Source organism: Hevea brasiliensis, chromosome 2 (assembly GCF_030052815.1).
Source record: "Hevea brasiliensis isolate MT/VB/25A 57/8 chromosome 2, ASM3005281v1, whole genome shotgun sequence".
Classification (NCBI taxonomy): Eukaryota; Viridiplantae; Streptophyta; class Magnoliopsida; order Malpighiales; family Euphorbiaceae; genus Hevea; species Hevea brasiliensis.
In genome coordinates this window covers 105,107,995-105,252,173 of record NC_079494.1, presented here as the reverse complement: position 1 = coordinate 105,252,173, position 144,179 = coordinate 105,107,995, and the positions used below count along the sequence as shown (strand labels likewise).

Genomic DNA, 144,179 nt, shown 5'->3' with positions numbered 1-144,179 from the left:
AATGGTTCTTTTGAAAATTTCCAGAATTTATATGTTAACTTAACCTAGTCAATTGACCTAGTTCCCTAGGTTTCTGGGTTTTGGTTAAAAGATCAGTATTGTATGTCTATGTCTTATAAAACTTTTTCCATTGGTTTCATTGCATTTGGATTTTTATAGACCAAGTTATGGCCATTTTGCCAAAACTGGTCGGGTGAGCTTTAGTCCAGAAAATTCTGGGCAGAATAGTGCAGGTCAGTTTGGTGTCCCAATTTGAGTCAACAATTTCATTTGGTTAGAGGAATTTTTGGGCTTGGTGTTCTCAATGAAAGTTGTAGTCCTAGGTCTAATCTTTCTACCGGTTAAAATTCAGATCATTTAGACTTGTCTAGAAGAAGTTATGGCCAAATGAACATTGGTCAATTTTCTGGGTTCAAGGTCTGGACATCCGAATTGGGACAATAAATTGGTCAACTTATGGACAGAATTTGGGCATGGTTTCTTCATGAAAAATGGGGCATTTTGTCCTAGTTTTCATCTCCAATTGGCCTCACACCAATTGGAGCAACACAACTCCAGTTATAACTCAAACAATGCACTGGACTCAAAGGTCCGATTTTCCTGCATAAAAATCAACACTCCCAAACTCAATTCTCCCAACTCCACAAACTTCATTTAACATATATAGCACTTCTAATGGTCATTAAATCATCTCAACATCATCCATTTCAAGACACACATCAATTTCCTCAAAGTTATGTAAAAAACCCTAACTCACAATTCTCCAATTCATGTAAACACATGCCAATCAATTTGTTCATCACAATTACTCATCAATATCACTAATAAACACAAATAATTTCCTCAAAACCATCAAACCACAACTCATATAATGGCTGCTGAAATTTAAAAATTTTCTATCCCTACAAATTTCTTTTAATTTTATATCAATCTAACTTAATTTAGCAAGCTTGTCATACTTAGAAAAGAAATAGAAATAAATTAGTGCACTAACCTCTTTGAGATCAATTTAAGCTCTCCAAAACTTCAATATTTCTTCTCTTTGTTACTACCAATAGTTTTCCCAAGACTAGAAATGAATTTTTTGTGAAGGTTGTATGAAGATTTATGGAGGAAATTAAGAGAAATAAAGCTTGAAAAAAAGAAGAAGCTATGGAGCTTTCTTTAGGGAATGGTTCGGCCAACTCTAGAAAATGGAAGAAGATGAGTGATTTTTGGGTTTTTTAATCTCATTTTAACCTTTTTATGAATGCTTGTTGGATAGTGATTGGCTAACAAATTTTTATTACATCATGCTTACATGTGCATGATGTCATAATCCTAATTAAATTGCATTTTCTTTTCTTTTCTTTTCTACTTAATTTTAATTTAATTTGTAGCAATATTTATTCATATTTTAGATCATAATAATTATTTATTTAACTGGACAAGTTGGCAAAAAATCATCTCTGAAGACGAAATGACCAAAATGCCCTCCGTTTAGCTTAATAGACTAAAATTGTCTGTACCGATTGAAAAATTTTTCTAAACATTTTCTTGGCATTCTAATGCCATAGAAACCTCAATGACTCTTCTCTGGAGTCCCAAAAATTATTTCATGAATTTTCTCACAGGTCTGGGGTCGGTACCTGTCTTTACCGATACTTTCCCGTGCGGTCACCCATCGCTAGGGCACCGGCTCATTTAACTTGATTGTATTTTTATTTTTAAAATTTTTCCTTAATTTTTCTTACACTTATTTGAGTTATTTATGACTCCTCACTCTAGTCTAAATATTTTTCTAGACGTTCTAGCTGTCCAGACCGACACTGGTCACCGGAACAGTAGAATGTACGGAATTGCTATAGTGAGGGTGTTACAAACCCTGCATTTGGATTATTAAGAGAAAGTCCAGCTCGAGTTGATCTCACTGACAGATGTTGGAATTAAGAGAGCTAAGTAGGGGATCAGCTTCCATATATATATATATAGCAATAAGTCCTGGAAGTTTATGAACCTAGTGTGTCACGACCCAACCTATGGGCCGGACTGGCACTAGGACCTGGGCCAGCCTAAAGCCCCTGAGGCCCGTAATAAGTCTAACTATTCCTTAACTCAACTCTAAGGCCCATTTGGGCCCAATTTCAAGAATTCAACCGGACAGAGTCTGGCCATAAAATGGACCTTTTAACAAGGAGTTTTTTACTCGCCCGACCAGTAAACACAATATATAATAAATTGGGGAGCTCAGCTCACCCTCCTCATAATCAAATTATCATAAAAATAAAGGGAGCTCGGCTCCCTCATCCAATCCAATCATACATGCATTTAATAAGTTTACAGGTCCAATATGACAATTATATTATAGACCTAATTAAATAAATATTTCTAACACATGCAAAAATTCTAGGAGTTAACAGAATCATACAAACACTACAGACTTTAATAGATGACCTGCAAGAGAGAGGCAGGTTAGAACTCAACAAGAAATCTCCTGTAGCCTGGAAAAATAATAAACAGGAGTGAGCGTTCGACTCAGAGAGTAAAATATCATTTTTAACCATAATCTCTATAGCTATCTAAAGCTAATGCACCCTGGAGAGTGAAATGCAACATCATCATAAATTTCATACAAATCACATCAAAAAGGCAATTTGGAGCACTCACACACCGAGAGTGTCAAAAAATACATATATGGGAGCTGATCCCCTATACAACTCTCTTAATCCAACCTCTGCCAATGAAGATCTCAAGCCGGACTTTCGCTTAATAAACCAAATACGGGGTCCCAGTGAAGAACTCAAGCCGTGTCTATCCCGAAGGACTGGGTCCCAACGAAGATCTCAAGCCGTGTCTACTCATCCTGTCCATATCCAACACTATACCACACACACACCAACGCGCACACACTGCTTCAAATTACCACATACAACATCCATGGCACTTCAAAATTTATGAATGCAATGTAAAACGTGCCTAGAGTTTAACTACATAGATATATACATATAAGTGATGCATGGGCATGCTTGAACATATAATAATATCGAAATTATAATTAAAATTAATATTTTACTCACAAACTTAATCGCAGTCACTGTGGCTGCTGGGCGGAGGAGGAAGGCTGTCCCTGCTCACCTGACAATTTTATTATAATTATTTAGTACATTTGACTCAATACAAGCTAAAAAAAAAGACCAAAGATGTCCTAAGTCGTGCTGAAAATCCGGCAGAGTCTCCCCTATACCTAGGACCTACCCAACCTGCAAAAGGGCTTAAAATGCACTTCTATATCCACAAACCATACACCCACAACTCAATCATATCACACAGCCCCTCCTGGGCTCATCCAAATAGTTATCAATCACAATATATAAAATTACAATTTAATACTTATAATTGACCCTTTTGCAAAAACTATCCAAATAAGCTCTAAAAATTATAAAACTTTGCCCCGCGGTCCTTAGAAATATTACTAAGCTAATGCAAAAGGAATAATAATTTTCTGAGCTACCATGAATATTTTATGGATTTCTAATCCAATTCAAGTACTAGACAATTAAGAAAAAGTAAGGTTCGGGTTTACCTATGCCGATTCCGACCTCGGGAACACTCTCGAGACGTCTGACAATGGTGGGATAGCCAAAATCTCGACCCAATTCCAAGACTTTTTTGGTAGCCTGTCTGTCTGGCCGGAAATTCACAGACTCGTGCAACTGTCGAATTTCTGCGAATTGAAGGTACGTACACGAATCGCACAACACGGGGGTTAGAACAAAATTTTTACGAAATTTTCTAAGCTCATTTAGTGCTCGGAAAAACACTACGAAGTTTCGTGGGACCCACCGAAAAACGGTGTCGAAAAATTTTTAATTTTATATTGCCGCGAAGTTTTCGACGAGTAGAGCGCTCTAGTACTCTCGGTTTTCTCGTGGGGTTCACGGTTTGTGAGAAATCTAGCCCAAAAGTCGAAATGGGCTAAAACTTTTTGGACAAAAATTGGGCAAACCGCTCAATGGATTTTGGTGTTCTTGGTGTCTATGGAAAGCTTTCGAGGTGTAGAAGAAGTTTGACACAAGACCCGGCCCAAACGGTGGCCGGATTGGCAAAATTTTGGCCAGGAAGCCAAAATGGCCCGCACGCACAGTGGGAGCTTCGCACGTCGTTTCCTGGAATGTCAGCAGGTGGAGTGGAAGGGCTGGGGTGGCGCGTGGGGTGGCGCGCCGGCGAGGTAGCGGCTCGACCTGGGGAGGAGGGAGGAGAGAGAAAATGGGAGAGAGAGAAAGGGAGATGAGAACGAGTGGGGGAGAAGAAAAAGGAGAAGAAGGCCGGTCCGATTCGACCTGCCCGATCCGATCCGATTCGATTCAGCCGGCCCGATTTAAGATACAAAATTTTAAATTTTTACTCTGCCTTGGGACCGAAAATAAAGCCCAAAAATTCTGAAAAAATTCTAGAAAACTCAGAAAAATTCGTAGAGTCCAAATATATTTTTAGTTTTGCCGTGTGGTTTTTAAATTAATTTTTAAAAATCATCAAAGTTTTATAATTTCGGAAAATCGAACCCGATTTCTAAAATTCGAAAAATTTCAAATAATTTCCTAAAATTTAAATAAAATAAAATATTAATATTTTCCCACAAAATAATAAATTTAAAAGTTAGGGGTGTTACATAGTGTCTCTGAGAACTGCTAGGATTGAGGTATTCAACCCTTCTTTTGTAAGAGGTTTTATTCCGATTTGGACTAAACCTATGTGAATGTATTTGTATTATTTGTCATGGTGTTTTTGTAAAGATTTTTGAGACAGAAGAGAAACAGTCTCAAAAGATTTTGAAATCTGAAGATCTCTTGCTTCAGTTTTGATTGTGAAATCGGTTTTAAAAAAATTTAGTTGTAGTTTGATAGATCTGATCTTTTTGTACTTTTAGAATTTCCCAATTATCTATACATTTTTCAAAAATTTCAATTATAATTTCTTCACTATTAACTATCTTTCTCGACTGAGAGGACGAGGTAGAAGAGTTTGAATAAGAAACAGTTCTACAGAAAATTGGATTCATACTTAAAAAATTTCTAAGGTTAATTTTCTGAGTTAAGTGGTTAATGCCAAAGGAATCATTGTCCTAACACTTCGCCTTTCACACGGCTTTAAAAAATGGGACTTACAACCCAGGCCTGCATTTGGTTCAACTATTTTTGAAGATTCTGGTTGCACTGCACCTTCTAAAATCCATTTGGCAGGGTTTATGTCCTTCTATTGGATAGATCTAGGAATTACAGTGTTGGACTTTGTAAGATCAGTTTGTAAAAGTAATGTTTCTCCTTTTTTTCTTTGAAATTTATGTTTTGTAGCAAAAGCAGAGACCATTGCTTTGTAATGAATTTTATAAATTAATGCGAGAGGAATAAATCCATCAAGCATTTTGTAATTATGAGTTTTGAAATTGCTACATATGGTAAATCTAAATTTGATATGAAATGTTAAATCATAGTTTAGAGGAGCAGATTTCTTTTTCAACTTGGGTTTTGAAATCAGAAATTTTCTTTTTTACCAAATCATTTTATAATTGTTTTTCAATTCTTTTTAAAGAAACATCTTTCTATAAATGTTGCAATTGTTGCTTTTTCCCTTTTATTAAAATATTAATCTCATTATTATAAATGAAACAAGCTTTTATAATACTGAGATTTATTCAGGGGTTTGTAATTAATTACTAATCTAGGTGTTCCTCTTTCTATTTCGAAATTTTTATTTATATAAAAAACTGCACAACTCTAAGGAGATCTAGATTCTGTAATTAAATCTTTTTTTTTTTCAAATCCAAAATTTCTGAGTGACAATGTTGTTCAAAGACATTTTGAGGGACATCTTGGTGTATGTAACTCAATATATATATATATATATATATATATATATATATATATATATATATGATTGATGTAACACATGGGTGTATGTGTGCTCCAAATTACAATTTCAAAATGAATAATCAAATGGCGATACATTAGCTCTAGATGTAACTCTATGAGTCGAACACTCACTCTTATTCACCCCATTTTTCCAGGTTACATGAGAACTTTTTCCTTGTGATTAACTTGCTTTCTTCCTCGCAAGTCTATAGTTGCAGCATCCACATTTTATGTTGTTAATTTGAAATCTAAAACTTTGCATGTGTTAAGAGTATTTTATTTGGCTTGGGATTATAAAAAATTATTTATTTTGAAATTGTAAATTTATTAATTATGCATGTATGAATGTGTGGGATGGACGTTTATTTTGGATAAGGAGCTGAGCTCCCATTTGATTAAATTGATTGATTTAGGATTGTGAGGGTGAGTTGAGCTCCCCAAATGGATACATTTTGTGATTACAGGTCAGGTGAGTTAAGAACTCCTCATTGGATGGTCCAAGTTTTAGCTAGGCTCTGTTCGATTATTTTCTTGAAAATGAGCTCAAAACATAGGCTCTATGGTTGGGCTAGAAAATAGTTAGACTTATTACAGGCTTTGGGAGCCTTATACTGACACAAATCTTAGTGTTGGTTCGGCTCATAGTTTAGGTCATGATAATCAATAAATTAAAATAAAAAAATAAAAAGAAAATTTCTCGCAGGAAAACTCGCCTTGCCCCTGCACCTTGACGAGGAATGCCCCGCTTTGATTGAGAACTCTTGTGAGGCGGGATGGGAGGAGCAATCCCCAATCCCGACCCACCTCGTTACCATTCCTAATAAATGGGAAAAAAATGATCAAGAGCAAGACCTTTGAGTTTTCACTCCACCAAAAGATGCCCAATTGCTTTTATGTCGTCCTCCCTTTGTCAGCTGGGTAAACAGTAGCTTTCTAAGAGGTGATAATGAGAAATGGTCTTTCTAAGAATTGCTAAGGCCATTAAAGCAGTCCAAGATTTTACTTTTACTCATAGTAAAGAATGCGTCCTAACACCCTCTAAATTGGTGTATAAAAATTATACCGGTATTAGGATCCTCTTATTTTGGAGGCTCTCGTCCATAAAGAAGCAGTTTTACTTATTAAGAATAAGGGTTTTATTTTATTTTATTTGAATGTGATTCGCAATTAGTAATTACTATAGTTAAAGGAGGCTCCATTTCTAGTGATCATTTGAGTATTTTGAGTGATTTATAAATTTTAATCCATGAACTCATGTATTTGGTTTTCATTTTATGCATAGAGAATGTAATAGGGCAGCTTATTCTATTGCTAACAAAATGCTCCATCACTTTTTGGTTTGTAATCCTTTGAATCGATTTAACAACAACAAGAAGAAGAGTAGTAGCTTTCTCTGAGCAGCGGAACAGAAATATGCTTGCACTTATGAATAGAAAAAACTGAGCCTGGTTGGCTTGGGCTGACCCAATCTCAGTTGGGTCTTACATGATATGCCCAATTCTCGGTTCTATACTATTGGGCTTGTGGTAACAAAACCTGCCGATCGATTTCCATGCACAAAATGAAAATGGGCTGAAACTTGAAAGGGAGAAAGAATGTTTTATGTAACCTCACCGTACTAGATTAAAAGAAAATATACTACAAAAATACGCAAATTATTTTAAAAAATTATTTAATTATAATCACTGTCCTTATAAGTGTTAGCTCAAATTCTTACTTCCACTATTAATTAGTTAAAATCTATTGTTCAAATTAATCATATTTATAGCAAAAAAAAAATTGTTTTAAAGGGGGAGACTTGAAAATGCTATGACGGATTCCAAATTTAGTAGGCAACAAGCTAAAATCTGATGAATTTCTCTGAGGTGAATGGCAACAATGTTTTTATTGATTATAAATTATAAGACAATGGAGGTGATAGGATAATATTAAAAAAAAAGGTTTTTATTGGATATACATGCTCATTACCCTATCAAATTAAATAAAATTATTCTTGAGGATTGAGCAACTGACCAAAAAATAGAAAAAGAAACAGATCATAAAAAAAAAAAGATTATTTTTTTTTTTGTAATTAGTTCCTCTTGAAAAAGGGTTATGGAACAGCCAATCTTCCATGCCAATTCCACCTATAAAAACACCAGCAGATACAGGCACTGGATGCAGAAATACTGAATCAAAGCAACTAAAAGGCAAAGAAATTGATCATGGACGTGTTCCAGTGAACCTCCAGATAGGACAAAGCAAGGATCAAATTTACCAAGAAGCACATATCTTTATTGATGACAAAAGGGCCTGGAAGGTCAAGAACCACGTATTCAAAATAGGATGCATTACCTGCAACTAAAGAGGAACAAAAAAAAAAAAAAAATTATTGATCATGGCAATCCGGGACATTCTTGCCATCACTTGAAGTCTGAATCAACCTCAAACGTATTTTATTCTGATCCAACCTGGCAACATAATATTTACTTTTGACTGTGTAGAGTTATTAGATAAAAAAAGTGAAATAACAGTTTCTTTCATATCACTAATCATCAGGGAACGCAAATCCAGGAAATTAGAAAATTCAGAGTATTGACATCAAAACTCAGCCTGACAAATTGAGTACTGAATCAGATGTGAACTTAGGCAATGATCAGACAGAAGTTGAGAGAGGCAAAGAACCAAATATCAAAGTTAGCAAAGCATTGAATCATCTAAAGAGCATAAGGGTTAGGGATCACAACATTCAAGCTGCAAATATCATGAGACATTTTGTCTGTTCAAAATTGGAAGAACTTCAAGGAACACCAGCTCACGTTCAACAAGACTTTAGTTTTGGTTGGGACAATGAAGATAATCAAATTTACAAGGAAATGGAACCAACTGAATTGTATCATTTGGCACTCGACATGATAAACCTTTGGTGAGATACATGGCAAATCCCTATTCTTAAGGGTCACCACAAGAGACAATAAATAACTCAACTCAATTAAGCCTTTATCCCAAGAATTTAGGGTCGGCTATATGGATTCTCTTTCTCCATTTTAAATGATTTTGTGTTAAACCCTCAGAAATGTGTAATGTTTCTATATCATGTTGTACTACTCTCCTCCAAGTCAGTTTAGGTCTACCCCTTCTTTTCTTTCTATCCTCTAACCTAATGTGCTATCTTGTCTAACTGGAGCCTCCGTATATCTACGTTTCACATGACCAAACCACCTTAATTTCCCTTCTCTAAACTTATCCTCAATTGGCAATACTTCTACCTTTTCTCTAATACTCTCATTACGGACTTTATCTAGTCTAGGATGACCACTCATCCACCTTAATATTCTTAACTTCGCAACTCTTATCTTAGACACATACAACTTCTTCAGTGCCCAATACTCACTACCATATAATATGGTTGTACGGTAAAATTTTTCTTTTAACTTATTGGGAATCTTGCGATCACATAAAACTCCCGGGGCACTTCACCACTTCAACCACCGGCTTTAATCCTATGACTAACATCGTCCTTGCATCCCCCATCTACTTGAAGTATTGAGCCGAGATATTAAAAGTGATTTCTTTGGGGTAGTACTACTCCATCCAAACTAACTCCTTCCCTATCACCAGTTCGGTCTTCATTGAACTTGCAATGCATGTATTCTATCTTCGTTCTACTTAACTTAAAACCCTTTGACTCTAGAGTACTTCTCTAAAGCTCTAGCTTTCTATTGACTCCTTCTCGCGTCTCATCTATTAGAACTATATCATCTGCAAACATCATGCACCAAGGGATACTCTCTTGCATATATTTCGTCAATTCATCTAAAACTAATGTAAAAAGGTAAAGGGTTACAGCTGAACCTTATTGTAATCCAATTAGTGTAATCCAATTGAGATAGGAAAATCTCTTGTGTCTCCTCCCACTGTGCGCACAATAGTAGTTGCTCCTTCATACATATCTTTAAACACTTGTATATACTTAATAGACACCCTCTTTTGTTCTAATACTCTTCATAAGACATCTCTTGAAACACTATCATAAGCCTTCTCCAAATCGATAAAAACCATGTGTATATCTTTCTTCTCATCTCTGTATTTCTCCATCAAGCTTCTAATGAGAAAGATCGCTTCCATAGTTGAACGATTGGGCATAAAGCCAAATTGATTGGGAGAGATAGAAATGTCATGACGTAGTCGATATTCCACAACTCTCTCCCACAACTTCATAGTATGGCTCATGAGTTTAATTCTCCTATAGTTTGAGCAACTCTATATGTCTCTTTTATTTTTAAAAATAGGTATTAAAATACTCCTCCTCCATTCATTAGGCATTTTTTTTTATTTTAGAATCTTATTAAACAACTTAGTTAACAATGTCACTCTCATATCTCCCAAATTGGTATTCCATCGGGTCCACAGGCTTTACCCACTTTCATTCTCTTAAGTGCTTCTTTTACTTCTAAAGATCTAATCCTTCTAGTATAATTTACATTCTTTTCTATTACTCTGTAGTCTATATTTACGCTATTACCACTTTGAATATTGTTAAAGAGATCATTAAAATAATTTCTCTATCTTTCTTTAATGTCCTCATCTTTCACCAATACTTTTCCTTCTTTATCCTTAATGCACCTAACTTGATTAAGATCTTGACATATCTTTTCTCCTCCTTGCTAATCTATAAATATCTTTCTCCCCTTCTTTAGTTTCAAGTTTCTCATATAACTTTTCAAAGGCCTGCGCTCTTGCTTGATTAACTGTCTTTTTTGCCTTTTTCTTTGCTATCTTGTACCATTCATATGCCTCATTATTATCACACTTAGGTAATTTCTTATACCATACCCTCTTTCTCTTCACTGCCTTTTGTACGTCCTCATTCCACCACCATTTTTCTTTTGAGGGTGGTCCATGCCCTCTAGACTCTCCAAGTACTTTTCTAGCTACTTCTCTAATCTTTGATGTCATCTGTATCCATGTATCATTGGCCTCCACATCTAGCTTCCATGCTTCGGACTCGAGAATCTCATTTTTGAACTTCACTTGCTTTACCCCTTTGAACTCCTACCACTTTGTTCCTGTAACACCCTCACTGTAGCAATTCCGTACATTTTACTGTTCTGGTGATCGGCGTCTGTCCGTACAGTTAGAACGTCTGAAAAAATATTTAAACTAAAGTAAGGAACCATAATTAACTCAAATATCAATAAGAAAAATTTAGGAAAAATTTTAGAAATAAAATACAACCAAGTTAAATGAGCCGGTGCCCTAGCGATGGATAACCTAGTGGGAAGTTGCGGTTCTCGCAACTAGGAGCCCTAAACCCGGGAGAAAATTAATAAAATAATTTTTGAGACTCCAGAAAAGAGTCATTGAGGTTTCTATGGCATTAGAATGCCAAAAAAATGCTTAGAAAAATTTTTCAATCGGTACAGCTGTTAAGCCAAATGAAGGGCATTTTGGTCATTTCGTCTTCAGAGATGATTTTTTGCTGACTTTTCCAGTTAAGTAAATAATTATTATGATATAAATGTGAATAAATATTGCTAAAAATTAAATTAAAAATTAGTAGAGAAGAAAAGAAAAAAAAATGAAACAAAATGCCAATTATGACATCATTATGATGTCATTTAAAAAAATTTCACCAATCACATTTAATAGCCACTTAATTAACTAATAAAAGAGGATAATTGAGACAATAAAATCTAATGCAATCTGCTTCTTCCTCCCTCAAACCAGCCGAAACCCTCTCCCTAACCCAACCTCCATGGAAGCTTGAGCAAGCTTGTGATAACCCACTAAAATACCCTAAAACCACTAACTTGCTTCACTAAAAATTGATCTTGCATCTTAAACAACCTCTAGCCAGCAAAAAGAAGAAGGAAAAAGGAAGTTTTGGAAACTTGGAAGAGTTATCAATTGAGGTTAGTGTCTAATCTCCTACCTCTTTTACTTAATTCATGTATAATGCCATGAGATAAGTGGAAATTGTAAGAAAAACAAAATAAAATTTATGTGTGTTCATCCCTATAATTTTGGCAGCTTAGGGATCGTTAGGGTTGATGAATTTACTTGAAGCAAAGTGGTTTATGAGCTGCCCTTGGTATGAGGTGAGTGATTGAACATGTAAGTGTAAGTGTAATGCAAGTGTAATGCATGAATGGAACTTGAAAACTTGGACATTTGAACAACATTAGGGTTTGCTCATATAATAGTATATTAACATTGTAATGGTCAATTAGTGACCATTTGAATGTGTGTGAGGAGGAATTGAAGTGAGTAAGGATAATGGAATTGAGCTTAGGCATGCTGCCCTTGGTGACCTACAGGACTGGGTGTGAGTCCAGTAGGTTTGGGCAGCTATAACTGGAGATGTATAGGTTCAATTAGTGCAAGGCTAATTTAACATGAAAATAGACACATAATGGCACAACTTTAGTGAAGAAACCCTGCCCAGAAAACTAAATCAAGTTGACCTAAAAATTACCCTAATCCGGGCGACCAACATGCTGTCCATGGAAAATGACCAAATAAATAGTGTTTGTTCAAATGGTCATAACTCAGTGTAGAAAAGTTCAATTGATCTAGAATTTTACCAGTAGAAAGCTGATACATAGCCCTACAACTTTCATGAAGAAAAGAAACTCAAATTTTGACCATAACATGTCCAAAAACTGACCTGCAGTCAGTGTACAAAAACTGTAGAATTGGTTCTGCCCAGAAATTCTGGAAAAATTTCATTCCGGCCAGTTATAGTATTTAGGGCATATCTTGAGTTAGAAAACTCTAAATGGAGTATTTCAAAAAGGGAATTAAAGAAGACACATAAAGGAACAACTTTCATGAAGACAATTTTATCAAATTCCTACTGTACAAATGACCAATGGAACAGTAAACTTAGTGCTTGAAATTTGAAAATTGTAAATAACCAACACTAAGCTTTGAAATGGTATTGGCAACTAATACCAACAACTTTAGAATGCAAAATGTGGTATGTTGGGGATATTAGAACCAATATACCTATTGTTTTTGAAAAATTTAACATTTTAGTTGACTAATGAAATAAATAGTAACAATTAAATTTCAATTTCAAAGAATTGTAAAATTTAAGCCCTAGTAGGCCTAATGTGATTGGTTTGGATAGGTTGGCATGCCAATAGGGTTCAGTTAGCAGTATTGCACATGGCATTATGTCATTCTGTGATTTTATGGCTTTTAGCCATTCTGATATTATGATGATACTTGGCCTTATGCCTAATGTTGATTACAGCTTATCAGCTATTCTGTTGCACACTAGGAGATACATATGTGACCGATTGTGTGACCGCCCGAGGTACTTGATACCCAGTGCCAGTTTACCCGTTTATCCAGTCTAGTAATCTAGTATGGGTTACTTAGGCAACCAAAAATGAAAATTGATAAATTTAATGAAATAATGAATATAACAAGTATCAAATAAATAAGACTGCAAATAATTACCAAAAATTGGTCTGCATGAGACATTAATACACTTACTACATATTTATTTCCTTTTAGTTCTTTTCATTTTATTATTAGCACCACTAAGCATTATTGCTTAGCGCGTCGCTTTTTGCCATGCGTAGGTTCTGGAGAGACAGACAGAGAGCCCAGCAGACCACAAACTGGGTGAGGTCATAGATCTGCCTAGTGTTAGAGTCACCTCTCATCTACAGTGCATCAGTGGTAGGACCTTGAGGTCCCTTTTCAAATTATGTTTTTGCATTTTGTAGTAGGTAGTAGTTGGTGATTTATAAATTATGAACTCATGTAAATAGTAAATTTATGTAATCATATGTTGATGTACATATTTTGTAAAATTTTGTTAATTAATATAATTTGAGAATATCTTCATGAAATTAAAGTTGATTTTGAATTTGAATGAAATTATGGATTCATGTTGAGAATTTGAGATGATTGCTAATGTTGAGAATTGATGAGACCATGTTGATGGTTATTAGAGTTTGAGAATGATTGAAAATGATTATTGGAAGTGTTTTTCACAGGTTCCGAAGAACTGTTTTCTCCATTTTTAGCCAGTATTCTGCCGGATTTTCTATAAAATTTTCGGAACCTCAAATGAAATTATAATTTTTATAAATGACTTAAATGAGTTAGATTTCACAAATTGCACTTCATAACTATGAAGAAATATGTCATGACCCAACCTATGGGCCGGACCGGCACTAGGACCTGGGCCAGCCTAAAGCCCCCGAGGCCCGTAGTAAGCCTAACTGTTCATTAACCCAACTCTAAGGCCCATTTGGGCCCAATATCAAGAAAATAAACGGACAGAGTCCGGCCATAAAATGGACTTTCCAACGGGGAGTTTTCGACTCACCCGACCTGTAAACATAATAAATACTCAATTGGGGAGCCCAGCTCACCCTCCACATACTCATATCCTCATAAAAATAAATGGGAGCTCAGCTCCCTCATCCAATCCATCAAACATGCATATCATTATACGTTTACAGGTCCAACATGATAATGATATTACAGACCATGATCAAATAAATACTTCTAACACATGCAGAAATTCTAGGAGTAAATAAAATTACACAAATATTGATAAACAACCTGCGAAGGAGAAAAGCAGGTTAACCAAAATAAAATCCTCCTATAACCTGAAAAAAATATTGAACAGGAGTGAGCGTTCGACTCAGAGAGTAAAATATCAATTTTAACCATAATCTCTATAACTATCTAAAACTAATGCACCCTGTAGAGTGAAATGCAACATCAGCAATAAATTCACATCATAGCATCAAAAAGGTAATTTGGAGCACTCACGCACCCTGTAGCATCAATCATAACATATGGGAGCTGATCCCCTATACAGCTCTCTTAAATCCAACCTGGTGCCAGCGAAGAACTCAAGCCGGACTTTCGCTTAATAAACCAAATCGAGGTCCCAGTGAAGAACTCGTGACTACCACTCGAAGGATTGGGTCCCAGCGAAGAACTCAAGCCGTGACTACCCGTCCTATCCATAGTCCACACCACATCACACGCACGCCAACGCATGCACACTGCTCCAAATTACCACAACAACATCATGGCACTTTAACAGTTATCAATGCATCATAAATCGTGCCTAGAGTTTAACTACATAAATATATGCATATAAGTGATGCATGGGCAGGCTGAACATATAATAATATTGAAATTACAATTAAAATTAATGTTTTACTCACAGACTTGACGGTGGTCACTGAGGCGGAGGAAGAAGGTCGGCTCACCTGACAATTTTATTACAATCATTTAATAAATTTGACTCCATACAAACAAGGAAAAAGACCAAATACGTCCTAAGTCGTGCCAAAAATTCGGCAGAGTCTCCCCTATACCTAGGACCTACCCAACCTGCAAAAAAGGGCTTAAAACACACTTCTATATCCACAATCCACATATCCACAACTCAATCACGTCACACACCCCTCCTGGGCCCATCAAATCAATCATCCATCACAATATGTAAAATTTCAATTTAGTCCTTATAATTAATCATTTTTGCAAAAACTGCTCAAATAAGCCCTAAAAATTATAAAACTCTGCCCCACGTTCCTTAGAAATATTACTAAGCTATTGCAAAAAGAATCGTAATTTTCTAAGCTACCACGAATATTTTATGGATTTTTAATCCTATTTAAACACTAGAAAATTACGAAAAAGTAAGGTTCGGGTTTACCTTTGCCGATTCCGACTTCGGGAACGCGCTCGGGATGCCTGACAATGGTGGGGTAGCCAAAACCTCGATCCAATTCGGAGACTTTTCCAATGGTTCGCCGAAAATTCACAGATCCAGGACAAATTTCCGCGAATTGAGGATACCTCCACGTAGCCCAATAATAATATATAAAAAAATCAGGGGTGTTACATTCTTCCCCCCTTAAAAAAAATTCGTCCTCGAATTTTACACAAGGCAGAATAAAGTACATGATTACACATTGAATAGATAAGGGTACTTGCTACGCATGTCCGCTCGACTCCAGTGCACTCTTCCACCGTGGCTCCTCCACAAAACCTTAACCATAGGGATCTATTTTGATCTTATTGTCTCACTTGGTAATCCACTATGGCTACAGTTGCTCCTCAAATGTCAAGTTCTCCTTTAGTTCTATTACATCCATGTAGTATATGAGAAGAATCTGGAATGTATTTTACGAGCATGGAGATGTGAAACACGGGATGAACGTGAGAAAGGTTGGGTGGTAGCTCCAACCGGTGAGCAATCGCTTCCAACTCTATCTGTAACCTCAAAGGTCCGATATACCGAGGTGCCAACTTGCCCTTCTTTCCAAATCTCATGACTCCTTCATTGGAGAAACCTTCAAGAATACATAGTCGCCACCGCAAACTCCACATCTCTCCGTCTGGGTCTGCATAACTCTTCCTCAATCGTTCTCGATTAAAGGAACTACCTCAAGTGTCTTGCACTAGGTCTACATCATGCACCTTCGCTTCCCCATTTCTGTCCAACACAGAGAGACCTACACTTTCTTCCATATAATGCCTCATAGGGTGCCATCCTATCTTTGGAGTGATAAGTTGTTATAGGCAAACTCCACCAAAGCTATTGCTCATCCCATTGACCTCCAAAATCCAAGACACTCATGCGAAGCATGTCTTCGATGTTTGGATTGTCCTTTGTCTGTCGAGGTGGAAAGCCGAAGTTCAAGCTGTGCCAAGTGCCTCCTGCAACTTTCTCCAAAGCGAGAAGTGAATGGGCCCTCTGTCGGATATTATGGGCGGAACTCCATGCAATCTGACTATTTCTCGAATGTAGAGCCGGGTGTACTGTGCCACAGAATATGTAGTCTTCACAAGTAAGAAGTGAGCTGATTTGGTCAAGCGGTCTACAATTACCCATATTGAATCATATCCTCGCGTGGTACGAGGCAACCCAGTCACAAAATCCATAGTAATCATTTCCCACTTCCATTCTGGGATAGGGAGCTCTTGCAGCTTCCCTGACGGTCTCTGGTGTTCAAACTTCACCTTCTGACAAGTCAAGCACTTGGACACAAAGTCTGCTATGTCTCTCTTCATGCCATTCCACCAGTAGCTTTCTTTCACATCATGGTACATTTTAGTGGAACCTGGGTGGATACTGTACAGTGTGTAGTGTGCCTCTCGCATGATTTCATTCCTGAGGTTGTCTACATCAGGCACACATATCCTAGAACCTTGTACTAGGGCACCATCATTGGCAAATCCAAACTCACCACCTTCACCTTGCTGTACTCTTTTTATGATCTTCATCAGTTGTTGGTCTCTGCGTTGGGAAACTCTAACTCTATCTCGCAAGTCTGGCCTCACTGAAAAATGAGCCAACAAGACCCCCTCATCTGAAAGATCTAGGATTAAATCTTGATCCATCAACTCATGTACTTCCTGAATCAACGGTCTCTTCTCTATGCGCTAAAGCGCTGGAAGATTTTCTGCTTAAAGCATCTGCTACTACATTGGCCTTCCCAGGGTGGTACTGGATGGTGCAATCATAGTCTTCCAGAAGCTCCATCCATCTCCTCTGTCTCAAGTTTAAATCCCTCTGTTGGAAGATGTACTTCAAACTCTTATAGTCGGTGTATATCTCGCACACTTCACCATACAGGTAGTGTCTCCAGATTTTTAGTGCAAAGACTACAGCCGCCATTTCCAAATCATGGGTGGGGTAGTTCTGCTCATGCCTCTTCAGCTGCCTTGAAGCATAAGCCACTACCTTTCCATTCTACATCAAAACACACCCTAGGCCAACTCTGGAGGCGTCACAATACACGGTGTATCCTTCACCACTCACAGGTAGTGTCAACACAGGGGCAGTGGTTAGACACTCCTTGAGCTTCTGGAAACTCACCTCACAGTCATCTGTCCAAATGAATGGAACATTCTTCCTGGTCAACTTAGTTAGGGGAGCCGCTATCCTGGAGAAATCTTATACAAAACGCCTATAGTAACCAGCTAAACCCAAAAAACTTCGCACCTCAGTGACTGTTGTAGGCCTAAGCCAATCGATTCTGACTTCAATTTTCTTGGGATCCACTTGAATGCCGTTACTAGAAACCACGTGTCCCAAGAATGAGATGCTTTCTAGCCAAAATTCACATTTTGAAAATTTGGCATATAGCTGGTGCTCCCTCAACGTCTGCAACACCATCCTCAAGTGCCACACGTGTTCTTCCTCGGTCCGAGAGTATACCAGAATGTCATCTATGAATACGATGACAAAACGGTCCAAAAATGGCTTGAACACCCGGTTCATCAAGTCCATGAAGGCTGCTGGTGCATTAGTGAGTCCAAAAGACATCACCAAGAACTCATAATGACCATATCTTGTCCTGAAAGCCGTTTTGGACACGTCCTCATCCCTGATTCTCAAGCGATGGTAGCACGATCGCAGTCTATCTTGGAAAAGAATCTAGCTCCTTGGAGCTGATCAAACAAATCATCGATCCGAGGAAGTGGATACTTGTTCTTCACAGTCACCTTGTTCAGCTGTCTGTAGTCGATACACAACCTCAATGACCCATCCTTCTTTCTCACAAATAAAACAGGAGCGCCCCAAGGTGAAGTGCTCGGACGTATAAAACCCTTGTCCAAAAGCTCCTGTAGTTGCTCCTTCAGCTCTTTCAATTCTGCTGGTGCCATCCTGTAAGGTGGCATCGATATGGGGTTTGTACCCGGCACAACATCAATGCAAAACTCTATTTCCCTTCCTGGTGGCAACCCTGGAAGCTCCTTTGGGAAGACATCCATAAATTCTTTGACAACAGGAACATTTTCCATACTGACACCTTCTACAGATATATCTCTCACCAATGCCAAATACCCTTGGCATCCACGCCTCAACATTTTTCTAGCACTAATTGCTGACACCAAATTATATGGAGCCACGCTCCTATCACCATCAAAGCTAAACTCTTCCACACCAGGTACGTGGAAATACACCTTTTTGTTCCTGCAGTCTAAAGTGGCATAGTGAGTTGACAGCCAATCCATCCCCAGGATTACATCAAAATCCATTACTAGTAGAGGAACCAAGTCTGCTGGGAGGATCTTTCCATTCACTACCACTGGGCTACCCGGAAAAACCATATCTACATCTATGTTGTCACTAAGTGGGGTAGCTACTGACAAAGGGCACTCTAAAGTTGTAGGGTTTCTACCCAACCTCATGGCAAACACAGGGGAGATAAATGAGTGCGTAGCACCCGGATCTATCGAAACACGAGCCTCATAAGAACAGACCAGAAGAATACCTGCCACAACTGCATTGGAAGCCTGAGCATCCTGGTGGGTCAGGGTGAAAACCCGAGCTTGACCCCTACGAGTGGCGTAACCACGATCGCTTCTACCTCCCGACCGCCTCCAAATCCACGTCCCCCTTGTCCTCGGCCATCGACTGCCATGTTGGAAGCACTGGATACAATCGGCGAGGAACATTTGCAACCCTGTGACCCCATCGTGGCTCATCAAACGGGCATTCTCTAGCAAAGTGACGTTGGCCACACGAAGCATACTCTGAACCCATCAAACAAGGTCCCGAATGTCCTCTTCCACAGTGCACAAGGTGCCAAGGAGGATCTGAACTGCACCAGTGCTGTGTGACCACTTTGGATCCCTCGAGGTTTGTGTCTAAAACCACTCTTCTTGTTCTGCTTTTCCTCTGTAATTACTCGCCACCACCGTCCGAGTACCCATGGAAGGGACACTGAGGAACCCTCTGCTCTATTTTCTTTGCTCTCCATTGTCATCCGCAGAATAGCTAATCTCAATCGGTCTGGCTCTATCAACCACCACATCAAAAGACTGATTAGACATCATGGCAAGGTTCGCAAACCTCATGTCAAGCCCCTTTAGGAATCTCTTCACCTTCATAGTTTCAGCTCTGCTGCAGGGGCATATCTGCTCAATTCGAAATGCAGTAGCATCTTCGCTGCACCGCCATTCTGTCTTAAGGCCTCAAAGGCCCACCGCTCGATCTCTCAAGCTCGCACAAACCGATTGATGAACAGTTCCACAACCGAGCCCATGTCAAACCCTCCATCCGGGGTAACACGTAATCATTCATCCATTGTCTAGGCATAGGCCCCATGACATGCTGCATACACTCTATCAGTCTTCCATCACCAATCGTAATTTTCTGCAGAATCCAAAAACCGATATGCGTCGTCTGACACATCATAAGTACCAGGCACCAACTTCTTGAAATTAATTATTTGTTTATAAGGTTCTCCTCTTGGTGCGGTGGACTGCTGCTGCTGTGGAGGATGGACCATATACTGCGCCATCATGTCGATGGTTCTCTTAGAGTACGCCATTGGGTCCATGGGACCTGTGCGATCGGGGTGGCTGCTCCTCTACTTGAGCGACTCTAGGCCTCCTACCCCGCCTCCTGGCGGGCGCCTCATCCACCTCGTCGGGCACATCGGTACAGTGCGATGGCGGCTCTCACCTTCTACGCATTTTCCTGAAATTCAGCAGCATTAGCCCACAAATATTCAAAACTGCACATTATACAGCTCTATAGACTCATATTTATACATAACATATGGAGCAGAAACTAGAAGCGAAGATGACAATGCAAGACGAATGTGGACCCTATTTTTCCGCATGTGACTCCTAATAGACTCTTCCCAACACTTTAGACAATTGTTCCCTATGAATCTGGAGCCTAAGCTCTGATACCACATTTGTCACGACCCAACCTATGGCACTAGGACACAGGCCAGCCTAAAGCCCCCGAGGCCCGTAGTAAGCCTAACTGTTCATTAACCCAACTCTAAGGCCCATTTGGGCCCAATATCAAGAAAACAAACGGACAGAGTCCGGCCATAAAATAGACTTTCCAACGGAGAGTTTTCGACTCACCCGACCTGTAAACATAATAAATACTCAATTGGGGAGCCCAGCTCACCCTCCACATACTCATATCCTCATAAAAATAAATGGGAGCTCAGCTCCCTCATCCAATCCATCAAACATGCATATCATTATACGTTTACAGGTCCAACATGATAATGATATTACAGACCATAATCAAATAAATACTTCTAACACATGCGGAAATTCTAGGAGTAAATAAAATTACACAAATATTGATAAACAACCTGCGAAGGAGAAAAGCAGGTTAACCAAAATAAAATCCTCCTGTAACCTGAAAAAAATATTGAACAGGAGTGAGCGTTCGACTCAGAGAGTAAAATATCAATTTTAACCATAATCTCTATAACTATCTAAAACTAATGCACCCTGTAGAGTGAAATGCAACATCAGCAATAAATTCACATCATAGCATCAAAAAGGTAATTTGGAGCACTCACGCACCCTGTAGCATCAATCATAACATATGGGAGCTGATCCCCTATACAGCTCTCTTAAATCCAACCTGGTGCCAGCGAAGAACTCAAGCCGGACTTTCGCTTAATAAACCAAATCGAGGGTCCCAGCGAAGAACTCAAGCCGTGACTACCCCTCGAAGGATCGGGTCCCAGCGAAGAACTCAAGCCGTGACTACCCGTCCTATCCATAGTCCACACCACATCACACGCACGCCAACGCACGCACACTGCTCCAAATTACCACAACAACATCATGGCACTTTAACAGTTATCAATGCATCATAAATCGTGCCTAGAGTTTAACTACATAAATATATGCATATAAGTGATGCATGGGCAGGCTGAACATATAATAATATCGAAATTACAATTAAAATTAATGTTTTACTCACAGACTTGACGGTGGTCACTGAGGCGGCTGGGCGGAGGAAGAAGGCTGTCCCGGCTCACCTGACAATTTTATTACAATCATTTAATAAATTTGACTCCATACAAACAAGGAAAAAGACCAAATACGTCCTAAGTCGTGCCGAAAATTCGGCAGAGTCTCCCCTATACCTAGAACCTACCCAACCTGCAAAAAAGGGCTTAAAACACACTTCTATATCCACAATCCACATATCTACAACTCAATCACGTCACACACCCCTCCTGGGCCCATCAAATCAATCATCCATCACAATATGTAAAATTTCAATTTAGTCCTTATAATTAATCATTTTTGCAAAAACTGCTCAAATAAGCCCTAAAAATTATAAAACTCTGCCCCGCGTTCCTTAGAAATATTACTAAGCTATTGCAAAAAGAATCGTAATTTTCTAAGCTACCACGAATATTTTATGGATTTTTAATCCTATTTAAATACTAGAAAATTACGAAAAAGTAAAGTTCGGGTTTACCTTTGCCGATTCCGACTTCGGGAACGCGCTCGGGATGCCTGACAATGGTGGGGTAGCCAAAACCTCGATCCAATTCGGAGACTTTTCCGGTAGCTGGTCTGTCTGGCCGGAAATTCACAGATCCGGACAACTGTCAAATTTTCGCGAATTGATGATACCTACACGTAGCCCAATAATAATATATAAAAAAATCAGGGGTGTTACAAAATCAATTAAGGAAGGATAAAAATAATTGAGATAAAATATGATGTTCTGGTACACTGTGTGACATATCTTACTCTGTATACTGTAGACGGGTAAGGAGTGTCACAGTTCGAGCTACACTGTTTCTTCTAACCTTACTTGAATTGTTCTTAAACTCGACATCTAAAACCACTAACCGATGTTGACTTGTTAAAGCCTCTCTTGGAATGACCTTGCAATCCTTACATAGAGCTCTATTTGTCATCCTGGTTAAGAGGAAGTCAATTTGGCTTCTATGTTGCCCACTTTTAAAAGTCACTAAATGTGACTCTCTTTTTATAAAGTAGGTATTTGCTAGTATTAGGTTGTATGCCATAGCAAAATCTAGGATGCTTCTTCCCTCTTCATTTTGGCTGCCAAAACCTAAACCTCCATGAACATTCTTATAACATTGCCTATCACTTCCTACATGTCCATTCAAATCTCCACCGATGAAAATATTCTCTTCATTCAGTATGTTTTGCATTAGATCATCCATATCTTCCCAAAACCTTTGTTTACTCTCACTATCTAGTCCTATTTGTGGGGCATAAGCACTAACTACATTCATTATTTCTCCTTCTAGTACTAGCTTTACTAGTATAATTCTATCTCCTACTCTTTTCACAGCTATTACAGCATCTTTCAATGTCCTATCTATGATTATGCCCACTCCGTTCTTGTTCCTTTCTTTTCTGGTAAACCACAATTTGTACCCTGAATTACTCACTGTTGCTTTTCTCTCCTACCCATTTAGTCTCCTGAATGCAAGCAATATTCACCATTCTCCTTTCCAAGATATCCACAAGCTTAATTAATTTTCCTGTAAGTGGTCCAACATTCCAAGTACCAACTCTGATTCTCCTCCTATCCTGTTCCTTCCTAATTAATCTCCTTCTATGATATCTTCTATTGTTCTCTATGCCTATCTTGTATTCTATTCCACTATCTGTTCTACTATCTATTCTATGGACTAACTTCTTTACTCACACCCATCCATGATGTGGGAACCCTTGCTCATTTAACAACACACTCGGCCGCCGGCATGGCATGTCGCTTTCGGTGAATGCCCTACACCCTTGCATATTTCTCACTACACCTGGACTCCGATGTAGCGCGTCGTAAGTAGAGAACGCCCCAACGTTTATATCATTTTAATCCACATCATGAGGTGTGACGAAATTTTTACGCTGGTTGTCACCTACCACAACCCTCCTTCTTTATCCAGGCTTAGGACCAACTAAGTACAAATTACTTAGGTGGAGTTAAGAGACAATAAATAACATGAAGAGAAAAATTATACCCCAAGGTGGCTTGTGAACCTAGCAATAGGTTGAATTTTAATTAAATATATTATATGAAAATAAATATGTTTATTCTCTTCAAGTGGTGTAATGTGTCAAAAAATATCAACTTCAAGATAATAAAAAGGGATATTATTATTAATAATAAAACTGAGTATTAAACAAAAAGAATTCAAGAAAACCAGCACAATCCTTGTAGTGCATATAAGCAAATTTTCATTTACAATTAGTGCAAAAAATTGCATGTGATTATTGTCAATAATTCTAGAATTCAATTAGTCATAACTGGCACTAATTACAATCCAACATCAACTTTTTTACTACATTATCATGTAGTAACCAAAAAAACAAAAGTCCAGCAAATATATTACACACCATGTAAAGGGCAAAAATATAAAAGCCTAGAGAAATAAATTTCCATTGAAGAAAAATAAAGGGAAAAATGTAACTTTAGTTTTCAAAAGTTTACCTTTAAAGAGTACCACTTTTTATATCTATTTGTAATTATCAAACTTCATATACCCTTTCCTTTTCTTTTATTGTCCTCACATATTTAGAAATGTGACCACTTGCATTTCAGTGGCATTTCTATGGAAGACTCGACATTCACTTGATGAACCACGAGCTCTTGAATACAAATGGTTACTGAAGTTCTGTATGAGTTACTCATCAATGATGGGAGAATGCAATTAGCAACAAAAAGCAATTTTCTCACAGTTGCTTCCATCCTCATTCACTGAAGAAAGGTTTTGGCATGATAATTAATTTATAATATCATGTTACTGAACAGCTAATGGTTCAACAGAAATAATGATGTTTTCTAAAATTGACAGGGATTCAGCATCAGAGGCTTCCATTATATAAGATCTACTACTGAAGTAAAAAATTGCACTTTTCATCATATCAATACTCAACTTAACTCAACTAAGCCTTTATCTTAAGAATTTGGGGTTGGCTATATGGATTCTCTTTCTCCATTCTAAATGATTTTGGGTTAAATCTTCAGAAATGTGTAATGCTTCTAGGTCATGTTGTACTACTCTCCTCCAAGTCAGTTTAGGTCTACCCCTTCTTTTTTTTCTATCCTCTAACCTAACGTGCTCTACTTGTCTAACTGGAGCCTCCGTATATCTACGCTTCACATGACCAAACCACCTTAATCTCCCTTCTCTAAACTTATCCTTAATTGGCACCACTCCTATCTTTTATCTAATACTTTCATTGCGGACTTTATCTAGTCTAGTATGACCACTCATCCACCTTAACATTCTCATCTCCGCAACTCTTATCTTAGATACGTACGACTCCTTTAGTGCCTAACACTCACTGCTATATAACATGGTCGATCGTATGGTTGTACAGTAAAATTTTCCTTTCAACTTATTGGGAATTTTGCAATCACATAAAACTCCCGTGGTACTTCTCCACTTCAACCATCAAGCTTTAATCCTATGACTAACATCCTCCTTGCATCCCCCATCTACTTGAAGTATTGAGCCGAGATATTTAAAGTGATTACTTTGGGGCAGTACCACTTCATCCAAACTAACTCTTTCCCTATCACCAGTTTGGCCTTCACTGAACTTGCAATACATGTATTCTGTCTTCGTTCTACTTAACTTAAAACCCTTTGACTCTAGAGTACTTCTCTAAAGCTCTAACTTTCTATTGACTCCTTCTCGCATCTCATCTATTAGAACTATATCATCTACAAACATCATGCACCAAGGGATACTCTCTTGTATATGTTTCATTAATTCATCTAAAACTAATGTAAAAAGGTAAGGGCTTATAGTTGAACCTTAGTGTAATTCAATTAAGATAGGAAAATCTCTTGTGTCCCCTCCCACTGTGCGCACAATAGTAGTTGCTCCTTTATATATATCTTTAAACACTTGTATGTACCTAATAGATACCCTCTTTTATTCTAACACTCTCCATAAGATATCTCTTGGAACACTATCATAAGCTTTCTCCAAATCAATAAAAACCATGTGTAGATCTTTCTTCATATCTCTATATTTCTTCATCAAGCTTCTAATGAGAAAGATCGCTTCCATAGTTGAAAGACCGGGCATGAAGCCAAATTGATTGGGAGAGATAGAAGAGTCATGACGTAGTCAATGTTCTACAACTCTCTCCTACAACTTCATAGTATGGCTCATGAGTTTAATTTCCCTATAGTTTGAGCAACTCTGTATGTATCTCTTATTTTTAAAAATAGGTACTAAAATACTCCTCCTCCATTCATCAGACATTTTTTTTGAGTTTAGAATCTTATTAAACAATTTAGTTAACCATATCACTCTCATATCTCCCAAATACTTCCACACTTCAATTGGTATTCCATCGGGTCCATAAGCTTTATCCACTTTAATTCTCTTAAGTGTTTCCTTTACTTCTAAAGATCTAATCCTTCTAGTATAATTCACATTCTTTTCTATTACTCTGTAATCTATATTCACGCTATTACCACTTTGACTATTGTTAAAGAGATCATCAAAATAATTTCTCCATCTTTCTTTAATGTCCTCATCTTTCACCAATATTTTTCGTTCTTTATCCTTAATGCACCTAACTTGATTGAGATCTTGACATTTCTTTTCTCTTCTCCTTGCTAATATATAAATATCTTTCTCCCCTTCTTTAGTTTTAAGTTTCTCATATAACTTTTCAAAGGCCTGTGCTCTTGCTTGACTAACTGTCTTTTTTGCCTCTTTCTTTACTATCTTGTACTTTTCATATGTCTCATTATTATCGCACTTAGGTAATTTCTTATACCATTCCCTCTTTCTCTTCACTGCCTTTTGTACTTCCTCATTCCACCACCATCTCTCTTTTAAGGGTGGTCCATGCCCTCTAAACTCTCTAAGTACTTTTTTAGCTACTTTTCTAATATTTGATGCAATCTATATCCATGTATCATTGGCCTCTACATCCAGCTTCTATGCTTTGAACTCGAGAAGCTCATTTTTGAACTTCACTTGCTTTACTCCTTTGAACTCCCACCACTTTGTTTGAGCTACACTATTTCTTCTAACCTTACTTGAATTGTTCCTAAACTTGACATTCAATACCACTAACCGATATTGACTTGTTAAAGCCTCTCCTGGAATGACCTTGCAATCCTTGCATAGAGCTCTATTTGTCTTCCTGGTTAAGAGAAAATTAATTTGGCTTCTTTGTTGCCCACTTTTAAAAGTCACTAAATGTGACTCTCTTTTTATAAAATAGATATTTGCTAGTATTAGGTCGTATGCCATAGAAAAATCCAGGATACTTTTTCCTTCCTCATTTCGGCTGCCAAAACCAAAACCTCCATGAACATTCTCATAACATTGCCTATCACTTTCTACATATCCATTCAAATCCCCACTGATGAAAACATTCTCTTCATTCTGTATGCTTTGCATTAGATCATTCATATCTTCCTAAAACCTTTGTTTACTCTCACTATCTAGTCCTATTTGTGAGGCATAAGCACTAACTACAATTATTGTTTCTCCTTTTGGTACTAGTTTTACTAGTATAATTCTATCTTTTACTCTTTTCACAACTATTACAGTATTTTTCAATGTCCTGTCTATGATTATACCCACTCCGTTCTTGTTTCTCTCCTTTCCGGTAAACGATAGTTTATAACCTGAATTACCCACTTTCTTACTCTTCTCTCCTACCCATTTAGTCTCCTGAATGCAAACAATATTTACCCTTCTCCTTTCCAAGGTATCCACAAGCTCCATTAATTTTTCTGTAAGTGATCCAACATTCCAAGTACCAACCCTGATTTTCCTCCTATCCTGTTCCTTCCTAATTGATCTCCCTCTATGATATCTTTTATTGTTCTCTATGCCTATCTTGTGTTCTGTTCCACTATCTGTCCTATGGACTAACTTCTTTACCCACACTCGTCCATGATGTGGGAACCCTTGTTCATTTAACACCACACCCGGACACTGGCATGGTGCGTCGCTTTCGGTGAATGACCTACACCCTTGCATATTTCTCACTATACCTAGGCTCCGATATAATGTGTCGTAAGTAAAGGATGCCCCAACATTTATGTGACCAATGCCATCCCAATTGTTAATGCAAGTTATATGAGAAGACCAACCTGTGTCTGTCCCCTAATCAAAACACAGGACTAAAGCAAAGCCTATGGCCCTGAAACATCCTCCAACACGGAGATCACAATGGCGATGTTGCAATTGATGATTACACTGGCAAAAATAGCTGGGAACACTAGCCCCAACATCATTGCAGCATACAGATTTAACTTAGGTGAAAACCCAATTATAGAAAATGAACTACAAATAGGTAAAAGAAGAACACAGAACAGTAACTCAACCAACAATCATCATACACTCCCACAAGTAGGTGGAAACAATCCTTCTCCAAATTTTACTGATCACCACAAAACTTTGAAAAATCTAAGCAAAGATAATGTGACAAAAAATTGGAGGCACATTACCGATGAAACGACCATCTCAAAGAAATGGTGACACGAGTGTTTGACAAAAGGCCTCAATGGGAGTCCTCCAGACTTTGCAACTAATAAAAGCCTGATAGTCAGTCTCTTAACCATAGACTGATCAACAAATACAATTGATAAAATAATCACAGATACTGGACAAATTAGCAAGGCAGCAATTATCATAAACAAAGAGGAATTGTGTCGGAGGATCCTCATGATTTCTCTCAAGATCTCCAATGCATTCATTGAATGGAATCAATGATTATACCCATGACCATGTTCAGCTAATTCCAACTCAAAATTCTGTAACTGGGTCTTCTTAGATCCCTCCTTTTATAACTGATCCAAACTCATTCTAGGAGAAGTCCCAACAAAAACCTCCATCTTATCAACGTGAACAACACAAAAAGTATTCAAAATATACACAGGTTCACCTTATCAAATTAAAATTAACTTCAGCAAGCTATATAACTGAAAACCCAAAAACGTAGATTGCTTTACCTAGGCAATGCATGGAATCATAGAAATGATAGAATAAGATCTGGGAATGTGCAAACAAAGAAAAAAGAAACACCTAGTTGTCAGCGAATGAGTAGGAAGGAGCATGTTGAAGAAAAAAAACTGTAACCATATAATTACTGGAATTAGAAGGCAAATGATTTGTAAATCGAAAGTGTCCTGTGGAGGTTTCTTAAGGGGAGCAGTCGATGGATTCTTAGTGTGAATGGAATGGTGGGTGACTTTGTATGAGATTTGGCTGTTTTATAGCGTACGCATTGAAGAAGATGTTATTTTGAACATTGTTGTTGGAGAAAAATTATATTCATATCCTAACTCGTATTCATATAATCCTAGCATCTCTAGTTTATCATATAATCACATAAATAATATAAACTATATAGATTAGTTCACAGTTTAAATATGTATCTTATCTACAGAATAATCAATGCTCTATAAATGAATCAAGTTAGAGTCTGTTAAGAACGCTAAGAAAAAGTCAATGTACCACCACTCAGCCTACATACTTCACACTTATGTATGCGATTTTTTAGGCTATTTATAAAGTCATGATGTCTTTTGGCTAATAGTTGCATCACTTCATGCATGTAACTATTAAGAAGAGTTGTATCCTTTTATGTAATCACATCTTTTAACCAATGTATATGACTTTTGGATTTTTGCCGCCTTTTGGCAATATACATACATTTCATGTGGTTGTTCTTGATATTAATTTTAAGTTTAATAAATCTAGATTAATCCACATGGGTGACCCAAATCATATTTCCAACATCTCTCACTCACACATAATAGGTAAACTCTCATTTCAAATTCTACTAATTTCATATTTTACAAATAGACTGTGTGACCAATGCATACTCCGAACTCATTTGCCATATACCTGCTAGGATAATATAGCATCTCGATTGACGAAGCTTAGAGTAGATATAGTATGCAATACCCTAGATCATCTATCACATTCAAATCATTTCCGATCTCATTTACATATCCTGAGTTCATAATTATGTCTTTATCACAAATATAAATATAATTGGTCGGCCAAGGAACACAGACTAATATGATAATTTCAATGATGTTTCTCTTTTCACAATATTCTCAACCTTAACTAACTTGCTTTGCTTGGAATACCCCTTTAGACCAAATCTTTCATAGTTCTTTGGCAACACCTTAAGATAGCAAACATTAAACTAAGTCTTGATTAACTTATTAGAGTCATGAGAACCCTAGGTAAAGATTACTTATAATCTTCAGGATCTTACATAATATCAAGCAGAGATCACACTTGTATTCTCCTGAATAGAGACAAATCGCACATGTGGTATGAATCACATGCTATGGTATTTGCTCCTATCCCATGGAGGTATGTCTTTATTAAATTCCATACAGATGATAGTTCAGACACCCCAATGTCTAACTTTGAGTTCACTTGTTTACTCTTTTCACATTATAACTCATATCTGGCATTAAGATAGATAATGTCACTAAAATCACATATGGTCAATGCAATTACTTAACTTATAATAACCATAGTTTTTTGTTAATCTTTTTTTCAAGGCAACATTTCATGTTATGAGCTTTGAGCTTTTTCTTATTATTATCATATAAATAATAACAATAAGCCTATAGCTCTCATTCTCATCCACCACTAAAGCTATGGAGGTGATTACTTGTGTGAGAAAGCCAATCATATATGCTCCAAACATATATACACTATGACCTAACAAAAAAATTAAGGCATATTAACATGTTTGGGAAAAATACATAATACAAGTACAATAAACATCTAAACAAACCCAAAGATTTAACATGCATATTGTAAACATCTTTCAAGCATAGATGTGTACTTCATGTTCATCTCTTATCTTGCAATCACGTCTCTAGTAATTATGTTTAATATCAATAAGCTTTTTTATATCTTAGTTTCCTCTTAACTATATTTCAAAGTTGATGTCCTGAATTAGATTTATATCTACTGACCAACCCAATAGCATAGCAGATATTACATCATAGCATACACCAAACCAAAAATTGTATAATTAGCATAAGGGACTTTTCCCATTTGCTTCTTTTTTCGTAAATCAACCAATTCTTATAATTGGTATGATTTTATAGAATCCATCTCAAGTTTTTATTACCTTAATTCATTCATCCTTGGCAAGGCATAAGAGGCTATTCATCCTTGGCAAGGCATATGAGGCTATTCATCCTTGGCAAGGCTTATGAGGGATATACTTATTATCACCTTATTCTTTATCTTGTGGAGTAAACTATAAATGCTTCCCTTTCGATCTCAAAACGACGATAGGGAACATGCGTATAATTCGATTTTCGTGATTGAGATTGATAAATTTACTCGTCAATATTTATGTTACTCCCACTAGGATCAGCAATATTATATGGATTCACCATTGGCTGTATTTCAGTGTCAATAGAAACTAATTCCTCGACAGATGAATATACTTCCACTCAGAAAAAAATTTTTTTTTCAATAGTGGAAGTGGTCTGATCCATAATTTCATAGAGAAAGATCTTGACTTATCTTGCCCTGATGAGAAAAGTCATTCTTTAAGAATATGACATCTCGTGATTAAAATTCAATTACTTTGCCACTATCTTGTTCATCCATAAGTATATTCCCTTTGACTATTTTGAGTATCTTACAAAGATACATTTCCTTTCCCTTAGATCTAATTTTCATGTTTATAAGAAGGATTGTGAACAAAAACAACACATCCTTAAGGTTTCAATAACACTTAAGTTGGATTTTCTATGAGTCCATATGCATATGGAGTTGTAGTAACTGATTTAAATGAAACTTAGTTAAGGACCAATGCAGTGGTAAGCAATTTATTGTCCTAACACCTTTTGGGCATTTTCTCTTCCTTGTTTTTTCCTTTTCATTTATTTGTCTAGTTTAGCCCTCTTCTCTGTTGCACCAAGTGGCCTTTTTCTACCCCTCTAGCTGGGGGAAGGTCGGCCTTCCCCTACCTAGTGCATGGGTTCTCTCCAACCACTAGGTTGGGATGTAAATAGCTTTTGAATGGTAAAGCAGTCGATAATTTCAAAGTAGAGGGTCTTTTGTGGCTGTTGTGGCTTGTGTTTGTTATTTCTATGTTTATGAATGTTTACATGCAGATGGCTTGCTTGATTTACTGAGTGTCTTAATCTGCTCAATGAGCTGTCTAGTGTGGGTTTTTTGGGTTCTGCTTTAGCTATGGAAAAAATATATTGCTAGGTTCTAAACTTACTCTCTGTGTGGTGGTGGTGCATTAACTCAGCTTTAGCCATAGGCAATCTTCGAGCTCAAGCATCAATGGGTTTCTTCTAGTGAACTATGGCATGAGGAAGTTCCTAGAGAAGATGGTATCTCACTGGTGTTCGTTGTTGGACTCGATATGCCACTTCCCTCCTCAGCTTGATCTATGATGCTTAAGGATTTCTTATTACCTATGGCCTGGGGTAAGTTCATAGCCTAATTCCATGAAGATCCAAAGATGACAGTGGTGGAGAAGGCTCCTTTGATCTGTGGTTGATTTTCTATGGCATTTTTTGGCAATTATAGATGGGAGATCTTCTGTGTTGTTTACCTTCCTTGGCTTGCATGTCTTCTCTGGTGATCGTTGGAAGTTAGTTGGCTAGGTGGCATTTCTTGCTGACTACTGCTTCTTGTTTTTAATCGAGTCATGGGTTTGGGTTGTTGACCCATTACTACTAGGGTTTAGTTTTAATGTTGGGCTTGTCCCTGGTGGGCTTATTTAAGTTTCCTTGTTTTTAGATTTTTTCTGTAATGGACTCACGATTTTTTCACTCAATGAAATATCTATCTTCAAACAAAAATAAAAAAGGTAATAGGTAAATTAGGAGTCTCTTACTCTTTCAGGATATATGGGATTTTCATATTGATATATAAATATAAACTAATATTAGACAATATGTAATAAATTCTAAATTTATATGCATAAATATCCTATACAATAATTAATTATGCTAGCACTTATTTCACATTAGACTTTGAATCGAAAGTTTATCATGTTCTCAATCATCATATGACACTCTAGTGTGCAATAAGGCTAACATAATTAATTATGTAAGGAACCATAATATTAAATTATGCAAATTTAAGATTCAATAATAAATATAATATCTGGTATTGAAATATTTAATAAAACCCACATACACATGTCTTATATGCATAGTTATTCACATATAAATAACTTTATAAATATATTAAGAAATATATATATATCTTATTGTAACGGCTCGGCCGACTGGCTAGTATTGTCCGCTTTGGCATAGCCCATACTAGGCCTTACGGATTTGTCTCTTGAGCTTTTACACCCAAAAGTGCACTAACCAGTGTTCTAAGACCATCCAATTTAAGTCCAGAATCTCTCACATGCTTTGCCAATGTGAGATTTGCCTAAGGGACCTTTCTCCCCCCCCTTTTGGGACTCAGGGAACTCGCTGAGGTTTATCTTACCATTGGTCAAGAGGCCACGTGGAGTGCTCTAATACCAATTATAACGGCTCAGCCCACTAACTAGTATTGTCCGCTTTCACCCAGCCCATACTAGGCCTCATGGATTTGTCCCTTGGGCTTTTACACCCAAAAGCGTGCTAACCAGTGTTCCAAGACCACCCAATTTAAGTCTAGGATCTCTCTCGTACTTTGCCGATGTGGGATTTGCTTAAGAAACCTTTATATATATATATATAACACAACAAGTGAAATAATTTTTTTTTTATCTCTAATCTAATTAGAGATATAAATTTCTAAAACAAATTTAAAAGCTAAAATTAATTTTCAATAAAGTTAATTAAAACTAATTTTAATTGAATTCATCAAAATATTAATTTTAATTTGCCCATATAGTTTTAGAAATTTGTTTTCTAAAGTATAAATAAATTAAACACTTTTAATTCCATTCCCTAATCATATTAGGAATGTTAATTCCAAAATAATTTTGGAATTACTACAATTAATTTTAATGATGACAATTAAAACTAATTTTAAATGATTTCATCAAATTAATTTATTTGCCCCACTATTTGCCATTTTAAATTTTAGAAACATTTTTTTCTAAAATTAAATATTGAATTAAACAATTTAATTCAATAATTTATTTTTTAATTGTCCTCAATTAATTTTAGAAACTAATTTCTAAATTTAATATTGAATTAAACAATTTAATTCAATAAATTATTCCTCCAATTGCCCTTTAATTAATTTTAGAAACTAATTTCTAAAATTAATATAGAATTAAACAATTTAATTCTAATACCAAATAATTTACATGCCACCTTTTATTAATTGTAGAAAACAGTATTTCTAGAATTAATTTAAATTAAACACTTTAATTTAAATCTCAATTTTGACCAGAATTAAAACTTACTTGAATTAACAATTTAATTCAAGTTCTAATTCAATTAGGATTTAAAATTATAATTCTAATTGAATTAAACAATTAAACAATTTAATTCATGTCCTCATTGAATTAGATTTAAATTTCAAATTTGTAATTTTTTAATTCAATAGTCAAAAGGGAAAGTCAAGTGGCATTGATTGTAAATCATTGGAAGTTGCATTGTTGTGATTCTCATTAACATTCATGGCAAAAAGAGAAGGTAGCAGTGTTGTAAATATGTTAAAAATAATGGCAACTATGTTAATGGCATAACTTGTAATTTCTTTGAAAAACATGTGCAATGGGCAATGCCCTTTCTTCCTCTTCCTTCCATTGAAGAACCGTGATTTGCAAGACATCCATACAACGCCAATATGGATTCAGACAATACCGGCGTCTTCTGTTGGCAACGGCCTTTGCACATCCCCACTGCTCCTGGCTCAATGTTTCACACAACATGGCAAATCTGAAAATGATTTCCAAATCATAAATTGCAATTATCGAAGATGTAGCGCCACCACTAGCCGAACGTCTAGTGGTAGTCCAAGACCACTGGCCACCAGTGAGCATTTGGAACAGCCACCATTACGTGGCACTACTTGATCGTGAAACCATTCTAGGTGTAGCACCACATCGCAGACAAGTCTAGTACCACATTATCGACAAGCCCAACCAATGGAGCATAACAATGTTGAATATAGGCATACATTAGCTACCATCAATGTAGATGGGTATGAAATTGTCCCTTGCTTACAATTGTTCATGAACAAAATTGTCAGATTCATTTTCTCAAAAAATCAATTTTTTTATAATAGAAAAATAAATTTTCTAGAATCTAAAATATTCATCAAGATTTAAAATCTCAAAATAGTAAAACTCGGATATGGAAATCACGTAATAAATTTCAGAACAATTTTAGACAAAGGAAGAATTTATGGAAAGAACATAAATATTTATCCACATAAATTTGATTCATAAATTAACAACAACAACAATAACAATAACAACAACAACAACAACAACAACAATAATAATAATAATAATAATAATATATGTTATATACATGTTAATTAGACTAGAAAATAAATATTTAGGGCTTTGATACCAATAAAGAAAAATTATAAAGATCTAATACATGCATTCAACTACATGGATCATAACCCATGTTCATGTAACCCTAAGATCTCCACCATATTTGTTTCACTAGTTTATCAAATAATCACATGAATAACATGAACTATTAGTTTGCAGTCTAAATATGTACCTTATTTTCAGAATAATCAATGCTCCACAAATGAATCAAGCTAGAATCTTTTAAGGATACTAAGAAAAATTCAATGCACCACCACTTAGTGCACACACTTCACACTTCTGTATGTAATTTTCTTATTTTTCTTTTATATCTAATGAAGAAAAAAGCTTGGCTATTTATAAAGTTATGGTGCCTTTTGGCCAATAGTTGCATCACTTCATGCATGTAAGTATTAAAAAAGTTGTAACTCTTCATGTAATTATATCTTTTAACTAATGTATATGAATTTTGGATTTTGCCACCTTTTGGCATTCACATGACTTTTGGATTTTTGTCGCCTTTTGGTAATATACATGACTTTTCATGCAGTTGTTCTTAGTACTAATTTTAAGTCTAATGAATCCGAATTGATCCACATGGGTGACCCAAACCATATTTCCAACAATTATAAGAGAATCATTCCTTAGATTTGAGCAACACAAATATGCTAAATGGTAATAAACCAATCACAAGATTTACGTATAGATTAGCCAAGATTGATGTGAGCATCACTAGTTTCCTCTTAAAAAAAGAAAAATATAGGAAAATTTATAACTATTTAGCTTGTGTTTGGTATAAGGTTACAAAATCAAGAATCTTATAAATTTTAATATTTAAAGATGGTAATCATTAATTTAGTTTTAAGGTTAATACTTAACCTCTCAAGAAGGGAAAATTACACAATGAAAATGAAACCAATATATGTATAATGGTTTCATTGTAATCGTCGATTATGATGGGTCTCACCATGATTATAATTAAACTGTTGTATATAACACGATTACACCAAACAAAAATTTCTTAAGAAGTATAAATATTAATAAAGTGAAAAATTAATTTAGTCTTTTTAAATATTCAAATAACATTAATGAATAGTTAAAAGTTATAAAGTAACAATTACTATTGTTAACCTCATACCAAATGCCCCCTTAATATTAATTAATTATGAAAAAAAATAAAGATTTAAATTCAAAATATAAATATATTCTCCTATTATACATTTGAACTAGGTTTTTGACCGCGCACTATATAGGTATATCACTATTGGTATATTATTTAATTAAATAAAGATATGGCTATACAACATTTTTCTTATATATTTATACTTAATTTATTTAAAATATATTAAGAATAGCTTGTAAAAAAATTGTAAAAATATAAAGAAAATAAATACGAAGAATAAATATAATTAAAATTAATAAAAAATAAATAATAAAATACCAATATGTATGTAAATAAATTCTCATAAGATGAATATAAATTGTCGATTTTTTTTTTCTAATGCCTTGGTTGCTAAAATATCATATAATAAGTTTCAAAGAAAATCTTGATTGAGCATTGTATTTTTTTTATTTACATTAGAAGGTGACTAATTTAATTTTTAATGTGATATTAGTTTATATTGTAACATCCTCACCGTAGTAATTCCGTATATTCTACTGTTCCGGTAACCGATGTCGGTCCGGACAGCTAGAATATCTGGAAAAATATTTAGACTAGAGTGAGGAATTATAAATAACTTAAATATTAATAAGAAAAATTTAGGAAAAATTTTAAAAATAAAATACAACCAAGTTAAATGAGCCGGTGCCCTAGCGATGGGTAACCCAGTGGGAAATTGCTATTTTCACAGCTAGAAGCCCTAAACCCAGGGAAAAATTCATGAAATAATTTTTGGGACTCCAAGGAAGAGTCATTGAGGTTTCAAAGTCATTAGAATGCTAAGAAAATACTTAGAAAATTTTTAAGATCGGTATAGACGATTTTGGCTCGATAAGCCAAACAGATAGCATTTTGGTCATTTCGTCTTCAAGGATGATTTTTGACTGACTTGTCCAATTAAGTAAATAATTATTATGACATAAAATGTGAATAAATATTGTTAAAATTGAATTGAAATTAAGTAGAAAAGAAAATAAAGAAAAAGAAGTTTAAACTTAATTATTACATCATAATGATGTTATATATAAAGATTGTGTGAGCCAATCATAATCCAACAAAAACATTAATAATACATTAAAAAAGAGAAGAAGAGGTCAGAAATTAAAAAGAACCATCAGCTTTCTTCTTTCCCAACCAGCGTAAACCCATCTCTCCTTCCACCTCCATGGATGCTCATCCTTCTCACTAGATTTTCCTTGTAAATACACCATAAAATCCCTATCTTCCTTCATAAAAACTTAATATTACATCTTGAGCAAGTGTTTGGCTATCAAAAAAAGCCAAGAAAGTGAAGGAAATTGGAGTGGAAAAATTCTGCTCACAAGGTTATTGACCAATCTCTCTTCCTTTCTCTCAATATATGTGTAAGGACTTGATTTAGATTAGGAATTGCAAGAAATTGAAAAGAAAATCATAAGTTATGTACCCCTCTAATTTCGGCAATCTTATGATACCTTAGGGTATCAAGGATAAAATTGAATTATAGTTGTAAATGGAAACAATTGGACATGAATTTGATGGATTAATGCATTGATTATGTGTGTATGAAGAATTGTAGTTGTTGGAGTTAGGGTTTGGGGCACAAAATTTGGATTTTGCTCATGTATTGGTGAAAGGAAATTCTAATGGTCAATTAGTGACCATTTGGTTATGTTTGAGTAGGAATTGAAGTGAATTGTGCCATGGCAATTGAGGTTAGAGGTGCTGCCTTGAGTGCCCTGTAGGTCTGGATGTGAGTCCAGCAAGTTTGGGCAGCTATAACTTGTGTTGTGTAGGTTCAATTGGTGCAAGGCCAATTGGACATGAAATTAGACATATAATGGCACAACTTTGATGAAGGAAACCTGTCCAAAAAATAAACTTAGGATGCCCTAAAAATTGACCAAATCCGGGTAGCACCAATTTTGCTTAGGCAAAATGACCAAATGAACAGTGTTCATTCATTTGATCATAACTCAGTGTAAAAATATCCAATTGACCTGAAATTTATATCAAAGAAAAATTTAGACAATTTAGAATAACTTTCGTGTAGAACACAAACTCCAATTCTGAACTTAACTAAATGAAATTGCTAACCAAATTTGAGCTACCAAATCTGGCAGAACCAGAATTGCCCAGAAATTCTGGGTAAAAGTCCATCCGACTAGTTATAGTAAAATGGCCATAACTTGAGCTAGAAAACTCCAAATGGAGTGATTAAAAAGGGAAATTAAAGAAGGCACATAAAGAAACAACTTTTATGAAAAGAATTTTGTCAAATTCCTACTGTACAAATGACCAATGGAACAGTAAACTTAGTGCTTGAAATCTTAAAATTTTAAAATAACCAACACTAAGCTTTATAATGGTATTAGCAACCAATGTCAACAATTTTAGAATGCAAAATACGGTATGTTGGGGATATTAGAACCAATATACTTATTATCTATGAAAAAGTCAACATTTTAGTAGACTAATGGAATAAATAGTAACAATTAATTTCAATTTCAAAAAAAAAAACTGCATAATTAAAAGTGTTAAATGCCCTAGTAGGCCTAATGTGATTGGTTTAGATAGGTTGGCATGCCAATAAGGTTCTGATAGCAGTACTGCGTATGGCTTCATGTCATTCTGTGATATGATAGCTTATGGCTATACTAATTATGATGTTATACTTGGCTTTATGCCTTATTGCTTTTATGGCCTATTAGCCATTCTGTCTGCACACCGGGAGACACATTGTGATCGATGGTGTGACGGCCCGAGGTACCTGGTACCCAGTGCTAGTTTACCTGTTTATTCAGTTCGGTCAATTTGTATAGTTTACTTGGGCATGGAAAAGTATAAATGTAATTGAATTGATTATTAAAGGAAATAAGGAAATTAAATATCAAGATAAAAGAAAAGAATAATTACAATAAAAAGAGGCTCAAAATCATCAAGAAAACGATTAATAAAATGCTAGAAAGAGTTAATATCATAAGATGTAATTAGCCTTTGACTAAACAATAAGTTAGTAATTATTTATTTCTTATAAGCACAATAACTAGGATATTTTTACTTTTATTTGTATATTATATTTTCTTGTATTATTGGCACCACTAAGCTTTATGCTTAGCGTGTCGCTTTTGCAACGCGTAGGTACTGAAGATTTGACCAGAGAACCCAACAGACCACAAACTGGGTGAGACTTGTATATAGATCTACATAGTGTCCATGTCACCTCACAGACTACAGTGCATTGGTTGGACACTAGGTCCCATTTTGATATTTTGTACTATTTTTATTTTATAATTAAACTTTTATTTTATCATGTATAGTTGAAACTCATGTAATATATTTTGGTATTAATGCAAATATTTGTAATTTGTGTTTATAAATGAAAATTTAGTATTTATTTATGATTTGAACATGATTATCATGTGAAATGAATAAATATCAAATAGAAGAAGTATTGAGAAATGGTTAAGAATATTGAGATTATGTTGATGTAAATGGAGTTTGAGAATAATGGAAAATGTATTAGAAGTATTTTTCACAGGTTCTGAAGAACTATTTTTCTCCATTTTTAACTGGTACTTTGTCAGATTTCCTATAAAATTTTTGAAATCTCAAATAAATTTATAATTTCAATAAATGACTTAAATGAGTTAAATTTCACAAATTACACTTCATAACCATGAAGAAATAAATTAAGAAATGATAAAAATAATTAAGATAAAATATGGTATTCCAATACACTGTGTGCCATATCTTGCTCGGCTACACTATAGACGGGTAAGGGGTGTCACATTTAGTAGTATCAGAACACGCTTTAGGCGTTTCTGGGTCTAGATAGAGTCTATACCATGCATTGCATTTGTAAGAGTTGAGGTGACACTAATTCAGATCTGTTTGTTTTTCTTATTTTGATTAGAATATGGACCCCACGTCACAGAGAGCAGTTGAGGAGAAAGTGGAGAGTCATGCTCCATCTACAGTTGAGACTGGAGGCAGGGGAGAACCTGCTCCACCAACACCAGAGGTGCCTACACAGCCTCTGCCTGCTATGTTTCAATAAATGGCTCAATTTTTTAGACAAATGGCAGGGGTAATGCCACCACCACCACCTCCACAGCAAAAATCTCATTTGGAGAAACTCAAAAAATTTGGAGCAGTGGATTTTTTTGGCAAGAGAGAAGATGATTCTATTGCAGCTGAGAACTAGTTGGACAGAATAGGAAGAGTTTCAAAATAACTCCATTGCACCCCAGAGAAAAACCTAGAAGTTGTTGTATCTCTACTGCAAGAAGATGCATATCAATGGTGGGATACAGTGTCCAGTGAAGTGCAGCCAGAATAAATAACCTGGGACTTCTTTCTCTCAGAGTTCAGAAAGAAGTATGTGGGTAGTGTATATCTGAAAGAGAGAAGAAGAGAGTTTATTAGCTTGAGGCAGAGACAGCTGACTGTAGTAGAATATGAGAGAGAATTTGTGAGATTGAGTGGATATGGGAGGGAGATAGTCCCCACAAAAGCAGAGAGGTGCAGAAGGTTTGAAAAGGGGCTAAATGACAACATCAAAATAATGATCACTGCCTTGGGGCTTACGGACTTTATGAAATTAGTTGAAGCCTCACTGAAAGTGGAAAGGGTCAGAGTAAGTGAACAGAATAGGAAAGATAGGCAGCGTAAGAGGGAATTTGGACCAGGGCAGTCAAGTATACCGACTGATAGTAAGAAGCTTAAGGGTTCTGGTTCACAAAATCAGACACAGGGCTAGAGACACCATATTAGGATATCTATAGCTAGCTCCCCGGGCACAGTAACAAGGGGATTAGCCTCAGTGCCTGAATGTATGCACTGTGGTAGGAGACACAGAGGGGAGTGTCGACTGTTAACTGAAGAGTATTTCAAGTGTGGGGCTACGGATCATTTCATAAGAGATTACCCTCAGAGGAGTGGTTCAACAGCTCCAGTACAAGTTGATAGACCTGCCCCTACAGTTCAAAGGGGTAAAAGTTCGGGTAGAGTAGAGACGTCTGACATTTCACAGAAGATTATTTCTGAGACAGTTGAAAGGCCCGAAGTCAGGTGGCACCACGAGTATATGCTATAGAAGCTCAGGAGGAGCCGAACCCAGACATTGATGAGGCGATACAAGGAAGTGAAGAAGCAAGGAGGTAGCAACTCCATGATTACTTAAGTCAGGTGAATTTCGAGGACGAAATTTAAATTAGAGGGGAAGAGTTGTAACATCCTCACTATAGCAATTTTGTATATTCTACTGTTCCGGTGATCAGTGTCAGTCCGGACAGGTAGAACGTCTGAAAAAATGTTTAGACTAGAGCGAGGAATCATAAATAACTCAAATATTAATAAGAAAAAATTAGAAAAAATTTTATAAATAAAATACAACTAAGTTAAATGAGCCAGTGCCCTAGCGATGGGTAACCTAGTGGGAAGTTGCTGTTTTCATATCTAGAAGCCCTAAACCCACGGAAAAATTCATGAAATAATTTTTGAAACTCCAGAGAAGAGTCATTGAGGTTTCGATAGCATTAGAATGCCAAGAAAATACTTAGAAAAATTTTAAGATCAGTACAGATGATTTTGGCTCAATAAGCCAAATGGATGGCATTTTAGTCATTTCATCTTCAGGGATGATTTTTGACCGACTTGTCCAATTAAGTAAATAATAATTATGACATAAAATATGAATAAATATTGTTAAAAATTGAATTGAAATTAAGTAGAAAAGAAAAGAAAGAAAAAGAAGTTTAAACTTAATTATTACATCATAATGATGTTATAAAGATTATGTGAGCCAATCATAATCCAACAAAAAACATTAATAATACATTAAAAAAGAGAAGAAGAGGTCAGAAATTAAAAAGAACCATCAGCTCTTTCTTCTTTCCCAACCAGCCTAAACCCATCTCTCCTTCCACCTCCATGGATGCTCATCCTTCTCACTAGATTTTCCTTGTAAATACACCATAAAATCCCTACCTTCCTTTATAAAAACTTAATATTACATCTTGAGCAAGTGTTTGGATGCCAAGAAAAGCCAAGAAATTGAAGGAAATTGGAGTGGAAAAATTCTGCTCACAAGGTTAGTGACCAATCTCTCTTCCTTTCTCTCAATATATGTGTAAGGACTTGATTTAGATTAGGAATTGCAAGAAATTAAAAAGAAAATCATAAGTTATGTACCCCTCTAATTTCGGCAGCCTTATGGTACCTTAGGGTATCAAGGATAAAATTGAATTATAACTGTAAATGGAAACAATTGAACATGAATTTGATGGATTAATGCATTGATTGTGTGTGTATAAAGAATTGTAATTGTTGGAGTTAGGGTTTGGGGCACAAAATTTGGATTTTGCTCATGTATTGGTGAAAAGAAATTCTAATGGTCAATTAGTGACCATTTGGTTATGTTTGAGTAGGGATTGAAGTGAATTCTGCAATGGGAATTGAGGTTAGAGGTGCTGCCTTGAGTGCCCTGTAGGTCTGAATATGAGTCTAGCAAGTTTGGATAGCTATAACTTGAGTTAAGTAGGTCCAATTAGTGCAAGGCCAATTAGATATAAAATTAGACACATAATGGCACAACTTTGATGAAGGAAACCTGTCCAGAAAATAAACTTAGGATGCCCTAAAAATTGACCAAATCCAGGTAGCACCAATTCTGCCTGGGCAAAATGACCAAATGAACAATGTTTATTCATTTGGTCATAACTCAGTGTAAAAATGTCCAATTGACCTGATATTTATATCAATGAAAAGATTAGACAATTTAGAACAACTTTTGTGTAGAACACAAACTCCAATTCTGAACTTAACTAAATGAAATTCTAGCCAAAGTTGAGCTACCAAATCTGGCAGATCTAGAATTGCCCAGAAATTCTGGGTAAAAGTCTATCCGACCAGTTATGGTAAAATGGTCATAACTTGAGCTAGAAAACTCCAAATAGAGTGATTAAAAAGGGAAATTAAAGAAGACACATAAAGGAATAACTTTTATGAAGAGAATTTTATCAAATTCGTATTGTACAAATGACCAATGGAACAGTAAACTTAGTGCTTGAAATCTGAAAAATTTAAAATAACCAACACTAAGCTTTATAATGGTATTGGCAATCAATGCCAATAATTTTAGAATGCAAAATGTGGTATGTTGGGAATATTAGAACCAATATACCTATTATCTATGAAAAAGTTAATATTTTAGTTGACTAATGGAATAAATAGTAATAATTAAATTTCAATTTCAAAATAAAATTTTCAATCAAATTTTCAATCAATTTAAAGTTTCCACAAATTTTATAAAAATTTCGGTAGAGTGCCATCTATAATTGGGAAAAACCAGTTCTTCAAAACCTGTGAAAACACTCTTAATAATTTCATTTCTCAACCCCAACTGCCAATATATTCTCAAATCAATACAATTCAACAAAATTTCAATTCAAAATTCACAACTCAAAATTATTTTCAAAATAATTCGACAAACTCATAAACATTGCATTAAATTAAATTTATATACACAATTTAATTTATAGACATAAAAATCTAAAAGATAATATTATTACAGTTTACTGTACAACTACTCAATTTTACATTAATACATATGACACTAAACTATTTACATCAAAATAAACTACAAAGGTATCAACAAATACCCGTACAAAAATCTTCAAGTTGTGCTCCCCTATTACTGTAGTAGCTTACTCTGCTGCTATGTCCTTTTTCCTATCTACGACAGTAAAATTAAGCTATCGCTGAGTAAATTTTACTCAGTGATGCACAATAAAAATTTAAAAAAATGAACATAAACCATTCATTGCCAAATCATAATTTAAACATTACACAATCACATTTCACAATTTTCAAATCACATTTATAACAAATCACAATTTAAATATTTCACAATTTTCAAAGATCAATATAACACAAAATTGATCAAACCATTTAATAAGCACAGTTTTGCCAATCAATAACACAACTTAGGTTATGACACAAAATTTTTAAACATGTCGTGTTGTACACCATGACAAGGCAAACTCACCCCACTAATCGAAATCAATGAGGTGGCTAGCTAGCTAATGAGTATTCATCCAAATTCACATCAGGCTGGCAAGCCAAAGAAGGGGAAAAATGATCAAATATCAAACTCAACCTCACAAGTGGAGGAGGAACTTGACTGTCATGCCAAGTGTGAATCAAAAACAATTTCAAATCACAACATTTAAATATTTCATACAAACCACAAATCACATTTTATCTCAAAATTTCCATTTACAAAGTAGGCAACACAATAATTTCCCAATAAAATTCTCGAAGCCAAAACAATTACCAATTCTCATTACCCCACATACCACATTTTGAGTGCTTAATTTGTTGGTCTTGGTTGCCTTTTCAATTTTTAAGTCTCCTAAGAGAAAATTCAAAATTTCAATTTTGGTGCCCTGTTTTACACTGTTCCATTGGTCGGGTTACTGTAGAAATTTGGCTAAGTGTCCTTCATCAAAGTTGTTTCTTATTGTCTTATCTTTAATTCTCTTTTTGAATCACTCCATTTGGAATTTTTTTAGCCTAAGATATGGTCATTTTTCTAAGGCTGGCCGGATTGGTGTTACCCATAATTTTTGGGCACTTTATTGGTTCTGGCAGTTTTGGACAATTAACTTTGGGTGGCAAAACGACTTGGTTATGGGCAGAATTTGGGTTGGTATTCCTCATGAAAGTTGTAGTGCTATATCATACCTTTCCAATGCCACAAAAATCAGGTCATTTGGACCTGTCTAGCCCAAGTTATGGTCAAATGAACAAATACTATTCATTTAGTTATTTTGGTACAGTGGCAGTGCACATTACCCAGATTTGACCTAATTGTTCACCATCTAAATGTCATTTACTGGTCATGATTTCTGAATGAAAATTGTATCTTTATGTGTCTAATTTCATTCCCAATTAGCCTCACACCAATTGGATTAGCAGAATTTTAGTTTTGGTCTCTCAAAGGGACCTAGGTCAAACTGCCAGATTGGGTCCCTTCACTAATCCGAATTGCACTTCAGTTTCACTCATTCAAACACATCCCAAATGACTCCAAATGACCATTTCAAACCTCAATTAGGTTTCATTACATCAATTACCAATTTTCTCGAAATTTCTACTTGCCCTTAGCCCTAATTTATACAATTTGCTACATTTCACAAAATTAAAGTGTATAAATCTTATCAACTAACTTATTCAAGCTCATCTACACCATTAATTTCATTAAAACATCATGGACCCTAACATTCCTCATGCTGGTCGAATTTAGGATTTACCATTGCCACATGATTCTTTCAATTTTCTCAAGCAATTTCACTTATTCAACCTCAATTCTAAACTTATAAACTAAATTAAATTAAGAGAGAGAACTTACTTGATATGGAGCTTTCCTAACTTCTTGCTTCTTCATTTTTTTTTTCTCTAATTCTTTCTTCTAAACTTCTTACCAAGGCTTAGTTACTAATTTTCTTCAAGAAAAGTAGGGAATTTAGGGTTTAGAAAAGCTTATCATAAGCTTTCATGGTGGATTGAAAGAAAATAAAGAAATAAGGGAGAGACATGGACGGCACTTGAAGAAGACAAGGGAAAAAAAATAATTTTCTTTTTGTTTTAATTGTCTTTTATGTGATAATTATCCCATAATATCAAAATTTGAAAATTAGAAATTATTGCACAATGCACACCTCATGATCATGTCATAATACTTTTTCTTTTTGTATTTTTCATCTTCTCTTTTCTTTTCTTCCCCTAGCTTCTTCACTTTAAATCTAATTTTCATAATTTTAATTTCCTCCATTTTAATAGACATTTAGGCCATGAGTCACCTATAAGGGTAAATTGACCAATTTGCCCCTTGCCGGTCTGATTCAATTTTCCATTAACACTGTATTTCTTCCAGAACCCTAACCTAATTATTTGATTCTAGTTCTGCACCTTTTTCTGTGATTTTCACATTTTTCCTAGCTTCGCAATTTTTCCTAGGACTGCGGTGTCACAATGTCCAATACGAATTTAGGGTTACAGTTGACTTCGCAGTCACTTCCCGGTAAGGTCACCTATCGCTGTGACCCCCGGCTCATTTAACCATTATGCTTGGATTTTTTCATTTCCATTTTCCCTTCTTATAATTGTTATTTATTTTTATCTATGACTTTTCTAGATGTTACAGATATAACTCTAGACATCTTGACTGTCTAGGTAGACATCAGGTGCCGGAACAGTAGATTGTACAGGAGTATCCAATGTGAGGGCGTTACAATTCTCCCCTCCTTAAAAAAATTTCATCCTCGAAATTGTGCCCACTATCCATTCTTAAATAGTTATACGTTGGTTTTCTCATGTCTTTCATATATTTTCATGTAGCTTTATAATCTGAATAATGGTCTATAATACCTTAACTAAATGTATACATTTATTTTTCAGCTGCTTCACCTCATGTGCTAAGATCTTTATGAGTTTCCCCATCATATGTTGAATTTAAATTCATTTCACTTTTTAGAGGTAGGCAATTTCGTGTGCTAACGAATCCACTCTTTCAAGGACTTTGTGTGGTCCTATGGAGTGAGAACTTAGTTTTTCTTCTTTCTACATAATCGTATAATCTTCTTTCCTTTAAGTTAATGTAAGACTTTTAACAATCTAATACAACGTTTAATTTGTTTGCATAACACTAATCTTCTTTTACTATCGTTCTGTCTAATATTTCAATTCATGTTTTCTTATTGAATGACCATTGTGGTCATGTTAGAATTATTTATCTAATCATTGGTCCTCTGACCATTCTAGTCAACAATCTTGCTAAAATTCGTAATATTTCTTTGTTACATCTGAACCAATTGTTCAAATTTTTACTTCCATAACCCTTTTATCTATCAATATTCAATAATTTATCATATTCTAGAAGATGTCTTTCGCTAACAAACTCTTCCAAAACTAATTCTAAAAAGACTAGTCACTAACATATCAAAATTTATTTTTATATAAGGGACAGTAGGAAAGCAAGCAATGCTGGCACTAACATAAAAGTGTGCAGACCCGGGTCAAACAATACATATATATATCTTAGTTAAAAATCCAGAAAGTACCAGCAACAATATCAGAAGTCTCATCCTCTTCCCTCTGCTGCATAGTGTATACTCTAGCTGGAGCATCACCTTGTTCTGGCTAATTCACAGTATTCTGGCTTCCAGGTGTACTACCCCTACCTCTGCCTCTGCCTCTACTAACTGATGGTGAACTCTTTGGGGTAGAAACTTGGGCTAATCCCTCTGATGTAGTAAATGATCCAGAATAGCATGAACTTATACAATCCTTAGCAAAATGACCAGTCCCTCTACAATTAAAACATGCTCCTATGGCTCTATAACATACCCCACTATGTGGTTTACCATAAGTTTCACAAAGTCGATCCAACAGCATATTTCTGGGTGTCTGCTGAGTTTGCTGGCCAGATCGAGGTGGTTTCTGTCCAGAAGATCTACCTCTACCCTATTCGTGTGAGCTAGATCCTCCAAAATGTTTTCTCTTTCCTGACCCACTATCAGGAACTTAATCAGTAGTCTTTCCAGTCTTCTCTTTCTCTTGTGTGCTCTTTTTAACTGACCCTTCCAACTCAATCCTTTCAAGTTCCAAAGCTTATGAAATCAATTCAGAAAAATTCTGGTTTTGGAACCCCACCACTTGCATTCTCAAAGTAGGCCTTAACCCGGCCTCAAACCTCTTGCACCAGTCTCTGGGGCTGGTGACCAAGCTTTCGGCATAGTAGCTTAATTAAGAGAATTCTCGCTCATACTCTGCTATAGTTCTGTCTCCTTGCTTCAGACTTAAAAACTCTTGAAGCTTTATATCTACATAGGTGAGGGACCAATTTCTGTCTGAATTCCCTCAAAAAGTCTACCCATGTGAGGACTGGTGGCTCTACCAGGCTATGGGGGATGGTCTTCCACCATTCATATGCATCCCCTTGCAAAAGTGAAACTGAATATTTAAATTTTAATTCTTTAGCACATTGAAATTTTCTGAAAACCCGTTCCATTCTCTCTAACCACTGTTTTACTTCCAGTGGGTCCACTGTTCCTTTAAACTCAATAGCCCCAAACTTCATTAACTTTTCATACTATCATACTAGGGGCTGTGGTTGTGCTATAGGGGCTTGTGTCTGGGCTGGTGTTGGTAGATTCCCAGCCATTTGTTGAAATAGTGCAACCATCTGCTGTGCAAACTGAGCAAGAAATTGCGGTGCTTGAGGAGGAGCTGGAGTGGCTGACCCAATCACATTCTGGAGTGCTGGGGCTTCCCCTTGTACCTCAGCCTCAACAGATTGTTCTACAGAATGATCTCCTTCTTCCATTCCAATTCCAGAAATTTTCTACTTCCTGATAACAAATACAAGGAGGTTGACCTCAGTTAGTGCATATTCATGATGTAAATATGTTATATGTATCAATTTAGGACATTTGAGCAGTTGTACTTATCAAAGGAAATATTCACATACATAGTCAAAATTCATTTCAAAACCATGCTCTGATACCACTAAAACATGTCACACATTAGCCCTCTGTAAGGCATAACATGATCCCGCAGTATACTTAATGAATTACCGAACTTCGCCTACCGATAACCCATTAAATACACTACAAGGGATTTTAAAAGAAATTTTACTTCTATTGAAGGTGGCGAGCACTTTTGGTAGGAATTAAAAACTTTTATTTGAAGTTAAACCACATATCAAATTTTCAATCAATTTAAAGTTTTCGCAAATTTTATAAAAATTTCGGCAGAGTGCCGTCTGTAATTGGGAAAAATCAGTTCTTCAAAACCTGTGAAAACACTCCCAATAATTTCATTTCTCAACCCCAACCGCCAATATATTCTCAAATCAATACAATTCAACCAAATTTCAATTCAAAATTCACAACTCAAAATTGTTTTCAAAATAATTCGATGAACTCATAAACATTGCTTTAAATTAAATTTACATACATAATTTAATTTACAGACATAAAAATCCAAAAGATAATATTATTACAATTTACTGTACAACTGTTCAATTTTACATTAATACATATGACACTAAACTATTTACATCAAAATAAACTACAAGGGTATTAACAAATACCCGTACAAAAATCTTCAAGTTGTGCTCCCCTATAACTATAGCAGCTCACTCTGCTATTATGTCCTTTTCCCTATCTGCAACAGCAAAATTAAACTATCACTGAGTAAATTTTACTCAATGGTGCACAATAAAAATTTAAAAAGCTGAACATAATTGTAACACCCCCGTTTGTATAGCCTGGTATATTTCACTGTTCCGGTGACCGGTGTCAGTCCGGACAATTATTGGGATTAGAGCCACACCTAAGACAATTTGAGAAGCCATAAACACAAATAATTAGTAATGTTTAATTAGTTAACTATAAATAAGAAAAACAGAACATAAGAGGTTAAACGAGAGTCACGATGAGTGACCTCCTGAACGCATCTGAAGTCGTTTTAAACTCAAATTTCGAACCGTAAAGTGACTGCGGTCCTTAGGACCCTTATAAACACAATGGAAAAGAAAACCACGAAAGAAGCTGTTAAGCCGGTCAAAAAATTAGGTCGGAAGAAATATTGGATTATTTGCAAATCGGGATGAACCGGCGAAGGGCAATTTGGTCAATTGACCCCGAGAGCTAACTCCTGACCTAACTGTCAAATAAAATCGGAGAAAAGAAAATTTCGAAATCGAGAATAAAATTAAAGAACTAATAGAAAAATAAATAGAAAAAAAAAGAAAAGGAAAGAGGTTGGAAAAGTCAAAGTTGATGACATCACTAATGATGTCATAAACAAATTTGTTAAATATTTATTAAATTTGATATTTATGGTCTTCCAAAGCAAAAACGTGTAAAGGAAAAACAAAGAAAAAAATTTAGGATTTTCTTCTTCTTCCCCTCTCTCTTTGCCACCCACTTGTTTCCTTAAATCCCCCATGGAAGCTTTCTCTTTAAGCTTACATTAAGCTCAAATTTTCCTTACCCAACCATAATAACTCTCATAAGGACTTCTTTAAAGCTTGTTATTACTACTTAAGAAGGAGATTTCAAGAAGAAAGAAGAGCAAAGGTTAGGGTTTTGAAGCTTTAAGTGAGGTTAGCATATCAAACTCTTTATTTTTCCATTTAAATGCATGTTTAGGTAATTAAGTGAGCTTAGAACTTGATTTAAATGAAACAAATATGGGAGAGGGACCAAACTGAAATTTGGGCAGCTTGATAGGAGTATGAATTACATGAAATTGATGCATTAGAAGGAGTTTAAAAGCTTTGATTAGTTGAATGGTTAAGGTTAAGTGCACTAGTTATGGTTAAATGCAAGAGTTAGTGAGTTTAGGGTTTCAATGCAAGGGTTTATGAACCAAAAATTGGAGAAATGCATAAATGGCATATTTGAACTATTGTGAAATGAAATAATGATCAATTAGGACCAAATAAATTGTATGGGAATGGTGGAAATTTTAGCTAAATTCGTAGGTCAATGGTCATGCTGCTGGCAGCATGACCAAACCCACTTTGAAGGATCAAAACTCAAATTTTACAAGTCCAATTGATATGCCACCAATTGGAGATGAAAATAGACATAAAAGAGCACAATTTTCATTAAGGAACCATGACCAAAAACTGACCAAAACTTGGTGAAACAATTGACCAAAGTGAATTGATTGCAGGCTGCCCTGCACCAAAACTGACCAAATGAACAGTAACTGTTCATTTGGTCATAACTCGAGCTAGGTAGGTCAAATTGACCTGAAATTTTACCAAAAATTAGATATGATATAGACCTAAAACTTTCATGAAGAACACCAACCCAAATTAGGCCATTAACTCATTCAAATCATTGAGCAAAGTTAAATTTACTGTACTGAGATTCTGCAGAATTTTCATTGAGCAGCAATGTTTGGATGGCTATAACTCTCTCTAGAAAACTCGGATTTAGGCGATTCTTGAACCGATGGAAACTTAAGACATAGTACAACATTTCATATGAAGAAAGTGAGACCAAATTATGAACTTAACTTGATCAAATTATTAACCAAAGTTGGACCAAAAATCTGCCAGCACCAAAATCTCAGTATGAACAGTACACGTGAACAGTAAACTTATTTTGGCCATAACTTGAGCTACAAAACTCTGATTGAGGTGATCCAAAAATGAGAATACACTTAAGACAATAAGGAACATTTTCTATGAAGGAATTTTTGTCAAATTCCAACAGTAGATCGACCAATGGAATAGTGCAACTTCGGAGCACAAAACCGAAAATTGGCAATTTTGCCAAAATGACCTATGCTTTGAAAAAGTGACCAAAACCAACAAGTTTAATGAACAAAATGTGGTATGTGGGTGAAGTTGGAGTTCCCATACCTATTAATCCTTAGAAAGTCAATTATTTGACTTAAATAGTGCAGTGTATTGTGAACAGAAACACAAAATTTCGAGCGTCGAATTTAACACGTTAGAAATAGGTAAATGAAGTTAAAATTTATTTTGGGATTTATGTTAAGTTCTAGTACTGAAACATTGTAAAATTTTGTGTTTCAGTTGAAAAGAATATCGGGAAGGAACCCGAGGAAACGAGTCGAGGTTAAGGGACGACTCGCTTGAGGTTTGTGCACAATAAAACCTATTTAAGCATTTTATCTTTGAAAAATTGATTTATTACGCATTATGAATTTATGAACTTTTGTGTTGCCACCTTGTGATCAAATTGTAACTTTGGAAATGGATTTGATTTTTGTATGCAATATTTAAATGAAATGTTTGAAACGAATTTTTGATTCACACTTAGCATGACAGTTACTTATTATTCCTCCTCCATTTATGGGGTTGAGATCGTTTATTTTCCTCTCTCTCTGGCTTGCCAGTTGAGGTTGTAGATCGGATGAGTACTCATTAGCTAGCTAGCCACCTCCCTCATTGATTTTGATTAATGGGGTTGTAGATTGCTTTGTCGTGGTGTACAACACGGCATTGATCGGAAATTTTGTGTCATGGCTTAAGTTGTGTACGACTTTGGCAACAATGTGTTTATGTAATTGTTTGACTAAACTGTTGTTTAATATATTATTTGACAAAATGAGTTGTTATGAGCTTTGATATTTGTGAAATGTGATTGTGAAGTATTCAAATTATGTTTCATCAATAAATGATTTATGTATCGCATTTTAAATCTTTATTGTGCACCACTGAGTATGTTTATACTCAGCGATAGTTTAATTTACTGTTGCAGATAAAAGCAAGGAGAAAGCAGCAGAGTGAGCTGCGGGATTGACAAGATCTTTTTGATCCCTTTTTGTATGGGTATTGTTTTATACCCTTATGGTTATTTTGATGTAAATACTGTAATGTCATAAGTATCAATGTAAATTGAGCAGTTGTAAATAAACTATAATAATATTATTTTAGATTTTCTTCTGTAAATTTGATATTTGTACATATGGATTTTCTGCCTTATGTTTTGTGAATGGAATTATTGAACATACTGAGTTGACAAATTTGACTTGGATTGTGAAACTGTTTTGGAATGGATTTACTTGAGTTGAATTGTGAATTATTGGAGGTTGGGAGTTGTAAAATAGTTTTGGAAGTGCTTTTTACAGGTATTTGAAGAACTGGTTTCTCAAAATACAGAGGGAACTCTGTCAAAATTTTTATAAAATTTGCGACAAAATTTGAATGGACAAAAATTTTTACTAGTATTTAAACTTTGAATAAATGGTTTTTAATTCTTACCAAAATGCTCACCACTTCCAAAATGTAAGAAAATTGTTTTAAAATCCCTTGTAGGGTACTTAATGAGTTATCGGTAGGTGAAGTTCGGTAGTTCATTAAGTATTCTACGGGAGCATGTTATGCCTTACGGAGGGGTAAGGTATGACAATAAATCATTCATTGCCAAATCATAATTTAAACATTACACAATCACATTTAATAATTTTCAAATCACATTTATAACAAATCACAATTTAAATATTTCACAATTTTCAAAGCTCAATATAACACAAATTTGATCAAACAATTTAATAAACACAGTGTTACCAATCAATAACACAACTTAGGCCATGGCACAAAATTTCTAAACATGCCGTGTTGTACACCATGACAAGGTAAACTAACCCCACTAATCGAAATCAATGAGGGAGGTGGCTAGCTAGCTAATGAGTACTCATCCAAACTTACCTCAGACTGGCAAGCCAGAGAGGGAGAAAAATAATCAAATATCAAACTCAACCCCACAAGTAGAGGAGGAACGTAGTAAGGGACTGTCATGCCAAGTGTGGATCAAAAACAATTTCAAATCACAACATTTAAATATTTCATACAAACCACAAATCACATTTTATCTCAAAATTTTCATTTACAAAGTAGGCAACACAATAATTTCCAAATAAAATTCCCAAAGCCAAAACAATTAAAAACTATTCATATTACATACTAAATCAAATTTCAATAAGAAATACTTAAATAAGTTTATTGTGCACAAACCTCGTAATTAGTCTTTCCTTATTTCACTCCTGTCGATTCCTTTCCTCGAAAAGCCCTTTTTTCACTGAAGCACACAATTAAGATATTTCAATATTTATTAGAATTATGTTTAACCATAATTTTAGCAATTGAAATTTGCATTTAAACTTTACTTATATAATCTCATAAATTGAGTTCTTTGTGTTCTTGATGATGGTGATTACTATTCATTTGACCATTAGGTCAAAATGTTAACTTTTTCATACTAAATAGGTATACCAATTCTCATTACCCCCATATACCACATTTTGAGTGCCTAATTTGTTGGTCTTGGTTGCCTTTTCAATTTTTAAGTCTCCTAAGAGATAATTTAATTTTTCAGTTTTGGTGCCCTGTGTTGCACTGTTTCATTGGTCTAGTTATTGTAAAAATTTGGCTAAATGTCCTCCATTAAAGTTGTTCCTTATTGTCTTATCTTTAATTTCCTTTTTGAATTACTTCATTTGGAGTTTTTTATCCCAAGATATGGCCATTTTTCTAAGGCTGGCCGGATTGGTGTTACCCAGAATTTCTGGGCACTTTATTAGTTCTGGCAGTTTTGGACAACTAAAATTGGGTGGCAAAATGACTTGGTTATGGGTAGAATTTGAGTTGATGTTCTTCATGAAAGTTGTAGTGTTATATCATACCTTTCCAATGCCACAAACATCAGGTCATTTGGACTTGTCTAGCCCAAGTTATGGCCAACTGTTCATTTGGTCATTTTGGTACAATGGCAGTACACATTACCTGGATTTGACCTAATTGTTCACTATCTGAATGTCATTTTCTGAGCATGGTTTCTAAATGAAAATTGTGTATTTATGTGTCTAATTTCATTCTCAATTAGCCTCACATCAATTGGATTAGCAGAATTTCAGTTTTGATCTCTCAAAAGGACTTAGGTCAAACTGCTAGATTGGGTCCCTTCACTAATCCAAATTGCACTTCAGTTTCACTCATTCAAACACATCCCAAATGACTCCAAATGACCATTTCAAACCTCAATTAGGTTCCATTACATCAATTACTAATTTTCTCCAAATTTCTACTTACCCTTAACCCTAATTCATACAATTTGCTACATTTCACAAAATTAAAGTGTATAAATCTTATCAACTAACATATTCAAGCTCATCTACACCATTAATTTCATTAAAACATCATGGACCCTAACATTCCTCATGCTGCCTGAATTTAGGATTTACCATTTGCACATGATTCTTTCAATTTTCCCAAGCAATTTCACTTATTCAACCTCAATTCTAAACATATAAACTAAATTAAATTAAGAGAGAGAACTTACTTGATATGGAGCTTTCCTAACTTCTTGCTTCTTCAATTTTTTTTTTCTCCAATTCTTTCTTTTAAACTTCTTACCAAGGCTTAGTTACTAATTTTCTTCAAGAAAATTAGAGAATTTAAGGTGGAATTTAGGGTTTAGAAAAGCTTATCATAAGCTTTCATGGTGGATTGAAAGAAAATAAAGAAATGAAGGAGAGACATGGACGACACTTGAAGAAAACAAGGGAAAAAAATGATTTTCTTTTTATTTTGATTGTCTTTTATGTGATAATTATCCCATAATATCAAATTTTGAAAATTAGAAATTATTGCATAATGCACACCTCATGATGATGTCATAATGCTTTTTCTTTTTGCATTTTTCATCTTCTCTTTTCTTTTCTTCCCCTAACTTCTTCACTTTAAATCTAATTTTCATAATTTTAATTTCCTCCATTTTAATGGACATTTAGGCCATGAGTCACCTATAGGGGTGAATTGACCAATTTGCCCATTGCTAGTCTGATTTAATTTTCCATTAACACTGTATTTCTTCCGGAACCCTGACCTAATTATTTGATTTGGTTCTGTACCTTTTTTCTGTGATTTTCACATTTTTCCTAGCTTTGAAATTTTTTCTAAGACTGCGGTGTCACAATGTCCCGTACGAATTTAGGGTTACAATTGACTTCGCAGTCACTTCCCAGTAAGGTCACCTATCGCTATGACCCCCGGCTCATTTAACCATTATGCTTGGATTTCTTCATTTCCATTTTCCCTTCTTATAATTGTTATTTATTTTTATCTATGACTTTTCTGGATGTCACAGATATAACTCCAGACATCTTGACTGTCCAGGCAGACATCAGGCGCTGGAATAGTAGACTATACAGGAGTGTCCAATGTGAGGGCATTACAGAGCTGATCCCCTATATAGTTCTCTTAATCCAATACCTGCTAGTAAGGTCAACTCAAGCCAGACTTTCGCTTAGTAATCCAAATATGGAGTTCAGCAAGGTCAACTCAAAGTTGTACTCACCCCGACTTATCTACAAAAAGGATCGGATCCCAACAAATCAAGCTCTAGCCATTCTACCCATCCTATCCATATCCAAATATCACACCACACACACACGTCGACACATGCATACAGCTCTAAATTATCCTCAGGGTGGCAATCACAAATAAATAGCAATAATTAAATATGCAGTAGTCAAAATGCCCCTAATATATCAACTATACACGTGTATAATTAAATATTTATAAAATACATGAGCATATCAGATATATAATTAATATTGAAATTGCAAAAATAATCAATATCCCATTCACAGACTGATCGACTGGACTGTAGCTGGTCCGGTTGGAAGGAGAAGATGATCAGTACCAATCACCTAAACATACATACTGACCTCTATCAAAAGACTGACAAAATTAAATAATTAATTTTAACCATAGAATCAAAATAAATCCTAAGATCTTGCTGAAATTTCGATAGAGTTTTCCTTATAACTAGACCTAACCCCCTACAAGAAAATTCAACTAGCAACAACAACACAAGGCTTCAGGCCCACAAAAATAATTATACTGCCCGTCCGGAGCCTACAAGAATGTTAATCTAAGTCCAATCCTCCAAACCTCAGCTCGAGTCCCTAATTCCTCTATAGTCTAAGTAATTATTTTTAGCACTTAAAAAATTATAAAAATATTCCTTGAGGTCCTCTACATAATCTTTGTATTAATTAAAATTATTTTACTTAATTTTACTAAGTCAGAAATATTTTACAAATATATCAGCTAGCTTAACCAAGGCAAAAAATTACATAACTTAAGTTCGGGACTACCTTTGAAAATCTGCTACCTGCAATGCGTTCGGAATGTTTGAAAATACTAGGATCGACCGTAATATTGACTATTTTTCAGAACGGGCCACCGGGCAGTAGAATTTGGCTGAAAACTCGGTCTTGGACGCCGATGAGCTATCATGGATCCGACCACACCTAAATGAAGCCTAAAAATTATTAATAATTATCATATAATCATATTTAATTTTCGGATATCAAAAAGTTGAAAATCTCACTAAGCGATTTGAGTCGTCCAATGATTGTCTTTTTCAAACGACGTCCGTTTGGAGCGGGGTCGGTCTCATCTCAAAGGTTTCATCGCTCTAAGTTCATCAATGGTCTCGGATTTCCTATTTGACGGTCAGATCACCAGAAAAGTGGTTAGAAAACTTAAAAAATATTCATTTTCTCTCTGCTCATTTTGCACGAAACTAGTGGCTGTTGATGGTGAGGCTGGTCGGAAAAGCTTCCTCAAGTGGAGGGAAGTCGGTTGGAGCTAGTGGAGTCACCGAGCACTAGTCAAAACGGTTGAATTTTGGCTGGGAAATTTCTCTCTCTCTTCTTCTTCTTCTTCTTCTTCTTCTTCTTCTTCTTCTTCTCTCTCTCTCTCTCTCTCTCTCTCTGTGCCAGGCACTGCCGACGCTGATGTTGGAGAACGAGAGGGAGAAAGTGAAATCGGGGAGAGAGAAATGGGAGGGGGAGCTGCTGGGATTTTTGATCCTTTTTTTTTAGCTTTAATTACTTAATAAATCCTTATAATTTTATAAGTTTTTCAATTAAGTCCAAACTTGTTTTTCAAAAGGAAACAACATTGCATTAACAAATTAAAATCAGATTTTTAGGTAAAATACAACAATATCAAATAATAATAATAATAATAATAATAATAATAATAATTAAATTAATAGCAATTTAATCAAATCTTACAACTAAGATTGACAATAATAAGGTAATATATGTTGATAATTGATTTAATATTGATTTATAAAACTAAACATTTCAATTAAAAGTGAACTATTAAATAATTTATAAAATATGTTAGAAATAACGTTAAAATGTATAAATGAAAGTTTTTACAAAAATTATAAATTAGTTAGATAATATTATAATAATATCTCAATGCTATATAAAAATATAAAATTTATATTTTTAAAATTCAAGTTATTACATTTATAAAATATATGAATGGTTTTTAATTAGCCAAAAAATTTTAATAACCTAAAAGTAATCAATCCATATTTTAATAATTTAAATTTACAAATTTTTTAATTTAATGAATCAACATTTTAAAATTATATGGACTAAATTATTAGTAAAACAAACCTTCAAGGACTAAATTATCAAGAAAATAAAATCTCAAAAATTAAATTATTTTCAAATAAAAAATATAAATAAGAATATTTTAATTATTTTTATTAAAATTAACGATAACTTAACGAAATTCATAATTTATCCAAATTTATATTTTAACTGTATACAAATATTAGTATTAAATAAATATTTTTTATTTTTAACTATAAACTTTTATAAATATTAATTTTTATAAATATTAATATTTAAATTATTTAATTTGTTAAAGGTTATATTTTCACCTTACTTCCAGTTTCTTTTATGAAAACAGGGATTATTAAAATAATATTATAATATTATAATTATTTCATAATATCATAAATGAATTTAAAAATTAAATATATTTTTATTCAATCATAAATTTGTCACCTCACTCACATGAAAATTCATTTTATAATATACATTTAGTGTAATTATCCAATATACTATAATTATAATTACATTTGTAAATACGTACTTTATAAATTAAGAATTAACAAGTTATAATTTTTTCCCCTTCTAACGCTGGCATTGTGTACTCCATTCTTGAAGATTTAAATTTTTTAATATGATAAATGATAAAAAGTATTTCACTTATTTTAAAATTAAGTTTATGATTATTTATCAATTAAAACGTGAAGTATAAATTTTAGTATTTATTTATATTTTTATAATATTATAAATAAATTAAAAAATGAGGGTTTTTTATAGTTCACAATGGTTAAAATAATTTTATTAAAATTTTTCATGATTTACAAAATTTCATGAATAAATTTATATTAACTAAATTACATAATATGGCATAATATATAATGTCATATTATGCAATTTATTAATTTAGTTAATATAATATTTATTCATAAAATTTTCTAAATTATTAAAAATTATAACAAAATTATTTTAATCTTTCTAATTTTAAATATTTTTTATCACAATAATGCATATTTAATGGGTTTATAAATATTATTTTTAATGTGATATAAAATATTTAACACATTTATTCTTAATAATTTAAGACATTATATACAAAGAATATCTTAGTAAAAAATTATATTCATTATATTTTAGATATAATATATATTATATTTCATATAATATTTGAAATATAAATATAATAATTTAAACATAATCTGTTAATTATTTAAGTATAGAATTTGAACAGAGAAATTATTTTGTTAATAAAAAATTAATAATTTACTTATTTAATCAAAATATAATTAACGATATTTTGATATTTTTACCATAATTTATAATAAATTAATTAAATTTTGATAAAAAAATTAAATTGCTTATGAAATTTTGTAAATTTAAAAATAAAAATATTAATTTATAAATTTTAATAAATTTCAGTAATTAACTTATAATTTACTTTATTTTTATATTATTATAAATAAAAAATTTGAACGAGTCAATTATTTTTATTATAATTAAATGGAATAATTAATTTATTGAAATATTTTAAATTAAAAATAAAAAGGCCTGCAAAAGCCCGTCTTAGCCATCAAGCAAACAACAAAAAATGTGGAAGCCCTTTTTCCAATCGATCTCTCGCGAGACCACCTTTGGTCCTTATCTTCTTACGCCATCAACCCATTAAACTAACAAACAATATTCGTAGTCGTCTTCTTCGTTCGCTTTACTATTTCAATCAATCACATTCTTCTGTATTCTCTCTACCCATCTTCGCCAGATTTTCCATGGCAACGCCACCACCCTCTTCTCTAAGCCTCTGCACAGTCTTAACCGAATCAAAACACATCATCAACGCCCACTCCCGCCATTTCCTCGCTCTCTCTGTTCTCTTTCTCCTCCCTCCCTCCTTCTCTTTCGCTGTCTTTCCCACACTTCTGAACCTCATCGCTCCATCCTCCACTCTCAACTCCAAAATCCTCCTCTCGACTTCTATCTTCGTCGATCAAGGCCCGTCTAATCATTTCACTATTAATGCCCTTGTTTTCTCTCTCCTATTCTCGCTCTTTGTCTTTGTTTTCGCTCCCCTTGCTGTTGGTTCCATCACCTATAGCGTTCTCCATGGCTTCTATGGTAGACCTGTCAAGCTCCTAGCCGCTATCAAATCTGCTTTTACTTCTTTCCTTCCCCTGTTAGTCACTACCATTTTTGCTCAAATTATTGTGTTTGCGATGTTTCTCATTTCTGGGTTTTTCCTGTTTTTGGTATTTATGGCCATTCAGCTGTTGGGGTTTCAAGTCGACATCTCTTCTCCCTATTTTATTGGGTTCTCTGGGGTTGTTTCGATTGTTTTGTTATTGGTTATAGTGTATTTGCAACTTAATTGGTCTCTAGTAGGAGTCCTTGTGGTAGCGGAATCGAGTTGGGGGCTTGAGCCATTGAAGCGGAGTAGTTATCTCATAAAGGGAATGAGAGGAGTGGCTCTGGCTTTATTGTTGTTTTTTGGGTTTTTGGTGTGTATTTTGTTAATCATTAGCTCTGTATCAGGGGTGACACTGGGTATTGGCACTAGCAATGGATGGAAGAGTTGTGCATTTGTTATCCAAATTGTGGTAACTACAACACTGCTAATGCTGTTGCTCCTTTACGATGTTGCTGCAAATACTGTTCTGTATATGTATTGCAAGGCTGTACATGGGGAGCTTGCTTTGGAAATTGTTGAGGAGTTTGCTAGAGAGTATATCAGCTTGCCCTTTGATGATGAAAAAGTCCCTCACCTTGTCTCCGTTGCTTATACTTGACAAAAATAAGTAGGTTAGTGGTCTTTTTTTCTTTTTTGAACTGCAATAGGTTAGTGGTCTTGTAATGCCTTTCTCTCCAGGTTGTATGAAACAAGTCCTGTTAGAATTATGCAAAGAAAATGAAACCTTGGAAATATCATTAGCCATTGTTCTGTAAATTATTTGTTTTTTTTATGTTGTTGTTGATGGCAGTTGATGCTTATGACTAGAAATTATTGTCCTCTCTTTTGCCTTTTGGTACTTGTATCTTTTAATGAAAGATTGAATGGTCTCTGTTGACACCTTTTTGAAGTAATAGCATGCCTGGAATTGAAGAATCGTAATTACAGCAATATTTCCCTCAACAGCCAACACCAGATGTTCACTGGCAATTTGAAGCATATGCGTTGATTCAACTTCCATAGCAGGAGCATATTACACTTAAAATTTTTGTTAAATGATCTGAGTTCAGCTTGCTAATTGGGTCAATTTTACATTTCACTAGCTGCAGTGATACAAAATTGTAAGAGTAATACTGGTGCTACATGGCTTTTTTTTTTTTTTTTTTTTTCTTTGTGCTGAATTCATTAAAAGAAATAGGCTTTTGAAATTCAACTGTGCTGAATTCTTTTTTAATCAATTTAACTAAACTGGTGGAAAATACCCACATCTCACACCTCTAATGCACATGCATAAAATATAATATTTAAGTCTTGCATGGTTTTGGCTCAAATCCTGTACCAAGGAAATGTTATTCCAAAGGTACAAAGTGAAAAACCATTGATGTTTAACATCAAAATGAAGAAGATTTATGGTGAACCATTATATTTATGTCTGCTTCAAAAAGTGAACTCTGGATATACTTAAATATTCCCAGTCTAAATTTGTTGCCTTGACTATCATCATACAAAAAATGAACAAGCGGTTCCTACATTTGTGCCTGCAACATTATTTTGCAAGTGCCTTTCATTATTGTTATCTATCTAATTAGAGTAATCGTGTTAGTGGTTAGCTTCCTTTATACATTTATTTATTTGTAAAGACTCAAAACCTTATTCAAATTGTAAATATGCATAAAGTCTTTATATAAATTAAAGAACTCAGTTAAATTTTTTGCTGTGACCCATAATTTCCTGTATAAACTTTACCCATGAATATTAAATTTGTTATTGAATTTTAATATTTCATTAAACCTAAAGATTTTTTTTTGGTGGATAAAGAACAGAGAAGGGGGTCTACTAAACCCACGTATATGATAAATCTCCTAACAACAAGGGATTAAGCTTCTGGAGGATTATTTTTATTTATTTATTTTTTAAATATTGGAAAGAGAATTACATTGGTGAGATTCCAAGTTTGTGTTCACTTTTAACAAGCCTGACCTTTGTCATTAAGTAAAGGCAAATCTCACCTTAATCATTAAGTTTAGCTCTATCACTTCATCTTTACCAACAAGCAAAGACAGATTTATTTTGATGAAATTATTATTGTTAGATTTGCTAGAAAATCAATTAAAAATTTAACACACCAAACAAGTTTTTTAACTTGGTTGTACTAATAAAAATAACAATTCTTACCTTATAAAACAAAGTTAATTTTAATAATTTTTATTACAAATTGAAGACCAATCAAAATCTATTAAGTTGTTTAAGCATAGGTGAAACTAATTCTAATCAAATGGTGAAGCCTCTTCCGGATAGATTTTCAAACAAACTGGGAGAAGTTTAGGATTAAGTTCCACACAACATGAAAATTAAAATGGGCAAGCTCTTTTAAAGGGGTGAAAGCAGAACATTGAATAAAAAAGCCGTCCATAAGAATTCATTCTAACAAAAGCCCAACAAGAGGTTACAACTGAGAGTAAAATGAACAACACAACAAATTTGTCATCTTGTCAAGTCCCAAATGCATGAGCCAGGGACCAATGGATGCAATGAAATCTCTATGCAATTTGGGTGCGTGAATCGAAGAAACACAAATACTTGAACCTCTTTACAGCATTTTCATGTCCTCCACATGAAAGCCCTGATTCCACATTCCAAACTTAAATTGTGCCAATCAATGTGCAACGTGAATGGCCAGTTAGTTTAGTAGTCCCTGAAACATTTTGGTCCAAAAATGAAAGAATGTAGAGCTTTTCCCCCCTTAATGAAATCAAAATGAACCAAAATTCTTCATTCATCATTCGCTCGGTCAAAGCTTTCTATTGTTAGCCTGGCTAGATGAAGATAATGATGCTTTCAATCTAAGAACACTCTCATCCTGATCAGGACGGAAGAGAAGGTTACTCCAGTTAGTTGACCTTTGGACAATCCTGGAAGGAACCCTGTCACTATCTTCCCCACCAGATGCTTCATATCCATCGCTAGCAGACCTTGATAGTGGGATTCCACCGTGAGAAGCAGCACCTGCAATAGATATACCTGTGAGCCTCCTAGACTCTTCAGCTCCAGATGAGGAAACACGAAATGGGTGGATATCTGGTGAATCTAAACTGCTTTCTGGAGAAGAAGCAACAATCCCTACTGAGCTTGACATTGCTCGGCTAGTCTGGAAAGCACTCCTTGCCTCAAGCTGAAGAGGGGCCAAGCTTGTGGATGTCTCGGTGAAAATTTTCTCAGCAGCCATACCTGAAACCTTAGTTCCGGGCTCCATAGGTAGGTCAGCTGGCAGGCGTACTCTCTTATTAACTTTCCTCCTACTATTGTCAGGCCTTGGGACCATCCGACGGCCACTGCTGCCAAAGCTACTATCTCCTTCCAGCCCAAAAGGGGCTTCCCGTCGCACCAAAGGCCGCAAGATTCGCGATTTTTTTCTTGCCTCTGCTGCAGCTTTCGAAACCTCTTCCGCATTTAATCGGGCCAATGTCCATGGGCTGATCTTTACTGCTGCTGGGTTCTTTTTCCTGTTTGGCTCCTCTCCCACTGTCTTTTTTCCTAAAGAACTGACAGATCCAGTCTCTGGAGGAACAACATCAAACTGGAAGAAACAAAGAAATTGCAGCAGCAATAAGAAACAATGACTCTCATTGCAATGTTGATAAAAAAAGTGCAAACAGCAAGTGCCAAGTTAATGAACTTCTTAGAGCTTAGAGACACAGCATGAAAGACAAGCTGGTAAAACAAAGTGTCGATATACAAAATGTGATGTGAAATTGCCTCCATGAGTAACAAGCACAACATGCATTTAAAACAATACCCAAAAAGGAGAGAGAGAGAGAGAGAAAGAGAGAGAGAGAGATATAGAGAGATAGAGATGGAAGAAAAGTACTTCAGCGAATATTACAGCCATTTAGCTCGAGGACATGAGAATGGACAAATTGCAGAAAGGTTGAACATACAAATCCTAATTAAGACTTTCTAAATCACATAATTTCAAACATAAACCTATTATTATCAGCAAATTTTTAAACATCTCAGACCACAAATATTTAAGTTATCTAGTTCAATTCCATAATATGCATGAGGCAGTAGTAAAATGAGGGGCAAAAATGAAAATGCCAGTAGTGTAATATGCAGATTTACAATCAAATGAAGTCTCCAGAAATTGACTGAGAATGAGGCACCTGATCTTCCAGGAATAGGCGAGGTGGTGTACACCATGCACCCCGGTGGAAAGTAGAAAAGGAGCTTGCACTGCTCAATCCAGTAAGTGAACTGGCAGGAGACATCTGGGGACTCTGCTGGCCTCCAACTCCTCCTTGTTGCTCTTGCTCCTGCTCCCTTAGAGCTATAATGTAATCATATGTGCTGATTCCCTGTAACAATCAACCAAATTAATCTATTGACATATTCACTTGATACAATAACTCCATAGATAAAAAAAATAATAAATACATAAATAAATAAATAATTACAAAACAAGTAAATGTCAAATAAAAACAAAAGGCTGCAGCCTATCCTGACAATAAAAATTCAAAAAAAGTTGTGCATATTCCACACATCAAGAAACTAGGGAAATTCATCAAAAAGTTTTCATTATCACAAGAAAATGATTCAACATTACTTTCTTAATGAGGAGGATATGAAAGAAGAAAAGCTGAGCAAGAGGTAGGGTAGCAATCATAGCCAAAATGGTGCACGCCGCCTGCAAGCAAGAATGTAAAAATACAATACATTACTTTGATTCTGAGAAACCAAAAAATAATAAATATATAATAATTAGTTTTGTTATTTTTAAATTGATAGATAAACAAAACTCACCACAACAATAATAAATGGGACCAAAGAGAAACTGCTTCCTAATTTGGAGGAGATGTCCACAGAGAATCGCTTCCGCTCAAGAAAACAGCATACAAGTACTAGGATCCCAGTCGACCATTGTAGAATAAGCTGCAATCTCAATCCCAAGGTGCACAAACCATGTATATACCTGTCAATAATCAATTAAAATGAAAATGACTTGAAAAATAAAAGTCTTACTCTGGATGATCTTCAGCCCTGCCAATGTCGCTTAGGAAAATCAAAGAGGCAAATTCAGGATGCAAACACTATTTTTAGAAGTTGGGATTTTATTGGGGAACTATTGAGTACGAAGAATAGCATAAGCCACAGGTATACCACAAACAATGTTGCACAGCAAGAAAAGGATTCTAAGAAAAAGGGTCAAATCATGATTGTCCTGGATAAATTGTGGGAACGTTAAGGATAATTTAAAGAAATGGTCAAAGATGGATCATGTCTTTCATCATAATAGGCATCAAGAAACTTGCTTGGGGCAGGATGGAAATATTTGAGACAGAATCGAATAACACTCAACAGTTAATACAGGATTTGCAGCTGTAATTTGTTGATGACTGGCCTGAACATTTGAAGATTCCAGGTAAGGCAGAATTTGGAGACTTGTGCTTACCAAGAGGAGAGCAGAAACCATTAGGGTGAAAAACTGTCTGTAATTCCTCTTGCCTATACAGTTGTTAAGCCACTGCAAATAAGGTCAAGAGTGAAATAAAGAAACGTTAAAACGAGTTAAATAAAGAATGAAAAATGTCCAACAATCAAGATCCTTTATACCCTGCAGTGATGATCAAAACGGTCCACACATTTGTCACAAACTCTACAGTGCTTGCTGTACTTGAAAACCTGACCATGGTATAATTTGATAAGCATAAACTTATATTAATTTATTATTAAAGTAATATGATAAATCTGAAAATCATTAATCAGTTGCATATAACGCCTGTCAACTTGACGGTTAGCTATCAGTAGAACAATCCCATAAATAGGTTTGTTTATAAGGTGAACTGCTTGGCAGAACTTTAAAATCCTATGCTACCTTATGCAGATCAAGTTGCTCAAAACTACTGACTTGCCTTCAAGTTATCATCAATTACAAAACAAAAAAATCAAAATCAAAATTTTGAAAAATTAAACAAAAAACAACTGAATTGAAAATTCCACCAACCTCAACTTCACACAAACTGCAATAGAACATGCCATCTTCACTCATCTGTTGCGATGAAGATTCATCACTTGAACTGCAGAAATTGCAGATAAGAGCACAAGGAAATAAAGCCCACAGCAGGCAAGATGAATTTCCTGATTTTGCATTCTCAAAATCAGTATTAGGGTCTTTCAAAGTTGCATCTGCAACCTCTGATCCCTTATGTACAGAGTTAGCCCCAACAGTAGAAACATTTGCATCATGCATTGATGAAGTTGACTCCCCACCTACACCAAGTTTAGAATCCTTTTGTTGGAAATGCTTTCTATCATGCGGAATGTTGAGATACTTTTTGGACCTAAAAACTCCTGGGTCTGCAGGATCAGCTGCTGCACACCAAATATATAGGCCAAAGACGCATGTAATCTGAAAAGAAATAGTTACTTAAGTTCCTAGAAGAGGACGTCCACCATACAGCTAAAAAGGAAACACAAAGAATGACAATTATATTCATGTTTCACTAACATGTACCTTGTCATTTTCATTTGAGCCTAGTGACTAAGGCCAAAAAAATGTGCATTTATGCATAGAACCTCAACATTACTGAAATTTAAGCTTTACACTGTCAGATAAATAATTTAGCAATGGCAAACACATACATAATTTGCAAAATGTCCTAATATAGACACACTTGTAATAAAACAGAGTAGAATTGAAGATATTAATTATGATTCAATGCCAATGCCCACTAACTTCTAGACTAAATCTAATCCGCCAGAGATGTCCTAAGCTACTCTGATTTTTGGCACCACCAGAGATGTCCTAAGCTACTCTGATTTTTGGCATAGTGCAATTATAATATCAAAGCACAAGTATGTACTCATCTGCAGAATCTAGAGCCAAAAAATAATCCTTAACAAGAATCGTGCATAGAAATGTGCAGACACCCCAGCTTATACTCATGGCAGGTTACATAACTGCTTGTAATGTTAACACACGTACATACCCTGCTTAAATGAAAGCCATTTCGTGGTCCAAATTTAAGTGACAGGCATTTATTGACATCCCATAGGTTTGCATATGAATATAACAAAGTTTAATGAAATTGATTGTTACATACAGTTCAAGGCATCCCAGAAATGCATTGCACACAGTAGATTCTTTTTCTTTCTTTAAAAAAAATGCAATTTAACAACTGCTGTTATGATCAGACCTTATATATAAAATCAGATCTTTATGTTGGCTGCAACACAAGCTTGAATGCATATAAATTTGATCTTCGATCTCACAACTTACCAAATGCGGTCCCTAAACTTTCAATTTGTGCAATCAAGTCCTCAATTTTCATTTTTGCTTTAATTCCAAATACCATGAAAGAATGGAAAGTAAAAAATAATTGACTTTTACTGAATAAAAGATTCCTCAACAAAAATCATGTATTCAAGAAGAATTTGACATTTATAGCAATTTTACAAAAAAAGAATTATCGCAAAATAAAAAGCTGAGTGGTTCAGCAATTTTGTGGCTGGCTCAAAACTTTTACAGGGACAAGCTTCATAGTTAGTCCATTGGAAGACCACAGTTACGAACTCACTTTATCAAACATCCCAAACGTCATAACCTAAAAGGCATGGTAGCTGTACTAGTATTCAGAGGGAAAAATTAAACTACCATGCTCTTGTCCAAACAAGTGAGAAAATCTGATCTTCAATATAACAGAATTAAAACACATCTGATATAGAATTAGTTACTGGGCACAATGACTAAAAAGACAACCAAATTATTGCCCTAATCAACAAAAGTAAGGGGTGTTTCATACATATGAAAGGATCTATGGATTCAGATGCCAAAACTAAACACAACAAATAAAGTGGGGAACGGAAACTAAATTACAAAAATAAAAATCTAGGGCATAGAAACAAACAGATGAATCGGAATCAACAAGCAAAGAAGGCACAGATCTCAGTTCTTGAGAAATGTTCAACTACACATAAAGAAACTAAAGGGAATGATGTGAAATGGCTTACCAAAGGAGTGTAGATTCCCATCATAGTATATTGAAATATCTTCTTCCCAACAAAAGGAGCAAAGAACACATAAAAAGCAAACCCCAATGCAAGAAATACAGCAACAGCCACAACCTTCACAAGAAAAATTAAACAATCAAAATAAAAACTTGAAATAACAAAGATAATGAAGACAAGAAAATGGAAAAGAAGAAGGGGGATAAGTGAAAGAGGAAGCACCTGAAGTGGGTGATAAGGAAGTTGCCATCCATGCTTCCTCATTGTTAGCCTAAATGCAGTAGCAGCAGCGACCCAAGACAAAAATGTATATAATTTGGGTAAGAACAAAAAGGAAAAGCTTAGGAAAAAGAATGACTTGAGTTTAACTTATTTTCTTTCACATTCCCTCATTTGCCCAGGAAAAAGAATGAAGACCATTCATTCCACTGCATTACCAACCAAAGGTTCCATGGCCAAGCCATTATTCTCATGGGTCTAATTAAAGAGAGAAGAGGGATGGAAAAGAGAAAAGCATAAAAAAGGATGAAACAGATGAAGAAGCTATAACATGGTATGGTGTGCTGGGCGGTGAAGAGAAATGGGCAGTGAGGAAACCTTTGTCTGGTTCACTCAATCATAGCCAAAGGTTGTGGAAGGTGAAAAGAATAATGAAAAGGAGATGAGGAGGCCTCATTTTGGATTTGGGTTTTCTGCCTTTGTTCCTATGCAAGCAAAAGCTTTAATTTTTTTTTTAATTTTTTTTTCAACTCGAGCAAAACAAAGATCTGACTGCGAGTAAGAAGCACAGGGCTCTGGTTCTCTCTTCATGCCTATAATTATCTTGCATCCTCCCTTTCACCTTTTTTTTTTCTTTTCTCCTTAATATATAATATTAAAGAATATTATTTTAAATATTACTATTAATATAACAGATTTTGTTTTTTTAATGACAACCCCAATAACGTATCTTTTGTAGAGTTGCCTTTTCCACTGGGCAAATCATGTGTCACACAGCCCACTGCCTCCTGCGACAGAGCTGATTAGCTTCGCTTTTGTAATTGCCAACAGCCCCCCATCGCTCTCTGCCAAAGTTTCTCTTCTCAATTCTCAGTAAATGCTAACAGTAAAAAAAAATCCCTTCTAGCAGTGATAAGAATTATGGGTAATTCTCATTCTCTGTTTTTTTAGCAAAACTCTAGCAGAGATTATGCCCCACCTTGACATGGATTGAGCTCCTGTTTCTATCATCGCCCCTAAAGCCCAAATGCTTTTTGGCTGGAAACTTCAGTGAGAATTAGACAAATACCAACTATATTTAATGTTCTTTCTTTGTTCTGGTTCCCCTTTTTAATAAAAGAGGAGTGGTTATTGCCTAGAAGAGGATGAAGTTTGAAACTAGCGCTCTAATTCATGTGTTCAAATTTCAGAATCTTTACCTTATTGTGTGTCTCTTAAGCAATATTAACTATTTTAGTTATTGATAACTATTTTAATAACTATTATTTATTATTTATTAAATATTAATTATTAATAATTTAAAATATAATTATTTCATAAAATAATAATATTATTCTTTTAATTCAAATCAAAACACTAAATATTAAATTATTAATATTAGAATATTAAATAATACTTGAATAATATAAATAAAAACAGGTATCAGAATACTAAATAATAATTTAAAAGTTATTGTTTGAGATTTATGAATTTGACTTTTGGTAGATTTGTGTTCACCAACTCAAAAACATTTTAATCAAATATAGAATTAAAAAAAAAAAACTTTTGCAGCCAATCAATATTTTCTTTTAATAATAATATACAGAAATTCTTAATCATACTCATTAATGGTTAGTGGGTTACTGCTAGGTGAGGTGTCTAGTAACCTCAATTTAACAAAATTTAAATATGGAATTTCTTAACCTAAAATTTTTAGCATTGAAGTTTAGCTTAGAAGCATTAGCACAAGTCAAAAAAGGCTATAGCATATGATTGCTTCACTCTATATAGCCAAAGCCCAAATGCCAAAGGGAAAATACAATAGATTATATGATCTCATTGGTTGGGTTTTCACTATTCCACTAACAAATTCCCATGTAGAACGGTTCAAATTTTTGTACATAAACATAAGTAATTTTATTTTTGATATAATAATATTTTATTTATAATTAACTTTAAATTTAAATAGCATGAACAGAAAAATAAAAATAAAATTAATTGTACTTTTACTATAAAGATGGAAGAGTTGTGAGTTTGGAAGCAAAGGCAATGTGGGGTTGAGACACTGGTTCGGCATATGCAATGGCAAAGAGGAAGGAGAGTGACCTCACAGTCACAGGGAGAAAAAGGGCGGGATGGTGCAGAGCAGAATTTATTTATTTATTTATTCAGAATGGGTTTTTCAAAGCTTGGAGATGCATTTGGCTTTTTCTTGTCAGACATTGGAGTTGCTGAAGAGATGAAGCAATGGCAAAATGAGTAAATGATGAAGCTTTAATTATTTCCTTTTTATTTATTTATAATAGTCCAAATATTTACAAAATATATAAATGTATAAGTATTTTTAGAATTTTAAATTCTATAATCTCATAAATTAATTAGGAATTAGAAATAAAAAATATAAATAAAATTAGAAATCCCTGCCAAAATAAAAAGAAAACGGGCGTTTGGTCTGCAGCTATGGTTTTTTTTTTTTAAATGTGGTAGACGTTACGCGACCATGTTCACACCGTATGACCGTGGGACTCCCTCTTTAATGCCCTCATCGTACTGACTTGTTTAGTATTTTTATTAAAATTATTATTAAAAAAATTATTTTTTTAATATATTAATTAAATAATATTAAAAATAATTTAAAATTAAAATAAAATAATAAAATAATATTTTTAAATTATTTTTTAATAATATTTAAAATAATATTTTTATTTAAAAAAATAATTTTGACCTGATAATGGTAATTGCTCTTATTTTCTTTTAATGAATTTTTGGTTCACTAAATTTCAGTAATCAAATAATTATTCAAATTAGGCAGAAAAAAAAATTATTAATGAAATAAATCAGTGAAATAAAATCATCCTGAAATATCATATCTCAAAATATAATAATTAATGAAATAAATTTTTCATTTTATTTATAACTTCATGTCTAAGTTATCCATACCACCTAACTTTCAATTTATAGTTTTAAAATCACTGAACTAATCAACATTTTCTACTAAAGATTAGTCATGGCAAGGATAGTTTCCGGTGAAATCATCTTATTTAAATTAAAATTTATTTTAAATATAATTATATATTATTTAAATTTATTATATTAAAATTAAATTAATTAAATACTCATAAAAACACAATTCGATGTGATCTTACTAAGGGCCAATGGGGGATTCTTGTTAATATTTAAATAATGTTTTCGATTTGATTTTCAATACAATTAAATAAAAAAAAATTAAAAAAAAAAAGGTGAATAAGATGGAGGAGAGAGAGGGGCGGTTAGATGAATAGCATTAATTTCATTGGACGTATATCTGTCGTTTCTCGAAAGACTTTCCACCACACACTTATCCACACACTGTCAAATTTTGTTGACTCACCAGACTCCTCCTTTTTCTATATCGTACCCTCTACGACTACTGGTTTTTTCTTTTTTTTTTTTTCTTTTAAATGTTATTCTCTATTATAATAATAATAATAATAATATTTTAAATATTATTAAAAATTTTGAAATTTTATTTTGTTAATTTAAAATTTATACAATCAAAATCTATTAAATTTAATTTTAAAGTTTATTAATATATTACTGTATTAATTAATAAGTTTCAGCTGAAGGAACTTGTGAAGGATTTAGTGTTAAGAGACCACGTAATATATCCAATTATTAGTTTCTTAGTAAAATAATCATTTAGGTTCTTTATTATTTTATTTTAATAATATAATTTAATATATATTATAATTATATTATAAAATTTTATAAAAAATAAATTTTAATTAATTATAATTTATTTTAAGAATAAATTAATTTTTATTATTTTTAAATATTTAATATATATAATAAAAGAATATATAAAATAAAAAAGAAATATATTATGTCACGATTTTTAAAGTACGATCAAATTTTTTATATTTTAAATATAAAATTATTTTCAAAATTAAGATTTTATTTATTACATAAAAAATATTTTTTTATTTTTTAGTGTTTGAAAGTACTAAGATAAAATTAATCAGTAAAAAATATTTTTTTTATTAAAGAAAAATTAAATTATTTTTAAATAAAATGACTTTCACTTAAAAAAATTATTTTTCATTTTTTAAAATTTAAAAATCTTATTAAAATATAAACATACTTATACATATATTAATTAAATAAATAAATATCATTAATTTAACATTATAATAAAAAATATTTTCATAAAAAATATTTTTTATGAAAAATATTTTCATATGTAAGTCATTTTTCATAAAATAAACAATCTAAATGTTTAAATTTTATATATAATTTTTTAGTAAATAATCATTTATATATGTATATATATCTAACTTTTTAAAATAATTTATTCTTTTGTCTAATTAAATCAAAAATTTAATAAGAATCATTTATTTTATAAATATATAATATAAAGAGCAAAATTTATAATACATGTAAACATAGATAACTATTATTTTCTTTTCTTTTTATGTGATATAAGATTTTAATATTTAAATTCTTAAAGTTTAGATAAAAATTAATATTTAATATGATTAAATAAATTTTTATATAAAAATATAAAATAAATAAATATTAATATTAAATAAACCATTAAAAGGTCATACTGACCACTACAACCTATAATTTCCCATGAAGTGATATTAGTTTTTTGCTCACTTACTACACTACAATTAGAGTGCATTATTAAGTTATAATCAAATAATTGAATCGAATCGATAAAATTCGATTATTTTGATGAGGATAAATTCAATTCATTTTAATTTTCTATTAATAATAATAAAAATTTTCAATTTTCAATTAGCGATTTGATTATCTTTGATTTGATAATCAAACTAATGAAATAACTGAATTTTAATTAATTAATATATTAATTATAATATTATTAATATTATATTAGTCATAATAATTATTATTATTGTTTTATAATAATATTTAACTTATAATTTTTATCTTATTAATATTAAATCATATTTGTTATTTTTTATAAATAAAAATAATATAAATATTTTTATTAATATTTTATTAAATAATAAATAATATAAAATATATATTTTATTTTTTTCAATTAATTCGGCCATAACTGATAACCGACCTAATATTTTTGGTTTCGATTATTTTTTATTTTCTTTCAATTTTAATTCAATTTAATTAATAAATTTAAAATCAATTAATAATTCAATTTATTGAGAATTCAATTCCATTCGATTCGATTTCATTAATCAAATGCGTACCCCTAACTGCAACTTAGTCAACTTTTAAGATTCTTTTATTTCTTAGTTCTTATTTAGAAAATAGAAAATTCCAAAAGACCCTATTGTTTGATTCTCTTATCACTTCCCTACAAGAACACTTTGGAGCATATAAAAAGACAGGTACACTGAGTGCCAAAAAATAATAAAGCCAACTCTGTCTTTAGTAAAGAAAAAAAAAAACCCCAATGAAGAAATTACAAAGATTCATAGATTTACACACAAATCTCATTATCTAAAATAATAAAGAACATATTTTTAATTAGTCATATTTTGAAGTGGAGTGTAAGATTACATGTTACGGTTAGATCAAAACAAGAAAACAAGAGCACTGACTAGAGAACCTGATTCTATTGGATTTTCTTCCCTTGGCAACTGGTGGATATCCCTATAAGATACTTTTAGTAGAGAATCCTATTGCCAATATTTTTTCCAGATGATAGTCATTATGTTATGTACTATATAGAAGGAGAGGAATAAAGCTGTTTTTGAAGGAGCTTCTCCCGTTAGGATTATTCTCCAAACACTGAATGAGCTACAGGAAGTGGATAAACTAGTTTCAAAAGTTAGTTCTAGAAATTATGCTCCTGTCCACCCGCAGAAATGGAAACCTCCTCCAGTGGGTGTTTTGAAATTTAATAGTGATGTAGCTTGGAGAAGTGGTGATGCGAAAGTTGTGGCAGCAATTGTTGTGAGAAATCACCATGAAAACTTGATTGATGGTCTAGTCAAAGAGTTTTACTGCTCTTCTTTGTTGGTTGGCGAAGCTAAAGCAATGCTTGAAGCAATTAGGCTAGCTCGTGATATGGGTGCTACTTCAATCATCTTGGAGTCAGACTCATATATTCTTCTTTCATCTATGAGGAATGATCATATATACTCTGCCTGGGAGATCAAAGTAACAGTAGATACAATAGCCACTTTAATACCTTTATTCTCTAATGTGTCCTTTTCATTAGTTAATAAAAAAGTTAATGTTTTGGCCGACTATGTGGCAAAACTTAAAAGGAATCAGGGTCTGCCTTATAATTAACTCACGAACACTCTTAAAACTTTTCTTTGTGTTGTATTTAGATGCCAATTTAAGGCATTGAAATGTAAAACGCAATTAAAAAAAAAAATTAGAATAAGCTATTTTGGGGTAGTTTTCTGTTGCCCTTGAGTAGGGTATTAATTGAACCTTTGACCACTTCCTAATTTCAAATGTAATATCCACCGCAACTTTCTGCTCTCCACTATCTGTTGTTGTTTTACTAATCATTAGCTCTTTTGATGATTGTCAATTATTTATTAATTATTAATAATTAATTATTTATATTATAATTAAAAATAAAAGTATTTAATAATAATAATTAAATAAAAATAATAATATTTTTTTAATTATAATAAAAAAAATTTCTAACCTTTAATATGAACCAATCATTTAATATAAATATAACAATGCCGAATAATATAAATAATAAATATAATATTTTAATAATAAATATTAATAATAATTAAAATTTATATTTCTTATTTTTAGTCGTTTATGTGTCTGTATTATCAGTGAGCTGTTAAGTGAGTCCTGTCTATAAGATTGTAGCTTTTGCTCACTAAATAAGGAAGGCTTCTCTTGCTTGTAAGAACCAATCTTCAGATAATAAGAATTCTCTCTGTCTATATCTATGACTCTCTAAATTTTATCTTTTCTCTCAAAAACCTAAGAAGGTATACAATGCCTGAATAATCAGCGGCACCTATATTTTGCACTTGCTTCTTACGAGGAAAATGTGCATTAGAAATGCTTATATTTTGATATTATTTATGACGGTCCTCTTATCATATATCTTAGTAGAGTGTAAAAAGGCTCATAGCCTGAGAGTACCTATGTAGAAGAAAGCGATAGCTATCAGTTATTTTATTAATTATCAACTATTTTATAATCGGTTAGCTATTAAATAATAATTGTAACAGTATAAATTAAAAAAGTAAAATCAAAACATTAAATATTACTTTAAAATTTATTATCGAACAGAGTTTAGTACAATTTATATTCAAGACAAATTTTTTTATCATATAATAATTGAATATTTGAAAAATACCATACTATAGGTTCTATTAAAAATTAAAGCAAAAGTTAAAATCTCATAAAAAAATGAAAAAATGATTGATGCATAAAAACAAAAGCAAGTCGTCTTTAATGTGACAAAACAAAAGGATTTGGCCCGTGACCTATAACCTATCCTTTATTTTCTTTCTTTCTGCTTCCTTTTTCCAGCTATTCTTTAGCACCCGTGATAGAGAATAGGCACTTAAGCTGTTAGCTGGCAAGGGTAACTAATAAAAAATAAACTTATTAACCTAACCAATTTTGGGAAAAAAAAAAAAATTATGCCTATTGTTATAATTAAGACTATGGCGGCTTCAATTTAAAGTTTAGAATATTAAAATTGAATCCCTCGATTTCAATTTCAATTTTAATATTTTTTAAAAAAAGAGAATTTTAATTTTAATTGAAAATTGAAATGAGCATAATCAATTAATTTCGATTTGATTAAAGATTAATTTTTAGTCCATCTCAATTCAGCGTTGATTTCAAATTAAATCGATTTGATAAATGGAGGAGGTATTGTGATATGTGAGGCCAAAAGTTCATAAGGTCCAAACAACAAGAGAAACAAAGAATGAATAATTAGTTTCATTGGTGAGGAAAGAAAAAAAATTTTGAAGATAAAAATGGAAAGCAAAACTTGGGTCTTAAAAGATGAAGATTTTGTCCAATCACAATTCTTGGAGGATCAATGACATAATAATTAAAATTACGTATGAGAATTGAGATGGATGTGGAAACTAAGTAATTAGATTCCCACTTTATATTAATTTCCAATGTTGTTATTTTTTTTCTTTATTGATTGGACAGATTTTGTCTTCAAAAGGATAATGAACAAATTAAACCTCTTGATAGGCATCCAGAAAGGATTGTCTTTTTCCAATGAGATGGAGAATATCTATGGTGGCTTATTTGCTTTGCGTGCTGGCTGCAAATGGAGGGTCCAACCCCATCTTGTATTGAGAAAATAAAGTTAACTTCACCTCAAAAAGTTAATTTGAAAAAAAGATATTTACTTAAATTTTATATTTAATTTAAATATTTATATTAAATTCATATAAAATAATATATTTTTTCACTCATATAGATAAATATATTCGTGAATGGCCCAATAATAAAATAAAGTACAATCTACGAGTTATTTCAAAGATGAAGATTTATCATATGCCTTACTTAAATCAATGCAGATAAGTAATTAAAAGTTCAAAAACTTTAAAAAAATTATTTACAAAATTGTGAAATTTTAAATTTAAATTTTAATAAAATTATTTTAAAAATGAATAACGTGACAATTGTACAAAATGGTGATGAGTAGTTTATGGCTATGGCTCCACAACTACTCCATGGGTCATAAAAGGAGAGCATGGGTTGGTGTCTTTAATTATTTTGACTTTAGACAAGCATGTGATGCATTTAATTATGCCCAAAGGCCCCTTCTATTCCCACAACATCATCATATTATACTACAACCAATTCACTGCGCTAACTAGTGGAGGATAATTTCCTCCAATGTAATGAATGCATCTTTATATTTATTATTTAAAAAAAATAAATAAATTGAAATATGTATAAAATTTATTTGAATATCACCTAATTATAATATTATATTCTTTAAGAATTAAAAAAATTATTTTATTAAATGATGACTTATTTGACCTTAACTAAAAAGCACACGGGCTTATTAAACGGAGAGATGAGTGTTGTGATAGTTATAAGTAGGGCAAGTGGCCCAGGTCCAACCCATTGTACCCTAAACCAAACTCTATTTTTTTGAAGAAACTATGGGCTAAGGTCTTGAACTTATCATCTCTTCTTGGACCACCATGAACGGCCCATCAATGGAGTGAAAGAAACTTGCCATGTTCTTAAATTTATTTTTAAGTGAATTAAAATTCATACATTAATAAATAAATGTGTTTTATTGTTATCGAATTTTATATTTTATTTATAATAAAATAAAATAAAATTTATTTTAATACCTCATCTTTAGAAAAATATTAAATCAAATAAACCATTATAAATCATTTTATTCATTGTTGTCCAAACTGATTAATGAAGTTTGGATTAAAGAGTGGAAATTTTATTGGATATATTTAAAAAAAAAAAAAAAAAATTCTCTGTTGTGGATATGGACACGAGGGGAAACCAATTCTATGAGTGGGAGTGGAAGTGTCGTTTTGTAGGTTAGTACCAAAACACAATAATTGAGCAGGTGATTGATTAATTAAAACCATGTCGTATTTGTGCTTATATAATTATCCTAAGAAGACTAATCGCAATGGTTTTCAGATCAACCAGCTCTTATTAAAACCATATCATAATATGGGAAGAACAATTCTTTTGATTTAGTCAAAATTATTGCAAATCCATTATTAAATTAAATTAATATTTGCAGAAATTCCCATTCCTCTAAACTGCTTTGCACCTACCTAACAAGAACATTATTTTGCTTCTTTCTTTAAAACACTCTGTTGTTGTTTGGTTGCCGGTGACTTCACCAAGGAAGTAGTTTACTTGGGACAATGAGTTTCATCTTCAAATGGGTTGGTGAGACGAAAGGCTAAATTGTAATACTGGTACTTGAATTTATTGAAGATTTGAATTGTTGGAGTTTTATCTGATTTTATTATTGTCTTGGCCCATTGAAACTGAAGATTGGAGTTTTGTGATCTGTAAATTCTCAAGCACCTATCGCTGGCTTTGTTTGATTTTGATTGTTGGCATAATCGGATTCTTTGATTTTTATCTGATTTCATTTTAAAGAATTTTCCATGTTTGAAAAAATACACTAGTCTTTCGAGTGTGTGGAAGATGGTTGAGCTTGGTGTCGATGAATATCGGCAAGAAATTCAGGCAGCCTTTTGGAACTGGGATTGTTTCGCAATGCTTGTGGAGAGAGAATTAATGAAAGAGGGTGAGATGGGTGTGGAGAAGGAGAAAGGTGACTATCATTTTTTCTTTTTATCAAATAGAAATGGGAAATTGTATTTTATTAAGATAATTGTACCGTTATAAAATCTAAGAATTGAAGCTCGCCTTATCGATTTGGTTTAATCTTAGAGGATGTTGAAGCTCTGTGTAGAGATTTTTTCAAGTTAGAGTGCAACATGCTTCTTGCTCATGCAGCAGAAGTGTGACATCCTTTTGTAAAAGAACTAAGAAATTTTAGAATAAGAATTCTGATCCTTATTGTTCCGGAAATTAAAGATATATATAAAAAATTACAACTAATAAATAGATTCCTAATCAAGTTAAATTACCGAAATTGTATCAGAATCATACAACAAAAGGTAATAATAGCTATGCACACAAAAATTCCTAAACAAATACCCTAAATAAATGCAAAATAAGTGATAGCTAACAGCTGTCTTTCCAATACCTTCCCTCAAGTTGGAGCATGGAGATCTCGAATGCCCAACTTGCGAAGAAGAAAGTCAAACTGATCCTTTCCCAACGCCTCTGTGAAGATATCCGCAGGTTGCATTGAACTACGTACATAATCTGTTCGAATGTTACCATTCAATATCTCATCACGGATAAAATGATAGTTTACTTCAATATGCTTGGTACATTCATGATAGACATGATTAGCAGCTCTATGCAGAGCTGACTGACTATCACAATACAAATTCATAGGTTCAGTATGCGCCACACCAAGAGAATTCAATAATCCTTTCAATCATTTAAGTTCACAAGTTGTAGTACTCAAAAATCGATATTCAGCTTCAGCGGATGAGCGAGACACTGTCTGTTGCTTTTTAGTCTTCCACGAGATAGGGGATTCACCCAAAAGAACAAAATAACCGGTCAAAGACCGTCTCGTCAAAGGATAGCTAGCCCAATCAGAATCACAGTAAGCAGACAATTTGAGATCACAATTGGCATGCAGTAGTATACCCTGACCTGGATTTCCTTTCAAATAATGCACAACTCTAACAGCTGCCTCCCAATGAGCTTTCTTCGGTTGTTGCATGAACTGAGCAAGAACATGCACACAATAAGATAACTCGGGTTGAGTTATTGTTAGATAAATAAGCCGTCCCATCAGACGCCTATACTGAGCAGGGTCATCCACATCATCACTCTCGGTAAGAGCCAGCTTGTGATTTTGTTCAAGAGGAGTTTTAGCTGGCTTGTAACCCAGTAATCCAACTTCTGAAATTACATCCAACGCATACTTAAGTTGACACAAGAAAATACCATTCGAGTTTCTGGCTACTTCAATCCCTAAGAAAAATTTTAGCTTCCCCAAGTCTTTCATATGAAAGCAATGACTCAAATAGTTCTTGAATTTTTGTACAGCGGAAACATCATTCCTGGAGATAATAAGGTCATCCACATAAATAAGCACATTCAATTGAACAGTCCTAGCTCGAAAAGTGAAAAAAAGTAATCTAAATATGATTGCTGAAATTCAAAAGCTTTCAGAGATGCAGCCATTTTCGCAAACCAACATCTAGGTGCTTGTCGCAAACCGTATAGAGATTTCCGGAGTTTACAAACCTTCCCTGGTCATTGATAAGCAAATCCAAGCGGCATCTTCATGTAAACCTCTTCCTCCAAATCACCGTGTAAGAAAGCATTTTGGACATCCACCTGATGGAGTTCCCAATTCTTTGCAGTTGCAACGACAAGAAAGGTGCGCACAGTAATCATTTTTGCTGTAGGAGCAAAAGTCTCCTGATATTCTATGCCTTCAACTTGATTATTTCCCAATCTCACTAATCGCGCCTTGTATCGTTCAACACTTCCATCAGAATTGTATTTAATTTTGTATACCCACTTGCTTCCTATTGCTTTCTTCCCAAATGGCAGATTTTCAACTGTCCATGTACCATTATCCTCCAAAGCCTGTATTTCTTTTCTCATAGCTGCTCTCCACCGTTCATCCTTAACTGCTTCTGCATAAGAGCTTGGTTCATGTCCTGTAGTAATGGCTGCCAAAAAACATCGGTGTTATGCAGAGAATTTATCATAACCCACATAATGTGCTATAGAGTAAGGCGTACCTGAGGAATTAGATTGGGAAGGTGAGCATATCGAGGGGCTTATTTTAATGGCGTTTGTCACATAATCCTTCAAACGAACACTAGGTTGCTTGGCCCTTTATCCCCTACCTAGTTGTTCTTCAACAACTTCACCTCTATCCACTCCCTCACTATTTTCATGGATCAATTCTTCCGTTTCAGGATTCACCTCACTTTCTCTACTCACACTTTCATCGTGCTCCTTTCCCAAGTTGTTCTCTAAACCATCAACTTCATCACCCAACTCCTCAACTCCATTTTTAATGAGTTCATCACCCTTTGTTTTCTCATTTGTATATGGAAATTTTGTTTCAACGAATACCACATCTCTTGATACAAAGTATTCTTTAGTTTCCAAATCATACAATCTCCATCCCTTCTTTTAAAATGGATACCTAATAGAAACACACCTACGAATTCTACTACCAAATTTATCTTTATCTCGATTCAGATTATGCACATAGCACAAATAACCGAAAACCCGAACGTGTTTGTAAGAAGGTACTTTCCCCAAGAGCATCTTATATGGGGTTTTACCATTTAATAACATAGATGGAGTCCTATTAATCAAATACCTGGCTACAAGTACACATTCTCCCCAAAATTCTATGGGTAAATTTGCTTGGAATATTAATTGTTGGCATTGGTTGCTAATACCATTACAAAGCTTAGTGTTGGTTATTTTAAAATTTTTAGATTTCAAGCACTAAGTTTACTATTCCATTAGTCATTTGTACAGTAGGAATTTGATAAAATTCTCTCCATGAAAGTTGTTCTTTTACGTGTCTTCTTTAATTCTCTTTTTGAATCACTCCATTTGGAGTTTTCTAGATCAAGATATGTCAATTTGAACAAGGCTGGCCGGATTGGTATCTGCCCAGAATTTCTGGGCAGAATGCCATTCTGCCAGATTTGGTATTTCAACTTTGGCTATCAATTTCATTTGGTTAAGTTTAGAATTAGAATTTGTGTTCTATGTGAAAGTTGTTGCAGATTGTCTAAGCTTTTCATTGATATAAATTTCAGGTCAATTGGACCTTTCTATACTGAGTTATGACCAAATGAATAAACACTGTTCATTTGGTCATTTTGCCCAAGCAGAATGAATGGTACCCAGATTTGGTCAATTTTTAGGTCAGTCTATTATGGTTTTCTGGGCAGGGTTCCTTCATCAAAGTTATGCCATTATGTATCTAATTTTATATCCAATTAGCCTTGTACCAATTTAACCTACACAACTCTAGTTATAGCTACCCAAATTTGCTGGACTCACACCCAGTCCTGCAGGTCACACTAGGCAGCATACCTAACTTCAATTCCCATGGCACAAATCACTTCACTTCCTAATCCCACATAGCTAAATGATCACTAATTGACCATTATAACTTCCTTTCACTAATACATGAGCAAATCTCAAATTTGTGCCCCAAACCCTAACTCTAACCATTTCAATTCTTCAAACATATATAATCAATGGATCAATTCATACTTTCAATGATGCATACACAAAGTTTAAAGGATTAATTAACACTAACCTTGAATGAAGTCACTTCTAAGCTTGCTAAACCTCACTTTTTCTTCTTTTAATTGCTGCCCAAGTCTTGCTCTAGTGGTAAGAGAAATTTTTTGTAAAGGGAGAATGAGGTTCTATGGTGGGATGAATGGGGAAATCAAGCTTACAATGAAGCTTTAATGGAGGTTGAGAGAAGTGAGAGAGAGAGCTGCCGAAAATTGAAGGAGATGAACAGAATGTTTTTTAATTTTTTTAGTCTAATTTTGTGATACTTATCCCTTTTAATTGGCTTGGTTACTTCCCATTGGCTAGGGTTTAATTTCATTCATTTATGACATCATGTTGATGTCATAAATGTGAGTTTTATTTTATTTCCATTTCTTTTCTTTTCTACCGATTTTTTTTTGTAATTTTCATTAATTTTTATTCATATTTTATGTCATAATAATTATTTACTTAATTGGGCAAGTCGGTTAAAAATCATCTCTGAAGACGAAATGACCAAAATGCCCTCTGTTTGGCTTATTGAGCCAAAATCATCTATACCGATCTAAACATTTTTCTAAACATTTTCTTAGCATTCTAATGCTATAAAAACCTCAATGACTCTTCTTTGGAGTCCAAAAATTTTTTCATGAATTTTCTCCCTGGTTTAGGGTTTCTAGCTGTGAAGACAGCAACTTCTCGCTGGGTTACCCATCGCCAGGGCACCAGCTCATTTAACTTGGTTGTATTTTACTTCTAAAATTTTTCCTTAATTTTTCTTACCATTATTTGAGTTATTTATGACTCCTCACTCTAGTCCAGATATAGTTCCAGACATTCTGGCTATCCGGACCGACACCAGTCATTAGAGCAGTAGAATGTATAGAATGGCTACAGTGAGGGTGTTACAACTCTTCCCCTCTTATTTAAATTTTATCCTCAAAATTTACCTGATGCAAACAGTTGAGGGAACTGTTGCCTCATTGTCTCTTCACTTTCCCAGGTTGTCTCCTCGATGTTGTGGTGCCTCTAAAGCAATTTCACCAGTAGAATTTATTTGTTCCTCAATTCTTTCACTTCCCAAGCCAGAATCTATATGGGTTCTTCTTCATATGTCAAGTACGGTTGAATTTCAATTTCTTCCATAGAGATGACATGTGAAGGATCTTATCTGTACCTTTTCAGCATAGATACGTGAAACACATTGTGGATCTTATTAAGCTCTGGCGGTAAAGCTAGCCTGTAGGCCACTGGTCCCACACGTTCAATGACTTCATATGGGTCAATGAACCTAGGGCTTAACTTACCCTTTCTTCCAAACCTTAGTACCTTCTTCCACGGTGATACTTTGAGGAACACTTTGTCGTCAACTGCATATTCTATCTCTTTTCTCTTCAAGTCGGCATAAGATTTCTGTCTGTCTGAGGTAACTTTCAAATTAGCTTTTATCAGTTTAACCTTCTCCTCAGTCTATTTCACTAGGTTTGGCCCAACCAGCTTGTCTTCACCCAATTCAATCCAACACACTAGGGTTCTGCACTTCCTCCCATACAGTGCCTCATACGGAGCCATTTGGATGTTAGCTTGATAGCTATTGTTGTATGCGAATTCTTCCAGTGGGAGGTATCTATCCCAACTTCACTCAAACTCGATGATATAACTCCTCAGCATATCCTCAAGGACTTACCATATATTTCATGTTATTATTATCATTTTAGTTCAATATTTGTACGAATTCAATTGGTTTCAACGTTTACCTGGATTACTCTTTTTGATTGCCCATCCGTCTGAGGATGAAAAGCTGTGCTAAAGTGGAGTTGTGTGCTCAAGGATTCTTGCAACTTCTTCTAAAATCTAGATGTAAACCTTGAGTCTCGATCAGATATGATGGAATTCCATGCAGTCTAACTATCTCACTGATATACAATTCTGCCAGCTTCTCCAGTGAGTAATCAGTCCTAACTGGCAGAAAGTGTGCTGACTTTGTCAATCTATCCACTATCACCCATACTGCATCATGCTTCTTCTGGGTGAGAGGTAGACCACTTACAAATTTCATAGTGACCCGGTCCCATTTCTATTCAGGTATGCTTATAGGCTGTAGCAATCCGATGGAACTTGATGTTTTGTTTTAACTTGCTGACATGTCAAGCACCTGGTAACATAGTCAGCTATATCCTTCTTCATACTAGCCCACCAATAGTAAGGTTTCAGATCATGATACATTTTTGTGCTTCCCGGATGCATAACATAAGCACTAATGTGTGCCTCTTTCAGAATACTGGTCTTTAATTTTCCATCATCTGATACACACACTCTTCTTTTGTAATACAAATGCCCATCTGCTTTCACCTTATAGTCAGTTTCCTTCCCTTTTGAGATTTTACCCATAATAGCCATTAACTTCTGATCTGCCTTCTGCCCATTTTGTATTTGCTGTAGCAGGTTTGGCTTCACTTGCAACTCAGCCAAAATAGCTCCATCTCGAGCCAAGGACAAACGGGCATTTAGTGATCTCAAAGCTGTGATGGACTTTCTACTCAAAGCATCAACAATTATATTTGCCTTCCCAGGATGATAATCAATCACACAGTCATAGTCTTTTAGGAATTCAATCCATCGCCTCTGTCTAAGGTTGAGTTCCTTCTGGGTTGGCAAGTATTTCAGACTTTTGTGGTCTGTGTAAATATAGTACTTTTCCCCATACAAGTAGTGCCTCCATTTCTTCAGTGCGAAGATAATTGCTGCAAGTTCTAGATCATGGGTAGGGTAGTTCTATTCATGTGGCCTTAGCTACCATCACTATAGACCATAAAGTCCTTTCTTGACATTAGCTGTGTTAACACTGGTGCCTCTGTCAACATAGCCTTCAATTTCTCAAAACTGGCCTGACACTTATCGTTCCAGTCAAATCTAGCATTCTTGTGTAACAACTTGGTCATTAGAGCAGCTATTAGAGAAAATCCCTTCACAAATCTTCTGTAGTAATCGGTTAGCCCCAAGAAGCTTATGACCTCAGTTGTATTTCTGGGAGGCTTCCACTCCATTACTGCTTCTATATTCTTGGGATCCACTCTAATCCCATCAGTTGACACTATGTGTTCAAGGAATGCAATCTCACTCAACTAGAAGTAACACTTGGACAACTTAGCATACAGCTTCTTTTCTCTCAGGATTTACAAAACAATCCTCAAATGTTCATTATGTTCTTCCCTGCTCTTGGAATACACCAAAATATCATTAATAAAGACCACTACAAACTGATCTAGATATGGATGGAAGATACGGTTCATAAGGTCCATGAATGTTGTTGGTGCATTTGTTAGGCCAAGGGGCATCATTAGAAACTCATAATGCCCATACCAGGTCCTAAATGCAGTCTTTGGCATATCTGCATCCTTTACCCTTAGTTGATGATATCCTGATCTGAGATCAATTTTTGAAAATACACCAACTCCCTTCAATTGATCAAACAGATCATCAATTCTAGGCAACGAGTACTTATTCTTCACAGTCACTTTATTCAACTGCCAGTAATCAATGCATAGCCTCAAAGTCCCACCTTTCTTCTTCACAAACAGCACTGGAGCTCCCCATGGTGACACACTGGGGCGTATAAGCCCCTTGTCCAGTAACTCCTGTAACTGAATTTTCAGCTCCTTCAATTCTGTAGGTGCCATCCTATAGGGAGCAATAGAAATTGGTGCTATACCCGACAGTACCTCAATAGCAAATTCAACTTTCTTTTCTGGTGGCAAACCAGACAATTCTTCAGGGAACACATCTGGAAAGTCTCTTACCGTGGGTATATCACACAGATCTGGCTTAGCTTGTCTAGTATCAACTACATGTTCTAGGTAGGTTTCACAGCCCTTTCTCATCAGTTTTCTTGTAGTAGTAGCTGAGATGACATTGGACAAGAAATCTGTTCTTTCCCCCACAATTGTGATCTCATTTCCCTCAGGAGTTCTCAAAGAAATCCTCTTCAATTTACAGTCAACCATTGCCTAATGACATGACAACTAGTCCATTCCCAAAATCACGCCAAACTCGTAAAAAGGTAATTCAATCAAGTCTGCCGAGAATTCATACCCCTGAATCCTTAACGGGTAACCTTTGTACACCTTATTCACTCCCACACTGTGGCCTAATAGATTAGTGACTAGAATATCTTGGTCACTTTTCTTTATAAGTATCCCCCTTTCTATAGGTAGCTTGATGCAGATATATGAATGGGTAGATCCTGGATCCACTAATGCATGTACAAAGATGTTGTAGAGGGAAAATGTACCCCTGATAACATCTGGGGCATCTTGCTCCTTCTGAGCTCTCATGGTATAAGCCCTGTGATATCCCAAAATATGTCCAAGAGGGGGGTGAATTGAACTTTAAAAATAATTTTTTGGTTCTTGCTCAAAACCTTTGAAAAATTATAGCTTGGTTCAACCTAATTTTCTATTGTGAAATATGTGCAATACTGCTCATTTGATAAGTTGATACAAGGTTGGCTCATAAGCATTCAGTTTACTGATCTAACAGGATATATTGACATTCAATAAGAATTTTAGTAATCTGAATAAAATCACAACACAACAAACAGAGCAGTATACTAAATATATTAGTTGACAGCAGAAATAGTAGTAAGCAAATTTTATCAGATATCAGCAGATTCAACAGTAAACCAATTATTTCAGTTTGCAGTAGAGTTAACAATAAATAGTATTAATTTTTTTATCTCAGCAAAATCACTTCAATCAAAAAGTTAAAATGCATAAATGTAAAGAGTAAGGGTTAAGAAAATTGAACACTGAATTTTTATAGTGGTTCGGCTAAACTAGCCTATGTCCACTCTCTCAAAGATCCTACTTTGAGTCTTCACTCCACTAATCTTCTCTTTTAAAGGCAAGAGATAAAAGCCCTTTACAAATCTTCTCACCAAAGCTTTTACAAGCAGTTTCACACTTCTACCAAGTGTTATCCCAAACACTTTTCACAATCAAGCTTCAATAGGTGCTTGAATGACCTCTCATAAATGATAAGAAAGTGTTTAACACTCAATCTCACTCAATACAACAGAATCTATAAAGAAAAGATGAGTAAGTAAGCTAATGATGAGCAATAAAAATGATTTGTGCACTTTGAATGAAAGCTTTAATGATCTTAAGAGGTTAGGAACAGTAGAGAGACTTTCATTAAGTGCAAAATGGCCAAGAGTAAGTGTATTTATAGCTTTGGATCATTTCTAACCGTTTGAGAACTCATTTGAACGTTAAAATTTCAAATTTCAAGAAAATATTCATTATTTTGTCTTTTTCAATGATGTTGTGCAAAGTTGAGACAGTTGGCATACCAGAAAAAGTAGCAAACCAGTTAGCATACTACAAAAAGTAGCAAACCAGTTAGCATACCAGGAAAACTTTTCTGCATAACTTTGAAAACTTTAAAACTTTACACCAAATCATAATCAAATGTTTTTAGCCATTGATGATATTTAAAAGAAAATAATTGAGGGATTAAAAATAAGTATCATTGGCTTCTACTCCTCAATTCTTTTCACAAGTAATCATAAAAGTTAAAAATAACTTCTATACTACATGTGCCTTCAAATTTAATCTTTAATGAAGCTTTAAAATGTAACATTTTCTTCCTTTATCTTCTTTGATTCGTCTTGTGTTATCTTAAAATGCCATCCTTTCTTTAAAAGCACGAATTCATTATGAATTCCTTGAGTCTTTTTCTTTGTTATTTGAGAAGCACAATACTTAAAACAATGTTAGTTTGATTCTAGTTGAGTTTTGGTATCATCAAAATCTATGCTCCTTTGAGCTTATGGGGTCAACACCTTGGCAGGTACTCTGACCCTTGGCCTCTTGGCTGTCTCAGATGTAGGTCTCTGTGATGGACTAGTTGCCTCAGATTTATCAGACCTTCTACCCCTTTGAGGTGCGAGCGGGCACATGCGCTTGAGCATGCTTGATTCTGCATGGACAGTTTCTTAGCTGATGCTTTATAGACCCACACCTTAGGCAAGCACCCGTCACTCTCCAACACTCCCCCTTATGCCACTTCAAGCAATGTGGACAGGCAGAAGATGCTGGGGCTGATCCCCTGAACACCGTCCCTGGAGAGCTGCCCACTGATAGTGTGGACTGGCCTCTCCTATGTGTGAACTATGGTCTGGGCCCCTGGGACTGACCCTGACCTTGAGGCTGACTCGAACTCTAAGCAGGTGAACCTTTAAATTTCTTCCCAAGTGCAGAGGATGAACTGGACTGATCTGGACCCCTCTTCTGCTATCTCTCCCTTCTGTTCTACTCATTTATTCTGACTTTCTCAACCTTTAAAGCAGCTTCCACTAATTTGGTGAAGTCTATAATCCCCAAGGCAGTGATCATTATTTTGATATTGTCATTTAGCTCCTCTTCAAACCTTCTGCACCTCTCTACTTCTGTGGGGACTATCTCTCTCCCATACCTACTTAGTCTTATAAATTCCTGTTCATATTCTGCTACAGTCAGCTGTCTCTGCCTCAAGTTGATAAACGCCCTTCTTCTGTCTTTCAGATATACACTTCCCACATACTTTTTCCTGAACTCAGCGAGGAAGAAATTCCAAGTTACCAGCTCTAGCCGGACTTCACTAGATATAGTCCCACCACTGATAGGCATCGTCTTGCAGTAGGGACATAGTACCCTCTAAGTTTTGCTCTGGGGTGCAATGCAGTTGCTTCAATACCCAGATGGTTTTGTCTAACCAATTTTCAGCTGCCACTGAGTCATCTTCTCTCTTACCCAAGAAGTCCACAGCTCCATACTTTCTAAGTTTTTCCAGGTGAGATTTCTGCTGTGGAGGTGGTGGTAGCAGTGGCATAACCCCAGCCATTTGTTTAAAGAAATCTGCCATGAGCTGAAATATAGCCGACAGAGGCTGTGCAGGCACTACTGGTGCTGGTGGAGAAGGTTCTCCCTAGCCCCCAGTCTCAGCTGCAGGTGGAGCATGACTCTCCACTTCTTCCTCAACTGCCCTCTGTGACGTAGGGTCCATATCCTAATCAAAAGAAGAAAAAGAAACAGATCTGCATTAGTGTCACTTTAACTCTTACAAATGCAATGCATGGTATGGACTCTATCTAAATCCAGAAACGCCTAAACAGTGCTCTGATACCACTAAATGTGACACCCCTTACCCGTCTACAGTGTAGTCGAGCAAAATATACCACACAGTATACCGGAACACCATATCTTATCTCATTTATATATTTCTCACTTCTTAATTTATTTATTTAGGATCACTATGTGAAATTTATGAAATTGATATCATTTATATTATTTATTGAAATTTTAAATTTATTTGAGGTTCCAAAAATTTTACAGAAAATCCGGCAGAGTGCCGGCTAAAAATGGAGAAAACATTTCTTCAAAACCTGTAGAAAACACTTCCAATAATTGTTCTAATCCACCACTTCAACTAGGTCATCAATTCTCAACAAATTTTCATCAATTTCTCAGACTTTCGAATCATTCAATTCACATCATATTTATACTCAAATCATAAATAAATACTCAAATTTATAGATAATTACATTAATACAAAATTACAATACAGAAGTTTCAAGTATACATGATAAACTAAAAGTTTAATTACAAAGTTTGCAAAAATTATAAAATACAAAAATATAGCCTAGTGTCCTACCAATGCACTGTAGCTGTGAGGTGACACCGGACACTCGCAGATCTGATCCTCACCCGGACTGGGGTCTACTAGAATCACGCTCTGTATCTCCAGTATCTACGCGTGGCAAAAGCAACGCGCTAAGCAATACTGCTTAGTGGTGCCAATAATAAAATAAAAAGAACTAAAAATAAATAAATATGCAGTATATATGCTAATTTTTCATACGGATAAGTTTCTGGCAATTATTTGTAGTATTATTATTTTGGTACTTTTTATATCAATAATTGATTAACATTTATTAATATTTATTTTTGGTTGCCCAAGTAACCTATACCAGTTGACTGGACTGGATAAACGGGTAAACTAGCACTAGATATCAAGTATCTTGGGTCATCACACCATCGGTCACAATGTGTCTTCCGGTGTGCAACAGAATAGCTAATAAGCTGTAATAGATATTAGACACAAGGCCAAGTATCACAATAAGGTCAGAATGGCCATTCAAGCCATGAATCACAAAATGGCATGATGCCATATGCAATACTGTTAACAGAACCCTATTGGCATGTCAACCTATCCAAACCAATCACACTAGGGCATTTAACATTTTTAATTGTGCAATTCTTTAAAATTGAAATTTAATTATTATTATTTATTCCATTAGTTAACCAAAATGTTAACTTTTTCATAGACAATAGGTATATTAGTTCTAATATCCCTAACATACCATATTTTACATTCTAAAATTGTTGGCATTGGTTGCCAATACCATTATAAAGCTTAGTGTTGGTTATTTTAAAATTTTCAGATTTCAAGTACTAAGTTTACTATTCCATTGGTTATTTGTACAGTAGGAATTTGATAAAATTCTCTCCATGAAAATTGTTCCTTTATGTGTCTTCTTTAATTTCCTTTTTGAATCACTCCATTTGGAGTTTTCTAGCTCAAGATATGTCAATTTGAATAAGGCTGGTCGGATTAATATCTGCCCAGAATTTCTGGGCAGAATCCCATTCTGCCAAATTTGGTATTTCAATTTTGGCTATCAATTTCATTTGGTTAAGTCCAGAATTAGAGTTTGTGTTCTACATGAAAGTTGTTGTAGATTGTCTAAGCTTTTCATTGATATAAATTTCATGTCAATTGGACCTTTCTATATTGAGTTATGACCAAATGAATGAACACTGTTCATTTGGTCATTTTGCCCAGGCAGAATGAATGGTACCCAGATTTGGTCAATTTTTAGGTCAGTCTATTGTGGTTTTCTGGGTAGGGTTCATTCATCAAAGTTGTGCCATTATGTATGTAATTTCATGTCTAATTAGACTTGTACTAATTGAACCTACACAACTTCAGTTATAGCTACCCAAATCTGCTGGACTCACCCAGTCCTGCAGGTCATACTAGGCAACATATCTAACTTCAATTCCCATGGCACAAATCACTTCGCTTCCTAATCACACATAGCTAAATGGTTACTAATTAACCATCAGAACTTCCTTTCACCAATACATGAGCAAATCTCAAATTTGTGCCCCAAACCCTAACTCCAACAATTTCAATTCTTCAAACATATACAATCAATGGATCAATTCATACTTCCAATGATGCATACACAAAGTTTAAAGGATTCATTGACACTAACCTTGAATGGAGTCACTTCTAAGCTTGCTAAACCTCACTTTTTCTTCTTTTAATTGCTGCCCAAGTCTTGCTTTAGTGGTAAGGGAAATTTTTAGTAAAGGGAGGATGAGGTTCTATGGTGGGATGAAAGGGGAAATCAAGCTTACAATGAAGCTTTAATGGAGGTTAAGAGTAGTGAGAGAGAGAGCTGCTGAAAATTAAAGGAGATGAGCATAATGTTTTTTAATTTTTTTTAGTCTAATTTTGTGATACTTATCCCTTTTAATTGGCTTGGTTAATTCCCATTGGTTAGGGTTTAATTTCATTCATTTATGACATCATGTTGATGTCATAAATGTGAGTTTTATTTTATTTTCATTTCTTTTCTTTTCTACCCATTTTTTTGTAATTTTCATTAATTTTTATTCATATTTTATATCATAATAATTATTTACTTAATTGGACAAGTTGGTTAAAAATCATCTCTGAAGACGAAATGACCAAAATACCATCCGTTTGGCTTATTAAGCCAAAATTGTCTATACCGATCTAAAAATTTTTCTAAGCATTTTCTTGAAATTCTAATGCCATCAAAACCTTAATGACTCTTCTCTGAAATCTCAAAAAAAATTTCACGAATTTTCCATCGAGTTTAGGTCTTCTAGCTGTGAAGACAGCAACTTCCTGCTGGGTTACCCATCGCTAGGGCACTGGCTCATTTAACTTGGTTGTATTTTACTTCTAAAATTTTTCCTTAATTTTTCTTACCATTATTTGAGTTATTTATGACTTCTTACTCTAGTTTACATATAGTTCTAAATATTATGGCTGTCTGGACCAATACCGATCATCAGAATAGTAGAATATATAGAATGGCTACAGTGAGAGTGTTACAAGAAGTGCAAATGAAATGACTGTCTTCCCCCACGAGTTAAAGTCTCCAGTTTCTCTTGTGTTTTCTTTTCCACAATCAGTTTTTAATGCTTATTTAGCTAATTTTCCTTCAACTTTTATTTAACTTTTTTTTTTAATGCAATGCTTTTCCCCATTAAAAAAAAATTTATAATCAAATAAAAACTTGAAACTGTATTCTAATCAGATTTTTGTACCATTGTTGTTTAATGCAGCAATTATTATTTAATAATAATAATATCTAATAAAAATAATAAGAATTAATAAATAATATATAAAAATAATAATTATATTAATAAATAAAATAAAATAATTTTATTAAATAATAATTATTAATTAATTTGATTATAAAAATGAGAGAAAAAAAAAGAATATGATAATTATACTTTTGAGAGAAGAGTAAAAGGATAATTTTATTTTATTTTATTTAAAAATCTGCTATTATATTAGAGGATTATTTTCTAAAATGAAATTAAAGTTGAGTGATTTTCAAAATTTAAAGATAAAAATAAAATAATCTCCTAAATTCAAGGACTATGAATGCAATTTATCCGATTAGGAAGATGTGTTAAGTTCGACCTAACTAAAGCCTAAATGAAAGTGCCTTTACGCCCCAACTACTTCCACTCGGCGTCTCCCTCCGATTAATCCTTCTTTAGAACCACCAATAAATAATAATGATTATTGGATGCTTAATCGCAGGCAAAAACCTTCTAATCATTGTTATTTAAAATATGGGTTTAATTAATTCGTATGGGGATCGAATTCCTACATCTGCCCACCAACTTTACAACCTTTCATGTAAGTTGACAAAGAATAAATAATCTTTCTTCTTATGGGTTTGATTATTAATTTTGTACACATAAATATAGCTTTCTGAAGAGAGGATAGAGAGCAATCATTGACCTACTCATAGAAAATGAGACATAGCATTCTTGCATGCATGCCCCTAAACACCTGGTGGGGAACGCTTTGGCAGCAAATGGAAATTTTAATGCTTTCCTTTTGTCCAATTGTCTATATAGCCATATTTATGTGGTGGGCTTGCTTGAGCCGCTAATATATGGTCCTTCTAAAGCTGAAGGTTAATTAATTAATTAGCAGTGCAGCTGGTATTGTTTTTTTAAACAAGTCATTTTCATATACTAGCATATGCGCTGCGCACGAACGCTCAGACAAATCCCACTTTGCCACTCTGACATGATGAAGACGTTTGCTCTACTTGATTACTTTCTTAACGCAAAATTTGTTAAGCGTATATTATTAAGTGATTACCATATATATCGTCCCTGCTATGATTATCCATTTATACTGTTTGTTTGGCTGCCAATTATAAGATTCCTAAAAATTAGGTTTATGCAAAGAGAACCACTTAAAAAAAAAAAAAAAAATCCTGCTAGAAGATTTATAAAATATATTTAACAATTAATTAAAAAAATAAAATGTGTAAAATTATTTATAAATTAATAATTTATTTAAATAAATATCTTTAAACCATTTATATATTTAAAATCATAATAAAAATATTTTAATAATATTTATATTTATTTTAATACTTCATCTATCTAGCAAAATAAGAAAAAATTATTAAATTATTTTATATTATTTTATTTTTTTAAATATATTAATAATAATACTCATATCATAGATACATTAATAAATTATATTATATTCAATTTAAATAAAAAAATAAAAATAAAAGAAAAACGCTTTTCATTTTTATAATGCATTTTTAGAAACATGGCAAGAGCCGGAAACAATTTTTTTATTAAAAAATAATTGAATTTATTTATTAGGGGTGAATTTATTTATGTTATTTTATTTTATTTTAACGAAGAAATTTATTTGTGTTAAAAAAAATTAAAAACTGAAAAATGAGAACACGTGGGAGGAAGACAGAGACGAGTAGGCGGAGGTGCTCCGTCATAAAGCGAAAATGCCCGCGAAATCTGGAGCGACAGACAAAACGTGGAAAACAGAAAACAGAGGAGCAGAAATTGAAACAGAGTCTACAAATTAGCAATCAAAATAGGATCCTAAGGAATCGGAACCTCAATTTGGTATATTGCATTGTCTTGCATCTGATCATTTTCTCTTTCTGCCATTTTTTTTCCCTTTCTGTATCTGTTTCTCTTTGTTCCCATTATTACCTCTCCTTGTGGGATTTACAGCTTCTGCTGGTGGGTTGTTGTCTCACAGAGAGAGAGAGAGGAATGGGGGAAATCCAAATTCTCTGACTTGGGTTTCATTCTTTTTGCTGGGATTTCCCCCCTTCTTTCTTCTCAGGTTCTTCCCTCTTCTTCTTCTTCTTCTTGCTTTTGTCTTTCCTTTCTGGTTTTGATTTGGTGACGTTGGCTTCTCTGTCTCTCTTTGTGCCTAATTCATTCCAATGTTCTGTTATTAGTGTCTACAAAAGTTTCTTCTGTTGTTTCCTGTTGTATAGAATTTGCTTTTTGGGACTCATTCTTGTATGCTTTCTCATTGCATTAGTGTGCATTTCCTATTTGATTTTGCTATACGTAATGGCTATTCTGTCCTCAAATTGTCCGATTTGGGTTTTTTTTTTTCTTTTTCTTTTTCTTTTAATGTGTCAGGACTTAACATTTTAACTAGTTGTAATTTGTATCCTCTAATAAGAACTTAATATTTGATGTTCATCATTTTGTCCCAGTGCATAATTATCTGGATTTCTTTTGTCTTTTACTATCTTAAGTGATGTGGACTCGTAACAATCTGTTCTCTCCTCTTTTACTCCGGTGATTCACCTGTTCTTTCTTTAATACAAAATGGTTTGATCCTATCCGATTATCCTAGTGACAGAATTACATATTTTATAAGGAAACCCAAATTGGAATCATCCTGGGTAAACGTTCAACTCTATGAAAATATGCTTGTGGGAACTTGAAACCATAGGAATACTATTGAAATTGGTGTGTAAACTTTCACTAGGAAATGAGAAGTTATTTTCTGAAGAGCTCTCCTCACCGAAAAGCAAACATAACTTTCTTCTTTTGCTACTGTTTCAATGTGTGGGTGTTCTTGTTATTCTTCATATTTTTTTCTGCCTTGAATCTGTATGGTTAACTACTATAAATTTTGTGTTAATAGGCTTGCTCTAGTGTGGAAATTTACTCCAAGTCGTCTTTTTTTTTTTTCTAATTTTTTGACATTTTTTCTTATTTATTTGGCAGGGTAAAATATTGCAGGTTCCTTTTCTTTCCTCAGTCTTGTGTTCTTGGTTGCCTTCTCGTTGAAATAAACACTTTCTAGTGTGGTGTTTATTGAAGGTTGTTGTCACAATGGGTGGATGCGTCTCAACAGCCAATAGAAGAACCAGATCACATAGGAAACGCCTCCATAAATTTGCCAAACGCCGTGGAAAGATTTCCACTTCTATTCCTGATGTACCTATCAAACGCTTTAGTGATTCTGCAATCGGAGATTATACTCTTAGTGAGTATGTTCATCTTGACTTTGAGAAGGGTGCTGCAACTACATGCAGAAGATCTGAAGCTTCTAACAAGACTTTCCATCACACCCAGCTACAATGGAACCATAGCCAAATTGATGCAAATGGTATGTTCTTTCCCTCTATTTTACATTTCATTTCAATAACAACAACTTAAAAAACACATCTCATTGCATCAGAATTCAATCATTGCAATTTGCAGGAATATGCCAAGAGGAAGTATGGTTTGACTCTGTTAGTATTATAGACTCAGATTCAGATGATGATTTTATTAGTGTGTATGGAGGTAATACACTCACATCTCATCACAAACAAGTGAATATTTTTAAAATTCTGACTCTTCTATGTGTAGGCCAACACTTATTTCTTTCCCTTCTTTGGTCTGCCAGATGGTTTTTCTTCTGTTGGTAATACAATTGGGCAAAAACCAAGCACTCAATTGCTTCAATATGGAACTGCATCTCGCATCCTAGATACTGGAAGCAAGTATGAAGGATTCTATGAAAGTTACCTGAAAATAGATGGAGGGGTTCCTAAGGGTGAAGACATTGCTACTAAGACAAAGAAAGTAGTAGATGATCCTTATGGAAGTTTTAAAGGTCTTAAAGAGCTTACTTGTGACTCTGGAGAGAAAGTTCAAGAAAATAGAAGAAAATCAACAGTTATTATGGTTTCTTTAAAGAGGAAATCCTGCGATGGAGAGGAAAAGACTCAATTCTGTGAGTCCTCATAGTTGTTTTTATTATGTTCAGAGTTTAAATAGTTGAAATATTACTATGAAACTTAATGTAGCTTTTTAACTTTTGCAATATGGTTTGTCCTACTAATAGTAGAAGTCCCTATGTCACTAATGCACATGATACACAAATCAACACTAAGTACACGATGATGGATACATGATCATGGATTCTATTTTGCTGAAGCCATGTTAGGTCAATAGAACAGTTCATATACAGATGTCTATAACTGTAAGCTGAGAGTTGAATATTTGGATAGAATAGGTGAAACATAAAATTGCAGTCTTGTCTGTAAGTGATTTGTATGTAAGTGTTGCTCTTTACTAATCATGATTCAATGCATAAGCTGGTGCAGCTGGGAGATTGTTATATCGCCCAAGAGCAGGATTTCTAATTCCAAGTTCAAAAGGAGAGAAGCCTACTCCAGGATGCTGGACTGAGGTTCCTCCTTCAGTTTTTAAACTTCGCGGAGATAATTATTTCAGGCATGTTTTTAAGTCATTTCTGCATGTCTAGTATGAGCATGTGTTTTAAACTTTTCTTTGTCTTTCTATTTTCTCTTGTTGTTTGACTTCTATGCATCAATGAACTAATTATGCAGAGATAAGCAGAAGAGTCCTGCTCCAAATTTCAGTCCTTATATACCAATAGGTGCTGATTTATTTGTATGCCCACGAAAGATAAATCATATTGCTCAACACCTTGAACTTCCTTATGTGCAACCACATGAAAATTTGCCATCGCTTCTAATCATTAACATACAGGTTATCTCTCCTCTTTCCTTAATACGATCATTTCCTCAAGTTTTTCTTCTCAGAGTTTGTTATGGGTAGAGAAAGAGGTCGGGGTTTTATCCACTAAAAAAATGTTTTGCATTTTCACTCAGTTCCACCAATAACAAAACCCATTATTGCCATTTATAAAAAGAAAGAAAATTGCACTCGCATTTAATGTGAATTTGCTTGGTTTGTTTCTTGGGAATTGTTTTGCCAGAACTGTGATTTGGACCAGAATGAACTGTAAAATAAGCAACAGGTAGTTAGGCCATCAGTGGTTAATTTTTATGTATTCATTATGGGTGTTTTCATTGCAGCTTCCCACTTATCCTGTAGCCATGTTCCAAGGTGATTGCGATGGGGAAGGCATGAGTCTTGTACTATATTTTAAACTATCTGAGAATTTTGATAAAGAGATCTCTCCTCACTTTCAAGACTCCATCAAGGTATTTTGTGAACTATTGTTTCATAGAACTCTTATTATGTGATTTTTAGTTGCCCAAAATGCATAGTCTAGGCCTTCTTTTTTTCCAGATGGTCCTAATTAAGGCTAACTAATTTTTTTTTTTCTCTGGGACATAGTATCTCCTCCACTCCATTAAAAAACCTCAGCTTAGGTAAAGAAAGCCTTAGCCTTAATTGCCTGAGATCAATTTGCTCATTTTACACAATATAGTGTGACTGAATAGTGACTTGGTGGCACAAGTACTTAGCTCAAAGTTCTTTCTAAAAGAAGCAAAATGCATAGATGTACAAGATTCAAATAATGTTGCTTACTCTGTTTTTTTTTTTTTTTTTTTTTTTTTCTGAATGCAAAATACAGGCCATATAGTTTCTTTTTGCAACTTGTATAATACTTTAGCTGATTACTAATGTTGCGTTCCGCCTCAGAGACTGGTCGAGGATGATATGGAGAAAGTTAGAGGCTTTGCAAAGGAGTCCACAGTTCCTTTTAGAGAAAGGCTAAAAATTCTGGTAGGGCTGGTTAATCCAGAGGACTTGCAGTTGAGTTCTGCGGAAAGGAAGCTTTTACAAGCTTATAATGATAAACCTGTTCTTTCACGCCCTCAGCATGAGTTCTTTAGGGTAATGAAAGTTCCTCACTTATTTCAAATATCGCATTTTTTTTACCAGTGGTAAGTTTGATAAAAAAATATTTACTGACTGAGTAAAAGACAAGAATCAAAACAATGCAAACAGATACGGTTAACAAGTTTGAACAATAATTTCCATTTGCCAGTGAGTCCCTTTGAGTCTTTCAACATTTTAGGTTGATTTTGCAACTTGAAGCCTTTCCTTGCATTGCTTATATAGAACAATATATTTTTGTTAGCTGTGAATTTTCACCTTTTGAGTTACCGTGCTGTTGTGTTAGAATTAGGTGAAGTCCTCATTTGTTCCTTAGCTGCAGTTGCTGCCTATTGTTTACCTTGTTTTCCTTGTTCTTTTCCTTTAACATTGTCTTCTTTCTTTCTTCTATAACCTGCAGGGGCCCAATTACTTTGAGATTGACCTAGATATACATCGTTTCAGCTACATTTCTCGAAAAGGACTTGAAGCATTCCGAGAACGTATGAAGGATGGGATAGCTAATGTGGGCTTGACTATTCAGGTATTGACTTAGCCACTAATATTAGCATAAGCAAAATGGTTTCAACATGAAAGGATTTATATAAAACACTACATTTGTCTGTCATTTATGCTTCTGTTGCAGTTTGTCCTGGTTCCTGTTTCTTCCTCTAATTTCTGCAAGCTACTTTCTCTCTTTTCCCTTGTTTATTGAATCAAACATCTTTCATTTGTTAAATTTTCATTCAAGCATCAGCAGCTGAACTGTTTTTTCCATGACAATGTTGACAGGCACAAAAACCAGAGGAACTGCCAGAGCAAGCATTGTGCTGTGTGCGATTGAATAAGATTGATTTAATTAATCGTGGCCAAATACCCACCATTGTAACTAGGGATGATTGATTTTAATGGGAATCTGAATGGTAAGGCCTCTGCAGTATATAGTTCTGGCGCACACAACAATTTGTAGAAACTGGACCATCATCACCTGCATTGATGGTAAAAATGGAAAGAAAATTCTATTTATTTTTTTCTTTTGAACTTGAAAGTGAATTCTTGTTAATCTTATCCATGAAGATCTGTATTATTTTTCTTTATGGACCTAAAGCATTGATCATCATTGTAATGAAGGATGAAGAACAGGAGATTGGAGATCAAATATCTAGGAGATAAATTTGGTTCAGTAAGCAAGCATTCGAAACAAAACAATTTTTAGATTGTAATATACTATAAAAACCACCCCACTGAAAGGGAGCAAACAGCAGATCATCCATCTTCCGGAGCACTTTGTCACAATAAATTTTATTTTTCTTTTACTGTCAACTAGGAGGCTGTTCAGCCAGGATTATACCCTTCTCTCACTAATTCTCACCCATCCAACAATTAAAATAACTATAAAAAGTAGTCCACAACGTGATTCATGAAAATATGAACACATGAAGTGGGTATAAGACATTCTGAAATTAATTAAATGCACCTTATTTAACTAGAAAAATGCATCATATTAACAATTACTTGTTATGCCATACAATAGCTACCGTGGGGTTCATCACTCGCTGCTCTGCATTCTCATTCATATAAAAGAGTACGGTTGCAATACTCAATCAATTTTCATGAGTATGAATCTTTTTTGATTTAATAGTGGAGACGTGTACATACGCACTATATCAACACCCCAATCTAATATTAAGTGAGCAAGAGGTTTAGGCATACTGCTGCCTGGGTATTTTGGAGTATAGGCAAGGGTTTCCATATCACGGATGATTGTGGATAATGAAGTTACTTTCGCCACATCAGCGGTGCAACATAGGCAAAAGTTCTTGCGTCTTGATGGACGAGTGCAGGTAAAGAAAAGAGGGTAGAGTTCACCTAGGTAGTTTGAACATAGAATTATTGACTGTAACATCAATAAAGCATGTGGTTAATATGAAGAGAATGAGGATTGACATAACTTGTTCTCAATAAACTAAGTGGACAAGGGAAAAGGCAAAAGATATTGCTAACACGGATCATATAGTTAACCCCAATTAGTGTAGGATTAAGACTAGTTGTTGCATTAAATTATCTTCAAACTTTTTAACCTAAATAAGTAGGATAAAAAGTCCACTGCATTCATCAGCTTTCATCTCCCCATTGCCAATCAACATTTTCTTCACCTAGTCCATATTGAAACAGAATTCAAGACTACTTATAACCAAGACAGCAGCCTGCCAAAATTCAAGGCTGAACCATGTGAAACCTTTGAACCAAACCAGTGAAAAACAAGGCAAATGTCAACAGATGATAAGACTAGGAAAATATCTGCATTCTCAAATGCATAATCCAAATAAAACAGTTGTGATTTGTTAACAACTATAAGCAACATTACTTCCAGATAATGTACAAAAGAATGCACATAACAGGATTCCAATGAAATATACCCGCTAACCTGTTTACATAAAACAGTAGTGTCTTCTAACTGGGTCCAAGAAAGTTAGGCCCAGATTGACTTCTCTCTTATCTTACAGCAAGTTCATGATTCATAGTAAATGTCTGTGTTATCCTGCTTTTCATGATAACTCAAGGAAATTATGTTATCTGCTCTTCTTTTAACCGCAGCCGTGCTATAGGTTGTTGATTATTAGTACCAAAGTCTCTCCTATTATCTAAGGCATGCTTCTCTACATTTTGTTGTTTTAGATCAGTTGGGTTACTACTGGTTGTGCCGTGGCTGCTCCCTTTAGCAGCAGGAACATCATGATTATGTTTGCCTTCATATGTTGTTATAACTGCTCTTGGGTCTGTTGCAGCTCTCTCAACATGTTTACGGACTTTGCAGCCTGAGGTTGTGCATTTATAATAGCTCCTGTTGACCATAGAAGGGAAAATACACCTTAAATGTTAACATTAAATAGATAAGTATTTTCCATAGACACAATATGTAATGGCAACCCAAGGTTACAAAGACAAAAATTAGGCATTGCAAGATGGGTATAAATATTTTCTATAAACAGAATAAGCAACAGTAACCTAAATGTTCAACATGATACCAACAGCATAGGTGTCACCTTTCTCTGGGAAGACATGGTTTCATGACAGAACACCAGTAAAACTGAATAAAGCCTCCAAAGCAGGGAATTAAATATTAAATAATTGTAAATATAAAAGAGTAAAAAATTTAACCAGAAAACTAGATAGGAAAACGCTAGTAATGATGAAATGACAGAACAACCAACAAATATAAAGTCTTCTAAAAGCCAGAGTAATAGAGAGAGAGAGAGAGAGAGAGAGCAAAACACAAAATTTTAAATTCTAACAGAAGATGATCCAACAGCATCAAGAACATAAAAAGCAGGAGGAAGAAGTCTGAACTTTGACTCTCGCATTTTTCTCCCGATAATAATTTCTTAACACTAACTCTATATCAACTGTTTTGCATAATCAAGGGTATTTTGGCACTGTGATTGGAAGAAATGGATTTCCATACATAAATTAGCAACTTCTGTTCACGTTTCACATTGAAGACCACAACAGTAAACCAACAGAAAAAAATAAATAAATAAAAATCAAACAGTATTGTGTGCTTCCAATAAGACCTAGCGTGATTGGTCTCCTTATCCCTTCACGCATGTGGGGAGAGGGGTTTTAGGTTTGAGTCTCCCCATCCATCCAACTTGGCAAGAATAGGGAGAAGATTACGCTCTGTTGTATAGACCATGGCTTATTTGGCTTCATAATGAACCAAAAAATTTTTTTAGGAAAGACAGAAAGAAAAAGAACACATTTGTATGTAGCTTATTTAAAAAATTGTGCCAGATGGAATTAAGATGGAAAGGAGGAATCGGGAAAGTATCACTAATAAAGAATATCATATTTTCATTTTCTTTAATTTTCTAAGTCCCACACCCTTCAAAAATATATTTTTTGAAAAAAAATATATATGTCATGTGGTTTCTATGGATCAACATGCATAAAAATCTAAATACTGCAAATGCCTATCAATTTCAATTATGTAGACTACCACAAGGAATTCTAAACCATACTGAAGGATCATAAGAACCAAGGAATGGTGTTTATTCAATTTGTCAGTACTGCTACAGGATGCAATCATATAGGCTATGGAAAACCACCTGGGATAAGGATTGCCTTTGACAACTTTCTGCCCATACTTGCGCCATCTATAGCCATCATCCAAAAGATCAACTTCACTGGTAGTCTGCACAATGATTCTAGGCTCTGTGACAGTCCTATGTGAAGAAGTTGGTTCTGTTACCTTGACTTCCGTGTTTCTGCAGGACAAAGATTTTATTAGGCATGCTTAATAGAATATCTAACGCAACAATGACCATAGAAATATTTAGTCATACGAAAGTACCTTCTCTTGGGATCACGTTCATCTTCATCATTTTCATCTATACCAGTTTCAGCATCACCGACTTCCTCACTGTCGCTTGTCCCAGATAAAAGTTCAGGCGTAGCCTGGCTTGATTCCTGATCCTTCCTATCTTTAGATTTGTTCACATTTCCAAATTCAGAAGCTAGTTCAAAATTATTCTGATTACTTGAATTTCCATTCAAGCTTCCAGCATCCTTTGCACGCTTATTGGGTTGGGGACGTTGATGGTTGTGCTGCCCCTTGTAGATAATTTCAGTTACATGACCATCAAGAGATCGCTCAACCTTTTTCTTGACAGGACATTTGGGATGTGTGCATTTATAATAACTTCGAGGAAATTCACTCCCTTTCACCTGTTTCTGTCCATATTTTCGCCAATTGTAGCCATCATCGGTAGGTTTATCAACAACAAGGGAAGAAGCTTGAAATCTTTGATCAGAACGAGAGAAGTCTGAAGATTCCTTAATGGAAGCACTAGGGCCTGGGATTGAGGGTAACATCTGCTGGTGTCTAGTTGAATTAGTTGTGACAGATGAAAACTGCGTTGAAGAAGTTGCCTGTGCTGATGGCAAAGAAGATGAATGCTGTGCTTGAATATGCATACTGGAATGGGCTTGCACAGCCTGAGCAGTAACCTGAGCTAGCGCCTGCTGGTGTGTCATTCCCAAGGGTCCCTGCAAACCTCAAAAACCATTAAAATAAGCAAATGACAATAACATAGCCTTTCGACTATAAACAGAGACACATTAATATGCAAACAGCGCCAGACCCATTACGTATCTATTAACACATGAGTAGATTAGGAATCACAGTCCAGATTAAGTAACTCAGATTGCTAAAAGACAGTACTGCACCTTCATTAGCATCAAAATAACATAACTTAATGATAATTACATATGGATGTCATTATGTTACTTGTTTTAATTTTTTATTTATTGTCAATGTTATTACAACTATCACTGCCCAATTACCGCAACTATTACCTTGTCACCACTACCACAACCACCACTATCACTATTTAGCCACTGTCATCGCTATACTACCTAGCCACTACCATTGTTGTTACCTCAACTTATTATCACTACTATTGTCTAACTATCATTGTCTAACTACTACTGTCAGCGCCGCCGCCGCCGCCGCCGCCGCCATCACTTGACTACTAATCACTACAACCATTATCACTCATTATTAACATTATAAATAAATTAAATATTAAAATAAAAATTATCATTACATTACACATACTATTTATATATATTTTTTTACAATCAAATATAGAAATGTATGACAATTAAATTACATTATAATTTTAATTTTAATTTTAATTATATTACATAATTAATTATATTATATTACGTTAAGCCCTATCAAACATAACCTTAAATCTTTCAACTATCACCAACAATGCTGGTAACTATTCATCATTGACAAAGCTCCAATCACAACAAAACTATATTTTTGAAATTATTTTTATTCAAGGGGAAGGACGATGGGTTCAAGTACATCTTAAGCTATAAGTAATGGCATAATCTAAAAAATATTAAGGAAGTAACAAAATCCAAAGTGCTCAAGTACCTCCTTCCTTAACATCTTGGTTGAAAATGAAATCCAATAAACCAACTTATTGGAGCCACATGGTGGACCATTGACAGATTGATGTAATTGATAGGATATGAAGATTGCCAAACTAAAATTATCACATGCTCCAATATTATCACTGATCTCAATAAATAAAGCTGGTCCATAAATAATGAAATTCAAATATCTTAAAAAACAAAAATATTAATAGGACATAGGCAAAGTCTAAAATGTTTTGCAAATGGACACATGGGCATGGACTGCAATTATTGGTTCTGCAATTTCCAAATTCATCCTCTCGCTTAATGACAGTTTCTCACCATTCCTGAAATTCCTACCACTTTCCAAGATGTTAATCTATTTTGAACACCATGCAATGTTCAGCAAACAAAACTAAAGAATTTTATGAAATAAACTAACAATGAAAGCTGATAAACGACTCCGCACAAACATTTCAACGCTCAACTACTAACTACCTGGGGAGATAAGAACCCGAACCCCGGTGAATCGAGAAGAGCCATCGGACTCAGCCCCGGAGGTACAGTGAACATCGGCGACGACGGAACGATGGACAAATTGGCCTGCTTGCTGACGTCAGCAAGAGAGTTTTTATTCTCCTGAGGAGGAGGAACGAGAAGTTTGTTGTTGTTGTTGGTATTGGCAGCGGGAGAGACCATGGCACCGGCGAGGAGCTGGGAGAAAGATTTGAAGTCATCGGAATCGGAGAAGAAACTAGAGACAAGAGTCATGGGGCCAGGGCTGAAGCCCATACCGAGGCCAGAGGTGAAGAGCGTATCGTTGAATGAGCGAGGCGGGAGAGAGATGGTAGTTGGGCGGGCAGAAGAAGTGGAAGAGAATTTAGACGATGACGGAGGAAGAGAAGAAGAAACCGGCGGCGAGGGGTGGCGGGGTCCATTATCAGCCATTGGATGAAGAAACAGAAACGTGTTACAGTTGTGGCCTGCAGGCGAGCGGTTAACAACTTTTTCTGTCTATCCAAACATAAAAAAAGGTTTCTTTCTTTCTTTCTTTCTTTCTTTCTTTCTTCTTTGTTCTCTCTTCTCTTTTAAGGATTTGTTTGGCGGATCTGGAATTCAGTAAAAAGTCCACGCCCCCAGACACCAAGCTTTAAAACCACTTTTCGTTTTGTCTTTTTCTTTTCTCTCTCATTGGATGCTTTAATTATTTATAAAATAATAAAATTCATTTTAATAATAAATAAAATTCATTTGGGTAGGCAGGAGGATGATGCACGTTTTGTTAAGTGGTGGCAAATGACGATATTGATGATTGATGATTGATGATAGTCTCTCTTCTGTAGTTGTCGTTTTGTTTGTATTAAGCAACACAGATCATTTCATGTGGCAAACTGGCACCCCAAGATTGATCCAAATTATTATAATTTGAGTATATTTTTTTTGGGTATATATAGAATGATTTTGATTTTTTTTTTGTGTAATGATTTTGATTTAGAGCAAGAATGATTTGTTGCTTGAATTTCAAGTATGATGACTTGGGTGTTTTAGGTTTTAATGTATGATAATTTATTTATTAAAATTTATAATAAGTGGATAAAAAAATATATATGAAAATAAAAGAAATAATAATTATAATAATTATTACATATATCGATAATAATAAAAAATAATATTTTTTTAAACATTAAAAAAAATAAAATTTGCAAGAGGGGTCACGAGTAATGTTTGGATTTTTTTTTATTTTATTTTTTTGAATTTGAGTGTCCGAAACTGAGCCTCTCGCTGAAGATTGAAAGGTCGATTTGTTAAATGATATTAAAAATTATTTTAAAAATAAATTTAATACTATATCGAGTGATTGTAAGGTTGACTGCGTAGCACAAGTACCAGTGCACCAATAATTGATTATTAATTGGGAATAATGGTGTGGGCATCTGCAGAGCACTTACGGCTTTAGCTGGAGAGTGAAAATTTGGTCCCAATTTCATGAATGTGATGCATTTCCTTTTTAATGCTCTCTGTCGAAGTTGACATTAATATATATATATATATATATATATATATATATATATATATATATATACACACACACACACACACATAGACACTAGTCTTTAAAATGAGATTTTATAATAATTAATATTAAAATTTAATTAGTGTAATACAATATATAAATATTTAAAATTTTTCATACCCATTATTTCATTATTCTTGTTAAATTCTTTTATAAGATAAAATTTCTTAAAATATGATACTTTCATTACCTTTCATAATTATATTTTGTGAGAGTAATAACTCAAAATTTTTATAAATATTGATATATTTATTATCGAATAATTTAATAATATGTATCATTAACGGTGATATAGGTCTTAAAAAAAATTTTATTATATCAGTAAACATTATAGCTGATGTTTTAATTCCCTAAAGTATGATCATAAAATAAAATTAAGAAAAAAATTAAAAATTTATTATATTATTCATTTTCGTTATCAATAATTTTTTAACTATTATTATTGGTATAATTTATATATATACATTTATCACGACCTAACCTATGAGCCGGACCGGCACTAGGACCTAGGCCAGCCTAAAGCCCCCGAGGTCCGTAGTAAGCCTAACTATTCCTTAACCCAACTCTAAGGCCCATTTGGGCCCAATTTCAAGAATTCAACCGGATAGAGTCCGGCCATAAAATGGACCTTTCAACATGGAGTTTTTGACTCACCCGACCTGTAAATAAATATAATCAATTGGAGAGCTCAGCTCACCCTCCACATACTCATACAACATAAAAATAAATGGGAGCTCAGCTCCCTCATCCAGTCCATCAACATGCATAAAATAATAAGTTTACAGGTCCAAAATAACAATATATATTACAGACCCAATTCAAATAAATATTTCTAACACATGAAAAAATTCTAAGAGTTAACAGGTTTATACAAAAATAAATAAACGACCTGCGAGGGAGAAAAGCAGGTTAACCTCAAAAATATCCTTCTGTGGCCTGGAAAAATATTGAACAGGAGTGAGCGTTCGACTCAGAGAGTAAAATATTAATTTTAACCATAATCTTTATAACTATCTAAACCTAATGCACCCTATAGAGTGAAATGCAATATCAGCAATAATTTCACATTATAACAGCAAAAATGTAATTTGGAGCACTCACACACCCGATAATGTCAAACAATACATATATGGGAGCTGATTCTCTATACAGCTCTCTTAATTTAACCTGTGCCAGCGAAGAACTCAGCTCGGACTTCCACTTAATAACCAAATCAGGGTCCCAGCAAAGAACTCAAGCCGTGTCTACCCCGAAGAACCAGGTCCCAGCGAAGATCTCAAGCCGTGTCTACCCGTCCTATCCATAATCAACACCACATCTCACGCACACCAACGCACGCACACTGCTCCAAATTACCACAACAACATCCATGACACTTTAACAGTTATGAATGCAACATAAAACGTGCTTAGAGTTTAACTACATAGATACATACATATAAGTGATGCATGGGCATGCTTAAACATATAATAATATCGAAATTACAATTAAAATTAATATTTTACTCACAGACTTAACAATAATCACTATGGCGGCTAGGCAGAGGAAGAAGGTTGTCCCGGCTCACTTGACAATTTTATTACAATTATTTAATATAATTGACTCAATGCAAATCAAGAAAAAGACCAAATACATCCTAAGTCATGTCGAAAATCCGGCAGAGTCTCCCCTATACCTAGGACTTATCCAACCAACAAAAGGGCTCAATACGCACTTCTCTATTCACAAATCATACATCCACAACTCAATCATATCACACAGCCCCTCCTGGGCCCAATCCAAACAGTCATCAATCACAATGTGTAAATTTACAGTTTAGTCCTTATAATTAATCATTTTTGCAAAAATTACCCAAATAAGCTCTAAAAATTCTAAAACTTTGCTCCGCGGTCCTTAGCAATATTATTAGGCTATTGTAAAAAAAATCATAATTTTCTGAGCTACCATGAATATTTTATGAATTTTTAATCCCACTAATGTAACACCCCTAATTTTTAAATTTATTATTTTTGGGTAATTATTGATATTTTTTTTATTTGAATTTTAGGAAATTATTTGAATTTTTTTCAATTTTAGAAATCGGGTCTGATTTTTCGAAAATAAAAACTTTGATGATTTTTAAAAATTAATTTAAAGACCACGTGGCAAAATTAAAAATATATTTGGAGTCTACGAATTTTTCTGAGTTTTCTAGAAATTTTTTCTAAATTTTTAGGCCTCGTTTTCAGTCCCAAGGCAGAATAAAAATTCAAAATTTTGTATCCTGAATCGAACCGACCAAATCGAACCGGACCGGATCAGACCGGTCTAATCGGACTGGCTCCTTCTTCCTCCCCGCGTGCGTCCCGACCCCTTTCTCTCTCTCTCTTCCATTTTCTCTCTCCTCTCTCCTCCCCTCGCCGCGCCGCCGCCTCCCCAGCCACCACAGCTCACCGGCCACCGCCTGGAACGCTGGGAATCGTCACGCGAAGCGACGTGAAGCGCAACGCGCTGCTTTGTCTTCCCGGCCAAAATTCTGCCGATTCGGCCATCGATTGGGCCGGTTCTTTTGTCTAAACCCATCTACTCGTCGAGAGCTTTCCATAGACACCAAGAACACCGAAATCTATTGAGCGGTTTGTCCAATTTTTGTCTGGAAAGTTTTAGCCTATTTTGACTTTTAGGCTAGATTTCTCGCAAACCGTGAATGCCACGAGAAACCGAGAGTACCAGAGCGCTCCACTCGTCGAGAGCTTCGCGGCGATATAAATTTCAAATTTTTCCGACACCGTTTTTCGATGGGTCCCACAGAACTTCGTAGTGCTTTTCCGAGCATTAAATGAGCTTAGAAAATTCCATAAAATTTATGTACTAACCCCTGTGTTGTGGGCTTCGTGTAAGTATCTTCAATTCATGGAAATTCGACAGTTGTCCAGGTTTATAAATCTCCGGCCAGACAGACCGGCTACCGAAAAAGTCTCCGAATTGGATCGAGATTTTGGCTACCCTACCATTGTCAGATGTCTTGAGCGCGTCCTGGAAGTCGGAATCGGCATAGGTAAACCCAAACCTTACTTTTTCGTAATTTTCTAGTACTTAAATGGGATTAAAAATCCATAAAATATTCATGGTAGCTCAGAAAATTATGATTCTTTTTGCAATAGCCTAATAATATTGCTAAGGACCGCGGGACAAAGTTTTAGAATTTTTAGAGCTTATTTGGGCAGTTTTTGCAAAAATGATCAATTATAAGGACCAAACTATAAATTTACATATTGTGATTAATGACTGTTTGGATGGGCCCAGGAGGGACTGTGTGATATGATTGAGTTGTGGGTGTATGGTCGGTGAATATAGAAGTGCGTATTGAGCCCTTTTGCAGTTTGGGTAGGTCCTAGGTATAGGGAAGACTCTGCCAGATTTTCGGCACGACTTAGGACGTTTTTGGTCTTTTCTTAGTTTATATTGAGTCAATTATATTAAATAATTGTAATAAAATTGTCAGGTGAACCGAGACAGCCTTATTCCTCTGCCCAGCCACTACAGTGATTGCTGTCAAGTCTGTGAGTAAAATATTAATTTTAATTGTAATTTCGATATTATTATATGTTTAAGCATACCCATGCATCACTTATATGTATGTATCTATGTAGTTAAACTCTAGACACGTTTTATGTTGTATTCATAACTGTTAAAGTGCCATGAATGTTGTTGTGGTAATTTGGAGCAGTGTGCGTGCGTTGGTGTGCGTGAGATGTGGTGTTGACTATGGATAGGACGGGTAGACACGGCTTGAGATCTTCGCTGGGACCCAGTCCTTTGGGGTAGATACGGCTTGAGTTCTTCGCTGGGACCCCGATTTGGTTATTAAGTGAAAGTCCGAGCTGAGTTCTTCGCTGGCACAGGTTGGATTAAGAGAGCTGTATAGGGGATCAGCTCCCATATATGTATTGTTTGACATTATCGGGTGTGTGAGTGCTCCAAATTACCTTTTTGCTGTTATGATGTGAAATTATTGCTGATGTTGCATTTCACTCTACAGGGTGCATTAGCTTTAGATAGTTATAGAGATTATGATTAAAATTGATATTTTACTCTTTGAGTCGAACGCTCACTCCTGTTCAATATTTTTCCAGGCCATAGGAGGATATTTTTTAGGTTAACCTGCTTTTCTCCCTCGCAGGTCGTTTATTTATTTTTGTATAAACCTGTTAACTCTTAGAATTTTCGCATGTGTTAAAAATATTTATTTGAATTGGGTCTGTAATATATATTGTTATTTTGGACCTGTAAACTTATTATTTTATGCATGTTGATGGACTGGATGAAGGAGTTGAGCTCCCATTTATTTTTATGTTGTATGAGTATGTGGAGGGTGAGCTGAGCTCCCCAATTGATTATATAATGTGTTTACAGGTCGGGTGAGTTAAAAACTCCCTGTTGAAAGGTCCATTTTATGACTGAACTCTGTCCGGTTGAATTCTTGAAATTGGGCCCAAATGGGCCTTAGAGTTGGGTTAAGGAATAGTTAGGCTTACTACAGGCCTCGGAGGCTTTAGGCTGGCCCAGGTCCTAGTGCCGGTCCGGCCCATAAGTTGGGTCATGACAATATTTTTTAAATATCATGATTTTCATCCTTCATTCTTTTTAATATTTTTCTTTATATTAAAAAATAATATAATTATTACATAAATAAAATTTTTGAAACTTACTAAGTTAAATAAAAGTATATAGTGTAATAGTTTTATCTCTATTAATTGGTCCAAATTTTATGAAAAAAAAATTATTGTGATCATGGATCTGATTTCAAGATCAAATCATCGATTTTTATTTATGAAATTAGATACTTCATATCATATCATAAGATTTATTAATCTTAATCAATTATTTTTTCGACATTTGAAAATTATTTTAATTTTTTAATTAAAAAAGTCAATTTAATCTGAAATTGAATAATTTAATATCAATTTAAGGAAAAAGCTAAAAATATTCTATTTAAATTGATTCTTATGATATTTATTTAAAATCTCAAATTAAAATGACTAATTTAGTCTAATTTTATTTTTTAAACATATTATAAACACATATAGTTTGACTTCATAAGTGATCATAAGCTATAAGAACGTATAGTTTTGATTTCGATTTGGAGATTATTTAAGAATGGGTATCATATTAAAATTTAATATGATTTCCGATTGATTCTTCAATATTTCATTTTTAATTTAATTATATTCTCAGTATTTCAATTGTAATTTAATTTAATTAGATTTCAATTTAGATTTCGATTCTTGAAATAATTTTTTGCGATTATTATCATTAAACTTATATATAAATTACATTAAGTTTTAAAGTTAGTTCTTAGTACATAATATATTATATATAATGTACTTTTTAACTATTTTTAATTATATAAATTTTAATTATTGTGGGATATATATAATTAAGGATTAAATATATTTTATATTATATATATATATATATTAAAATATTTATAATTAAAAATTATAATGTAATTTAATGTATTTATAATTAAAATTTTGAAAAAAAGATAAAAGAATGAAATTTAATACTAATTTTTATATAGCCTATAATTACAATATATAATCTTAATTACAAATAAATATGATCATATTAAAAGTATGCAATATATTTAGAAAATATAAAAAAAATGCATATATAAAATCAATTTTTATATTAGTCAATAAAATTGTAAAATAATTTTCGAATTGGGCTAATTTATATATAAATGATGATTAAACATTAAGACGGTGCAATTTTTAATAGTAAAAAATTCAATCATCATTTTAATTTTGTTAACAAATTTTATGAATTTAACATTATCTAAGAAAAATTAATGGTTGTACAATAAATTTTATGTGAAATAGAATAATAAGTTAATGTTATATTATATATGTCATTATGAAGCGGAATCCAAATTCCAATTGTCATTGGACTCTAATTACGATTGGCAATTAATTATATAAAATTGATTTTCAAATAAATTAATTATATATAATAAATTTTATTTAATTAATTAATAGCATTTTTAAAAGAAGGGGAATGTTTGAAAAAAATTTTTATTATTAAGAATTTTAATTTAATTACAATTTTTATAGCATTAGAATTCTAATTCTTTAGGATTTTATTTTTTTTATTTATTTAAATAGTAATAGTATTTTATAAATAATAATTTTATAAGTATAATAAGGTTATATTTATCTATTCAAAAGTTCGCTCTTCATTTGTATATTTATATATATTATAGATATGTACTGTTATAGAGTGTTTTGTGAGAAATAAAATAAACTATCCTATTACACTTTTTATGTATAAAATAAAAATGACTAAATCTGAAAAATCAAAGCCTACCTAGAATGTCAAAATTTAATCTATCAATTTTATCACAAAGTTGGAACAACAATTTAAAAAAAAAACAATTTTCGGATACTAAAATGACGTATATAAAAAAAGATAATATAGATAATGTAACACCCCAAAATTTTATTATTTATGAGTATTTTTGGTATTTTAATTTTATTTGAATTTTTGAAATTTTTCTGAGATTTTTCGGATTTTAAAAATCGGGTTCGATTTTCCGAAAATATAAACTTTGATGATTTTTAAAAATTAATTTAAAGACCACGTGGCAAAACTAAAAATATATTTGGAGTCTACGTATTTTTCTGAGTTTTATGGAATTTTTCAGAATTTTTGGACCTCGTTTGGTCGGCGAGTAAAATTCAAAATTTTGTATTCGAATCCCGGATCGGACCGGTCGAATCGGACCGCCCTTTTCCTTCTTCCTTTTTCTTCTCCAAGCGATGGCTCTCCCTCTTCTCTCTCTCTCTCTCTCCTCCCGCCTGCGCGCGATCTCCTTCCTCGGGCTTCGGCCAATCCGGCCGATCCGGCCACCGATTGGACCGGGTCTTGTGTCCAAAATCATCTACTCGGCGAGAGCTTTCCATAGACACCAAGAACGCCGAAATCCATCGAGCGGATTGTCCGATTTTTGCTCGGGAAGATTTTAGCCCATTTCGACTTTTGGGCTAAATTTCTCGAAAACCGTGAATCCCACGAGGAAACCGAGGCCACCAGCACGCTCCATTCGTCGAGAGCTTCGCAACGACATAAATTTCGAATTTTTCCGACACCGTTTTTCGGTGGGTCCCACGGAACTTCGCAGTGTATTTTCGACCATTAAATGAGCTTAGAAAATTCTGAAAAATTTATGTACTAACCCCCGTGTTATGGGCTTCGTGTAGGTATCCTCGATTCTCGGAAATTCGATGCAAATTTCGGAAAAGTCTCCGAATTGACCGAGGTTTTGGCTAGCCCCATTGTCAGATGTCGGCGCGTTCCCGAAGTCGGAATCGGCAAAGGTAAACCCGAACCTTGTTTTTTCGTAATTTTCTAGTGCTTAAATAGGATTAAAAATCCATAAAATATTCGTGGTAGCTTAGAAAATTACGATTCTTTTTGCAATAGCTTAGTAATATTGCTAAGGACCGCGGGGCAAAGTTTTATAATTTTTAGAGCTTGTTTGGGCAGTTTTTGCAAAAATGATCAATAATAAGGACTAAATTGAAATTTTGCGTATTGTGATGGATGATTGATTTGATGGGCCCAGGAGGGGCTGTGTGATATGATTGAACTGTTGATATATGGATTGTGAATATAGAAATGCGTTTTTTTAGCCCTTTTGCAGGTTGGGTAGGTCCTAGGTATAGGGAGAGATTTTACGACTTAGTTGATCTTTTCTTTGTTTGTATTGAGTCAAATTTATTAAATAGATGTAATGTAATTGTCAGTGAGCCGACCTTCTTCCTCCGCCAATTTGTCGTCAAGATTGTGAGTAAAATATTAATTTTAATTATAATTTCGATATTATTATATGTTCAGCATGCCCATGCATCACTTATATGAATATATTTATGTAGTTAAACTCTAGGCACGATTTATGTTGCATTCATAACTGTTAATGTGCCATGAGTGTTGTTGTGGTAATTTGGAGCAGTGTGCGTGCGTTGGCGTGCGTGTGATGTGGTGTGGACTATGGATAGGGCGGGTAGTCACGCTTGAGTTCTTCGGGACCCGTTCCTTCGAGGGGTAGTCACGGCTTGAGTTCTTCTGGGACCCTCGATTTGGTTTATTAAGCGAAAGTCCGCTTGAGTTCTGTTGGATTTAAGAGAGGATCGGCTCCCAATATATTATGATTGATGCTACAGGTGCGTGAGTGCTCCAAATTACCTTTTGATGCTATGATGTGAATATGATGTTAATGTTGCATTTCACTCAGTTGCATTAGTTTGAGATAGTTATAGAGATTATAGTTAAGATTGATATTTTACTCTGAGTCGAACGCTCACTCTGTTCAAAATTTTTACAGTCCACAGGAGGATATTTTATTCTGGGTTAACCTGCTTTTATCCTTCGCAGGTTGTTTATCCATGTTTGTGTAATTTTAATTACTCCTAGAATTTCCGCATGTGTTAGCAGTATTTATTTGAATTTGGTCTGTAATATTTTTATCATGTTGGACCTGTAAACTTAAATATGTTATGCATGTTGATGGATTGGATGAGGGAGCTGAGCTCCCATTTATTTTATGTTGATGAGTATGTGGAGGGTGAGCTGAGCTCCCCAATTGAGTATTTATTGTGTTGGGTGAGTCAAAAACTCCCGTTGGAAAGTCCATTTTATGGCGGACTGTCCGTTTGGTTTCTTGAATTTGGGCCCAATGGGCCTTAGAATTGGGTAAATGAACAGTTAAGGCTTACTACGGGCCTCGGGGGCTTTAGGCTGGCCCAGGTCCTAGTGCCGATCCGGCCCATAGGTTGGGTCGTGACAGATAAATTATAAAATATTTGAATTTTGTGTTTGGATGGGAAATTTGAAATTAGATATTTAAATTTGATAAAAAGTACATGTTTTTATTCAATTGATTAGAATGATAAATGTATATCAGGATGATAAATATTGAGATAATCTTATCCATTTGAAATAATTGATAAGATGGTGTTATTTCAAATTTACTATTAATATATATCCTTCTAACTTGGTTGGATGAGACTTGTCAATAAAAATACAATAAAAATTATAAATAAATTAAAATACAATAAAAAAATATAGATAAAAAGAAAATTGTAGATAAAACAAGAAAAATTAGAAATTAAATCCTAATTAAAAATAAGAAACTTAATAAGCAATCCAGTTAGAATAAGGACACAAATTAATTTAAAATTCCAGTTGATTTAAACATGATTCGCATCAGATACGAAGAAGGACTTGGAATGAAGTAGCAGACTGTTTAGCTAGAATTGCTCATTTCATGACAATCATTTTGTTTGAGTTGACTTTTTAAACTCCTGTTTGTAAAGCCTTGAAATAATTTTATATTTTTTATTATTTAAAATTTAACAATTATTTCTTTTAATGAAAAAACTAAATGAAATTGAGGTACTTAAAAAAAATTATAATAACTCATTCACTTCTGAAAAATTGAAATAATTTTAAAAATTAAAAAAAAAAAACAGTATTTTGGGTTCACATGTGAACATTTTTGCCACTCTTAAAACATGTTGAAATACCATAAACGAATTTAAAATTTAAAAAAAAAAAACAAAAAAAACAAAATCATTCCTAAGCACAAAAAACCCATTAATTTAAATCGCAAATTACCACGGCTAAGGCTTACATGGCACAATTGACTATTGACAATAAGCAATGGGCACAATTTCATCCATGAAGCCCAACCTCCAGTCGTCAGCCTCCTTTTATCTACAACCGCAGCAACAATAAACATTCAAACCTGAACGACACAGTGAAGAAGGAAGCACAGATGAATGCGAGGCAGCAATTTCTGCTACTGGCTACGGCTATCTTGAGTTGGAGGAGCGGCGAGAAAAAGGAAGTCTTGGAGGGAGCTGCCGCTTTTAATAGCTGAATTTGACTAATCAATAGTGTTGATTTCATAAATAGATTAATTCAGTTGTCGAAACATTTAAACTTACATCTAACTTGGTACGCCCCTTATTAAGAATCTCATCCATGAGTCACCCCTCTAGCAACATTAAAATAAACTTAAAAAACCAAACACCAATAATTATTTCTTTTCCACAATACATTTTCATAAAAGAATCATCAGAAGACAGTTTACACACGCTTCCACGAACAAAAAACTTACTTGGACTCAAATACATGATGAAACGAAACGGTAAATAGTTTGAAACATCCAAAGTTGCTACGAAGCGTATAGTCTTGCTAGCAGATTTAACTTCTCCACACAAAGCGCAAAAATATAAAAATAAATAATAAAACCGCTACTTAATGACAAGTCTCATCTCATGTAAAATATTTCCTGAAACAGCCCATGTTCTCAAACCCACATTAATCGCACTGCTAAACTACAATTATCAGCAGTCAACAATGGACAAGCCCCACACAGTGGGAGGAACATTTACTTCGGGCCAATGTCCTTCAGAGCACAAATCTGCTCCTCTCCCATGGAAGACATCACAGTCACAACCAAATCTTTCCCCTCGGCAAATCCATCCTTGATCTGCATAATACAAAGAAATTCACATCACCCAGGAAAATCATAAAATAATCATTTAGTCATAGTTCATCCAAGTACCAAGGACAGAGCACAGAGCAATGGATATGAATCGCTAGAAGATGGGGAAAATAAAGGCAGTTCTTGGAAGGATTAGCAGGGAGAGGCTATGTGATAACCCAATTTGAGATTTGACTTCCATAATGGGAAGATTTGAAAGCCTATATCCCCATCCATGCAATTCAAAACTATATTCTTACCCCTCACATTAGGTTTCAACAGAGAAGCGATTATTAGTGGGCTGCAATTTTATGGCTATCCTGTGAATTTTCAACTAAACTTTTTATGACTGCTGTCAACTTTCAGCTAAAACTGCATTCTTAAAGTTGAATAATGAAGGGCATATTCATTATCTTATACCCCTTCATTTCTCTTCCACCTCCACTCCATCACTCATAGGTTATCCTATTTAGCAGATTGGGGGATTGGGGTGTTCTTTAGGGAATTGGGAGATGGCTATCAATCCGCCAGTAAGGTGGTATTCTTCACTAACCTGAGTCAGCAGATTTTCATCAGTTGGAAGCCTTAGGTCATCCTTGGTGTTTCCATTCTCAGTCAGCAGACTCACCTGAAATTTAGCAGTATATTAGTTTAAAGTTCAACCAACTAAAAAGTGGGGGAAATATACAAACAAGAGAGTAAATAAGATTATACAAATCCATCCTCAGAGATATCAATCAGCTGATAATCAGTACGGGTAACATGGGGAACCTGTAAACAACCAAAAGCAATGCCATTAAAAATACATTTCATGAAAAGTAATTAACATAAATCACACAAACCACTAAGGTAAAAGGTCATAGTTCATACATCACAGTTGTGAGAAGAAGGGACGATATCTTCAAGCTTCTTGCCATTGAAGATATCAATTCCAACAAAATGACATTTTGCATGACCATGCTTGCCAGTTTTGGAGGTTGAGACCTCAACAACCTGTGACACAAAGTACAATTACTTGTTAAGAAACAAACTGAGAAGAAACCAAACAAGCAAAACAGATAATATTTAAGAAGAAGAAAGCAAACAAGCAAAGACTTGAATAAAAAAAAAAAAAAAGACATTCCAACATAAAGAACTTAGAATTGTAGTTATCATAATCCGCACCATATGAATTCCTAATTTGTAGCTTCACATTTAAGGGTAAATTATTATCAAGTCGTTGTATCTTGCCAAAATTAACTTAGTCCCTATTTTTTTCAAAAAAACTCAATTAAACGTCCCTATCGTCTAAATAGTATGGATAGTACAAACCATAAATTTACGAGGTTAAAACAAGTGTTCCTTAACAGCGTGACTTTACAAAATAAGTCACGTTCTAATGGGGTTTTAAAAAAAATAGGACCAGGGACCTGACAGTCATTTAGCTCCCATTTAATAACCAAGTGTCCCCACCAAAAAGAATTAGATAAATACGATGAGTTACTGATACAAGGGCATCTAGAGTTCTTTATTTGTAATTTTACATTGTACATATTATAGCGAGCAACATAATCCGATTTATTTATAATATTATTTAAATTCCTAACTTCTTGAACACCACGGAATCAGGAATAAATATGGATCACTCATCAGCAACAAAAGTACAGGATTTCAGAACAACACGGAATTTAGAATAAATAAGTGTGAATCAATTATCCAACAAATCCACACAAAAACTTATAATCCAATTTTATTAGCCAAGCAACAAATTATCTCAAAAATGTTACATAAACAAGATTCTAAACTATTGAGATCACGCATATACTACTAAATTACAATCAAATTAAAGGAGGCAAAAGATCTGTGTACACTATATCTTTATTCTCACCAAACACCCTCCACAAAATTGACAAGCTTTAATTACCAGCATGATATAAATTAAAAAAGTTCGGATCCAATATTCCGATACATACATGAGGATCTAAGAAAACAGCAGATCAAATAAATAAAAAGACAGAGATACAGATCTACCCAATCCGCAGATAAAAGAGATCAAGAGATTGATTACCTTGCAGGGACGGTTCTTGATGACGATGTAACCGTTTTTACGGATGGTACCAGCTTGCTGAGGATAAGTTTTCGAAGCTCCAGCATCGGCCTTGGACTCAAAATGATGCTCTTCATCAGACATGGTGACGATTGGTTGGCTGGTAGCTAGCTTCGAATACGAGAGAGTATGAGAAGAACAGAGAAGGGAGAGAAATAAAAAGCAGAGAGGGCGAAAGGGGAACTGAGATTTGTGGTATTTATAGGGGTAAATAGGGAAGAGAGCAAATATAAAAGGATCTAGGGTTCTTTGTTTTTCTAAAGCTGGCTTTTGTGTGATTAAGCGAGTTTGGACCGTACGATTTTTAATTTGGATAGAAGAGTTTGGGCCGTAGGATTTAATCTTGTGGAAAGAATGAGAAAAAATATCTAAGTGTTTGCGTTGCGATAACGCTGAAAACACGTGGGACGACGCCACTGTTTCAGAAAGATGCCTTATGAGACTAGTGCTATGATCGTAGTACAAATCATAATAATGAAAAATTCTTGCCGTTTTCTTTTGAATTATCTCAAAAAACTTTTTTTTTTAGTAATCATAATATTTATCTTAAATAAAAATAAAATTATATCCAACTAAAATTCAAAAATTTTATTATCATAATAAGGTGAATTATTTTAAAATTTATTATTATTTATTATTTCATCAATAAATTTTAATAATTATAATAAAAAATTTTTAATTTTATTTATTAAATAATTCTCTTATCCAAATTTAACAGTAATATATTAATCATATAAAAGGAGAATATATATATATATATATACACGCGCGCCATACTCACATGATCATTTTTTATATTTTGAATCTTGAGATATTATTAAGTTATGCTCGGTGAAGTATAATGTAATATAATATAATTAATTATATTATATAATTATAATTATAGTGTAATATAATTTAATTGTCATTACATTCTTTATTTAGTTATAAAATAAAAATATAAATAGTGTAATATAATGATAATTTTATTTTAATATGTTTATAATATTCTAATAAGTAATAATTATTATAGTGATTGATAGTTAAGTGATAATAATAAATAAGTGATAATGTGGCAAGATGAGGTACTAATGGTAGTAGTGGCTCAACGGTAATAAGTATGACAATAGCTAAGTGGTAATAATAGTGATCAGTGATAGTGATAGTGATAGCGATAGCCATAATAACAACAAAATAGTGATGGTGGTAGCGATGGTGGTTATGGTGGTAGAGTAGGACTAGTGACTATCGAATAGTAATAATATTGATAATTAATAAAAAAATTAAGATAAATAATTATAACTATATTTATTTTTGTATGTAATGAATAAGAGATAGTGTGGCTCAATGGTGATAAGTATGACAATAGCTAAGTGATAATAATAGTAATCAAATTATAGTGATAGCGATAATAATAATAATAAAATGGTGGTGGTGGTGATGGTAGTTATGGTGGTGATAGTGATGATAGAGTAGGACTAGTGATGATAGTAACGGTGATAATTGAATAGTAATAATGGTAATAATATTGATAATAAATAAAAAAAATTAAAATAAATAATCATAATTATATTTATTTTTATATGTAATGGCTATTCAACATAATTATTATTCTATTATATCAAATTTTTTAATATTATCAAATAACATAATCAAATATATAATATAATCGCGATTACATTACAAGTTTGATTTCGACATACTAAATGCCTTAAGTCTCGTGTCCTCAAAATGTCGAGTGAATTGCACCTATGGTTGCTCAACATAGATTATTTTATTTCAGTATTTCAATTTTAATTTATTAAAGTAAATTTTTTTAATTTTAGTATTATTTTTTTAAATTCCTTTAAAATATAATAACAGATTTCAAGTTTATTTTTATTTTTTAAATTAATATTTAATTAATATAAATTTATAAATAATTATTTGCTTTGTATTTTTTATAAAAAATTAAAATATTGATAATTTCAGATATTAATAAAATATCATTTTAAAATTTAAAATATTATTATATTATTATTTTTACAAATTGTTACAAATTAAATTTTAATTAATAAATTGCAGATTTCCAGATTTATCTTCATTTTGTTTTAAACTAACACACAATAAATATTTAATTAAAATAAATTTATAAATTATTATTTATTGTGTATTATTTTTTTTTATTTTTATATAAAATTAAAATATTGATAAAATATCATATATTAATAAAATATTATTTTAAAATTTATTGTTATTATATTATTATTTTTCAGGTTATTACAAATTAAATTTTAATTAATAATAAATAATACATATATATAATTAATAATTTTATTAATAAACTTAATTAAAATAAAATAAATTTATTAACGATAATTATTAATTAATTTAAATTATAAAGGTAAAAAAGAGAAAAAAAATAAAAAATAATTTTGTTAATATGAAAATCTGAGTTTTTAAATTGAATAATTTTATTTTAATAAATTAAAATTAATCGATTAAAATAAAATGAAATAATCATATAAATTAAAAGATAACAATGCAATTTAGCCAAAATAGTCTACTCCAAAACATCTTAAGCAGACTTTACAATTCCACTAATTGATGTATATATCGTAACTCGCGAGTCGTGATGAGCTCTAGTACAAGATTCACTGAATAATGACAAAACAAGCCATTGGTCGTTTCCCCAACACGAGTCGCAACAAGTTCTCTTTCCAGTGTTAAAATCTCAGCCAATCTCAAACAAAATAGTGAATACCCTTTGGAGGATTCAAATACCATGCTTGAAAACATACAACAATACACGCACACTATCAATCCAACATGATTGGAAGGTGCAACATAGACATGATTTAATGTTATTAACTCAGCCATTCAATTAACTGCAAATATAAAGACAGGAAAATCTTCAATAGCCTACCAGGAATTTCTTATATATACAGAAGCGCAAGCTTATCTCCCTAGCAAAAGATCCAAACATGGAAAGACAAAGTCTTGGATACTTGCCAACACTGTTTTATTTTAAGCTTTAAGAAATCACCGAGTTCTTTCATCAGGGATGAAGAAATCAAATCGGACGTCTACAGAACCAGAAGTTTCTCCAGTATCTTTGTATTCAATGTTTGTTATTGATCCAATTTCTTCTGTATCCTGATATTCTGGCCTCACCCGTCGTACAGGCACTGTAACAGAGTACACGGTCCCAAGATCAAGATCAGTAGTGACACTCAGCTGGACTTTATCCTGAGAGTCTATCTCCACAAATTCTGATAGAGCATGCACAATGTTGTTTACAATCTTCCGTTTTGCCTCATCACTAACTGCACATCTGTCAGAGAAAAGAATCATCTTCAACCGCTGTTTAGCAATCCTCGCATTTGAGCTCTTTCTTCGGGCTGGTGATGGGAATATTATCTTCCATGCCAGGTTTAAACGTTCAAAGAAGCTCAGGTTTATGGCATTTAGGAGAAAGCTTTCGGCCTCATCACTAATTGAAGTCGAAGATAGCTGATAATCTCTAGTAATCCCAGAAAATCGTCTAGAGTGATCATGCATTTTACATCTATCAAGCATGATACCAGGCCACTTGTGTGTGTTTGGGGTTGTTCCAGATCCTCGACCAGGGAAACCGATGAACTCTACCTGCATATTACAGCATCAAAGACTTGGCCACAATGAGACATTTTGGCATTACTTTCTCAAACATACTGCAATATGCATTCTGAATTAGCCGCCCTTCAAATTGAACATATACAATCAAATCAAATAACAAAGAGTGAACTGCTTACTAAGGTAGATTTTAAGCTCATTACGCCCAGGAGAATAACTACCTGGGGAGCATTTGGTTGACCCTCATCTATGGTCTTTCATTGGACATGTCATAATTTCTAGTGCTATTTAAATTAGCCAGACGTTATTCTTTGGAACATTATTCCATAGAATGAAAGCTGACATTTTTTGGAAAGATAAAGGCTCCACTCATAAGTCATAAAGACAAGGATAATATTCATATAGCGAAGTAAGTAACAATACAAGATGAAACCTTATACCATCTACCTATTTGAAACCCACTCCCCCTTCCCCCACCTCCAACACACACACCACCCCCCCCCCCCCCCCCCCCCCCCCCCCAACCCAATTGTATTCAGCGGATGAACAGGCCATCAAACTCGTGAACTTATTAAATTGTTATCCAACCACATACGGAAATTACCTCTTGGTAACTAGCCTACTTATCCAAATAATTTTTGGGAGATGATTAGACACAAATCCTAATTATCATAACCATGTAACTTTGCTTCAATAGCACATCCAACACACTTTAATTATCAGCCGTACTAATCTTAATAATTTCCTGAATATACTCATATTAGAAGGGGACATCGCCACCATACTGAAAATTCCAAGAAAACCATGAAAAGACAAAGACATTATACAATCAAGCCAATGTCTCCCAGACCGTGCTAATTAAATAGTCAACAACCTACCAACATATAATGAAACGTAGGAATAGCAAAGCTACACAAGTAGAAGCATGAATTAACAACATGAAATGAGCCAAAGAAGGCAAATGTATCAGTGACAAGCATTATGATTATTATCTGAAAAGTTAATTAGAGAAATTCAAAGCCCTGCACCAAGAAAGGGGGGAGTAGATGAGTCTACGTTAGGTGGATTATTTTCTGTAAATTTAACCACAGAACCCCACTAAACTCTGCTGACCAAGTAATTTTTGATGGAAGTATTGAAAAATAAATTTGACTCACCAGATGGCAGAATCACATCATAGAAATGGATGTTCGGTATGAAACAGCCACTCTTTGTGAAACCAGAAATTAAAACTATATATAACATATTACGCAACAAATTTACTATGCCTATTTCATTCTAGTTGGTGCTAGAAATATATAAACAAAAATGAGCCAAATACTTTATCCTAAGCAGATTTTCTGATGAGCACCTTTTTGGGTTTTCTTTGACAACATCCGAGTTCCTCTTTACCTTCCCTAAACATTGTACACCTTCCAAATACTATATAACCCTAATTCAGAATTTACATTAAGCAAACAAATAAATGAAAGAGAAATGCTCAATTTGAAGTAACTTCTACCACTAGGCTAATGTCCAATCCATAAAATTGGATGCACGTACAAGCAGAGCAATCGCATAAACACCAAACTATGTATGTTAAATATAAACCCAAATCGCCAAATGGAATCTAAAAAAATCTATTACCATAATTGCTGTACTGGTAAAGACTAGTAGGAACACATGCAAAGAAAGTCCTCCCATTTATCGGGATCCCAGGTTTTCCCATTTCTAGATTTCCCAGCTTTCCTCGATAAACAAGCGGATAAATGGGATTATAGGCATATATGAGACGAATTACACAATAACCATATGAAAGGAGACGCAAATGGAGACAAATGATAAATGCAAGCGGGTTGAGATATCGAAATGAGTAGTAAAAGAGTTGATGACCTTTGAATTTGAAGTAGGCAAAGAGCTTCGAAGAGGGTGCTTGTTGTAAGAGGCCAGTGTTGCAGAGACCCTGAGATCTCCCGATATCGCCATTTTCGACTCGCTTGCTCGCTCTCTCTTTAGTCTCGCTTCTGCAGCTGTTCACGCGGCCGTCTTCACTTGCAGTACACAGGAACGTTTAAACGACGTCGTTATGTTTGGCTGCGTTTTGATTGCCTCGTTTCTCGCCTGGAATTAACGGGCAGTAATTGAGTTCAAACTATGATAATTCAATTAGTGACATTTATAATTCTTGAAAATATTAGTATCTTTTATTATTTATTTTAATTTGAATTCAATTAGTTAAATAAAAATTAATTATAAAAAAGGAAAATAATTAAAAAATAAAAATAGTAAATTTGAAAAAAAAAATGCAAAGCGGGCTGCTTTTCTCAAAAATCATTTATTATATTTTAAACAAGTTAAATAAATTTTAAAATCTCAATAATATAATTTAAATCTTATTTGCCATTGAATTTCAAAGTCTGAAATTATTTTTTTTGAATAAAAGTATCATTTTAAATATTATTAAAAAAAATAATTTTAAAAAAATAATTTTATTATTTTAGTAAGTATATTTAGAAAAGTGATTTTCTCAACAATAATTTCAACAGAAATACCAAACAGCCCTTAGTTATTTAAATATGTTAAAAATTATTTTTTATTTTTTTATTTTTAAATTAAAGATAAATTAATCTCTAAAATTTGATTATATATTAATAAAATAATTTTTTATATCTAAATTTGATTTAATTTACCATGAGTTACAAGTTAAATAAGCAAAATATATTTAACCCTATTTTAAATTCGAAATACCTCTCTCGAGTTTTATTTTGTTAATAAAATGACCCTTCCATACAAATTTTATATTTAAATAATTATATTTTATATTTAATAATATATATATATATATATATATATATATATAGTGTTAAAGATATAATAAATATAATTTTTTTATTAACATGTCTCTTATACATTATGACCTAAATTATTAAGAATAATTATATTAAAATATTTGTATCGCACTGAAAGTAAATATATTTTATATTCATGTCTATAATTTATAGACCCATCACTTTTTAAATATATGTGAGTGTAGTAAAATATATTTAAAATTAAAAGTTTAAAATAATTTTATCATAATTTTTCCTGATTTATAGCAAAAATTTTATATATAAATATTATATTGATGAAAATTACACAATTTGATAATTTTTTTATTTATATAATTTTATAAAAAATTTCAAAATACTAATTTTTTTTTTAATTATCATTCTAAATTTAGTATAAATTACGAAAAATTATGATAAAATTATCTTAACTCTCCTAATTTTAAATATATTATCTCACACTTGCAAAACGGACCAGAATTATTTTCTGGCATTTCTATCAAACGTAGCCCGGATAACATGGAGTTTGGAACTGCAGCATACATCTTGCAGATGATTCAATGGAGGCGGCGACGGATCATCCTCGCTTCATTGGGTGCCATTTAATGTTAAGTTCTCTTTTATGGGTTAGATTAAACTAAGAATATTAAGCGGTGATCTCAGGTCTCAGATCTAAGGGGTTATAATTTTCATATTTTGAGAGTGTCATTTGAAAGCTGAGGCTGAGGCTAAGGCTAAAATTGAAAAAAAGGTGAGGCTAAGGCTAAGGCTAAGGCTAAAATTGAAAAAACAAGTAAAAATCAGGATTTATCGTAATGGCCAACACAATATAATGCAAATTCACCATCTTTGTCACTTGCTACATATCTCTCTCTCTCTTTATTTGTTCGCGTTTCTTTTCATTTTTCAGTTGTTTTATTTCATTTTTTTTTTAATTCTCTGGGTTTGGAGGTTAGTACTCCCCTTTGGATGGAGTTTAATTGGGTTCCATTGTGGCTACTAAGGTAGATTTGCTTTGGTTAAGCTTGATGGGTTGTTCCAAGGGCTCTTCCATGCCGGTTGGCATCTAAAGAGAGGAAATGTAGCCGATTGGGGTGTTGTTGTTGGTCTCCAACTTTGTTGGGCTATAAGAGACGGCCTTGGTTCCTAGCCCTCTGATTTGTCTACATCTCTTTCTCTCGTCCATCTAAGGAGCTTTTTTGTCTTTGAGTTTCCTTGGTGTGTGCTTGCTTGCATTTTTACAGTGTCCCCTTCTAATTGCCGTTCGTTGTTGGCAATGGTGGCAAAGTTCCTGTGACCTAGCTGCTAGATATGGTTCGACTCTTTAACCCGTTTTAGTACTATGACTTCTTGGTTAAAGAGCTTTAGTCCTTCTATTATTTGGGCTCGGGTTTGGAGTTGTGCAAGTTAAACTTGTATCTTATGGGCTAGTCACCTTGTATCCTTGGCTTATGTAATAAATATCTTTCTTTCTTAATTAAAAAAAAAAAAAGCACACCTGACGTGGCTCCTAAATGAATTGCATGCTCAAGCTCCACAACTTAAGTCGGTTCAAAAACAAAAGATAAAGCTCCACATTTTAAAGCCAGTACAGAGGCAACTAAAATTTGCATTTCGCAATGAGAAAAAGCATGATATTATGCTTAATCATAAGTATTCATATCATAAGAAATGAGTGAATTTTACACTAGCCTCCAACCTATGATGTTATGCTTAATCTGCCAAAATATTACTAGGATTTTTCATCATCAATGGAAGAAGGTATATATGTTTTAACTCAAAATTCATCTACTCTGACAGCAGCCTGTGGGACATCATATGCAATTCTAGGTCTGGACTTCTTGACACCGGCTGTAAACCACACCTTATCAGACTTGTAGCCCTCGACTGCCACACTTGTGACCTTAACCCATACAAGGACCTTCGTCTTCATTCCCTCTATACCTGTGAGCTTTCCTCTCATGAGGATTGCTTTTACTCGAGTTGCATACCTCAATACACAAGAGTCCTTGAAGCTGACCTCACATACAGAAGGCAAGTACACAATCAGCTTCGCCTTCGGCTCATCAAATTCATAACAGGTTATGTTCTGGGGAAAGAGGCCAGGTGGTAAGTTGTACTCTCGAAGCAGATCTGGCAAGCTCTTCAGTGGCTTTCCTACAGAAAGAACATACTATTAAAGTGAATCACCATCGAGTAACATAAAGAGCACAGGCACAAACATAAACACAACTTTATGATAAATATTTTATAATTACCTCAGAGCTTTTTAAATTATCTTTTTTATATAAGTATTTTTTTACTACATTCATAAATATTTTCTACCTTCAACCCTTGGACTGAATAAAAATTTCATGTATAGCGATCCTATATTTACTAAATATTCTATTTTTATAGAGACAACTTTTACTATACTCAATTTATTTTTTCCATCTCAACCTCTAAAAGATTTAGAGAACTTTTTGCAGTTAGATCTATATCTTTCTCATGAGAGTGGAAATAATATATGTGTATCATACTTATTTTGTAAACATAACTATTTAATTAAGTAAAGATTTATAAAAAAAATAAAAAATAAAAATTTTATTAAATTGCCAAAAATTATTTGAAGTTTTTAAATTGAAATGATGCATGTTATTGCTTATAATTTGGTAAAAGTTCAACAATTAGTACTAAAAATACAATATAATAAAATTTTCATTGCAATTTAGTCATTTACATTTTTGCAGTGCTCATCCCACCCCCCACATGTAATCCTGCTTCTGCCAATGCATATGCATGAAATATGGGATGGAAAAGGATGGTAAACACATTCGCTAGCTAAATATATATACACTAAAAAAAGAAACAGAAAACTTTTGCTTACACATAAAGGAAGTGAAGGCCTCTTATAACTGGATGCTAATGAAATAAAACAGCAAGCATGATATTCAAGTGTTCATTGATAAGTACATTCACTGAGGATTGAGGAAGATGTGTCATCAATAACCTTGTTTGATGAATGAATGATGGTTTAGTTAAAAGGGCAATAGGCAATACATAGACACCCAATTATGGTCCCATAAAGGGCCATGACATAATTATCTTATAAGATCTTTTGGGGAAGCACAATGAGCTCCCAGTTACAAATGATGCCATCCAAAACTCTCAAGTTATTCATCTTATGACATCTGGATTACAAATGGTGTCACATAGTCATCTCAAGGCACTGTAATATTATTTTGGATAAATGAATAAGCTATCTTCTACCCAATGTGAACACTCAAGGGAACTTGGACAGGGAAGCAAGTCTCAAAGACATTGAAGAGAGATTTACATCATATCAAGCTACAAAAAGGTGGTTCGCTTAACAATAACAGTGTCCATAATATTATTTTGGATAAATGAATATGTTATCTTCTATCCAATGTGAACACTCAAGGTAAAGTAGGCAGGGAAGCAAGTCTCAAAGACATTGAAGAGAGATTCAAGTCACGGCAAACTACAAAGAGGTGGTTTGCTTAACAATAATAGTGCATAAAAATACTTATGTTGGAGAATGGATCACTCAATGCCTCAAGTATGGTAGGTGCTTAATTGGAAGTTGCAGTGTTGCACAGTAAGTAACAAATATTCCTACCTTTCAGCTTGTTGAAAATCCATTTTGCCTTCTCTTCAACAGTATTTGAGAAAGTCTGCAATCACAAGAAACATTAAGAAAGCAATACAATTTACTTTACAGAGGAAAAGAATTTCTCATCGAAGTATACACACACACACACACACACACACACACACACACACACACACACAGAAAACTTCTTTTATTTGACAACTACTAATAAATGAAATTCTAAATCTCCTTCTCACTTGGTAATTTCAACTTCATTGATTTGTCAGAAAAGAAAATTCAAGTGGGTTTCTAGCTTATTCAAGTCACAAAAAAATATCCCAGCTGATTAGCAAGATTAATAATTTCCATTCCTCTCCTTTTCTTCCCCAGCAACTAATGTTAAACAGTGTTAAATCAAATTCAATAAGAATAATCCAAAACGAAAATAGAAAATGGGAAAAGGATATTGCGCAACATTTTCAAGCCCTGAGAAAAATTTGCCACAAAATAAGCCAAAAAGAAAACCAATTATGCGGTTTCACTTTCACACATTTTTGCATTTTAACTTCTTAAATTTAAATCATTTCAAAACCCCAACCCAAATCATTTCAAAACCCCACCTCCCAGTTTATTCCTTTACTAGGAAAACGCACAGATCCATAAAAGATTAGCTGAAAATAATGAGGCGGGTAGAGTCCAATCAATCCACATTACACAACCTAAGAACAAAATAACAAGAATAAACCAGTCATAAATCAACGATCAGACAGACCAGAATCCACAGGGTCAGGGGACAAGACAATATAACTCACAGTGATGTCTTCAGAAATGTTAGAGAGCTCTTCCTTGGCTTTCCTTGAGATCCAAGAGCTCCCAACTTTTAAGCTGCTTACTTTGGTAAGTGCCTTCTCCATTTCCTCGTTCTCTCGAAGCTACTGTTCTCCGCTACTCACTCACCCCCGAGCAAGTGCAGCAGTGCAGTGATGGCTCACTCAAAGCTGGCAGTCATATATAGATAGTAGAGACCAGAGTATAGCTGTATGCACCGAAAAAAAGCGGCTCACGGTTCTCCAGAAAGGAATTTCTAGAGTTCATGGAGGGTGTTTTTGTCATATAGCCGATTTCCTCATACGACTTCTTCGCGTCTATCTAGCATTGGGTTTAAAAGTTTAAAATTATTTTTTTAATAAAATTATTATTTAAAATATTATTAAAAAAATAATTTTAAAAAAATAATTTTATTATTTTAATATTTTTATAATTAAAATTTATTAAATTTAATTTTAAATTATTTTTTAATATTTTTTAATTAATATATTTAAAAAAATAAATTTTTTAATAATAATTTAATAATAATACTACACATGTCCTTAGATTAGCTAAGCTGGGCTGTGGCCGTGGCTGACTATTTCATACTCTTAAGGGGCTTTTTTTTTTTTTTTAATTTGATTTGGACTTTCATAATTTTAAAAATTATTTTAATATTATTAAATTAAAATGTTTAATTTCTTTTTTATTATATAAATAACTTATTATTAATTTATAGAAAATTTAAACTTCACTTTTGTTTCAAAAAAAAAAAAACCTTCACTTTTCTAAAATAGTATTTTTTTTTAAAGTAATTAATTTACAAAAATATATTGACTTAACGAAAAAATATTAATATTTCAAATATATATAAAATATTTTTGTAAAAAATAAATTTTCTGCCTTCCCAAACATGGCCTGGAGAATTACCATCATCATTCATCACTGTCTTATTTCACTTGTGGTGGTTTAGTCAGTCCCATTTTATAAAGTTCTATACAACTAATTAGTAATCCATTGATTCCATCCAATAAACATGCAACAATGGCACGACAGATTTTGGTTTAGAACTTGACGATGCTAAAAAGTATCGGTATGCATTTCCAAGAGGATATAAGGCTGGGAAAGCCATACCCTTAAAAGAGAAGTATGATAAAAATAGGAGTCTTTTATTGGAGCAAATGCTTCATGTGTACGCATCCATAACTGCTACTCAAATTCAAAGATCCAATCGAACATGGTGGGGCTGAAAGATCATGATTTTTCCAGCTCAAAAGTTGACAATAACAACCTTTTTCTTGAAAATTAGTATGGTAGTACCCCACCAAGGCCTAAATGATAACTAATTAATGATCTTTGCCTCCCCGCAATCGTTTGATAGGAAAAATTGTGTCAAAAAACAGCTTCACCAGTGCAATTACTAAGGCTCTGTTTGGATGGGTGAGAAAAGGGTAATTAATGGGATAGTAAGGGAGGGTAAGGAGGGAGTAGGGTAAGGATGGTTATAATAAAAAAAATCTCATGTTTGAAAAGAGGTGAATTAATGGAAAGGTAAGGAGAGGTAATGCTTATTCTTTATGTTTGGAAAGAGGTGAAAGAAGGGTAAATAATTATTAAAATTATAAAAATACCCTTTTCTATTAGATAAAATTTATTTTTTATTTTTTTTAATATGTAAATTAAGAGCTTTTATTTTTAGTTTAGTGGCTTATAATTTATAGTTTAGTGGATTGAATAAAGCATGAATTATTTAAAAAAAAATTGATAATTAGAACATAATAATTATAGCAAATTATTGAAAAAATAAATGATTTAATAATTAAAATTAAATAAAAAGATAAAACTAATCTTTTTTCTGTAAGAATTCAAAATTCACGAGAGAGAGCGAAGAGATTAGATACGGCCACAGAGAGAAGACATTTATTTATAGTGGTAAGTTAGGTTTATTTTTAATGGGTATAATTAGATTTTTAATAAAAAATTAAGGACAATAGAAAAATAAAAAATAAAATAATTTTCATCTCTCACGTCCCCCTGCTTACACCCCAATTTGGGGTGTAAGAAAAATTGAGATTTGAGGGGTAAGGGAGAGTAAACCTTACCCTTACCCTTCACTAGCTCACTCCCTTTCCTAACAGGAGTTATAATAATTACTTACCCCTCCTTATCCTTATTTACCCTTCCCTCACCCCATCCAAACAGAGAACATGGTAAATAGTGATACTCATTTATAATGGGCAATGAACTCTTCAAACTAAGCTCCTTAAAAGCACGAAAAAAGCGTATTCTACGTAAATCAAGCCTATTCAACTTGAACTTCCTCAGTAAGAAGCATGATCCAATTGCCATACAGGTTAACAAGTGAACTTGGCTTCACTTTATACATCGGCTCAGCTTCTTCTTCCAGTGGGATAATTGTTACGCCTTGGCCGAATGCTTTTGCTTTCATTTCTACTTTCTTCTTGACTGCTGCTTCCACAGATTCGTATGTCAGCATCTCCATGAGTTTTCTACCATCCACAAGAACTACAACACAAAAAGGATGACAACGAAGGTTTATCATCAAATCAGAAAATTATATAGCCCAGATCAAAAAGGTTGAACTGGGAAACAACTTGCTTTCAAATAGCAGCCTCATACTCAGCCAGGGATTCTAGGAATTTAGCCTCAGCCACAAATTTTCTGTAGTCGATTCTCCTTGACAGTGCCTGCAATAAGAATCAAAGGAGAGAAACAAATGCAAGGTTTTAGGGCTAACAAGTCTTGTTCAAAACAAGGGCAATAAAGAATATCTTGATACTCAATATTTGGATCATTGACAATTAATTCCATCGTAGCAAAGCAGCAGCTTAAGTACCTGGGCTGAAGAGGTTAGCTTAGCAAACCATACTCATAGTTCATGGCATAACAATCCATGCCAGCGTTCAGAGCAAAGACTTGGCCCTTAAAGAAATGCAATCAGCATATTTAATTGAATGGAATAGAAGGAATGGACAAGTCTCACTAGATCTAAACTAAAACTCCTTTATCTTTTAAAATAAATTTGCAACAAGGAGATAATCAGTAGATATCAATTTGATCACAAAAATAGTTTTGAACCAGCATTAAACAGCAGCAAGTGATAAAGAAGTATTAAATTTAAGCCAACTAATGTAACTACTCACCGAAATAGGTCAGAGGTGATATTAAGTTGAAAATTTGCAGATTACAGTACTCTCTTGAGATTTAATTCTTTCCAATAGCAAGCATATGCATGGGAATTTATTAACTTGCAGTTGTAAAATGTTTGCCATCAGATATAATTAAGTCTAATGGAATTTGTTCTAACTGTTTAGTTGGGATTGCTGCCTAAGATCCTCACCTGCTGGCACTGCAAGAATGGGAGCATTGGTTTGGCAAGTATTCTAGAATATATGGATGCTCATCTGGACTTTGGTACGGGCCCATCTAATTTGAATAGATAGATTGATCAGATGATTTTTAAAATTCATAATTGTGGCAGTCTGCCCAATATTTTTCCTAGTTACCTGAGCATGGAGCTTTTCAGTTTCTCTAACAATATATTCAACCATTGACCCATGACACCTTTCATGGAATGGAAAATGCATCAGGGTCATATGTGTCAGCATGATAGTCATACTGAGCCCTCAACAAAAGGCTAAATATTATGCTATCCACTTGTTGGATTAATGACTGCCTTATATTTTCTAGACTCAAGCTCTGGATCTCATCCACCCCACCCTTTGCATATCTACATGAAAAAGAAGCAAAATGCTATAAGATGGCCAAAAAACTCATGAAATCCATACATCTGAACATAAAAAGGGTTTCTGGGAAATTATGAACCAAGTGTGAAATGGGTCTAACATAAATTGCAATATCGGGTCTTGCAATAAAAGCATAAGCAATACACAATATCTTTGCCTTCATTGATGATGAATGAGAAGAGAGAAGAGAGCAACAGTAAAAGGCAGCACAAACGTAAGAAATGTAAAGGAGAAAAAAAGAGATACAAAAGTTGCATTTGTTACACAAAAGGAAGCTTAATAAATTGTTTCCAAAATAGAAAATGAGTCCTGAGCTTACATAAAATGCAGCAATTTGCCACCATTTCTATTTCATATTTCCAAGATCAAGGCTTTCCTGCATAAACATATTTTTATGTCTCAAACTAGAAATTTCACCGGCAACTTTTTTGTGCTTTCATGTATATAAGTAACCATCAACTAATTAGGAGACGAACATATTCAAGATTTTTGTGTATTCTTTCAAATGAATGACAAATGATACTTTTTACACGTTTGATATCTAGAAAAGATGTCCTAATTGTCAAACAGAACATTTGGCTATCCTGTTGTTTCCAATACTTCTTGAATATGCTTAGACAAGTACCAAACATATCACAATGTCATCATATTCATAGCCAACTTGTCCTGTGCATAAGAGAACAGTTTGTCTATAGATTTTAAGGAATGATTCATGAGACAACTTGACCCATAGATGAATTACAAATTCTTGTACAATTAAATTACCGTCATTTACAACTAAAAACATTTAATAACTGCACAAAAAAAGGATGAAAAAAATTGTTGACTTATAGATATATCCTTGCCATATTATATAATTTACAAATTCATAAACCACAGCTTCCTCAAAAAATTGTCTACTGCACAGTTAGTTCCAATTGTTTAGATGTTTATATCCATCCACTGCTAATAACACCGCCATGCAATGTACAGAGGAGAGTTCTGAAAATGAACACATTTGAAATCCATTTAGCATATCAAGAGAAAAATCAATGAAGAGAAATAAACAATGAAGACTTTCTCTCGTTAATATTCAAAATTGAAAAAGAAAAGTCACAACAATCACATAATTTCATACCATTTACACAGGGTCAATTACTTATTACCATTCAGAAACTGAATATATAATAAATTCGGGATGATCAATTGATCATGAACATGGAAGATACACATAGAGACTATAACAACAAAAGCATGTTAAAGCTCAACAGTAGAGAGGGGCAAGAAGCAGGAAAAAGGCAATAACAGCTGGCTCGAGAATTCGATTTGTGATGATGGTGGACCAAATGTGAAGCAGATTTTGAAGAATTTGCAGTCTGGTTCCTCAAATGGAAAAACATTATTCAAAAGATCTGCCTCCATTGATGATCGACACGGGCTCTGGAAGAGGGAAAGAGTTCAAGAAGCCCAGAGAAAGCAGAAGACTGACCAGAGTTTTTCCGTTCTCTGGCCGTCCGCCGTCCCACTCGGGCCCAACTAGAAACCTGGAAAATGGAAATAAAACGGGCTGAAATTGGGCTCCATTTGAAGCTGGCCCGATCCGCTTTTCGAGTAGGTACCACTTGCACACGATTGAAAGATGAAATTATTAAATATATTAAAATATTATATTACAAGTATAAATTTTTTATACTTGAATTGTCAAATCATATATTTTATTAACATAATTATTAAATATTTATTGAATTGTTAAATCATATATTTTATTAATATAATTAAATTCTTTAAATTAAAATAATTATTATTAAGTGATTTATTTTAATTTTTTTATATAAAATTATAATAATATAAAATTTTATACATCAAATTTATATTATGTGCCTATTCAATGAAAATTTTAATTTTTATTTAAAAAAATAAAAAAAAACTTGAACAGTGGTGCACATCCATTCAGCATTAACAAGAATATAAGTATTCTGGAAGGGGCCAAGCACTGAGGGAGTCTCCTACAATCACAATCATAGTTGTGGGCAATGCATAGAAAATTAAAGGTAAATCCCCGGAAAAATAATACAAAAGCCAATTGGACGGCAGAGACAGAGTCGCTTGTTAATGCTGAATGGATGTGCACCACTGTTCAAGTTTTTTTTTTATTTTTTTAAATAAAAATTAAAATTTTCATTGAATATAATATAAATTTGATGTATAAAATTTTATATTATTATAATTTTATATAAAAAAATTTAAAATAAATCACTTAATAATTATTATTTTAATTTAAAAAATATAATCATATTAATAAAACATATGATTTGACTATTCAATTAAAAGAATGATTTATTTAAAGTTAACTCATCATTGTTTAAATTTACGATCTTTTACAAGTCAAATTTTAAAATTATATTCAAGTTTTAATATAATAAAAGAAAAATTTATATTTTCTATTATTTTACTACTACGCAGATAACAAAGTAAAATATCTAAATAACTCTATAATAAAAAAGAAATAAGTTCTCACAATGAAAGAAATATTAAATACTAAAAAAATAAAAAAATATCAAATCCTCAACAAGATGAGATGCCAAATTCTTTTAAAAAGAGCAATAAAATTCAAATTTATACAAGAATAGATTGAGAATAAATATATATATCTATTTTAAAAGAATACCAATATAGAAATTATTAACAAAAAAAAAAGAAAGAAAAGTAATCACCAGAGAAAATACTCATCAAAGGAAGAAAAGGAGAAAGACGAGTAAAGAATTTAGAGAAATAAATGGCTAGGGTATTTGAAAATTTCCTTTAGTGAGAAATAATGAGCAAGCTTGTTGAAGTTTGAAATTGAACTAAAAAAAATAGAAAATTATATTGAATTATATTTATTTTATCTTTTTAATTTTATTTTATATTTTATTAAGAATCAAACCAATCGTTTTTTTTTTTCCTTTATCTTTTATCTCTTACTTTAAGAGTTACATATATTTCAGAGTCCTAGTTCTTATTTTATTTAATACTCTTACTTTAATAAAAGTAAGAAAATCTTGTTAATTGCATCAGAGTTACCATCTTAGATTATCACCATGGGCATCAGCCCTGCATGCCACATATTATTTTTTTTTTAAATTAATTTTTAGAGAAAAATTAAAATTTTTAATAATTACAAAATTTAATAATTATTTTAATAAGTATAAAAAATTTATACTTGTAATGTAATATTTTAATATATTTAATAATTTCATCTTTCAATCGTGTGCAAGTGGTACCTACTCGAAAAGCGGATCGGGCCAGCTTCAAATGGAGCCCAATTTCAGCCCGTTTTATTTCCATTTTCCAGGTTTCTAGTTGGGCCCGAGTGGGACGGCGGACGGCCAGAGAACGGAAAAACTCTGGCCAGTCTTCTGCTTTCTCTGGGCTTCTTGAACTCTTTCCCTCTTCCAGAGCCCGTGTCGATCATCAATGGAGGCAGATCTTTTGAATAATGTTTTTCCATTTGAGGAACCAGACTGCAAATTCTTCAAAATCTGCTTCACATTTGGTCCACCATCATCACAAATCGAATTCTTGAGCCAGCTGTTACTGCCTTTTATGAGACTCATTTAATAAAAATATAGGGACTAAATTATTAATAAAATAAAATTTTAAAGACAAAATTAAGAAAATAAAACCTTAAAAACTAAATTATGTTTAGATTAAAAATAAAGATAAAGGTATTTGTTCATTTTTTTTTAAAATTAACACTAATTTAATGGAATTCTAATAGTAGATACTAAATTATAGGTTTTGTTAAATTTTAATGACTAAATTACTTAAATTTAAAAATATATAAATTAAATTGTAAGTTTTATTAAATTTTAAAAACTAAATTATAATTTATCTTAACAACTAATTTAACTTTGGAAATAATACTCATATCTTATCCGAATAGGGTATTCATTATTTAAGTTTATTAATATAATTGAATTTAAAAGGACTTTGAGTAGCTCAAAATAAATTTTAATTATATTTAAAACAGGTTTGAGTATTGTGAAGCGCACGTTGGCCATCTTGGGTACCAATTCTTTTGTCCATACTTCTTGCTTAGTTTATTTTATTTTATTCTTTTTTTTTTTTTTCAGCAGAGAAGCCACGTTCAAAATTAGGACTTTTTTTTTTGGAAGGCTCAAAATTAAGACGATTACTAGACAGGGTCCTCGGTTTCATCTCGGAGTTCAAATCAACTGCGACACGCACTTAGTTGCGCTATGACCTCTGCTCAGTCAACGGCTCAACTGTACTGGACACCACAACCTATACTTTATCCATATATAATAAGAGGTGCCAACGTGTGAAAAGAAACATCACCGAAATCTATAAGACGAACAATAAGGAGGGAATCACCATTTACCCGTAGAATCCCGAATCAGGCCACTCCCACTCGCTAAACTAGCATTATTTTGAAAACTACCATCCTTATTGACCTTAATCTAGCCGTTTGGCAGAGCCTTCCAACCATGCAGCGACCTTCTGGCGAGGACTATAGATTAAAAAGGACTGGTAACATCAAAAAATTAATGACACTGAAGCTTGATAAACACTTTCCACAATATTATCCACAGAAGCACAACAATCCTCCGTAACATCTTGCGCCTCCATTTCCACGCAACGATTCAGGACTGCTGCCCTGAGAAATTCTAGTGAAGCCATTGATGAAATCTCCCACAGAAAAACTGTCGAAAGAGGAACATGAAATAAGAGTTGACCATAATGGTCTAACAAGAAGGCAGTCTCGTAGAGCATCAATAAAAGATTTAGGTGAGGAATTAGATTGTTGATATATGCTAGAATTACGCATATTACGATCCACCCGGGCACTATTAGTGAGCAAACAATATAAATTTGGTTTACTATAGGTAAAATGTTCAATTTAACCTTTGTATTTATTGAAAAAATTCAATTTAACTCATTCTCAACTTTTGTCAATTTAGTTCAAAAGTTTCATTTTAAACTCAATTTAATATAAGAATTAAAATTTATTGATAAAATTTCTTGATTTAAATAAAAATTAAAAAGTTCAATTTCTTGATTTGTGACTAAATTTTTTTATTTTTTAATTTAAGCTCAAAAATCAAGAATCTCAATTTCTTAATTTTCTTGATTTTTAAGATAAATTAAACTTAAGTTAAAATTTTTGAATTAAATTAGACAAAAGATTAAAAATAGACTAAATTAAACTTTACTAATAAGTACAGGAGTATAATTGAGCTTTAAACCATTTACTATATAGTATTATATTACACACATAATATAATATAATATAAATTTGATTTTATGTGATTTAATTTCTAGTTTTTATGGTATATTAGTTTTTTTTTTTAATTTTAGTTCTATTGGCTTCAACTCTGGAATATATATATATATATATATATATATATATATATATATATATATATATATATATATATATTAACTTTATTTATGATATAATAATAATTTTTTATTAAAATAGTAAAAAAAAATTAAAAATTAAATTATAAGCATGCTCTACTAGTGTCATAAATATGCCATAAAATATGATAGATTGAAAGGCATGCATGTTTGTGATACATCAGAACTTCTTAAGGGAAAAAAGAGCAGCAAAACGATACACTCTTCAAATAGTAATTCCCATAGCAACATATATAGGGTACGCATTTGCATGCAATAATAATTACATCTCTAAACTATAATGCCAATTAATTAAACTTGATGATATATAATATTTCCTAATAATGAATCTTTGACTCCAAAACAAGGTAAACCCACATTATTTTGGATGTTTCTTGCAGAGGTAGGTAGAAGCGCGTTCTAGGACGATGTCCACAGATGCACGGCCCTGGGTGTAGGGTCACTTGCGCAATTTGCTGGTGTTCCCATCCAATATATACCCTATTTCTCTCATAGCAGTGGACAAAAAAGCAATGCGAATCCGCAGAAAAATAATTAATAATATTCCATAAGGAGTTCATAGTATCACATATATGACAAAGACTTAATATTCTTCACGTGATCATACAGGCTCATGCAATCCCCATTTATAACAATACAAAAGTTACTGGCAGCTATTGCTTCCCGACTCATCATCCATGTATGAGTTTAATTTAGCGGAAGACCCCAGGCTACCATTGCTTGCTTCCTCCCTTTCTCTTGAATATAGATGCCTATATATACTTCACTTCTCTTGCACATCACCACCAAAACAAAATCTTATATATTGTAGTTTCTAGGCTAATTTTAATCCTTTACGATCACTATTAATTGTTTGCTGCCATCCACTTCCATAATGGAGAGATACACAATGTTAATATGCCTCTTGGTTGCCATGCTTGCAACTTTGGTGCAAGGCCAAGGCACTCGTGTTGGATTCTATTCTCGTACTTGTCCTAGAGCTGAATCCATTGTAAGATCAACAGTTGCAACACATTTTAAATCTAACCCTGCAATTGCTCCTGGTTTGCTGAGGATGCATTTCCATGATTGCTTTGTCCGGGGATGCGATGCTTCTATCCTTATTGAAGGCTCCAATACTGAGAAAACTGCCCCACGAAATCTTGGGTTGAAAGGCTATGAAGTTATTGACGATGCCAAGACTCAGCTTGAAGCTGCATGTCCAGGAATTGTTTCTTGCGCTGATATTCTTGCACTTGCAGCCCGTGAATCTGTTGTTCTGGTAATTATCACACTTAATGACGTGATAATTAAGTAAATTACTTCAAACTATTGCTAAACGTTAGCTTCTTTAAATTTCATGCAGACTAGTGGAAGAAGTTGGCAGGTGCCTACTGGACGTAGAGACGGTCGGGTGTCATCGGCATCTGACACTGATAATTTGCCCGGCTTCGCGGACCCCATTGATGAACAAAAGCAAAAGTTCGCTGCTAAAGGTCTTAATGCACAGGATCTTGTCACACTAGTTGGTAAGTATAAAAACCCAATCTAAATTATATATTTTCATTAGTCTTAAAACATAAAATTCAATGATAATTAAATTCCATATCCATGGTTTTTGTTGATATAGGAGGGCACACAATAGGGACTACAGAGTGTCAGTTCTTTGATTACAGATTGTACAATACAACTGGGAATAATGGATCTGATCCTACCATCAGCGCTTCATTCCTACCCCAGCTACAAGCACTGTGTCCACAGAACGGTGATAGGACAAAGCGAGTTGCATTGGATACAAATAGTGCAAACAAGTTCGATGCATCTTTCTTCAGAAACCTGAGAAAGGGGCGAGGAATTCTTGAGTCTGATCAGAAATTATGGACTGATACTTCCACCAGAACCTTTGTCCAACGTTTCTTGGGTGTTAGAGGCTTGGCTGCGTTGAACTTCAATGTTGAGTTTGGAAAGTCAATGGTGAAGATGAGTAACATTGAAGTGAAGACGGGCTCTGATGGTGAAATTAGGAAAATATGTTCTGCAATAAATTGATGATGATATGATTTTGTAGTAGTACTGTTTTAATTTGTCACCCAAGAAAAAGAAAAGGTGATTTTGTATTGTAATTGGAATGTTTAGCTTTAGCTGATAATTAAGTAATAATTAAAATTCCAAGCAAATCACTTCATATCCTTCTAAATTTTCCATTTATTTTTTCATCACATTCTTTTTGGATTGAAATCCTCTCTGATTAATACAAATTAAAGGGGCAATAAAACCTATTATGATTTAAACACAATATCGTTATAAACTTAAAGACGACTTTAATATTATTAAACTAATTGAAATTCGTTATTAAAGCTGATGAAATTTTATGATTAATTTTTTTAATAAAATTTCAACTGCTTCATGATATCATAAATTTTTCAAATTGTATAAATATAATAAATTGTATATCCATTAATTAATATGAAAGAAACATTATAAGCAATTTCTTAATTTTGGATAAAGACTCAGTTAATTACAGTTTTTCTTCTTTTATAATTAAATTAAACAAAAAAGGAATTAGGCAACTAGCCCTTAAAATTATAAATTTTTAATTACTGTGGAAAAAATAAGATATAAAAATGTATAAATTAGATATATAGACAGATAATAAGCTATTTTAAGCCAGATGATCAACTCCATAACAAATAAAACAGCTGTAATAACAAGTAGAGCGTGCATCCAAAAGCCAAAAAGACGAGAGTTTTCTTATTTATTAATAATTTTTCCTGGAAAAGTGAGCATCTCACAGTGAGATTCTCACCTAATCTCTGAAACGCAATGCATATTAATATTAATGGCGGTCAGACTCAACTTTATTTGGTCAGAAAGACAAGCGACTCTGTCTCTGCTGTCCAATTGGCTTTTGTATTATTTTTCCGGGGATTTACCTTTAATTTTCTATGCATTGCCCACAACTATGATTGCGATTGTAGGAGACTCCCCCAGTGCTTGGCCCCTTTCAGAATGCTTATATTCTTGTTAATGCTGAATGGATGTGCACCACTGTTCAAGTTTTTTTTTTTATTTTTTTAAATAAAAATTAAAATTTTCATTGAATAGGCACATAATATAAATTTGATGGTATAAAATTTTATATTATTATAATTTCACATAAAAAAAAATTAAAATAAATCGCTTAATAATAATTATTTTAATTTAAAGAATTTAATTATGTTAATAAAATATATGATTTGACAATTTAATGAATATTTAATAATTTATACTTATAATAAAATATATGATTTGCAATTCAAGTATAAAAAATTTATATTTGTAATATAATATTTTAATATATTTTAATAATATAATATTTAAAATTTTAAAAATTAAAAAAATTAAAAAATTAAAATTCTTAATTTTTGAACTTAAATTAAAAAATAAAAAAATTTAGTCACAAATCAAAAAATTGAACTTTTCAATTTTTTGAAACTTTTTGAACGAAGTGCGGCTCGCAGTTGAAACCGAGGACCCTGTCTGGTAATCGTCTTAATTTTGAGCCTTCCAAAAAAAAAAAGTCCTAATTTTGAACGTGGCTTCTCTGCTGAACAAAAAAAAAAGAAAAAGAATAAAATAAAATAAACTAAGCAAGAAGTATGGACAAAAGAATTGGTACCCAAGATAGACCAACGTGCGCTTCACAATACGCAAACCTGTTTTAAATATAATTAAAATTTATTTTGAGCTACTCAAAGTCCTTTTAAATTCAATTATATAAATAAACTTAAATAATAAATACCCTATTCGGATAAGATATGAGTATTATTTCCAAAGTTAAATTAGTTGTTAAGATAAATTATAATTTAGTTTTTAAAATTTAATAAAACTTACAATTTAGTTTATATATTTTTAAATTTAAGTAATTTAATCATTAAAATTTAATAAAACTTATAATTTAGTATCTACTATTAGAATTCCATTAAATTAGTGTTAATTTTAGAAAAAAATGAACAAACACCCTTATCTTTATTTTTAATCTAAACATAATTTAGTTTTTAAGGTTTTATTTTCTTAATTTTGTCTTTGAAATTTCATTTTATTAATAATTTAGTCCCTATATTTTTATAATGTGAGTCTCATAAAATAAACAATTTTAAATTTAAATTATTATCCTTAAAAAATTTGATTAATTACAAAATCATTCATATATTTTACAAATTGATCCTTACATATTATAACTATTTTTGTCAAATTCCATTTATGTCATTATTATTTTAATAATATATAAATAATATTTTTATATAAATAATTATATTATTTGTTATATATAAAACAAAAAAAAATAAATATGGACAAAAATTGTTATTAAAATTAATCTTCTAGTGCTATTTTTTTTTATAAAACAAAATTATTTTCAAATTAAAAATAGAGTTAAAAATATTTTTATATTTTTATTAAATTTAATAAAAAAATTAATTGTAATTCTAACGGTAGGTACTAGCTTGTTGGTTTATTAAAATATTAACGACTAAATTGTTTGGTTTTAAAACTAGAGGGGGCTGTTTTTATTTTTCTATTTTTGGACTTTCTTTCTCTATTTTCTTAGTTACTCTTGTATCCTGTTTTGCTTCCTTAGATATTTTCTTAATAAAATAATCTCTTTGATTGAAAAAAAAAACTAGATTTTACAAATTAAATTACCAATAAAATAAAATCTCAAGCACTAGATTGTTTTCATATTGAAAATAGAATTTAAGAGCATTTTGATCATTTTTACTAAAATTAACAGTAATATAATTGAAATTTTAATGGCAATGACTAAATTATAAGTTTTGTCAAATTTTATAGACTAAATTACTTGATTTTGAAAATATAAAAACTAAATTATAAATTTTATCAAACCTCAAGTACTAAATTATAGTTTACCCAAAACATTATTATGTACCATTAATG

At 33.4% G+C, this 144,179-nt stretch overlaps 9 protein-coding genes, 1 long non-coding RNA gene and 1 pseudogene across 13 annotated transcripts; 3 read left to right on the top strand and 8 right to left on the bottom strand.

Moving 5' to 3' along the window:
• Positions 1-27,705: 27,705 nt before the first annotated feature.
• On the bottom strand, positions 27,706-34,658 carry LOC110668331 (uncharacterized; annotated as a pseudogene).
• Positions 34,659-59,996: 25,338 nt separating this feature from the next.
• LOC110668347 (uncharacterized) lies at positions 59,997-61,010 on the top strand. The gene has a single exon (XM_021829540.2). The coding sequence runs from the start codon at positions 59,997-59,999 to the stop codon at positions 61,008-61,010; it is 1,014 nt and encodes a 337-aa protein (XP_021685232.2).
• A 1,773-nt stretch (positions 61,011-62,783) lies between these two features.
• Positions 62,784-69,248, bottom strand: LOC110668336 (probable protein S-acyltransferase 22). Its single transcript, XM_021829528.2, has 9 exons — positions 68,618-69,248; positions 68,399-68,512; positions 66,393-66,797; positions 66,002-66,070; positions 65,841-65,912; positions 65,192-65,320; positions 64,995-65,075; positions 64,555-64,746; positions 62,784-63,968 (listed from the first exon to the last, which is right to left on the bottom strand). Exons 1-9 carry the CDS (start codon positions 68,657-68,659, stop codon positions 63,183-63,185), a joined length of 1,890 nt encoding a protein of 629 aa, XP_021685220.2. The 5' UTR covers positions 68,660-69,248; the 3' UTR covers positions 62,784-63,182.
• A 10,344-nt stretch (positions 69,249-79,592) lies between these two features.
• LOC131177964 (uncharacterized mitochondrial protein AtMg00810-like) lies at positions 79,593-80,569 on the bottom strand. Its single transcript, XM_058143144.1, has 2 exons — positions 80,482-80,569; positions 79,593-80,068 (listed from the first exon to the last, which is right to left on the bottom strand). The coding sequence occupies exons 1-2, from the start codon at positions 80,567-80,569 to the stop codon at positions 79,593-79,595; spliced, it is 564 nt and encodes a 187-aa protein (XP_057999127.1).
• Positions 80,570-94,691: 14,122 nt separating this feature from the next.
• On the top strand, positions 94,692-99,794 carry LOC110668337 (uncharacterized). Its single transcript, XM_021829529.2, has 12 exons — positions 94,692-94,707; positions 94,819-94,933; positions 95,839-95,853; positions 95,935-96,223; positions 96,319-96,402; positions 96,506-96,835; positions 97,200-97,338; positions 97,455-97,617; positions 97,947-98,075; positions 98,521-98,715; positions 99,119-99,241; positions 99,490-99,794. The coding sequence occupies exons 4-12, from the start codon at positions 95,947-95,949 to the stop codon at positions 99,598-99,600; spliced, it is 1,551 nt and encodes a 516-aa protein (XP_021685221.1). The 5' UTR covers positions 94,692-94,707; positions 94,819-94,933; positions 95,839-95,853; positions 95,935-95,946; the 3' UTR covers positions 99,601-99,794.
• A 1,189-nt stretch (positions 99,795-100,983) lies between these two features.
• Positions 100,984-105,761, bottom strand: LOC110668338 (probable WRKY transcription factor 3). The gene is made up of 4 exons (XM_021829530.2): positions 105,127-105,761; positions 103,052-103,746; positions 102,807-102,965; positions 100,984-101,542 (listed from the first exon to the last, which is right to left on the bottom strand). Exons 1-4 carry the CDS (start codon positions 105,574-105,576, stop codon positions 101,266-101,268), a joined length of 1,581 nt encoding a protein of 526 aa, XP_021685222.2. The 5' UTR covers positions 105,577-105,761; the 3' UTR covers positions 100,984-101,265.
• Positions 105,762-116,783: 11,022 nt separating this feature from the next.
• Positions 116,784-119,557, bottom strand: LOC110668340 (eukaryotic translation initiation factor 5A). Its single transcript, XM_021829531.2, has 5 exons — positions 119,281-119,557; positions 118,104-118,226; positions 117,948-118,004; positions 117,787-117,861; positions 116,784-117,239 (listed from the first exon to the last, which is right to left on the bottom strand). Exons 1-5 carry the CDS (start codon positions 119,401-119,403, stop codon positions 117,138-117,140), a joined length of 480 nt encoding a protein of 159 aa, XP_021685223.1. The 5' UTR covers positions 119,404-119,557; the 3' UTR covers positions 116,784-117,137.
• A 2,474-nt stretch (positions 119,558-122,031) lies between these two features.
• Positions 122,032-125,040, bottom strand: LOC110668346 (cell division topological specificity factor homolog, chloroplastic). 2 transcript variants are annotated; one of them, XM_058137326.1, is made up of 2 exons: positions 124,765-125,040; positions 122,032-122,925 (listed from the first exon to the last, which is right to left on the bottom strand). In XM_058137326.1, the coding sequence occupies exons 1-2, from the start codon at positions 124,855-124,857 to the stop codon at positions 122,320-122,322; spliced, it is 699 nt and encodes a 232-aa protein (XP_057993309.1). In that variant the 5' UTR covers positions 124,858-125,040; the 3' UTR covers positions 122,032-122,319. The 2 variants fall into 2 exon arrangements, with proteins under 2 accessions (XP_057993309.1, XP_021685231.2); XM_021829539.2 differs by having other exon boundaries at positions 124,519-124,867.
• A 2,233-nt stretch (positions 125,041-127,273) lies between these two features.
• On the bottom strand, positions 127,274-130,338 carry LOC110668324 (uncharacterized protein At5g01610). Its single transcript, XM_021829518.2, has 3 exons — positions 130,101-130,338; positions 129,316-129,370; positions 127,274-127,853 (listed from the first exon to the last, which is right to left on the bottom strand). The coding sequence occupies exons 1-3, from the start codon at positions 130,200-130,202 to the stop codon at positions 127,474-127,476; spliced, it is 537 nt and encodes a 178-aa protein (XP_021685210.2). The 5' UTR covers positions 130,203-130,338; the 3' UTR covers positions 127,274-127,473.
• Positions 130,339-132,333: 1,995 nt separating this feature from the next.
• Positions 132,334-135,443, bottom strand: LOC110668327 (uncharacterized). Of its 3 annotated transcripts, none has more exons than XR_009144415.1 (4): positions 134,182-135,443; positions 132,953-133,846; positions 132,736-132,803; positions 132,334-132,621 (listed from the first exon to the last, which is right to left on the bottom strand). It is a non-coding gene; the product is annotated as an uncharacterized LOC110668327 (long non-coding RNA). The 3 variants fall into 3 exon arrangements; XR_002497504.2 differs by having other exon boundaries at positions 132,953-133,038; positions 133,457-135,440; XR_002497502.2 differs by having other exon boundaries at positions 132,953-135,426.
• A 3,943-nt stretch (positions 135,444-139,386) lies between these two features.
• LOC110668351 (cationic peroxidase 2-like) lies at positions 139,387-141,421 on the top strand. The gene is made up of 3 exons (XM_021829545.2): positions 139,387-140,526; positions 140,611-140,773; positions 140,875-141,421. The coding sequence occupies exons 1-3, from the start codon at positions 140,140-140,142 to the stop codon at positions 141,291-141,293; spliced, it is 969 nt and encodes a 322-aa protein (XP_021685237.2). The 5' UTR covers positions 139,387-140,139; the 3' UTR covers positions 141,294-141,421.
• The last annotated feature ends 2,758 nt before the right edge of the window (positions 141,422-144,179 follow it).

What these genes read in the sequence shown, in the direction of transcription:
- LOC110668347 (XM_021829540.2), top strand. Translation starts at nt 59,997, where the DNA reads ATGGCAACGCCACCACCCTCTTCTCTAAGCCTCTGCACAGTCTTAACC.
- LOC110668336 (XM_021829528.2), bottom strand. Translation starts at nt 68,659, where the DNA reads ATGAGGAAGCATGGATGGCAACTTCCTTATCACCCACTTCAG. An exon ending in TTCCTTATCACCCACTTCAG is followed by an intron (nt 68,513 to 68,617) that starts GTGCTTCCTCTT and finishes TTTCTTGTGAAG; the next exon opens with GTTGTGGCTGTTGCTGTATT. An exon ending in GCCTATTCCTGGAAGATCAG is followed by an intron (nt 63,969 to 64,554) that starts GTGCCTCATTCT and finishes TGTTTCTTCCAG; the next exon opens with TTTGATGTTGTTCCTCCAGA.
- LOC131177964 (XM_058143144.1), bottom strand. Translation starts at nt 80,569, where the DNA reads ATGATTACTGTGCGCACCTTTCTTGTCGTTGCAACTGCAAAGAATTGG. An exon ending in CCAAAATGCTTTCTTACACG is followed by an intron (nt 80,069 to 80,481) that starts GTGATTTGGAGG and finishes ATGTAATTTCAG; the next exon opens with AAGTTGGATTACTGGGTTAC.
- LOC110668337 (XM_021829529.2), top strand. Translation starts at nt 95,947, where the DNA reads ATGGGTGGATGCGTCTCAACAGCCAATAGAAGAACCAGATCACATAGG. An exon ending in TTCTAATCATTAACATACAG is followed by an intron (nt 97,618 to 97,946) that starts GTTATCTCTCCT and finishes TTTTCATTGCAG; the next exon opens with CTTCCCACTTATCCTGTAGC. An exon ending in CTCAGCATGAGTTCTTTAGG is followed by an intron (nt 98,716 to 99,118) that starts GTAATGAAAGTT and finishes TATAACCTGCAG; the next exon opens with GGGCCCAATTACTTTGAGAT.
- LOC110668338 (XM_021829530.2), bottom strand. Translation starts at nt 105,576, where the DNA reads ATGGCTGATAATGGACCCCGCCACCCCTCGCCGCCGGTTTCTTCTTCT. An exon ending in TCGGGTTCTTATCTCCCCAG is followed by an intron (nt 103,747 to 105,126) that starts GTAGTTAGTAGT and finishes TGAGGTTTGCAG; the next exon opens with GGACCCTTGGGAATGACACA. An exon ending in GAACGTGATCCCAAGAGAAG is followed by an intron (nt 102,966 to 103,051) that starts GTACTTTCGTAT and finishes TTTGTCCTGCAG; the next exon opens with AAACACGGAAGTCAAGGTAA.
- LOC110668340 (XM_021829531.2), bottom strand. Translation starts at nt 119,403, where the DNA reads ATGTCTGATGAAGAGCATCATTTTGAGTCCAAGGCCGATGCTGGAGCT. An exon ending in TCAAGAACCGTCCCTGCAAG is followed by an intron (nt 118,227 to 119,280) that starts GTAATCAATCTC and finishes TTTGTGTCACAG; the next exon opens with GTTGTTGAGGTCTCAACCTC. An exon ending in CTTCTTCTCACAACTGTGAT is followed by an intron (nt 118,005 to 118,103) that starts GTATGAACTATG and finishes GGTTGTTTACAG; the next exon opens with GTTCCCCATGTTACCCGTAC.
- LOC110668346 (XM_058137326.1), bottom strand. Translation starts at nt 124,857, where the DNA reads ATGGCGATATCGGGAGATCTCAGGGTCTCTGCAACACTGGCCTCTTAC. An exon ending in TGCCTACTTCAAATTCAAAG is followed by an intron (nt 122,926 to 124,764) that starts GTCATCAACTCT and finishes TGTAATATGCAG; the next exon opens with GTAGAGTTCATCGGTTTCCC.
- LOC110668324 (XM_021829518.2), bottom strand. Translation starts at nt 130,202, where the DNA reads ATGGAGAAGGCACTTACCAAAGTAAGCAGCTTAAAAGTTGGGAGCTCT. An exon ending in ACATTTCTGAAGACATCACT is followed by an intron (nt 129,371 to 130,100) that starts GTGAGTTATATT and finishes TTGTGATTGCAG; the next exon opens with ACTTTCTCAAATACTGTTGA. An exon ending in GATTTTCAACAAGCTGAAAG is followed by an intron (nt 127,854 to 129,315) that starts GTAGGAATATTT and finishes TTCTTTCTGTAG; the next exon opens with GAAAGCCACTGAAGAGCTTG.
- LOC110668351 (XM_021829545.2), top strand. Translation starts at nt 140,140, where the DNA reads ATGGAGAGATACACAATGTTAATATGCCTCTTGGTTGCCATGCTTGCA. An exon ending in CCCGTGAATCTGTTGTTCTG is followed by an intron (nt 140,527 to 140,610) that starts GTAATTATCACA and finishes AATTTCATGCAG; the next exon opens with ACTAGTGGAAGAAGTTGGCA. An exon ending in GGATCTTGTCACACTAGTTG is followed by an intron (nt 140,774 to 140,874) that starts GTAAGTATAAAA and finishes TTGTTGATATAG; the next exon opens with GAGGGCACACAATAGGGACT.